Source organism: Epinephelus lanceolatus, chromosome 10 (genome assembly GCF_041903045.1).
Source record: "Epinephelus lanceolatus isolate andai-2023 chromosome 10, ASM4190304v1, whole genome shotgun sequence".
Taxonomy (NCBI): Eukaryota; Metazoa; Chordata; class Actinopteri; order Perciformes; family Serranidae; genus Epinephelus; species Epinephelus lanceolatus.
The window spans coordinates 45,256,672-45,378,567 of NC_135743.1; the positions used below are offsets into that span (position 1 = coordinate 45,256,672).

The following is a 121,896-nucleotide window of genomic DNA, read 5'->3' on the forward strand; positions in this document are numbered from 1 at the left end:
TAGGCTTTAACCCTGGGTTTTCGGTCTCACGAAGCCGGTTCAGTTCTTATTGGGGTAGATCACCATGGTAATTTACTCTGAAGGGCTATCCTGCTCCGGAGCAGGGTAAGATCAGGGTTGAATCTGATCCTATAAAAAGCACCACCCACTGGCCAATCAGCTGTTCGGAAAAAAAATGGCCTGCCCGTTTATCCCAAACCCAGTTGACAGGAGAGCGCAAATTGTGAGGAGAGCGCTACGGCGTGAAAGGATCTTCCTGGACCGGGCAGATCCCTTCCAACACCCGGATCAGCACTTACACGAGCGGTACCGCTTTTCGCGGCCCGGGCTGGAGTACATTTGCCAGATCCGGTACAGATCAGGTGTTGATACAATATGATACAATTAATAAGTATCATGACTTATTCATTGTATCATATTATTCATTGTATCATTGCATTTGTATTGTATTCAGTAGGCTATATTCTTTTATTGTATTCTAAAGCCTGACCAGGGACAAAGACTGCAAATTAGCTGAAGCTAGATGTCTTATATGCATCACATTTTCCCATTCTATGTGGCAATGCTGTATGTATTGTCCCTGTTAAATGTTAAACCTTAATATAAATATAAAGGGTATCAAATATACATTAATGCGGCAGTGACTGATGCTGTGGAACTGTTACCAAATCTCTCTGCAGATGACCTGTGACCCCAACTGCCTAATCACCAGCGCTGATGCTAGGTGGCCCGGCTCTGTACATGACTCTCGTGTGTTCGATGAGAGCACACTGCCGCGGACTGCAGCAAGGTATGGCAACTGTACATTGCATGCTATTACGTGTTACAATATGTGCTTCAATCAGAATCGAGTTCATTGCCAATTACCTTTACACACACAAGGAATCTGACTTGGTCATTGTGGTGCTCATGTACAAGTTGAAAAATAGGAACAAAAAGTACTGCAGAAGTAATTTCATAAATAACAGGATAAGATACAAACTGCAAATTGTAATACTGATCCTGCCAATTTTCCTCTCATCTACAGGAGACTTAAGTGGGTTGCTGCTTGGAGATAGGGGGTATGCTCTCCAGCCATATTTAATGACTCCCTACCCTGAGCCTGACCCGGGACCACAGGCCCTGTACAACAGGGCCCACAATTTGACAAGGGCCAGGATTGAGCAGACTTTTGGAGTCCTGAAGGCCTGAGTCCTGTCTGCGCCAGCTGAGAGTGGCCCCAGACAGGGCGTGCAAGATAATTGCTGCCTGTTGTGTGCTGCATAACATTGCAACAATTAGGAGGGAGAGAGACCCACAGTTTGACCTTCAGCCCCCTGATGTGGTGGACCCCATCCACCTAGACTTTCCCACAGGCCGGGCAGTCAGAGAGGCCATTACTCTGCAATTTATGTAGACCCCCTCATAGATAGAGGCCGGGGTTTTTTTTTTCCTCCCCACAGAGATAGAGGCCGTTTTTGTGTCCCCTCAAAGATAGAGGCCAGTTTTCTTTTCCCCCTTACAGAAAGAGGCTGTTTTTGGCTTACACTTTTTATTTGTCACTCATTTAGTCATTCATCCATCCCTGTAAGAAAGAAGAACATAAGCACATTAGTGATGGTTGCATTTAATGAAGGTGTTTGAATTTTGGCTTAAAGTGTTGACACCCTGAAAAGCTCTTTGTATTGAATGGTACAGTATGAATGTATCAACTTGTGTTAATGGCTTAAATGGTGTGGAATAATGTTGTCAGGGTCACAGTAGCACTACTGGGGGTTGTAGTGAGCTACTTATCCCTGTGACTACTGACAATGTAGTTGTGATGTCTAGTTTGTTAACTAACATACAGCCAACAGTGACCCCATGCACTGTGCATTTGAGAGCTGAACACAAAAGAAGTTTCACTTATTTAAATTAATGTGACCTTTATTTAGCCAGTTAACATTTATTTGAGGACCAACTCCCACTTATAATGCAATAAATGTCATTACTCACTTACCTTCCCTCTTTAGCTTCTTGATTTTCAATTTTATGTACTCAATCTGGAGCTCTGTTTTTTGTATTTTCAAGGCCTTGTATTTTATGTCCTGCTCCAGACTCCTCTTGTAGAGGGCCCTCACAGCATCAGTTCTTGCCTGAAACAAGTAAAATATGGAGCACTTCTTCTTTCTTCCTGCAATATTAACATAGCAGTGGTAGCAGTAGTAGTACTGAACACTGGAAGTGGTTGTTGTTAAACCCCATGTGCAGACCACCACCATTCAGTCACAGCCAAATCTATACACTGCTACAATCTGTGTTGATGTGGGCAGGTTCTACTCTACAATACGTGGTAAGGAACTATAAGGTGATAATGTACCTCCACAGCCCCTTCAGAGGAAACTGACAGTGTCTCTGCATCCCCATGGTCCACCGGCTGTAGAGACAGTATAGAAGTGGTCTGTTAGCCATATGCTGATCATATGCTGATGTGTGACTGATGGGTGACTGATGTGTGAATTATTGTAGGCCTACCTTTGCCTGAGACACAGTGTCCGATGGTGACACCTCTGGCACCACCAGCACCAATGTATCTCCATCAACTGAGGGGAAGGTGGATGAGCCTGTGTTAGTAAGGTCACAATGATATGATGTAAATTGCCCAAGGTTTGACACTGACACATACGTACTTTGGACATATTTGGAGTCCGAGGTGGAACCAGGGACAGAGGCCACCCCCCCTTCCACCCCATCCATTATGGGGCGACCCTCATTCTTCGCCAGGGCCAGCTCCTCAGCAGGGGTGTATTCCTGTGAGGGACCACCCAGCCCTGTCTGCTTGCGCTGATTCTTCTTCCTGTTGGCTGTAGCAGTGTAAATCAGAAGGGGAAATGTGGTGATACTGAAGCTACTCCCATGTGGGATTAGAGAGGTGACAGTCCAATAGGTAATATACAGTCAGAGGTAATATACTAGGAAGGGACAAAGGATGTAATGCTAATGTGAAACAGCACATCATTTTAGAATGTATATGAACTTCAGTCTGCAGAGCTCACATTCTGTAGGAGACTGAAACAGAAATGCAGCCCAGTCACGGGTGCAGATCTGATGACAGGTTTGGGGGGGACACAATCAGTTGTCTTTTTTTATTTTTTTTAATTGCACGTGTTCAAATCATGCCCACAGAGCACTTGAGATTGCCAGCATATTTCATGATTTCATAGACGCTCATCACCATCACCAAGTCATTCAAAAAGCACTACACAGAGAATCATATGCTTACCTTTACTGTTTATTTCTTTTAAACAGCCAATAGTACATGGAGCCAGCCAACCCCCTCCTTTTCACTGCTTCGCTGTTAGTTAATGCTACTTCTTGTTTCAGGGTCTCAGGCATGTTATGTCCACTCACGTTCTCATCTCTCACCTCTCACAGATTCCCAATTCTCCTCATCATCTTCCCTTTTTTCCTAGTATATGGGACTACTGTATACATTTGTTCAATTTCAATCATTTAGGTTATTTAGAATTGGGGGGGACAATTTGTGTTTTTCAGAAATCGGGGGGGACATGTCCCCCCCATCCCTCCCGGGATCTGCACCCATGAGCCCAGTCATTACAGGAAGTTTAATTATTTATCTAGTAAAAGAAATTGAGGCATTTCACAATATTTTGGACGCACTTAATAGCACCATCAATTAGTGCCAAAGGTCTGGGGAAAATTGTCCCTGTTAGAGATAATGTGCCTGATTGACAGCTTTGCTGCTGAAAATGTTAAATATCATTTCTACATTTTTTAAATAAAGGGAGTGTATATTTTGCTCAGCTGTTGATTTCTAACACTCAATGTGAAACGGGTGTGTTTGTGGACCCAAATGCAGTACCAGGCTCGCAGGAACAGTTGGTAATGACTTTTATTAGCACCACAGCAAACAGGGAATGCAGCAGGCAGAATAAACACAGAATAAAGTTCGTTCTTCGGGCAAGTTGCCCTCACACAGTCTCTGAGGCTCAGATGAGGGAAAGAGATCAAGCTTACGGCAGCCAAAGGTGGCAAGGCAGACGCACCGTAGGCTGAAGCGCCGGCTGATCGTGCTGAGAAGCCGACGAGGAGTGAGCTGAGGCGAGGTTGGGAGCCGGTGGGGGGGTCGTAGCTAGAAGAGCCGTCAGCGAAGGCAGAAGCACCGTTGAGGAGCAGGCAGGAGGGTAGACGAGGCCGGGCGGAGGAGTCGAGAGCAGACGAGCAGGCAGAAACCAGAGACGCTGAAGCAAAGCACGAGGTCGGGGACAGAAGGCAGGTGAGTTTACCGGGAGGCAGACGAGGAGAGCAGGTCGGGGACAGGCAGAGTTGGCACCGGGAGATCAGGCAGGAGAAGAACGCTGGAGAGTCTCGCATAATGCTAAAGAACAATCTGGCAGTGAGTGAAGGTGCTGGAGAGGCTTATATGCAGGGCTGGTTGATGAGCTGCAGCTGTGTAGGCAGGTGAGCAGAGTTGGGCTGATGAGGTGGGCGCGGCTGGCAGGTAGAGTGAAGCAGAGGGAGGGGGAGTGGAAAAACACTGCAGCAGAGTGGCAGGAGAGGACTGAGAGACAGGGATTATGACAGAACCCCCCCCTCAAGGGACGGCTCCTGATGTCCCAAACAGTTCCAGAGGAGCCGGGTGGGTGGCGGGGGCCTGGAGGAGGGCTAAAATTCCTCAGAGGCCTCTGTCCCAGTCTCTTCATCCTCCGAGGCCGGTCCCGCATCCTCCTCCTCAGACCCAGATGCCTCAGATGCAGGAGGAGACCGAAGGTCAGTGTTGGGGCCCCCTTGTGCCGAGGTGATGTTGGAGGGCTGGTCAGGGTGTTGGCGATGGAACTCCCTGATGAGCCGTGCGTCCAGGATCTGACGGGCCGGAACCCATGACCGCTCCTCCGGACCGTACCCCTCCCAGTCGACGAGGTACTGCAGGCCCCTTCCCCGGCGACGAGAGCGGAGCAAGCAGTGCACCGTGTAAGCAGGGTCCCCATCGATGATGCGAGGCGGTGGGGGTGGCCGGGAGGCGGGCTGCAGGTGGCTCTCCCGACACGGCTTTAGCTTGGAGACATGGAAGGTGGGATGAATCCGCATGGAACGGGGCAACTTGAGTCGAACAGCCACTGGGTTTATCACCCTCTCGATGGGGAATGGACTGATGAATTTGGGGCCCAACTTCCTCGACTCCACCCTCAAAGGCAGGTCCCGGGTAGAAAGCCACACCTTCTGTCCCACCTGATAAGGGGGGGCCTGGGAGCGGTGACGGTTGGCGGTTGTCGAGTATCTGTTGGCGGCCCGTAGAAGTGCAGCCCTGGCCTGTGTCCAGGTCCGGCGGCAGCGGCGGATGAAGGCCTCCACTGAGGGACAGACGGTCTCTTTCTCTTGAGCAGAAAACAGGGGAGGCTGAAAGCCGTAAGCGCACTGGAAAGGGGAGAGTCCAGTAGCGGAGCTGATGAGGGTGTTGTGGGCGTACTCCACCCACAGCAGTTGCGAGGACCAGGAGGCAGGGTGCCTGGAGACCATGCAGCGGAGCGCCGTTTCCATTTCTTGATTCATCCTTTCTGACTGACCATTAGACTGGGGATGAAATCCAGATGTCAGGCTGGTGGAGGCCCCCAGGAGACGGCAGAATTCCCTCCAGAAGGTAGAGGTGAACTGGGGGCCTCGATCGGAGACCACATCAGACGGGAGGCCGTGAATCCGGAACACGTGTTGCAGAATCAGTTCAGCAGTCTCTTTGGCCGATGGAAGCTTGGGCAGGGGCACGAAATGAGCCATTTTACTGAAGCGGTCCACAATAGTCAAAATGGCGGTGTGGCCCCCTGACAGCGGCAGTCCAGTGACAAAGTCCAAAGAGATGTGGGACCAGGGGCGGTGAGGCACAGGCAGGGGTTGCAGGTGGCCGGCAGGGGCCTGCCGAGGGGCCTTGTTCTGGTTGCAGATTGGGCAAGCGTTAACAAAGTCTCTGGTGTCCTCATCCAAAGTAGCCCACCAGAACCGCCGTTGTAGGACCTCCTTGGTACGGAGGATCCCCGGATGGCAGGTGAGCCGGGAGTCGTGGGCCCACTGCACAACCTCCGTCCTTAACTCCTGCGGGACGAATAGGCGGTCTTGGGGGCAGGAGCTGGGCCCGGGCTGGTCCTCCAAAGCAGCTCTAACTCGCTCCTCCACCCCCCAGGTGAGAGCGGCCATCAGACGAGAAGTGGGGAGGATGTTGTCAGGGCTGGGGGAGTCCTCTTCCCCGACCATGAACTGACGGGACAGGGCGTCAGGTTTGACGTTGCGGGAGCCTGGACGGTAGGAGAGAGTGAAGTTGAATCTGGCGAAGAAGAGGGCCCACCGGGCTTGACGAGAGTTCAGCCTCTTGGCCGAGCGGATGTACTCCAGATTCTTGTGGTCAGTCCAGACGAGAAAGGGGGTCTTGGTTCCCTCCAACCAATGGCGCCACTCCTCCAGTGCCAGCTTCACCGCCAACAGTTCTCGATTCCCGATGTCGTAATTTCTTTCAGCCGGGGACAGACGCCGGGAGAAAAAGGCGCAGGGGTGAAGCTTCTGGTCCCTGGCAGCACGTTGGGAGAGGACGGCCCCCAACCCCACATCCGAAGCGTCGACTTCTACGACGAACTGTCTCTCGGGGTCAGGGATCAGGAGAATGGGGGCTGAGGTGAACCGCCCCTTCAGGTGCAGGAACGCCTCCTCGGCGGCCGAGGTCCACCTGAAAGGGACCTTGGAGGAGGTGAGGGCAGTGAGAGGTGCTGCCACCGTGCTGTAGCCCCGGATGAACCCCCTATAGAAGTTGGTGAACCCCAGGAATCGTTGCAGCTGTTTGCGGGAATCAGGGACGGGCCAGGAGGTGACAGCTGATACCTTGACGGGGTCCATTTCCATGCGGTCCCGGCCTATGATGTACCCCAGGAAGGAGACAGAGGGGGCGTGGAACTCGCACTTCTCCGCCTTGACGAACAGGGAGTTCTCCAGCAGTCGCTGCAACACTGTCTGGACGTGATGAATGTGTTCTTGCTTGGAGCGGGAGAAGATGAGAATATCGTCTAGGTAGACGAACACGAACTTATTGAGCATGTCTCGGAGCACGTCATTGATGAGGGCTTGGAACACAGCAGGGGCATTGGTGAGGCCGAAAGGCATCACCAGGTACTCGTAATGTCCAGTAGGGGTGTTGAAGGCCGTCTTCCACTCGTCTCCCTCACGGATCCGGACCAGATGGTATGCGTTGCGGAGGTCCAACTTAGTGAAAATGGTGGCCCCTTGGAGCAGCTCGAAGGCTGAGGCGATCAGGGGGAGAGGGTAGCGGTTCTTCACCGTGATGTCGTTGAGCCCTCTGTAGTCGATGCAGGGCCTTAATGTCCCGTCCTTCTTGTCGACGAAGAAGAACCCCGCTCCGGCAGGTGAAGAGGAGGGTCGGATGATCCCAGCGGCCAGGGCGTCGTTTATGTAGGTCTCCATGGCTTCCCTTTCAGGTGCGGACAGGAAGTAGAGGCGGCCCTTGGGAGGGACGGAGCCGGGAAGGAGGTCGATGGCACAGTCGTAGGGCCGATGAGGGGGCAGAGAGGTGGCCCTAGCCTTGCTAAACACCTCCCGGAAGTCGTGGTAGTCAGGGGGCACCATGGAGAGGTCTGAGGTGGAACGGGAGCTGGCCGGTGGCGTGGATGCCACTGCTGGTCTGAGGCAGATCTGTTGACAGGAGGGGCTCCATCCCAGGATGGACCCCATGGACCAATCTATGTGGGGGTTATGACGGCGAAGCCAGGGGTAGCCAAGAATCAGGGGAAGGTTGGGAGATCTCAGAATGTGAAACTGAATAGTCTCTTGATGTGTGCCGGACAGAAGCATCGAGATGGGAGTGGTTTGATGAGTGACAGTCCCCAGGAGATGACCGTCCAGGGCGCTGGCTGGCACGGGATGAGGGAGAGGGACCCTAATGAGGTCCAACTGGCGGGCGAGCTCCTCGTCGATCAGGCTGACGTCCGCCCCCGAGTCGATGAATGTGGCAAGGGTGTGGGACCCCCCTGGCAGCAAAAGCTGGACGTGGAACAGAGGTCTTGGGTCGGGGGCAGAGTTCTGGGAACGGCTCAGCAGAATGCCCCTCTTTACTGCTGAGCCCTCCCTTTTGCTGGACACCGGGAAACAAAATGGCCGGCCTGGCCACAGTAGAGGCAGAGATTTCCCCGGCGTCGTCGCTCTCGCTCCTCCGGCGTTAGGCTGGTCCGCCCCACCTGCATGGGCTCCGCCCCTCCATGTATGGGTTCAGGAGGTGGGACAGGAGGGGCTGGGAGTCGACGTTGACGGAAAGATGGCCGGTGATCCCCTCCCTCGTGGCGTTGTTCTCTCCTCCTTGTCTGAATCCGCCTGTCCAGCCTCGTGGTCAACTCGATGAGTCCGTCCAGGGAACTGGGGAGGTCGAACGAAACCAGCTCATCCTTCACGTACGGAGCCAGCCCGTTGAGGAAAGCGTCACATTGGGCGGCAGCGTTCCAATCACTGAGACGAGCCCGGGTCCTGAAGTCAATGGCGTAGTCAGCAACTGTCCGATCCCCCTGCCTCTGGCTCATGAGACCCCCTGTAGCATCAGGACCCAGGGAAACGGGACCAAAAACCTTGCGAAGCTCCTCTGAGAAGGCCTGGAAAGAGGCGCAGGCTGGTGTGCCTCTCTCCCACTCTGCCGTTCCCCACAGACGTGCCCTTCCAGTGAGGTGGTTGATGGTGAAGGCGACTCTAGCCCCCTCTGTGGCGAAGGTATGAGGTTGCAGGGCGAACAGAATGGAACAGTTTGTCAGGAAAGGGTTGCAGCCCTCAGGGTCCCCTGCGTAGCGTTCTGGCGCCCCCACCCGGGGCTCGGGTGCAGTGCTAGAGGACGGCCCCGGGGTCGGAGCAGGAGGGGCTGGAGCCGCAGCAGGAACGGCGTGTTGTGTCATGGCGGCCGCCATCTGTTGCACCTGGGCGGCTAGCGAGGTTAGCGCTCGTTCCAGAGCAGACGCCGACTGACGAGCCTCCGCCGCGTTGGAGGCTAACTGAGCCTCATGCTGCTGGAGCATGCCCTCCACCCGGGCTAGGCGAGACTGAGGTGAAGCAGGGTCTGCTGGGTCCATTTCTGGCCAGATTGTACTGAAACGGGTGTGTTTGTGGACCCAAATGCAGTACCAGGCTCGCAGGAACAGTTGGTAATAACTTTTATTAGCACCACAGCAAACAGGGAATGCAGCAGGCAGAATAAACACAGAATAAAGTTCATTCTTCGGGCAAGTTGCCCTCACACAGTCTCTGAGGCTCAGATGAGGGAAAGAGATCAAGCTTACGGCAGCCAAAGGTGGCAAGGCAGACGCACCGTAGGCTGAAGCACCGGCTGATCGTGCTGAGAAGCCGACGAAGAGTGAGCTGAGGCGAGGTCGGGAGCCGGTGGGGGGGTCGTAGCTAGAAGAGCCGTCAGCGAAGGCAGAAGCACCGTTGAGGAGCAGGCAGGAGGGTAGACGAGGCCGGGCGGAGGAGTCGAGAGCAGACGAGCAGGCAGAAACCAGAGACGCTGAAGCAAAGCACGAGGTCGGGGACAGAAGGCAGGTGAGTTTACCGGGAGGCAGACGAGGAGAGCAGGTCGGGGACAGGCAGAGTTGGCACCGGGAGATCAGGCAGGAGAAGAACGCTGGAGAGTCTCGCATAATGCTAAAGAACAATCTGGCAGTGAGTGAAGGTGCTGGAGAGGCTTATATGCAGGGCTGGTTGATGAGCTGCAGCTGTGTAGGCAGGTGAGCAGAGTTGGGCTGATGAGGTGGGCGCGGCTGGCAGGTAGAGTGAAGCAGAGGGAGGGGGAGTGGAAAAACACTGCAGCAGAGTGGCAGGAGAGGACTGAGAGACAGGGATTGTGACACAATGGCAGGATAATTTTATTCAGACTATTAACTTGGTAGATTGATATGCAGGGTATGACATTAAAAAGGCCAACTTACCAGACGCAATGATGTTTTTGTGCTTGTTCTTTATTTGCTCCCATGTCCGTTTTACACCTAAGAGGTTGGATCTGGGGGAATTAGATGATAATTGTAGTACACGCAATTCATCTCTACAGAACATTGATTTCATGGGATTCACGGGTTTGATAGTGTCAGATGAGTAACTTGAATTTATACAGTCGGCTATATGTTGCCATGCTGCCTCCTCTTCGCAGCAGCCACGGTGTTTCCTTTTTCTTTTATATATATTTTCTCCTCTTCATATTTTGTTATGATTAATCTCTGCTCCTCACAGGAGAAGTACGGCACTATGTCTGCAGCGGGGGTGTGTTTAGCACTCATGATTGCCATTGGTCGGCTGCCTTGGATCCTACCCGTTCACGGCTCTTGACAAGACAAACCTGGGTCCAGTTACCGAGTTGATAACCCGCGTCGTGATACCGATTATCCTGATTGCCATTGTTAGGGTTAGTCAACCCTGGGTAGGTCTGAGTAACCCAGGAAAGGTTGATCTCGCTTCGTGATACAGGCCCCTGATGACAGATGCAGTGCAGGAGTGCTGTGATCAGAGGGGTATTCCAGGTAGGAGGTTCAACAAACTCTGAGTCTAACCCTGAACTCTGAGTTGATTTACCCTGAGATGGGAAACTCTGAGTTACTGGTTCCAGAACAGCTGATTTGAGTTAGTTCAGTCAACTCTGAGTATGTTCACTCTGAGTGAAATCGACAATAAAAAGCCATCATCAATGGAGCTCCGACTCCACGATTCACCATGGCAACAGGTAAAAACAGCGCCTCCATTTTAATCCAGTGTATGTAGAGATATTAATGCATGTGTAGCAGACGGTGCACGTTTATCTTTAAAAGAAGAGCCTGAGTCAGAGCGAGGAAAGTGTAAATAAGTTAACCATAAAGTTAATAAAAAGTTTTATTCAGTGTTGTCCGTTTATTCATCATTTATCAGACTTACATAATTCTTAATGAAGATAAAGTGGTGGAATCTGACTGTGTATCAGGCTATAGATATATTACATTACATTATATTAATAATATATAATAATATATTTGTTCAGATTTGATCTGATGGGGAAAAACACAGGAGGCAGCAACTGAAAAATAGGAAGATTTAAACATATAGGCTAGGCTATAGATCAAAGACATAAAGACATGACTGTAAACTCACAGTCTGACCCAGTAATAATATGTTTGGTGATTTGCACCTGAAAAGACGTTGAGGTTAAAATACAGTAGATTTTAAAATGTTGCACATCTAATTGTATCTTGACTCAACAGCATTCAGTGACTTTATTTCAGATACAAATGTAGTAAATTTAAAGACACTGAAATGCTGCACCATTGCAGCATTACAAAGAAATTCTTATGACATAGACGAGAGCAGGCGGCTGCAGCAGGGGGCGGTGACAAAAAGCCGCGGTGAAGTCGGACAGTTTCCCGACAGTTTCCAGCAGCCTTCAGTCCGTACAGGAAGTCACAGACACACTTAATCCTGTCTGGAATGATGTCAGTTCATTAAAAAAGTGATCAGACCCATAGCCTATATCAGTTTGTTTTCAGCCTCCAGTTGTTTTAATCATGATAAATTAATTTATTAAAATGCTTTACAGGTGATCTGTAGTTTATGTTAATGGTTTAACCTCCATTTGACATGAATTCTCCTGTAAATCAGCATCATATCAGTTTGACCTGTCCCCTCAACTACAGGGGCTGAATAAACAGTGCTTGACTAGCCTATAAGGTTAATATTTTCAGAGGAAAAAAATACAAGACAACAGCTTTCATTAAGTCAGATACAGTCAGGGCTTCAAATCTGTACAGCTGTTATTTTAAGAATCCTCACATCCCACTGATCACAAGTCTGTGTGTTGCTAAATACTTCAACAATTAAAAAAGTCCAGTGTTAATAGGTCTATACGGTAGAATGACTCTGTATAGTTTATGATGAATGTAGCTATTTAGTCTCTGACAACTAAACTTCCCCATCAGTCACACAACATGTTTTCTGTTCACAGAATAAACCTTCAGATCAGACAAATACAATCTTAATCTATAAAAGTCAACAAAAATGAAAAGTTTATCTAAAACATCATCTTATTGAGTCGATATCTAACAGCTGATTGGTTTAGATGTCGACTCAACAAGATGACATTTATCTAAAACGTCATCTTGTTGAGTCGACATCTAAACCAATCAGCTGTTAGATCAGGTGAGAGCCATAAAAACCATAAAAGCCATAGACATATATACATAGGGTACGTCCCAAGTCTCTTAATTTTATACTGCTAACTCCTAACTCCTTTCATGAACCGGAAGTCGTTCAAGGTCGGCCATCTTTAAGGCCGTCTCGTGTCTCTTATTCCTGCCAGTAAGGAGTTAGCGTTAGGAGTTAGGAGGGATCTGTTAGGTGTGATGAATAAGGTAACACAAGAGGTTCCTAACGGGAAGTCTTTTTCAGCTTGAGGCCCTTATGTATAAATACCCGCCCCCTACATCTGGCTCATTTGAACGAGATGGCGGAGAAACAGCGCAAGTGTATCCGTTACATGCATTCTTTGCAATGAAACGCTGTAATTCACATGCCTACGTGACTACAAAGAGTAACGTTGATGATATTTCGTGCAAGACTGTCATGTTGTAATTAAGTTTATTTCATTCACAACCCATTGCGTTGTTCAGCGGACTGTCGGTGATGTGTGGCTGTTAAATGTGCAGCTGCTCATGTCCAGAACCACACGTGTTGATATAACACCACACACACACACACACACACACACACACACATTTGCCCATCATTAATTGTCCTGCATGTCATGTGAGTGGAATAATGTTGAATAGCTTGTAGGTAATATTAATTATTAATATTAATATTAATTAATATTATTCTCGTCTCGTCTCGCCGTCCTCCGCTTATCCGGGTCTGGGTCGCGGGGGCAGCAGCCTCAGCAGAGAAGCCCAGACAGTCCTCTCCCCAACCACTTCCGTCAGCTCTTCCAAGGGAACCCCGAGGCGTTCCCAGGCCAGCCGGGCGATGTAATCCCTCCAGCGTGTCCTGGGGCGGCCCCGAGGTCTCCTCCTGGTTGGACATGCCCGGAATACCTCCCAAGGGAGGCGTCCGGAAGGCATCCTTACCAGATGCCCGAACCACCTCAACTGGCTCCTCTCGATGTGGAGGAGCAGCGGCTCTACTCCGAGTCCCTCCCGGATGTCTGAGCTCCTCACCCTATCTCTAAGGCTGAGCCCAGCCACTCTACGGAGGAAACTCATTTCAGCCGCTTGTACTCGCAATCTCGTTCTTTTGGTCACTACCCAGAGCTCGTGACCATAGGTGTGGGTTGGAACGTAGATTGACCAGTAAATCGAGAGCTTAGCTTTCTGGCTAAGCTCCCTCTTCACCACAACGGACCGGTTAAGCGCCTGCATCACTGCTGATGCCGCCACAATCCGCCTGTCAATCTCCCGCTCCATCCTACCCTCACTCGTGAACAAGATCCCGAGATACTTAAACTCCTCCACCTGAGGCAGGACCTCTCCCCCGACCTGGAGTGGGCAATCCACCCTTTTCCGGCTGGGGACCATGGCCTCCTACTTGGAGGTGCTGATTCTCATCCCAGCCGCTTCACACTCGGCTGCGAACCGTCCCACCAAGAGCTGGAGGTCACTGTTCGATGGAGCTAGGAGGACCACATCATCTGCAAAAAGCAGGGACGAGATCCTCCCGTCACCAAACCTGACACCCTCCACCACTCAGCTACGCCTAGAAATTCTGTCCATGAAAGTTATGAACAGAACCGGTGATAAAGGGCAGCCCTGGTGGAGTCCAACCCTCACCGGGAACAGGTCCGACCTACTGCCGGCCATGCGAACCAGACTGACGCTCCTTCGGTACAGGGACTGGATGGCCCCTAGCAAGGGCCCCTAGCAAGGGGCCACCAACCCCATACTCCCAGAGCACCCCCCACAGGATGCCCCTGGGGACACGGTCGTAAGCCTTCTCCAAATCCACAAAACACATGTGGACTGGTTGGGCGAACTCCCATGCCCCCTCCAGCACCCTGGCGAGGGTAAAGAGCTGGTCCACGGTTCCGCGTCTGGGATGAAAACAACATTGCTCCTCCTCAATCTGAGGTTCAACTATCGACTGGACTGTCTTCTCCAGCACCCTGGAGTAGACCTTACCGGGTAGGCTGAGGAGGGTGATCCCCCTGTAGCTGGAACACACCCTCTGGTCCCCTTTCTTGAAGATGGAGACCAACACCCCGGTCTGCCACTCCAGAGGCACTGCCCCCAATGTCCACGCAATGTTGCAGAGGCGTGTCAACCAAGACAGCCCTACAACATCCAGAACCTTAAGATAACCAGGGCGAATCTCATCCACCCCCGGGGCTCCGCCGCCGTGGAGTTGCTTCACTACCTTGGCGACTTCTGCCCCAGAAATTGGACGACCCACCCCCGAGATCCCCGGCTCTGTTTCCTCACTGGAATACTTGTTGGTGGGATTGAGGAGCTCCTCGAAGTATTCCTTCCACCGCCCGACAATGTCCCCAGTTGACATCAACAGCTCCCCGCCCCCACTGTAAACAATGTGAGCAAGTTGCCGCCTCCCCCCCCTGAGGCGCCGGACGGTTTGCCAGAACCACTTTGGAGCCGATCGATAGTCTTTCTCCATGGCCTCACCGAACTCCTTCCACGCTCGCGTTTTTGCCTCTGCGACTGCCGCTGCTGCGCTCCGCTTGGCCCACCGGTACCCATCAGCTGCCTCCGGAGACCCACAGACCAACCATGCCCTGTAGGCCTCCTTCTTCAGCCTGATGGCTCCCCTCACCTCTGGTGTCCACCAGCGGGTTTGTGGATTACCGCCGCGACTGGCCCCAGCGACCTTGCGGCCGCAGCTCACAACAGCTGCCTCGACAATGGCAGAGCGGAACAAGGCCCATTCAGACTCAATGTCCCTCTCCACCCTCGGGACGCGGTCGAAGCTCTCCCAGAGGTGGGAGTTGAAGATCATCTTGACCGGTTCTTCCGCCAGGCGTTCCCAGCAGACTCTCACTGCTCGTTTAGGCCCGCCAGGTCTGCGCGGCGTCCTCCCCTGCCATCTGATCCAACTCACCACCAGGTGGTGATCAGTTGACAGCTCTGCTCCTCTCTTCACCCGAGTGTCCAGAACATATGGCCGCAGGTCAAATGATACGACTACAAAGTCAATCATTCACCTGCGCCCTAGGCTGTCCTGGTGCCATGTGCACCAATGGACATCCTTATGTTTGAACATGGTGTTCATTATGGCCAAACTGCGACCCGCACAGAAGTCCAATAACTGAACACCACTCGGGTTCAGATCGGGCAGGCCATTCCTCCCAATCACGCCCCTCCAGGTCCTGCTGTCATTGCCCACGTGAGCGTTGAAGTCCCCCAGCAGAACAATGGAGTCTCCGGTTGGGGCACTATCCAGCACCCGTCCCAGGGACTCCAAAAAGGGCAGGTACTCTGAACTGCTGTTCAGCGCATAAGCGCAGACAACAGTCAGGACCCGTTCCCTGACCCGAAGGCGTGGGGAAGCAACCCTTTCGTCTACTGGGGTGAACCCCAACGTACAGGCAGAGAGTCTGGGGGCTATCAGAAAGCCCACCTCGGCCCTCCGCCTCTCACCTGGAGCAACTCCAGCAAAGGAGAGGGTCCAACCTCTCCTTTGGGTTCTTGGAGCTGGAACTATGTGTCGAGGTGAGGTCGACTATATCTAGCCGGTAACGCTCAACCTCTTCCACAAGCTCCGGCTCCTTCCCCGCAAGAGAGGTGACATTCCGTGTCCCAAGAGCCAACTTCCGTAGCTGAGGATCGGACCGCCAAGGCCCCCACCTTGGTCTGCTGCCCGATCCACACTGCACCGATCCCTTCTGGATCCCTCTGTGGGTGGTGGGCCTGCAGGGGGATGAGCCCATGTAGCCGGTTCGGGCTGGGCCCAGCCGGGTCCCATGGGCGAAGGCCCGGCCACCAGGCGCTCGCCCACGGACCCCAACCCCAGGCCTGGCTCCAGGGCGGGGCCCCAGTAACCCTCCGGACCGGGTACACAAGTCCTTGTTAATATCAACCATGAAGGGTCCTTTGAACCGTTCTTCGTCTGACCCTTCGCCCAGAACCAATCCGCCAGCATAGCTCCTAGGGTCATTAGGGCACTCAAACTCCTCCACCACAATAAGGTGACGGTTCTCGGAGGAGTTATTACTTTCATTAATGTTGTTGTAAGCTACTGTCATTACTGTCTGTCCTGCATCTCTCTCTGTCTCTCTTTCTGTCTCATTGTGTCATGCGGATTACTGTTAATGTATTATGTTGATCTGTTCTGTACAGAGACAGAGAGAGAGAGACAGACAGAGACAGAGACAGAGAGAGATGCAGGACAGACGGTAATGACAGTAGCTTACAACAACATTAATGAAAGTAATAATATTATAATTAATAATAATATATTAATATCTGATAGTATACATGTGTGACAATAATTCATATTTAGTCATATTCATTCATTATTTATACCACACTTACACCACTGCCTATACTGGTAGAATCTTCTATATTGTAGTCATAGTTGAACCCTAACATTGATTATACTATAATCACAATAAAGTTGAATGTTGTAACTGTGTTCTTGCAAAACTGTATGATATGTGACAGTATATAATCAGATCATTGCAGTCCTAATATGTAGTGTCTTATTATTATTAATACTAATATTAATAGGCTAATTAATATTACCTACAAGCTATTAAACATTCCACTCACATGACATGCAGGACAATTAATGATGGGCAAATGTGTGTGTGTGTGTGTGTGTGTGTGTGTGTGTGTGTGGTGTTATATCAACACGTGTGGTTCTGGACATGAGCAGCTGCACATTTAACAGCCACACATCACCGACAGTCCGCTGAACAACGCAATGGGTTGTGAATGAAATAAACTTAATTACAACATGACAGTCTTGCACGAAATATCATTAACGTTACTCTTTGTAGTCATGTAGGCATGTGAATTACAGCGTTCATTGCAAAGAATGCATGTAACGGGTACACTTGCGCTGTTTCTCCACCATCTCGTTCAAATGAGCCAGATGTAGAGGGCGGGTATTTTTACGTCATGGCGTTCAGCTGAAAAACTCTTCGGATAGGAAGCTCTCGACCATCCTAGCTCGTAGCTGCTTAAAGCTTGCTGCTAGCTCCTAGCTGCACAAATAAGAGACTTGGGACCATAGACATATATACGTAGACGCCGCATCAAGTGGGTTTGCCTGTAGTGTAATGTTTACTGAAGTGTGTATACTGTACCTTTAAGTTGAACCTTAAAAGACACGTGTTGAAGTGATGTACTCAGTGCACTGACAAATCACACACTGGTTTATTATTTTATGTATTCTTATGACACACACACTCACTGAGCATTTAAACATTGTGGTGGAGAAGTACCTAGGCATCATTTCTAAAATAGCATGAGGATGGGCTCAGAAACACTGGTGGAAAGTTAGGGGAATTACAGCTTGTCCTGAAAATGACCCTAGTAAGAGGAGGCAGTTTTAGATTGTCTAGGAAAAAACATTACGAGTACAAGTAAAGAGGTGGGGTTTAGGATGAAAGAAGAAAAAGTGAAGGCTCAGCAGAAATATGACACCGTTATGGTGGTAGGATGAAAGGAAAAAAGTGGAAACTCAGCAGAAGTGTGATATCGTTACGATCAGAGCCAAGTGGGAAGTGCGCAAACAAAGAAATTTCAGTCTTGCTCCGGAGCTTGACTCATTGAGTTGTGATGTGTTTGTTGCCTACGAGCACATTAAACTCAGTTGCATCTGATTCTACATGTCTCCAGTGATTTTTACCTCTGAGTATTTGAGTTTTTGATATCTAATGGAAAACAAAGAAAGTCTGTTTGAGAAGATGGGAACAAGGTCGCAAGCTTTCTGGCCCAGCTCCAGAGCTTTTGATTTATGCTTCTTCATTATTTGGCGAGCCAGCCAGGGCGAGAAGGTCAGATCCTAAGACCGGGGGCACTGGGCTGCGCATCAGACGTACAGGTGGCCACCAGATAAGGTAAGCAGAGCCTTTTTTTCTGCCTAAACCGGGTGCGTCTGAGGTGCAGTGTTGGCAGCCGCCCAGGTCGGAGGTATTTGACAAATTCCTCTCCTAAAGAACCTAAAATGTGATGTAATAATTACTAACTAATAACACAACATTGGAATATAGCTGATATATTGCTGGAGACAACTGAATCTAGTGCAACACAGTGTGACCTTGGTATGTGTGTGTGTGTAAGCCAGACAGATAAGCATGCAGAGTGAATGTGGGAGTGTGTGTGTGTGTGTGTGTGTGTGTGTGTGTGTGTGTGTGTGTAAGAGCAGGCAGAGAATGTGTGTGTGTGAAAGCTAGAGAACAGCAGAGAATAAATCACGTGAAGAAAAAGAGTAAGAGAAAAAATAAGAGAAGAGATACATAAAAGCATATCCATGGTTACCGCTGCCTATCTCACCAACACTCCTTTAAGCCTGTAGAGGCAGGTGTGTTGTGTCGGAAGGCAGGACTGCGCGAACGGAATGCTAAAAAGATAGAAGAAGAGATAAAGAGTTAAATACATAAAAGCATATCTGTGGATACCGCTACCTATCTTGCCAACACTCCTTTAAGCTTGTAGAGGCAGGAATGTTGTGTCGGAGGGCAGGACTGCACGGACAGAATGCTATAAAGATAAAAGAAGAGATAAAGAGTTAAATACATAAAAGCATATCTGTGGATTACGCTGCCTATCTTGCCAACACTCCTTTAAGCTTGTAGAGGCAGGAATGTTGTGTCGGAGGGCAGGACTGAACGGAAAGAATGCTAAAGAGTTAAAAGATAAGAGAACAGTTAGCAGATCGATCAAAGTGTATAAATTGTAAATATTATATAAGAAGATAGAAGTTGTTGTGAATAAGGTAAAAATAAAAGAGAAGTGTGTAGATAAAAGACTGAGGACATAATAGACTAATGACTGGACGAAGACGGGGAGCGTAAGAGGTAGATACGTGTGTAGATAAAAGACTGAGGACATAACAGACTAACGACTGGATAAGAAGGAGCGTAAGAGGTAGATAAAAGGTGCACACAGCCAACAGAAGTGGGCTTATACAAGAAAAAAAAACAAAGCTTTGTAAAACAAAAATTTAATACTTCGGTTCTGATCTCTATTGGGTTAAAGGTCATTACAAAGAAAATTCTTTTGACATTTTGGTGCCTGAATGTTTTCATCATAATCTGGTATCTGTGTGTTTGTTTTATGTGATTTGTTTTAAAGGGTTGTTAAATGTGGTAGTTATTAACAGTGTCTCAGTGAAACAAAACCAGACAAGGGTAACCTAACGGTGTCAACAAATTGTCTGGGGACTGGAAACCTACCGGTGCCAACGAAAGTCCATATGTTTCACTGATCGAACCAGTTGCTCGGGTGAACTCCATACAAACTGGTTGGCTGTTAAGGGGAGAATAAAAAAGAAATTTTTGTTATTTTAATTTAGCTCTATGTATAATGAATAAAATAAGTGATAAATATAGCGTTATAAATAAATAAAATAAGTAATAAAATAAATAAGTGATAAATATAGCTTTATAAATAAATAAAATAAGTAATAAAATAAATTATAAGTGATAAATATAGCTTTATAAATAAATAAAATGAGTAAAGGAGAGAAGTTAAAATCAGGCTGCTAAGAGTTGGATGGAAGAGGGTGACAGCAGTAGTGACGAAATTTGGGCTGAAGAATAGTACATGACTGATGGTTCAGTTGATACTAGAGGCATAAAGAACACATTTTGGGTTGGAAAGAACCTACATAGACAACAAGGGTGAGGAGCAGTGGCAAGACGAGCAAAGAGAATAGACTATAACTTTGGATAATAAATTTACCTATTGAAAATCTGTGAAGGAATAATTTTCAAGTATACAGTGGGAGATGATTTTAAAGGATTTGTGGACTCCCCGCTCGTGGGATCCACTGCTGCAATATTTGTGTGACAATTATAAAAACGGACCCGTAGCTTCACTTCCTCTGAACTAGGTAGTATTAGGTAGTATTTCAAGATTTAGAGAACGGAGTAGATTTTAATCCAAGATTGCAGATTGTTGTCGTGCCTAGAAAAGTTGATTTGGGAGACAGAAAAATTTGGCTGTTTAGCTAAAGTCCCCCTAGGAGATAGGTCACACAAACTAGAAATAACCTAAAATAAATAAATAATAATAATAATAATAATAATAAAAACAATAATAAAATAAAATAAAATAAATAAATAAATACAAAAGCTGCCATTACAGTAGAAGAAATTATTAGTACTGATAAGTAGAAAAGAAACAGACGAGCAAACATAAGTTCTAAGAACGAGTGAAGTTAAACAAGACTCCATGGGAGCCAACCAAGGAAAGATGGAAAAAGGGGTTCTGACACCTATAGAGATAGTGATGATGCAACATCCAGGTCGGAGAAACCGAATTCAACGCTGTGTGACCAAATGGCACAAAAGAACACCAGGAAAAAATCGTTGGCCTAGAGATGGAACCTTCCGCCTGGCATGTTGTGACGAGGTGGAGTCAGAACTAAGATACAGTGAGGCAAAAGACACTAAGGCGAGTTATAAGAAAAAGAACAAAAGGGCTAAAGAAAGGGTGGTATTAGGGTGGTTTAGACAGGCAGGGGGTGGGAAGCAAATGGTGCAAGTAGAGCACAGCAAGGACCCACAGGACCCACAGGCACCGATGGATGTGAGACCCATAGCCCCACCCCTACCAACATCACCACCACCATACCCACAAGACACATCACCATAAGAAACGGGACAATACCCCCTGCGCTCAGTAGGGGAGGCAAGAGCAGTAACAACAATGGAAGGCCAAGTGGAGGGAAGGTTCACAGTGACCTTGGCCAGGGACACACTGACAATCCAATGCCACTCATTACCATTCCAGGGCCCCCGAGGGGGCGGGGTCGAGGCGGACCTAGGGGAGGACCAGCAGGCCAAGGAGGATGGAGAGGGGGACCGAGCTTTCCTCCAAGACCCCAGCCACCACAACAGCAAACCTATCAGCAAGCCGCACCCTATCAGCAATCGGGCCCCCAGGAAATGAACACAGGATATCCAGGAGTGAATCCTGCTGCACCTAACAAGCTATGCTGGGGTTGTAGCCAGCCCAGCCACCGATGGAGGGAGTGTCCGGTCAACCCATGGGAAAGTCCAGCAGAAAACTGGCCGGACATGGAGACAGGGCGCCTGTGGTAGGGCTGCCCAGAGAAGCCAGAGGGGGAAGTAATGTCACCAGTCATTTCATTACAGCCATACGATGAACCAACTATACCTGTTGTTATCCACGAACAAGCATATTCTTTTATGGTGGACACAGGAGCTACATATTCATGCATTGGAAAAGAAGGCTCTAAACTCCCCCTTTCTAAGTCATCCATCAAGACCATAAGCTTCTCTGGGAAATCACAGGTCATACCATTGACAGAGCCCGTTCCAATGCTCATCGCCGGTAAAGTCATATTTGCACCCCTACTCTACTCAGCTCACACGCCAGTGAACCTTCTAGGCAGAGATATATTGTGTCCTCTCAAAACTAAGATCATGTGTACTCAAGATGGACTATATTCAGATTTCCCTGAGGAACCTCCACAAAGCATGATGCCACAGCTGCCCGTGAATGCCACAGAGACACAACAGGCGTTAGTCTACTGGCTCCAACTGACACCAGAAGAGTCTCACCTCAGACAGACATGGACTCAGTGGGAACCATGGGTTAGGTTACATGTTGACACAGCACATAGTCCCACTCTGCCACTGCATTGCATGTATGACACAGACCGGACTCATGTAGATTATCAAGAATGCTGGGACGCAGTGCTCAATAAAAAACCATGCCTGATCACTTGTGAAGACATGTATTTAGGACCTCAAGGTGTGGCGGCAGCCGTCCGCCTCCCAGAAGAATTGGCAGGATGGTTTCAGGTACCAAATTCTGCACCACAAGTTACATTGATGATAGCAGAAGGTTATGAGTCTCATCATTTGGGTCCTATGGTCAGACGTGCACTGCAGGTGCGAGAGTGGTTACCCACCGAGAACAAATACATCCACATTTCAGATGACAAACAATACATCAGAATCTGAACTAAGACAGGTGATGAAGCAGTCGCAGACAAGGTACGTGTAGATGGTACTACTCCCACACAGATGGCAGTCACAGACGAACACGCACAGTTGCTGAGTAAAGTTCCACTACAGCTGTGGACAGCACATAAAACAGTCGTAAGCTTGATAAAATCAGCGCAACCTGTTCGCATCACACTAAAACCACATGCTAGCCTACCATACCAGAGGCAGTATCCTCTCCAGCAGCATGCCATTGACGGTATCTGACCCACAGTTGAGGGCTTGGTAAAAGCCGGAGTTCTGGTCAAAACTAGAAGTCCCTGCAACACGCCCACTTTTTCAAATCAAGAAACCAAAATTCTCAGATTAGCAGTTAATGCAGTGGTGGAAACAGAGACGCCACAGAGCAGATTCACACACGTTGCTTTCAAACATACCACCCGACACACAGTGGTACACAGTTATTGATTTATGTTCTGCCTTTTTCAGTGTACTGCTACACCCAGACTCTCAATATTTTTTTTGCATTCACTTATGAAAGTCAGCAATATGACCTAGCTAATTTGAACGTGCCAAGCACTGTGTTACAATATGCAGATGACTTGCTTGTTTGTAGCTCTTCAAAAGAACAATGTCAAAGATTCTATTGCAGTGCTCACAGCATTAGCAGAGGGGGGACACAAGGTCAGTAAAGACAAATTGCAGTTCTGCCAGCAGTCTGTAGAGTACTTGGGCAGACAGTTGAGTGGGGATAAAAAGTGCATTGCCCCATCTCAAATAGAGGCAGTAAGTAAGGTTCCTCAACCGCAGATGGTGGGCCAAATGTTGTCTTTTCTCGGCATGACAGGATACAGTCGGCTATGGATTTGTGACTATGCTATAAAAACTGCACCACTCAGAGCTGTAGTAAGAGCAGCAGGACAGACCAACAACACAACACAGCAGTCCTGGACGGAGGAAGCAGAAGGTGTGTTCTAAGCTTAAAAAAAAAAAAAGACATGCAGTCTGCTCCAGCGTTGGGCACTCCTAACTACTCCAAGCCTTTTCATCTCTACGTAGCAGAAAAATCTGGGTTTGCGTGTGCCATCCTGATGCAAGACACACCCACAGGTAAACAACCACTAGCATATTACAGCACTAAGCTCGATAACATAGAGGCCGGTTTGCCTCCCTGTTATCAGGGGCTAGCCACAGCTGTCTTTACATTTCAAAAAGCATCGTTTACAATCGTTAACAATGGGACATCCTGTAACTTTGTACACCTCTCATCAGCTTCATGCCCTGCTGACAAGTCCCAGATTCGTTTTGACACAGGCCAGACACACAGGATATGAGGTCATCCTGTCCGCTCCTGAGCTCAACATTCAACGTTGTACCATCATTAATCCAGCCGCTAAAATGGTTCTACCCACAGAAAGTACACCACATGACTGTCTGCATGACATAGATAAATTTATGTGCGCTCGAGAAGATCTACACAATCAGCCCATTTTAGTTGACCTCACATTGTCTGTTGATGGCTCCTGCTTTCGGGACGCCACAGGTAGTCATGCAGGCTATGGAATTGTACAATTCAATAACGATCAGGATTTTGTGACTATACGATCATGTAAACTTGCTGAGCCCTGCTTCGCCCAGTTAGCAGAGATAAAAGCTCTAACAGCAGCATGTAGGGTAGCAAAGGGAAAGTCACTGAATGTATATACAGATTCAGCATATGCATATGGAGTGTGCCACATCCACGCAAACATTTGGAAACAAAGAGGGTTTTGCAGAGCAGACAGCACCCCAGTCACACATGGGGAGGCCATTGTTGACTTGTTGGAGGCTATGCTCCTCCCCAAAACATTAGCCACAATCAAATGTCCAGCCCACCAAAAGACTGATTCGTTGATAGCCAAAGGAAATAATCTAGCTGATGTAGCAGCCAAACAGGCAGCAATAGGTGCAATAATGGCACCCATATTAACCATACAAGACTGTGAACCCCTCACTATCATACCTTCTCTTGTAGCCGCGCAAAACATAGTAAGTGAGGCTGAAAAACGACTGTGGATCAAGCGTGGCGCCATCAGAACACAAGCACAGGGGCCAACAAATGGCAATTTTGTACTACCAACCCTGTTGCTGCGACATGCTATAATTTGGGTGCATGGTAGTGACCATTGCGCAAGGGGGGAGATCCTACGGAAACTGCAAGCAACATGGTGGTCACCATTCATGGCAGCCACAGTAGATAGAGTACTGAGTGAATGTGAAACTTGCGCAAGATACAACATCAGGAAAGTTTTTACAGCCCCACTGGCGCATATACCACCTCCAGACGGTCCTTTTAGACATCTCATGTTAGATTACATAGACATGGGAGCACAATCCAGAGTAAGAGGAATGAGATACGTCTTGGTAGTCATATGCAGATACAGCCGATGGGTAGAAGCAACAGCCACAGCCCGACCAGATCACAGTTGCAAAATTCCTCTGCCGAGAAGTCTTCCTGAGATTTGGGATGCTGGACACCATATCATCAGATAACGGAAAACACTTTGTATCTAAGGTAATACAAGAAACATTGAAGCAACTAGGCATCAAAAAAAAGTTTGGTTGTGTCTACCACCCTCAATCACAGGGGGCAGTAGAAAGAGCAAATGGGATTCTGAAAACAAAAATAACAAAAATAGTAGCAGATAGCGGGGATAAGCTTAACTGGGTGATTGCTTTACCGCTTGCACTAATGTCAATGCGCTCACAAGCCAGCAGAATCACGCATCTAACACCGCATGAAATGCTTACGGGTTGACCCATGCCAGTACCATATTTGAGGGGTCCCTACAAAGGGCTCCCATTGGAGCAACTGCAAAATGAAATGTTTGACTATTTACGAAGTTTAACCCGTATCCATAGGGCCATCTTCCAGCAGGTGAAAGGGGCCACAGAGGACAGACAAGTCGAGATCCCAGAGGACCTTCAGACGATGCCTCCCTGCAGGAGCAAGAGACAAGGCGATCCTCACACTTGGCGGCCAGGCGAAATCAAAGCAGTGCGCAGAGTGACAGCAGTGGGTCACTGCCAGGGAGGGTATCACCAGAGAGCACCACGAAGGGGAGCACCTCCTCCACAGTGGCTAATGATGAGTCTCATGAGTCAACACCTGATAGCCGCAGGGATGATGATGAGGGCGCAGGGACATCAAGAGCAGAGGAAATCGAGGAAGCTGCAGAAGAAGAAGAAGAAGAAGGCCGCAGCACAGAAACAGGCGCAACAGAGAGCCAAGAGAGTGCAGACACAGACACAGGAGACACAGACACAAGGGGTGCAGACACAGGAGATGCAGGCTCAGAACAGGGAACAGCAGACCAGCAGGCCATATAGCCAGAGAAATTCAGATGTAGGAGGCCAGACTAGTATAGGAGGAGGAATTCAGGCAGGGATAATAGCGGCAGTGCTACTAACATTACTGCTTATCATGATAGGGGTGAAGGCAAGTGAGGGAGCCGAACAGAGCAATCAGGATCAGGAGTAGATTGACCATTGTTTACTCGCATTAGGATCCATGGCTGTAAAACAAGGACAGATGCCTAGCGGAGAAATAGTGCAGCTGACCTACTATAAGTCGCATGCTTATGATGATGTGTTGGCGGAAGGTCCAGGAAATGTTAGGTTGCATGGCCGGTCTATAGGACCACAATGTAGTGCAGAGGGGATGGTGACAGCAAGAGTCTGGTGTGATAATGAAAGTTGTGCCAATGTAGACACCGGGCACACAGTATCCGTAGAAGTGGCTCAGCAATGGCTTAAACTAAAACCAGAACTCCGCCGAAGAACCAGAAACGTGCCAGACCAAGACACCGAACTAATTAAAACTACTACGTGGAGATCTAATATGTTTTACCAGTGGTTAGAGTACTCTGCCAAACAAGTAACCAACAGCTCGTGCATAGCCTGCCACAGAAAATTAGGCCTACCCAGAGTTAGGCCCCTCCCAGGTATAGAGGATTGTGAATGGCAAGACACCTGTTTTGCACAGTGTACTATGTGGATGGCGGCAGGGAAAACCAATTGCGCCAATAATAGTGAAGTACCACCAGTAGTGCATTTGGCTCAAGATATTGTATTTCCCTTTTGTGTTGCCCGAGGGGACATCGAACATTGGTTAGAGAATTCCACTAGCAGCAACAACACGCTCGAGGCGGAACAATTGATCCAGTGCCGGTGGGAAAGTGCCACCCATAAGCGAATTAATCAGACTTGGATCATAAAAGTGTGTCAAACTGTAGAGAAAGCTAAGATTCGATGTCACCAGGTGGTAAGCGGCACAGCTAAGACCTCATACGTCATGGGGCGCAATTTTACTCACGCCACATGGATTTGGATTTATGACCTTAGTAAAGGGACTTACTATAATAAGTTTGGCGTATGACAGACCAAAGAGGGCACACAGATTAACTGGGGGTCCAAAACCCTGGCCTGAGGATGAGAATATATACATCACATGGGACCAGGTGCCAGAAGGGGCCCCGTCAGAACATCAGGCCATAGGAGATGACTGGATAGGGACAGGTAGAGGATTAGGTGCTATGCCATTTGTAGGGACCATAATGAACGCCCAATATATAGCACATAATAGCCGCTGGGTGAACTATTTGTGGTACAATCAACAGAGGTTCGTAAATTGGTCCATAGCAGCACTGGAAGGTGTGAGTGAACAGTTGCATGCTACATCCCTAATGACTGTGCAGAACAGACTTGTCATCGAAACAACGTTAGCCCCAGACCAAGGTGTCTGTGATGTAATAGGGGAAGAGTGCTGTACCGCCATCCCCATGAATACAGGTGAAGATGGCAACCTGACTCAAGCTTTAGAAAACATACGTAGACTAAGAGACCAACAAGTACAACACTCCAATTGGAACACTAAAACCTCATCAATTCTAGACTGGTTAGAAAAGTTCTCTGTTGGAAAAATCTTACGGACTATAGGAGTAATAATTTGGACTTGTTTTATTGACTATTCTCTTGATAATCTGTTGCGTCCTCCCCTTAATACAGATCCTGATAAGAAGGGCCATGAGAGCGGCCACGGGACAATTTGTTATGCTGACACAACAGCAGGAAAGACACCCCGAGAAAGGCCAATTGTGGGAACTAGATGAACCGTGGGTAAGACCCTATGCACCCAAAGGATTGAATAATGATTTATATGAGACCATGATTGGTAATACGGACGTATGTGAGAATATGGTTGACAATATAAACTTATATGAGCCAATGAAGGGGAACCTGGAAGGGGAATACGAGGTTGTATAGAACGAGAGCCGATTCAGGGTAAGAAAAACCAAATAATTGGCAATAGATTCAGGTAAAACCTTGCTGTTACCAAACCCATACTAATAATCGATTGATTATTTATACCACGGGGCAATTAGGAGGGAAAAAAGGGAAGTGAATTGAACTAAACAATGTCCTTTACAACACATAGATAGGTGCAGAGCATGGCCAACAGCGGGAGATCCCCGAATCCAAAGCAGCAGGCTCCAGGGTTGGCCTACCAAGAGCGCCCAACCATGCCGGAGCGCCCAGACCACCCCAACCCATCTCCATTGAAGCCCATTGGTACCAGTACGCGCCGATGACCTCGCCAGAAACCTACGTGCCTCCGCTCATGCAGCCGCCACTGACGAACAACCCGCCCTGGATGCCCATCAACCCTTTCAGCTCCGTTGACAACTCACAACGTGCCATGCTAGAGGACCAGCCTCGGTTTGAGATCCCAGGCCAGAGGATGACCACGACGGAATGTGGAATGACCGCGATAGGAGGATTGGCAGACCAGACAATCTTCAACCAACCCCCCAGTGTCACCAACGTGTACAACGTGGCCCAGCCAGGCCCAAGCCACATGATAAACCCATGGGAGATGCGTCCTGGCGTTATGATACCATCCACATCCCAAGGCATGGTGTCAAGTGTACTCGGGTCTCGGCCAACCGCCAGGGTAATGCAGCCCACGAGGTGCCCGGGAGCAGACAATGGGTACCACGGCCCAAACCTGCCCCTGAGGCTGATGAAGGAGGGCCCATACCTGTACACATGTGTTATTCTCCCACTAGCCCTCCACGACCAATCCCCTTGCAGCCCCCTCCGGCGGGCAGACGCATACCCGTGCCACAAGGGCCAAATTCCCCGGCCATCATGCGCACACCTGTGCCACAAAAACCATTGTCCCAGGCCACCAGAGTCCTGTTGCAACGCCAATATAACGTGTGGCCTGAGGCGGTGGAAGGGCACCTCCGCGAGCTGCAAAATGAAGCGCCTATCACTGAGAGATACAAGCAGCTCGTGGATGACCTGCACACCCAACTCTATGATGTTCCTGCAACATTCTGCCGTCGCCTGGTGTGCAGCTTCCCTCTAGAGCTGCGACACAGGCTGCGCAAGCTGCGTCATTACACCTACAAGTGCAGGATGGTGGAAAATCGCTGGGGCCAGAAGGAGCAGTGCGAATGGGATCAACAGGAGAAGAACAACCTGCGTGCTCAAGTTTGCATCCTGACAGGAGACAACCAAAACCTGCGACAGCAGCTGGCAACCTATCAAGAGTTGGAGCTTGAGATTGCGTTACTGAAGGATCAAGTTGCAGCTTACCGCCGTCTGCGTATGGCCGGGACGTTGACCCGTGCTTCCACGGACTCTACTGACCAGAGACTGTGCTATATCAACAGTTGCAGGATCACTAGGGTGTTCCATTCACTGTAATCGTTCTATAATTATGTATACACTGGAGTGATGATGTATCCCACTGTGACTTATCTTGTGTGTTGCACTCTAGTTTTTAGTTTAAACATTGTAACAGAGTGATACTACACATTGAGTGCCTTACCCTTGTTGTGCCTATACCAAGCTGTAATCAGTAGAATGTAGTGTGTTTGATGTTTGGCTAATTGCTTGGGTAGAGTGGGACTTTGCAGTCCCAGAGGAGGGAATATATTTTTTTCTTCCCCTCTGTTAAGCTTGCTGATTCATGTAGATTGTAGTATGGGACCTTCTGGTCCCAAAGGGGGGAATATATATATTTTCCTCCCTCACTATGTAGTGGGACTTGTTAGCCCCAAAGGGGGGAATGTAGTGTAATGTTTACTGAAGTGTGTATACTGTACCTTTAAGTTGAACCTTAAAAGACACGTGTTGAAGCGATGTACTCAGTGCACTGACAAATCACACACTGGTTTATTATTTTATGTATTCTTATGACACACACACGCACTGAGAATTTTAAACATTGTGGTGGAGAAGTACCTAGGCATCATTTCTAAAATAGCATGAGGATGGGCTCAGAAACACTGGTGGAAAGTTAGGGGAATTACAGCTTGTCCTGAGAATGACCCTAGTAAGAGGAGGCAGTTTTAGATTGTCTAGGAAAAACCATTATGAGTACAAGTAAAGAGGTGGGGTTTAGGATGAATGAAGAAAAAGTGAAGGCTCAGCAGAAATATGACACCGTTATGGTGGTAGGATGAAAGGAAAAAAGTGGAAACTCAGCAGAAGTGTGATATCGTTACGATCAGAGCCAAGTGGGAAGTGCGCAAACAAAGAAATTTCAGTCTTGCTCCGGAGCTTGACTCATTGAGTTGTGATGTGTTTGTTGCCTATGAGCACATTAAACTCAGTTGCATCTGATTCTACATGTCTCCAGTGATTTTTACCTCTGAGTATTTGAGTTTTTGATATCTAATGGAAAACAAAGAAAGTCTGTTTGAGAAGATGGGAACGAGGTCGCAAGCTTTCTGGCCCAGCTCCAGAGCTTTTTATGCTTCTTCATGCCCGCTGCTGCAATACGTCAACGTCGCCGCCATATTGGATGTGGCAACGCTGCGCTGTAAACTAATACAAGTGAATGGACTTAATTTCATAAAGCGCCTTTCTACAAAGAAATATATGTTAATCCCTCTTGTTTATTCATTCACACACGCACTAATATACTTGGGAAACAGTTAGTTACCAAAAACAATGTATTTGATCTTCTCAGATGGCTAAGATAAGAACTTTATTGATCCCACACATGAGTAATTCACCTTACATCAGCTATAGAGAACAAGGTAGTGCCGAAAAAAAAAGCACAGTATACATATATAAATATATAAATATATGTATATATATATATATATATATATATATGTGTGTGTGTGTGTGTGTGTGTATGTATATAGTACAGTAGGCCTACAATAAAAATACAAGACACACTAAAAGGACAGACAGATACAAAAATAGCAAATATTTGCATATAAACTAAAAAGCCAATGGTTCCAAAGCCTTGAGGTGAACCTAACCGTACTCATGGCAGGATTTGCAAGCGCTGAAATTAAGCTGTTTGGTGACTCAGATATCCTACACAATTACACTTTTTGGGGCTTCTGAGGCTTGTGCTTCCCTTCCTTCAGAACGGTACTCCATGCTGGTGAGAGGAGTTGGGGGCACACCATCACCCCCAGTGACTGCCGAGCAGGCTCCGCCGACCCCGGCGCTTCCCTCTCCTGCGATCCCGACGCAGCAGCACCAGCCCCACGGGCCCGGCCGGGCGATCCATGGCAATGGCACCTCTCCAAGTCCGTCATCCGGCGATCCAGAGCTGCAGCTGTTCGCTGGTCTTCGATCACGCTTGCCTGTGTTTCCAACGCTTCTCTCAGAGTGGAAACTTCCTGGCTATATATATATATATATATACAGTACAGGCCAAAAGTTTGGACACACCTTCTCATTCAATGCGTTTTCTTTATTTTCATGACTATTTACATTGTAGATTCTCACTGAAGGCATCAAAACTATGAATGAACACATGTGGACTTATGTACTTAACAAAAAAAAAGGTGAAATAACTGAAAACATGTTTTATATTCTAGTTTCTTCAAAATAGCCACCCTTTGCTCTGATTACTGCTTTGCACACTCTTGGCATTCTCTCCATGAGCTTCAAGAGGTAGTCACCTGATATATATATATATATATATATATATATAAATATATACAGTACAGGCCAAAAGTTTGGACACACCTTCTCATTCAATGCGTTTTCTTTATTTTCATGACTATTTACATTGTAGATTCTCACTGAAGGCATCAAAACTATGAATGAACACATGTGGAGTTATGTACTTAACAAAAAAAGTTGAAATAACTGAAAACATGTTTTATATTCTAGTTTCTTCAAAATAGCCACCCTTTGCTCTGATTACTGCTTTGCACACTCTTGGCATTCTCTCCATGAGCTTCAAGAGGTAGTCACCTGAAATGGTTTCCACTTCACAGGTGTGCCTTATCAGGGTTAATTAGTGGAATTTCTTGCTTTATCAATGGGGTTGGGACCATCAGTTGTGTTGTGCAGAAGTCAGGTTAATACACAGCCGACAGCCCTATTGGACAACTGTTAAAATTCATATTATGGCAAGAACCAATCAGCTAACTAAAGAAAAACCAGTGGCCATCATTACTTTAAGAAATGAAGGTCAGTCAGTCCGGAAAATTGCAAAAACTTTAAATGTGTCCCCAAGTGGAGTCGCAAAAACCATCAAGCGCTACAACGAAACTGGCACACATGAGGACCGACCCAGGAAAGGAAGACCAAGAGTCACCTCTGCTTCTGAGGATAAGTTCATCCGAGTCACCAGCCTCAGAAATCGCAAGTTAACAGCAGCTCAGATCAGAGACCAGATGAATGCCACACAGAGTTCTAGCAGCAGACCCATCTCTAGAACAACTGTTAAGAGGAGACTGCGCCAATCAGGCCTTCATGGTCAAATAGCTGCTAGGAAACCACTGCTAAGGAGAGGCAACAAGCAGAAGAGATTTGTTTGGGCCAAGAAACACAAGGAATGGACATTAGACCAGTGGAAATCTGTGCTTTGGTCTGATGAGTCCAAATTTGAGATCTTTGGTTCCAACCGCCGTGTCTTTGTGAGACGCAGAAAAGGTGAACGGATGGATTCCACATGCCTGGTTCCCACTGTGAAGCATGGAGGAGGAGGTGTGATGGTGTGGGGGTGTTTTGCTGGTGACACTGTTGGGGATTTATTCAAAATTGAAGGCACACTGAACCAGCATGGCTACCACAGCATCCTGCAGCGACATGCCATCCCATCCGGTTTGCGTTTAGTTGGACGATCATTTATTTTTCAACAGGACAATGACCCCAAACACACCTCCAGGCTGTGTAAGGGCTATTTGACCAAGAAGGAGAGTGATGGAGTGCTGCGGCAGATGACCTGGCCTCCACAGTCACCGGACCTGAACCCAATCGAGATGGTTTGGGGTGAGCTGGACCGCAGAGTGAAGGCAAAGGGGCCAACAAGTGCTAAACACCTCTGGGAACTCCTTCAAGACTGTTGGAAAACCATTTCAGGTGACTACCTCTTGAAGCTCATGGAGAGAATGCCAAGAGTGTGCAAAGCAGTAATCAGAGCAAAGGGTGGCTATTTTGAAGAAACTAGAATATAAAACATGTTTTCAGTTATTTCACCTTTTTTTGTTAAGTACATAACTCCACATGTGTTCATTCATAGTTTTGATGCCTTCAGTGAGAATCTACAATGTAAATAGTCATGAAAATAAAGAAAACGCATTGAATGAGAAGGTGTGTCCAAACTTTTGGCCTGTACTGTATATGTATAGGCTACTCTGTATTGTTTTTCAGCACTACCTTGTTTTCTATAGCTGATGTAAAGTGAATTACTCCTGTGTGGGATCAATAAAGTTCTTATCTTAGCCATCTGAGAAGATCAAATACTTTGTTTTTGGTGCCTGTTTCCCAAGTATTTTAGTCCATGTGTGAATGAATAAACGAGAGGCATTAACGTAAATTTCTTTGAAGAAAGGCGCTTTATGAAATTAAGTCCATTCACTTGTATTAGTTTACAGCGCAGCCTTGCCACATCCAATATGGCGGCGACGTTGACGTACAGCTCAGCGCTCGATGCGGCGTCCATCCCTGCGATTCAATACCCATACTACCATATTATTTAGTATGCCAGAAAAAGAATTAAGGCCCGAACATACTCAGGTGGACCGTACGCGGAACGGACTCCGCGAGGAATGTCCGCAGTCATTTAGGCTTTCATAGTCGAGCGCACTTCTGCGTTGTAGTTTCCTGTAAAAATGTCCGTGAAAAATCCCCATGATGTGAAAAATACATGCCGAGCAGTCACTGGTGCGCGGAGCGGAGTCCGTGTGGTCGTAAAATCTGAGCTCTGCGCGCACAGGGCTTGCGGACGTCCGCTTTGAGTCCGCACGGACCTCCGCGGAGTCCGTTCCGCGTACGGTCTGCCCGAGTATGTTCGGGCCTTTAGTGTGTCCCAATACATAGTATGTCAGATGCAGTATACCAAAAGTACCAGGATGTTCTACTACCTCCGGTCATATTTCGCAGTGTGCATGTCAGCATGCTTCTTTGGCCATTCTGACCCACAATCCTTTGTGCAGCGGAAGTTACGTCGCACTGACTGAGCTGCGTCAGAGATATTGGATAAAGCGAGATACCCCACTCAGCTCACTTCCTGATTCAGTGACGTCAGCGCCCCCGACTTGCAGCAGCTCTGAATGTATTGTCGTCAATGAGGAAAATGAACGTGATCACAGTTTTTAACTTTGTTTGAGCCCTGTCCGTCTCAGAAAACAAGTTCTCGCGAGATCTTGTGATCTTGATAAACAGGCAGTAAAATCACAGTTAGCTTACAAACAGGGAGATCTGGCTCTGATTGGAGGGAGAGCTAACCACACCCACTTAGGAGACAGGAAGAGTAACCGTTTTCTTAACATTGGATAAGCCTACGGTGGGGTATCTCGCTTTATCCAATATCTCTGGCTGCGTGTACAACCAACGCCCACACTTCCTTTCATACATGGTTTATTTAATTTGAGATAATAAGACACTACATATTAGGACTGCAATGATCTGATTATATACTGTCACATATCATACAGTTTTGCAAGAACACAGTTACATCATTCAACTTTATTGTGATTATAGTATAATCAGTGTTAGGGTTCAACTATGACTACAATACAGAAGATTCTACCAGTATAGGCAGTGGTGTAAGTGTGGTATAAATAATGAATGAATATGACTAAATATGAATTATTGTCACACATGTATACTATCAGATATTAATATATTATTATTAATTATAATATTATTACTTTCATTAATGTTGTTGTAAGCTACTGTCATTACCGTCTGTCCTGCATCTCTCTCTGTCTCTGTCTCTCTCTCTCTGTCTCATTGTGTCATACAGTTTACTGTTAATTTATTATGTTGATCTGTTCTGTACGAAATCTATTGCTCGTCTGTCCATCCTGGAAGAGGGATCCCTCCTCAGTTGCTCTTCCTGAGGTTTCTACCGTTTTTTTTTTCCCCGTTAAAGGGTTTTTTTTATGGAGTTTTTCCTTATCCGCTGGGACGGTCCAAAGGACAGAGGGATGTCGTATGCTGTAAAGCCCTGTGAGGTAAATTGTGATTTGTGATATTGGGCTTTATAAATAAAACTGATTGATTGATTGATTGATTGATTGATTGATTGAATACACTATGGGCCAGGTATGAGCAGTATAGACTAGTAAATATATAAAAAGTAAAAGTCAAATACATATTAAGTAATGTAGTAAGAATGTGCAAGTATGTTACACTACAAATAAAAGTAATGTGAATGTAAGGCTGCTTCACATGCAGACAGAATATAGGGCCAGCAGTTGCATAGTTGTAAATATATTTAATATAATATATTTAACAAACATCTGCCATCAACAGAGAACTATGTGTGAAGGGGGTTAATATGCCTACTGGTGACTAGTTCAATAGACAGGTCACTAATAATAGGCTTGGGACTGTTTACGTGAACACGTCAGTTTATTAGAAACAACAACATACATTATGACATAACAGCAACAGAGCTCTCCGGCACCTCCAACAATATGCACGACTCTGGCGAGCTCGACGAGAGGAGATTTGCTGCATCTCCGAAGTACAACAAAACAAAATATTCAAATGTGGCGCTACGGACGGCGGCGGAAGTGAGCAAGAGGGTCGGAGTTCAGGGAGCGATGTGATGGCGGATGTAGTGTATGTATACTGCATGCATACTGCATACTACACTACATACTTTTTAAAGGCAGCTGCAGTACATACTAAAAGTATATAGTAGAAGTATGCGATTTGGAACGCAGGGCATGTATATATGTCTATGCTTGAGACGGCCTAGAAGATGGCGGACCTCGAACGACTTCTGGTTCAAGCGAGGAGCTAGCAGTAGCACCAAAGAGCATGGATACCAATATGGACGTCAGAACTATTTTCTGAGAGGGGAGGGGCGGGGGAAGCACGCACACTTATCAGTGATTAAGGATTTGATTTGAAGTTATTTTATAATAACATGCAGTTATAAGAGAACTAGAATGGATGAACACGGCATCTTTATTGTTAAGAAAATGAAACTTTGATAACTAAATCAAGCCATTTAAGGAACATAACATTATTTGTAACCTTGAATGAAAAAAAGAAAAGTCTGCGCTCCTGACTAAGGGCTTTCATGCATTTCCAAAAGTGGACCTTCTCTCAGTTGACCTACTGATGAAGATTTTAAGCAGGGTCGAGACATCGCTTTCATCCATAAGGTCACTGTGAGCATTCATAATGACCAAATGTGTTAGTCTTTCCTGCGTCACGGTGTTGCGCAGCCAGGTTTTCAGCCTGCGCAAGGCTGAGAAAGAGCGCTCGGATGCCGCGACAGATATGGGCAGGGCCAGGCAGAGCTTAATGAGCTTCTCCACCTCTGACAGCATGGAGTGGGTTTGGGGCTGCAAGGTTTGCACCCCTAGTTCCGACGTCTATGGATACCAAGAGGCGAAGCTCAGTAGAACGCCCCATAGCAACAGACTCGCCCATGGTTTCGTCCTACCGCCGCCATTTTGGACTGTCAGCAGACAGCAGCAGACCCGCTTGCATACAAAAACACACAGACAAACTGAAGTATATCGCTATTAATTATGCTTACAATGCTACTCACCTCGTGATAGCTTGGTCACAGCTGCTTTTTCACGTTTTTTGGAAAGCAAAATATAGACTTTAAAAAAAACAAAACGAAGAAAAACGGCCTAGATGGCATCTCTACATATTACATCCACTCATGAGAAGATTAACTTAATTACTCCTTCAAAATTACCCCATAAGCCAATCTACCAAAAAATAAAATTAAAAAAAAAAAAATCAATATTTTTACTAGAAACACATTAATGGCGACGTCACATAGTCAGGAATAAAGATTTATTTACAGTTTGTACAGTAAGGGGACAGTAATATATATAGGCCTATATATATATATACATATATATATATATATATATATATATATATATACACATACACATATATATGTGTTACCTTCCCTCCAAAACTGGCATATTAAATTGATATTAAAACACTTCAAAACTTACACCTCAGGAGTTCTTACCTGTCGGGATCCTTCGGGAAACGGTGGAAGGCCAGGTGCGGGGTGTTCCACTGATAGTTGTTGCAGTTAATTGCACTACACTGTTTTCTTTTACTTTTTTTCTCCTTTCTCCTTGACATCTTGCATGTTGTCTGGCCGCAACAGTCCAAGCTCAACAGTCCAAAATGGTGGCAGCGCCCCTAGTGGCTGTTGGCAAAAATTCAACGGAGCTTCGCCTCTTGGTATCCATGCTCTTTGGTAGCACTATAAAAATAAGAGACTTGGGACGGACCCTACGTATATATATCTATGATGCTAACTCCTTACTGGCAGCAATTAGAGACATGAGACGGCCTTAAAGATGGCAGACCTCGAACAACTTCCGGTTCAAGTCAGGAGTTAGGAGTTAGCAGTACAATTAAGAGACTTGGGATGCAGCCTATATAGCTATGGTTAGAGAGGACAAGATGACAGAACGTGAGTATAGTTTTAATTGTTTAAGGTTAAAAGTTGGCTACTTTGTCTTTAAATGGATCTGTGAGTTACCATGGGCTGGCTTCATTATGCATTAACCCTTCGTAAAGTCCGCTGAGTATGACACTAGGCTCGTTCGAGATGAACTGCGCCTCCCCTGAAAAGTAGACGAGAGCAAGCGGCCGCAGCGGGGGGCGGTGACAAAAAGCTGCGGTGAAGTCGGACAGTTTCCCGACAGTTTCCAGCAGCCTTCAGTCCGTACAGGAAGTCACAGACACACTTACATCCTGTCTGGAATGATGTCAGTTCATTAAAAAGTGATCAGACCCATATATCAGTTTGTTTCCAGTCTCCAGTTGTTTTAATTATGATAGATAAATTTATTAAAATGCTTTGCAGGTGATCTGTAGTTTATGTTCATGGTTTATCCTCCATTTGATATGAATTCTCCTGTAAATCAGCATCATATCAGTTTGACCTGTCCCATCAACCTTACACAGGCTGAATAAACTGTGTTTGACTATAAGGTTAATATTTTCAGAGGAAAAAAATACAAGACAAAAGCTCAGTCAGATACAGTCAGATACAGTCAGTCAGATACAGTCAGGGCTTCACATCTGATGTTATTTTAAGAATCCTCACATCCCACTGACCACAAGTCTCTGTGTTGCTAAATACTTCAATAATTAAACCATCCAATATTATCAATCAATCAATCAATCAAACTTTATTTATATAGTGCCTTTCATACATCAAAAATGCAACCCCAAAGCGCTTATACTATATATATATAGTACAGTAGACTCTGTATAGTTTATGATGAATGCATTCAGTCTCTGACAACTAAAATTCACCATCAGTCACACAACATGTTTTCTGTTCACAGAATAAACCTTCAGATCAGACAAATACAATCTTAATCTCTAAAATTTAACAAAAATGAGTAGTTTATCTAAAACGTCATATTGTTGAGTCGACATCTTAACCAATCAGCTGTTAGATCAGGTGAGAGCCAGGTGGTGCAGTCGGTGGAGAGCAACTTTAGTGCCTGGCTCTAAAAACTGCGGCCCCCTTGCTCTTGCGGTTTTATCGCTGTCCACTTTTGTAATATGTCAGAGCAAGTCGGTATGAAGTTGGACACAAAACTAACCGGCATGCATTGTGCGCGGATCGCCGGTGATCGAATCTGCGCAGGCCTGGCTCATCTCGAACGAACCTACTTTTACTATAGTTTGCAGCAACGGCGTTAGCTTGTTAGCATGCTGGCGTACATGGATGCTACAACGTTACATGCTAAGGTGTGTTTTTGACAACATCACAAGTTGGTTTAATTATATAGGTTTTTGCTGACACATTTTATTAATAATAATAATAATATTACATTTTATTTAAAAGCGCCTTTCTCAACACTCAAGGACACTTACATAGCATTAAAAACACAATTAAAATCACAATTAAAATAAATAAAAACAACAGACAAGAGTGACACATTAACTATTAACTACATACTGACAGTGTTTTACCAGGATATATTTTGATTGAGGACGTTTTCACAATACTGTAGCGCCCCTCGGTACAGAAGCTACTACAGTCTGCTGGTTTGTGAAACAGATGTAAAGGGTTGCTTTTGGATTTGACTAACTATGTTATCTCTTTTTTAGGATGCTTATTTCAGTACAAAGTGGGCGATCACTGCCAGACATTAAAAGATGCAGCACATGCTGCAACAAATTTCATTGTCCGTTCTGCAGCTCAACAATTTAACAGTTGAGATATACATATATATATGTATATATATATATATACAGTACAGGCCAAAAGTTTGGACACACCTTCTCATTCAATGCGTTTTCTTTATTTTCATGACTATTTACATTGTAGATTCTCACTGAATGCATCAAAACTATGAATGAACACATGTGGAGTTATGTACTTAACAAAAAAAGGTGAAATAACTGAAAACATGTTTTATATTCTAGTTTCTTCAAAATAGCCACCCTTTGCTCTGATTACTGCTTTGCACACTCTTGGCATTCTCTCCATGAGCTTCAAGAGGTAGTCACCTGAAATGGTTTCCACTTCACAGGTGTGCCTTATCAGGGTTAATTAGTGGAATTTCTTGCTTTATCAATGGGGTTGGGACCATCAGTTGTGTTGTGCAGAAGTCAGGTTAATACACAGCCGACAGCCCTATTGGACAACTGTTAAAATTCATATTATGGCAAGAACCAATCAGCTAACTAAAGAAAAACCAGTGGCCATCATTACTTTAAGAAATGAAGGTCAGTCAGTCCGGAAAATTGCAAAAACTTTAAATGTGTCCCCAAGTGGAGTCGCAAAAACCATCAAGCGCTACAACGAAACTGGCACACATGAGGACCGACCCAGGAAAGGAAGACCAAGAGTCACCTCTGCTTCTGAGGATAAGTTCATCCGAGTCACCAGCCTCAGAAATGGCAAGTTAACAGCAGCTCAGATCAGAGACCAGATGAATGCCACACAGAGTTCTAGCAGCAGACCCATCTCTAGAACAACTGTTAAGAGGAGACTGCGCCAATCAGGCCTTCATGGTCAAATAGCTGCTAGGAAACCACTGCTAAGGAGAGGCAACAAGCAGAAGAGATTTGTTTGGGCCAAGAAACACAAGGAATGGACATTAGACCAGTGGAAATCTGTGCTTTGGTCTGATGAGTCCAAATTTGAGATCTTTGGTTCCAACCGCCGTGTCTTTGTGAGACGCAGAAAAGGTGAACGGATGGATTCCACATGCCTGGTTCCCACTGTGAAGCATGGAGGAGGAGGTGTGATGGTGTGGGGGTATTTTGCTGGTGACACTGTTGGGGATTTATTCAAAATTGAAGGCACACTGAACCAGCATGGCTACCACAGCATCCTGCAGCGACATGCCATCCCATCCGGTTTGCGTTTAGTTGGACGATCATTTATTTTTCAACAGGACAATGACCCCAAACACACCTCCAGGCTGTGTAAGGGCTATTTGACCAAGAAGGAGAGTGATGGAGTGCTGCGGCAGATGACCTGGCCTCCACAGTCACCGGACCTGAACCCAATCCAGATGGTTTGGGGTGAGCTGGACCGCAGAGTGAAGGCAAAGGGGCCAACAAGTGCTAAACACCTCTGGGAACTCCTTCAAGACTGTTGGAAAACCATTTCAGGTGACTACCTCTTGAAGCTCATGGAGAGAATGCCAAGAGTGTGCAAAGCAGTAATCAGAGCAAAGGGTGGCTATTTTGAAGAAACTAGGATATAAAACATGTTTTCAGTTATTTCACCTTTTTTTGTTAAGTACATAACTCCACATGTGTTCATTCATAGTTTTGATGCCTTCAGTGAGAATCTACAATGTAAATAGTCATGAAAATAAAGAAAACGCATTGAATGAGAAGGTATGTCCAAACTTTTGGCCTGTACTGTATATATATATGTATATATATACATATATATATATATATGTATATATATATATATGGATTGGCTGCGCTAAAGGGGCTGTCCTCACAGGAGGCTGAGCAGGAATATCTTTCCAGTCCAGTCTATGATCAAAGGTAAGGGTGGATAATTACATTTTCAAATGCAATTTGAAGTAAAATATCAACTTGTCAATCATTGTGTTCTCTGTTACCAATTTAGTGAAGTGGAGGACTTCATACAGAGGTTGGCAAAGAGAAGGAAGATGGAGGGATAGAATTTCCATTAAAAATAGGGGGGAAAAAAACTTGTCTCTTACTGATTGTTTTTTGTATATTTTTATATATTTATAAATGTTAATATTTTTAATCTGTCCTCACAGTAATCTTTGTGTTTTTGTAATCTTTAATATCTGGTGAAGAGTCAGTCAACTCAGCTTTATTTATCAATCATACAATAACAGAGGTCTGTTAATCTTTTAGGGCACTTTTGATGGAGATCTAAATTGTACAAGAAATTATTATCTCTGGGTGTACTTAATTATTATTATACCATTATACTAAATTATAACCAGAGTTGGGAAGTTACTGGGTAAGAGTAATTAAATTACTTTTTACTCCTTTTAAAAGTAATCATGTAACTGTTCTGTTTACTTAATTTCACAAGTAATCATTACTAGGTGCTCCATTCCCTCAAAAAATAAATAATAATAAACAACACAGAACAAACTCTAGCAGGACAGCGGAGCGTCCCGACACTGTGTAGCCCAGGATGGGTGTTGGAGAGGACCGGCAATGGTAACCTACCATATCTGTATAATAACAGAAGTATGACTAATGATAACAGCAGTAGCAGGAGGCACCTGGCAGGATCATGGCAGCAGCACAACCACACACGTCACACTATCTGTGATAGATCTTGATCGAGCACTCGGTACTCGACTATGTTCACCTGTACTGTATTTGATCAGGGCTTGATTGCTCGTGTCTGTGGTCGTTGACATGGCTACCAGTAAAGGCTACCGTTATACTTTGAACATCGTCTCCGTGTCCTGGTAATTATACGAGTATCATAGGAACATATACTCACCCTGCATTCGGGAGTCAAGCTATACTACAACAGTATATCTAGGAAACCACAACATGGTGTCAGAAGACGGAGTTATGGAGTGACTGACGAAGTTCAGAAGAAGCTAACAGGGGATAGCAACAGGCTAGCGCGAATATGGAGCAGTTCAAACTGCCGTCGCCGCTGAATCTAACCGGTAACCTCGCTGAAAACTGGCGCAGATGGGAACAGCGTTTTCGGCTGTATATAACAGCCTCAGGTGCGTGTGACAAGGAAGAAGAGGTTAAAGTAGCAATCCTTCTTCACACCATCGGCGAGGAGGCACTTGAAGTGTACAATACACTCACAGTTACCCCAACTGATAATGATGTGACAATGGAAGACGTTCTCAACGCATTCAAAGACTACTGCAGTCCTCTGAAAAATGTTGTATTTGAACGACATCAGTTTTGGTCACATCCAATGACAGGAGGTACATCCGTGGACAGATTCATCACAGAGCTGCGGCAGAAAAGCAAAGACTGTGAGTTTGGCATGAGTGAAAATGATATGCTCAGAGATAAACTCGTATTCAGCATAAATGATTCTCACCTGAAAGAGAGACTGTTACGTGAAAATGGCCTAACACTACACAGAGCCATAGAAATATGCAGAGCAACAGAGCTAGCCAAGACACAGATACAGGCAATGCAGGCTACACATGTTATACATGAGGCTCCAGTGGAAGCTATAGAGAAAGCATCAGGACAAAAGAGAGTGGGCGCTTGGAACAAGAGCAGCAAAAAGCATGCAACACCAGCAACCAACAACTGTCAAAAATGTGGAAGAAAACATGAGCCATGCCAGTGTCCGGCTTTTGGAGCAGTGTGTCACACATGTGGAAAGAAGAACCATTTTTCCAAGGTATGTCGAGCGGCCAGCCACAACACTGGCAATAATAAAACAAGAACTATGAACTGTATAGAGAGCGAAGTTGATTCTCTGTATATTGGCCAGCTAGGAAGTGATATAGAGGGTGCTGAGGCACAGACAGATGTCAACTCATGGTACACAATGGCCAGCGTCAGAGGCATGGACATAAAGTTCAAGCTTGACACAGGAGCCGATGCAAATGTGCTGCCTATGTCCATTTTCCAACGGCTGCCAGGTCCCCTTCAGCTGCAGCCAACAAAGACAGTGTTAGTTGCTTTTGGGGGAGTTCGCCTGCCTTCAGAAGGTGCTGTGTTTCTGGAATGCAAGACAGCCAAGCATACAGCAACTCTGCGGTTCCATGTGACTAGTCGGACTGATACGTCGATCCTGGGCGGAACAGCATGTGTGGATTTACACCTAGTTAAAAGGGTGGAGGCGCTCACAACACTGCCGAAGCCACCAAAACCTCCAGCCACCAAAGAGGAGTTGGTTGAAAGATATGCAGAGGTCTTCACAGGGCTGGGTGAGTTTCCCGGGGTACACCACATACATGTTGACCCAGATGTTGTGCCTGTGATACATGGCTGCAGGAACGTTCCCCTCTCAATTATGGACAAACTAAAAGACACACTACATGACCTAGAGAGAAGGGAGGTCAATACGGCTGTCAAAGAACCAACAGAATGGGTGAACAGTCTTGTTGCCACAACGAAAAAGAATGGTTCACTGAGGGTGTGTTTGGACCCTTGTGACCTGAATAAGGCCATTAAACGCCAGCACTATTCTATTCCCACCCCCGAGGATGTGCGCAGTAAATTATCAGGAAAATCCATCTTCGCCATCCTTGATGAGAAAGACGGATACTGGCAGATTAAACTGGATGAGCCATCTTCAAAACGGTGCACCTTCAACACACCATGAGGCCAGTTCCGCTTCCTCAGGCTCCCCTTCGGGATAAAATCTGCAAGTGAAGTGTTCCAACAAAAGAACTGTGAAACCTTTGGTGACATACAGGGTGTGCATATCATCGCAGATGACATGATCATTGCAGCGTCATCAGACCAAGAGCATGACGAAATCCTGCACAAGGTAATGGAGAGAGCAAAGACAGCAAATGTGAAAATTAACAGAGAAAAGATCCAGTTCAAAGTCAACACAGTAAAATACATGGGGCACATCATCACAGCAGGAGGACAGAGAGCTGATGAAGCAGAAGTGAAAGCAATAGTCGACATGCCACCCCCAGAGGACAAACAAGGCCTGCACCGCCTGTTGGGAATGACAAAGTTCTTAGCACAGTACATCCCAAACGAAGCCTCATTGACAGCGCCTCTCAGACAGCTGCTCAAGAAAGATGCTGCGTGGCAGTGGAATCCACACCACAGTGCAGCACTGGACAAACTAAAAACTGCCCTCGCACAAGCACCGGTATTGAGGTTCTATGACCACAAGAAACCACTGACACTGCAGGCAGACTCCTCTAAAGACGGGCTTGGAGCATGTCTACTCCAGGATGGTCACCCCATATGCTATGCATCACAAGCTCTCACTGAGACTGAACGGAGATATGCTCAGATAGAGAAGGAGCTGCTTGCCATAGTCTTTGCAGCCAAAAGATTTCATCAGTACGTCTATGGCAGGGCAGTGACTGTGCAGACAGACCACAAGCCTCTAGAGATAATTGTACAGAAACCGCTATGCAAGGCACCAGCACGGCTGCAAGGTATGCTGCTACAACTGCAGAGGTATGACCTGAACATCACATACACACCTGGCAAGCACATGTATGTTGCTGACACGCTGTCACGTGCAACAGTGGAAAGGAAGGGAGAAGATGAGAACCCATGTGAAGAAAGAGTTGTGTACGCTGTGGAAGCCACAGATGCACTGAGTGAGGAGACGCTTGCCAAACTGAGAGAGGCAACTACGGCAGACTGTGTGTTGCAAGCTGTGTGTGAAAAACACATGACAGGATGGCCATCTAAAAGACGAAGCGTGGACAGAAATCTACACAGCTACTGGCCAATGCGACACAACATTAGCCTTCAAAATGGTATTGTGATGGTCGGAGACAAAATTATCATACCACAGAGCTTCAGAAAAATCATCTTGGAGAAGCTACATCTAGCTCACCAAGGAGTTCAACGCACAAAAGCCAAAGCAAGAAAAGTCCTCTACTGGCCTGGAATGTCACGTGATATTGAGGTGATGGTGAAGAAGTGTGCCCAGTGCCAGCAGCTGCAGCCACAGCAGCAGAAAGAACCCCTAATCACACATGAGGTTCCAGAGATACCATGGATGAAGGTCGGAGCAGACATCTTCAAGCTGAGAGGACAGTCATATCTTTTACTGGTGGACTACTTGTCAAAGTATCCAGAAGTGTTGAACCTGTCTGATAAGACAGCCCACATGGTAATCAAAAAAATGAAGACTGTCTGCCAGGCATGGTATCCCCAAAGAGGTGGTGTGTGACCACGTCCCATTTGCCAGTTATGAAATGAAGTTGTTCGCTACATCATGGGAATTTAAGCTCACACACTCCAGCCCAGGATATCCACAATCGAATGGGCTCGCCGAGTGAACCATAAAGACTGTCAAACATGCCATGATGAAAGCACTGGAAACTGGCATAGATCTGCATCTTGTCCTGCTGTCACTAAGAAACACACCAGTGACAGGCCTGCACATGTCACCTGCACAAATGTTGATGGGAAGAGTCCTGCGGAGCACACTCCCATGTTCCACCCTTGTGCTGCAGCAGTCAACTCCACAGCATGTGCACAGCAAACTACAGGATCTGCAGGCATGCCAGCAGCGCTACTACAACCAAGACGCCAAGCCGTTACCAGCACTGCACCCAGGTACCACCGTGCACATGCAGACACGGCGTGGATGGGAACCTGCTGTAGTGATACATCAAAGAGACGAGCCACGTTCCTACACTGTGCAGACACCTACCGGAAAGACTTTCAGGAGGAATAGGTGTCATCTAAGGAAGATACACCCAAGTCTGTACAGAGACACTAACCCTGATGAACTGTCAGAGGAGATGCGTCCTCAGACACCCAGGTCAGCTGACCCGCCACCACAAGATCTTCCAGCAGAGAGCACTGATCGCTCTCACACACACTGCACCAGGAGTGGTAGGGCACTCAGGCACCCTGCCAGATACAAAGACTATGTCATGGACAAGTAATAGAGCGGTTGAGTTAGTTGCTAAGTTAAGTTTGCTTGATTAAAAAAAAAAAGAGTAATAAAGGAAAAGGGAGGCGAATTCTGATTGAAATGTTCAGGAATGTTTTATTGAAATGTCAAGTTGCAATACTTTGAGAGTGTTATCTTGATGCTTTATTGAAGTTCTTATTGAGAAAAAACAAACAGAACTAATTGAGTTACATTTATTGAAGTGTTCTTGAAAGTGCTTGTCACTAGAGGTTACAGTAAGAGTTAATATAGCATGATCCAGTCTATTTCCCAATTTGGAAAAGGGGGATGTGATATATCTTGATCGAGCACTCGGTACACAACTATGTTCACCTGTACTGTATTTGATCAGGGCTCGATTGCTCGTGTCTGTGGTCGTTGACATGGCTACCAGTAAAGGCTACCGTTATACTTTGAACATCGTCTCCGTGTCCTGGTAATTATACGAGCATCATAGGAACATATACTCACCCTGCATTCGGGAGTCAAGCTATACTACAACAGTATACCTAGGAAACCACAACACTATCCAGGCATCGCTGTGATATGAGTTAACCTGCCAGACAGTGGAGCACAAATAACGAGTTACTGCTCAACACTGATTATAACTATGTAATAAAAAAAGTAGTATTTGGGTACAACAAAAAATAAACTTGAGGTATTTGCAGCCTCCGCTCGGAAAATTAAACAGTCCTAAAACTGCGGTCCTGAAACTGCAGCCTCCGTTATTGCTATTGCAGCCTCCGCTCAGTAGGTGGCGCTAAGATGAAAATTGAAGGGTCCTAGAACTGCGGTTCTAGGCCTACGATACTGCAGCTTTCCACACATTAGCCGTTTCACAATACTCAAGTTCGGCAGTTCGGACTTGTGGACTTGTGGACTTGGCAAGAAATGAGTACAGTCATTTCTGCTTTTGGAACAGCAGCGAACTTGATGATGTCACCACCTCCGCTCGCCTTGGCTGTTGTACTGTGTTGTATACATGCATTTAGAATAAAACAATATAAACACAGCCCTGCGGCTTTTCATTGTCATTGTAAGAAATTAATATGTATATGTTTTTAACGTTTCAACATATATAACTGAAATAAAAAACATATAAATAGCCAAAATATTTTCATAAAATGTCTTTTAAAACCTTTTCCCAGCTGGCTTCTGATTATAATCAAAAGTCAAGTGCGGGGGGGGAAGTTTGTGGAGAGTTGGTGGTTATTGTGATCGTGAGCATTGGCGAAATGGAAATCAAAAATCAATAACGGATCAGAGAAGGCGTCTTGGCACAGTTATTGCAGCAGGACTGCTGTACCTGCAGGCTGAGGAGGAGGCTGCCCAGCTGAGGAGGCAGATCCCAGAAAGACAGCGGAGAATGAGGATGAGGATGAGGATGAGACGTGCTATGCTTGCATGTCTGTTCGATGTTTGTCCAGTTGTGGACAAAGTACCCAGGAATATCACAACAAAGAACAAAAACTCAGTCACAAGTAAAAGTGCTGCATACCAAATCTGACTTGAGTAAAAGTATCTGGGTATTGTCAGCAAAATGTAGGACTACTTAAAATTAAAAGTTCAAAGTACTCATGATGCAGAGTGACCCAGTTTCAAGTGTTGTGATCATCATACACATGAATATGTATTGAGTATTAATTGATCAATGTAGGCTACATGTAAGCAGCATATAAATGTTGTCATGGTAGAACTAATTTTAACACCTTTCACTGGTGTACTAGTCTAATCTATAACAACACACAGCAACTTGTAAATAGGAAACAACAACATATAAAACAAACTATCTGAAAAGTAACTATAGCTATCAAATAAATGTAGCTTGAGTAGAATGTACAGTATTTCCCTCTAAGTAAATGGAAATACACAAGTACAAGTACATCAAATTTGTACTTAAGTACAGTAGCTACTTGAGTAAATATACTTAGTCATTGTCCATCACTGCATTTGTCTCATCATTATGCTTTCTTTCTACATTTTTATGGAGACTTGACAGTTTACTTGGTACACCTAGAAAAAACAACAGCAGTTTAATATTCAGTCTAACATTTTATTGAAGTGTTGTGTTGTAGATTGTGGTGCTGTTGAACTGTACTGGATTATACTGACAGCAGTTTGTCATTTAGTCTGTCCTCACCAATATAAATGGATCAAACAGGTCAGATGTGAAGAGGAAAATTTTATTCAGCCACACTTCAGACATCATGCAGGTATACAATTCATATCAGATAATCAATATTTAAAATGCTGTTGAATAAATACTACAATAAAGACAATTAATCTTTAAATACAATAAATAAAATACAATACGTTCTTAAAATCATTATTGAATGGTAAAAACACATAGGCCTAAATATGCAAAAGAATGCGAAGAACAATAACATGTTACAACATTTAATAATATAAGAATATATCTTATACTGAGACTGAATATTGCCCATTAGACATACCCCAAACGAATTACATTTTATATTTAACCACTACAGAGATATCAGCCACGAATTTCAAAAAGACTACCTGAGAGAGGCTGCTCTCTGGGGCAGTCTGAGCGCTCATACACATGTTTATTATCTATGAGTGCTGACACCGTCAGCGGCTGACACCGCTGTCATCTAGCGGACCTCAGTCACATTCAACTGTGCTCTATATTAAAACATCGACCACAGGTCTGATGTTTAAACTACGCATGAAAACACTACGTCGTGTGACAAAACAACAGTAACATATCGGTATGGCTTACAATTGTGTGCCTTTCCCTCACTTGTCATTTTCCGATGATTGTTGCGAAATGCATGCTGGGATACCTGGCTGTCTGAAGTCCACACAAGTCTGCTCCGATGCATCCCCGGTGAAATGGGTGTGGCGAGAACACATCCGGGCATTTGGACTGAACTTGGCTAGATGTGAACTTTGAATTGGAACAGTGGAACACAATTGGCTGTGACTGATGACGTGTCATAAGTCCACAAGAGCACAAGTCCGCACAAGAACGCATATTGAGAAACGGCAGTTGGGAGGAGGGGAGGATCCAAGATGGCGGAGTGAACAGCTGCACTTTCAGCGGGTCTGAAAAAAAACGACACATTTTGAGTCCATAAAACCTTACATTCAAGACCAGCACCCAACCACAATATAGAAGAATGAACCCGACACAGAGAAATAACCTTCTGGACAGTCTAGTTATGGCTACATCGAGTTGTTTGGATTTATCAAGATTTGACAAAATGGCTAAGGCTAAAAACGCTAGCATGCTGGATCACGACTATGACCTCGCAGTACTACAGGAGGCATGTGATGAAGACCTGATAGAGGAGATGATGGAAGAAGGTAACCTGTAACGTTAATGATGACCACACACCACTGCCAAGCCCTTACCCCAAGAAATTTAAGAAAAGGGATGCGGGAGAGCAAGATGGAGAAAAAGAGATAAGTAACAAAAGCATCTTTGAAGCCGTCCAAACAGTATTCAAAAGGTTTGATGAGCAAGACGAGCGGCTCAGGACCTTTGAATCCCACATAGAGGCAAACTCTAAAGCTGTCAATGAGAACAAGGAGGAAACTGCAAAAATGCAGAAAGAAATTGGAGCTCTGACAATCGAAAATTGCTCCCTAAAAGAAATATGCCTAGAAAATGCAAGGTACAAGAGAAGGTGGGATCTGAGATTACTGGGATTAAAAGAAAAAGAAAACGAGGACACAAAAGAGGTGGTCATCGGCATCCTCACAAGGATGATTCCTGTGGTGGTTGACAAACTCAGGGAGATGGTGGACATGGTCCACCGACTTGGCAGGAAGAACGACGCTGCACAAAACAAGATGCCGAGGCCCATCATCATACAGTTTGCAATGCGGACTATTCGAAATGAAATATGGAAAAAATCCAAAGATGCGTGAGTCTGCAAGGAATTGAAAATCTACTTCAGAGAGGACTTCTCTAAAGAGGACAGAGAAGCTCGGGCATAGCTGTGGCCAAACGTGGAGGAAGCTCGACGCAACGGCAGGAAAGCTTTCCTGAAAGAGGGATATGCTGTGATGGATGGACGGAGAATTGATCCCTAAAATGTGGACATTAAAGGAAGCATAGGGTCTTCATTCTCAGGTAGCATACTCAAGGTAAAATGATTAACCTAAACTCCTTACATGTTTAAACAGTTATTGCGATGGTTAATTTAAGGAGTAGAGAAATAACCACTTGAATAGAGAAATAAACCTGTTCAAAATGTAAGAAACAAAACTGAAGGAAAGTAAATTGTATTAAAAATTCAAGGTTAAGGTTGGTTGCTTTGAAACTTGTTATTTTTGGGCAACATGTTCATTCCTGCGCATAGTTACTTTATACAGCACATTCAAGAGTTTTATAGAGTTAAAATGTCTATTTTGTTTGTTTCTATTAATGTTAGAGGATTGAAAAATATTGTTAAACGCAAGGCTATTTTTTTATTTTGTAAAGAACAAAAGGCAAATTGTATTTTTTTTTTTACAAGAGACTCACTCAGGAACAGCAGATGAAAAATTATGGAAAGAGCAGTGGGGAGACGAAATTTTGTTTTCTCATGGGACTACGCACTCAGCAGGTGTTATGGTGTTATTTAATAGATTACCAGGCAAGATAATTGAACATAAAAGTGATATGGGTGGACATTGGCTCATGATGGTAGCAGAGATACATGACCAAAGATTTATCTTAACATGTGTTTTGTTTGGATATAATAATAGAACAAACAATAGAGCTATGATGGAAAGTTTAGGATTACTCATAAATGAGTGGAAAATTAAGTTTCAGACAGAAAAGGTTATTATTGGTGGAGATTTTAATATAGCTCCGGATTCCTGGATGGATCGAATACCTCATAAAGGGCAGCAACCTGAATATGATGATGTTCTAACCAACTTATGTACAACTACAAACACAGTTGACTATTGGAGGATATCTAACCCCACCTCCTTAAAGTATACGTGGAACAGTGCTTCAGATAATTCTCGATATTCAAGATTAGATTACTGGCTTATTTCTCAGATGTTATACAGGGATGTAACAAAGTGTGAGATTTCAGCATCCCCTCTTACAGATCATTGTCTGATTAGTTTACAGTTTACATTTGTTCAACCAGATAGGAAATCACACAATATTTGGAAATTTAACAACAATTTGTTACTAAATGAGGGGTTCTGTAAACAGGTTAAAGCTCTGTATCAATGTGTCAATATGCTTGAAATGTCAAATTTAAAGGTAGGGTCTGGAGGATTTTCCAGTTGCTGTTTGTAAACACACATTCAAATTTGGCCCCTCCTATCAGGCTCAACTCTCCCGAGTGTACGGAGCCCGGAGGTACAGAAGAAGGCTTCACAGAAGAGGTTCAGACAAGGCTCGTGCTGGTGCAGCTCGGAGATGCTCGGACACGCTCGGGCACGGCACCTGCACTCTCTCATTGGCTGGGGAAATCTCCGCCCAGAAGCGTCTGAGCTCACAAAAACATCAAAATACAGTTAAAGGGCAGGAGCTCTGCAAACAGAGTCACCACCACACATGAGTAGAAGCCCCTAGGTGATTATTAAGCAGGATTTAATTTGTATATGTTTATGTATATATTTTGTTTTGTTTGAAAATCCTCCAGATCCTACCTTTAAAGAAAAGGTTTGGATTTGAGGTTGAGCCATGTTGTTTTTGTAATGAGGATTGTGAAACTACTGAACATCTTTTTTATTCTTGTTCAGTGACATCACATTTTTGGCAGGATGTTTTTGACTGGTTAGGTAATAAAATAGGAAATATCACACCAATTGATGAACATCAGATTCTTTTATATAAAGATAATCTTACCAAAGAATTTTCAGAACTGGTCAATATTATTATAGTTTTGGGCAAATATCACATCCATTCATGCAAATGGAAAAATAAACCCTCCTCAATAGTTTGGTTTAAAAACGAACTAAATAAATATTTTTCTTCCTTGAAGCTGTTAAATGTATACAAGCCTATTTGTAAATTGAGTGAAATTGCAGCGAAATATTTGGTTTTTTGAAGTCTAATAATATGAATGAAGTGCCTTGTTTTTCTTTTCCTTTTTTGTTTTATTTTATTATCTTTTTATGTCTACAGCCTTGTTGATTTTATTTATAATGGGAATATACTTGTATTGTAAAAAGAATGCACATGTTCCTATCGAGAGCTTTTGTATATTATTGAAATGTAAATAAAGTTTACAAAAAAAAAAGAGAAACGGCTATTTTCCTTCACAGCTGATGACGGAAGTAGCCAAAGCGGTCGTTGACACGTCACTGAGGTCAAGCTGGAGGAAAGATGGCGAGCACCTATGAGAGTTTCAACTTGTAAGTGCTGCAGATAAATATCATAGTGTCACGTAGTTTAACTTTATGTTGATACAGACTGAAGAGGCAAAAAGTGTTCGCAGATACTTTATGTGGACACGGCTAACGCTAACCCAGCTCAGCTTAGAAAGTTAGCCTGTCAGCGCAGGCATGGTGTTATTGCAACTAATGCTAACGTTCATTTGAATCCACACCAAGTTTCTTTCCAAATGATCACCTGTAGTTATGAACATCACTGCATTTAACAGGAGCACTGTGCTCCAGATGGGAGCTGGTTTGCACAAGATTTAATGGATGGCGTCATGGTACACTTGTATGCGACACCTCAACCAGCTGCCTCGAGTCGCTTACATTAGCACATGTAGCTAACAGGGATTTCCTGTCAGCTCTATGTGTTATCTGCCTCCAGCTGTTTGTGGTTGGCATTATTCTGTATTAGTGACGTTATTACACAAAGCCCTGCTGCTGGTGCGATGTTAGTACTTGTGGGTTTTGAAACAGCTCTTGTGTGTGTCAAACCAGGCGCACCACACCGGAGAAGTTTTTCATAGAGCCTTGTGATGATGGATCCGCGGATGTTCTGGCTATTGACAGGGTGTCGACAGAGATCACTCTCACAGGTAAGCTAATGTTAGCTGATTGAACTCCAGCACACACAGTGCTGCTTGAAAGTCTGCGAACCCTACAAACATTAAAAAAAACTCTTTTAGTTAGTAGCTTGTGGCACCTCTTTTTTTTTTATACCTGTCTGCATTAGTCTTCGTAGCTTAGCGCCACAAAAGGGTGTAAGCTTTTTATGAAGATTGATGCACTGTTAGTCTTGCAGTCAAGTATTTTATACCCATACTGTGCGTGATTGTGACCGTCACCCACCCTCCCTGGAGACTAGCCTATCAGCCTTTATTGGAAAAACTTCCTAGTATGAGCCAGAGAGGGCCGTGATACACCATAGTGTGTCAAGGGGAAAGTAAGGGACAAGCAGGGGGGATTGAGGGACAGGTGCTTAAGTCCTGAGTTATATAGTGACAGTGCATGCGGAGAAGAAGGAGAAGAAAAAAAACAAACAAACAAAAAAAACAGAGGAGAAACAGGCAGTGTAGCTGATGTATTGTGGCCTTGAGGTTGTTGCGCTCCATACAGATAACCAAAAATAAACAAATAAATGTATAATAAAGAAAAGAGAAAGGAAAAAAAAAACACAACAAAAAAAAAAACAAAAGAGAAGTCTATACTGAACACCAGAAATGTGAGAGTCCTGGTGGTGGAGGAAAGCCCGATTGTGGAGAAGAGTTGCCAGAGCAGTGTGGTAGGTTTGAGAGGCAACTGAGCCCCTTTTGAGTGATCCCATCGGTTCTTTGCGATGCGTCACGGAGCTGAAGTATTGAACATGCATGCGTGTATTTGAACCCTCCCAATGTGTTTATGAGAACCATCACCAGGGTCCAGGGTCAATGTCCCAGCTCAGTGGGGGAAGGTGGCTGGCAAGGCACCCCAAGGCCGCAGGAGTGCCCAGACCCCACGCCCAGGGAGCCGCAGAGGCCGCAGGACACCACGCAGGCCCAGGGACCCGGGGCCGCAATGGCCAGCACCCCCAGAGAGCCAGAGATGCACCCCAGAAGGACGGGGCAGGAAGGCCCGCCCACCCACCACCCAACGCGGGACGGACCCTGACCAACACACAGGAGAGAGCGGCCCACCACGAGCAGCCAATCCCCCATCGGGACCCCGTAGCAGAGGGCCCAAAAGCCATAGCTGGTCAAGAGGCAGAACTCCGGCAGCCATCCAGCCCACCCGCCACAGGGCCACAGGACCCCTCCCCACACTGGGAACCTAGCGACACCACCATGATGTAAATGGGGTCCCTGGCTAAGTGAACTAAATGTCGTTTAGGAGGCCAGGCCAGTGTAGGCCCGGCCCGAGGGCTGGAGGGTTGGATGAGAGGGGCTAGAAGGTGGTGCCAGCCAGACCCCGGTGCAGCGAGGCCCCCAAAGCCCATGGACAGCAGGCCAGGCAGGCCCCAAGGAAACCCAACGGGCCCCAACCAAACCCCGCCCCCCAAGCAACCGCAGCGCCAGGCCCATGCAACGGTCCCGACCTGGGTCGCACCGCCCGCAGCAAACCGACCCCCAGCAGAAGGACGAGGCACGCCACCAGGATGCACGGACGCCGAGCCCCACCCAGCCCCCCGGACCCCGGCATGCAGGAGCACAGGACAACCCGCACCCCCGCCAGCACCCCCCAAGACCGCCCCAGACCCAAAGCTGGACCCCCGGCCCATCCGACATGCCCCCCACCGCTGGCCGCACACCAACGGGCAGGCCCACCCTGCGCGGCACCAGAACACCCCCCCGCGGGCAGCACCCAGCCCCCACACCAGGCCCCCAGCCCGGGGAGGGCCCCAGGCCCGCCTGAGTCGGGGAGAGAGGAGCAGGGAGGGACGGGGAGAGGGGAGGGAGGAGGGAGGGGGAAGGGCGGGAGAGGAGCGAAGGAGGGGGGGGAGAGCCCACTCACCCCGCACCACCAGGGGCGGAAACAGCCCCCCAGGGGGGACCGGCCACGCCGCCCCAGGCCCAGGGAACACAAGGAGACCCCACCACCCCCAGGCACACAGGGCGAGCAGTCCAGACGCACCCGCCCCCCAGGGGAAACCGCCTGAACCCGCGATCCCCCACAGAGCCAGGGAACAGGCCCGGATTCAAGGGAGAGAGGGTGCCCCTAACTCATGCTTAAAGCCTTGAATTCTGATGGACCGCTGTGGTATATTGTGGTGAGAGAGATAGAGGGATTAGAGGTTACATCATTAACAGAAACACGTTACATATTACACAATAGTTTTTCTTGACTTGTAATATTTATATGTACAGGTGGTATATGCTCACAGGCTGCTTGTGGCACCTCCTTTTGCAGCCATTACTTTCACCAAACGTCTTCTGGAAAAATGAACCAGTGTCTCACATCTGCTTTTGGGGATTTTTGTCCACTCCTCCTTTCAGAAGTCAGCCAGCTGAGAAGGTCGGAGGTTGGGGGGACATCTGGCATGTACCGTCCGCTTCAGATCTTACCACAGCATTTATATGGGATTGAGCTCCGGACTTTGACTGGGCCAATCCAGAGTGCAAACCTTCTTTCTCTTAAGCCATTCCTTGGTAGTTTTGCTGGAATGCTTTGGGTCGTTGTCTTGTTGCATAATCCATTTCTGTCCCAGCTTCAACTCCCTGACTGATGGCAGGAGATTCTGGTCAAGAATTTGTTGATAGGCCTAGGTTTCATGGTTCCCTGAATAATATGGAGTCTTCCAGGTCCGGAGGCAGAACAGCAGGCCCAGACAATCACATTTCCACCACCATGCTTCACTATTGGGAGGAGGTTCTTTTCTTGATATGCAGTTACGACTTTTCTCCAAACATGGTGCCTGTGATTATGGCCGAATAATTCAATTTTGGACTCATCTGTCCAGAGAATGGACTTCCAGAAAGGCTCTGGTTTGTCCAAGTGCTCTCTGGCAAAGTTTAAATAGGCAACCTTATTCTTTCTTGAGAGCAGAGGTTTCCTTCCTGCAACTCTCCTATGAATGCCATGTCTCTTTATTTTTGCCTGAATGTAGATGCATGTATATTTATCCCAGATGCTGCCAAAGAGGTCTGCAACTCTCTGGAGGTGATGTTGAGTTGGAGTTTTGATGGCCGTCTGGGCAGAGTTGCGGTCATGCTGAGTGCCCTCCATTTGTAAATGACTTGTCTTACAGTGGATGGATGGAGCTTGAATCTTTTGGAGATGGTCTTGTAGCTTTCCCCAGATTGATGGGTTGTCACCACCTTCTTCCTGATGTCCTTGGATATCTCCTTTCCTCTTGGCATTGTTGATCTGTGTGCTTTTACGCCTTGTCATGACAGTGGTTTAGTTTGTTTCCTCTCTCTTTTAATCAGGGCTGCTCAAAACCTTTCCTAAGGATGTCTCATTTGATTGGTCTGCTTAATTGATTACTTGAGCACCCACATGTGTTTCACCTGAGTCTGTTACCTAAAGAATCAAAGTCCAGGCACTCAGGTTGGTTTGGAAAAATTTAAAAGCCTTTATTTAATGGGCAAGAGTCATTAAAAACACCAACGTGTGTCAGCTTGCGCCTTCCTCAGGGTGTATGAAGACCAGAGAGTAAACAAAGCAATTATAGTTGCAATCACTTCAGCTGTGAATCATTCAGTCTGTGCCATTTTCTTTAGGCCTCTAGGAGGCCTCAGTCAAGAATTAGTACAAGAAGACTGTAAGATTGTAACTTCTGGGGGCATCAGACAACAAACTTATTGAGCCCCTCTCACAGACTGTCAAATCTTAACTAAATAAGAATAATGTAAACAGAATAGAATCCACAATAGAAACCATACAAAAAATAATACAAGTATATACATAAAGATAAAGAAATAAGCAAAACCTCCAATGCAGATGCGCAAATGATGACATCTGCATAGTATCTTAAATAAAGTGAAGCTGTCTTGTCAGGACCATTACACATTGTCATTTACAAAACAAAAAACAAACAAAAAAAAAAAAACATTTACAAAAAGGATAAGAGGTCAAAATCCTCATTGAGGCCAGGAAAGCTGGTGGTCTTAAGGGCATGGATCCAATATGCCTCTCTTTGCTTGAGGCGTTTGACTTTATCTCTACCCCTGGCACCCAAGCTAATGACCTCAATACCTGACACTCTTAGGGATGAGTCATTTGAATGTTGTGCTTCCATGTAATGTTTGGCCATAGGATAATTCAAATTTCCAGTCCGAATGGCGTACCTGTGTTCAGCCACTCTGTCCCTCAGTCTTCTTTTAGTAAGGCCCACATAGAAACAGCCACAAATACACTCAAGTCGGTACACAACATGGGTAGTGTTACAATTAATAAAACTTGAGATAGAATAGATTTTATTATTAAACATATCCCTAAAAGTGTCTGTTTTCACCATGTTTTCACAGTATTTACAGTTCCCACAGCGAAAACTGCCCTTGGGTCGACAAAGCCTGGTCTGTCTGGTTTGTTAGCAGGAAGATAACTCCTTACTAGTTTATCCTTGATTGTAGGGGCCCTTCTAAAGCTGATACCTGGCAATTCAGGGAATATCTCCTGTAAAGATGGGTCACTCTCAATGATATCCCAATTTTTCTTTATAATGTGCTTGATCTGGACAGCTTCTTTACTGTAGCGTGTGACAAAGTAGGATTTCTGAACTTGCTCTTGTTTAGGTTTAGGGCTGAGCAATTTGCTCCTCTCCAGTGACAGAGCCTTATTGTCAGCCTGAGTAAGAAGCTGAGATTTATACCCTCTCTGTCTAAAATGCTGCTGCATGTCCATGGATTGATTTAGAAAATCCTGATCAGAATCACATATACAGTACAGGCCAAAAGTTTGGACACACCTTCTCATTCAATGCGTTTTCTTTATTTTCATGACTATTTACATTGTAGATTCTCACTGAAGGCATCAAAACTATGAATGAACACATGTGGAGTTATGTACTTAACAAAAAAAGGTGAAATAACTGAAAACATGTTTTATATTCTAGTTTCTTCAAAATAGCCACCCTTTGCTCTGATTACTGCTTTGCACACTCTTGGCATTCTCTCGATGAGCTTCAAGAGGTAGTCACCTGAAATGGTTTCCACTTCACAGGTGTGCCTTATCAGGGTTAATTAGTGGAATTTCTTGCTTTATCAACGGGGTTGGGACCATCAGTTGTGTTGTGCAGAAGTCAGGTTAATACACAGCCGACAGCCCTATTGGACAACTGTTAAAATTCATATTATGGCAAGAACCAATCAGCTAACTAAAGAAAAACCAGTGGCCATCATTACTTTAAGAAATGAAGGTCAGTCAGTCCGGAAAATTGCAAAAACTTTAAATGTGTCCCCAAGTGGAGTCGCAAAAACCATCAAGCGCTACAACGAAACTGGCACACATGAGGACCGACCCAGGAAAGGAAGACCAAGAGTCACCTCTGCTTCTGAGGATAAGTTCATCCGAGTCACCAGCCTCAGAAATGGCAAGTTAACAGCAGCTCAGATCAGAGACCAGATGAATGCCACACAGAGTTCTAGCAGCAGACCCATCTCTAGAACAACTGTTAAGAGGAGACTGCGCCAATCAGGCCTTCATGGTCAAATAGCTGCTAGGAAACCACTGCTAAGGAGAGGCAACAAGCAGAAGAGATTTGTTTGGGCCAAGAAACACAAGGAATGGACATTAGACCAGTGGAAATCTGTGCTTTGGTCTGATGAGTCCAAATTTGAGATCTTTGGTTCCAACCGCCGTGTCTTTGTGAGACGCAGAAAAGGTGAACGGATGGATTCCACATGCCTGGTTCCCACTGTGAAGCATGGAGGAGGAGGTGTGATGGTGTGGGGGTGTTTTGCTGGTGACACTGTTGGGGATTTATTCAAAATTGAAGGCACACTGAACCAGCATGGCTACCACAGCATCCTGCAGCGACACGCCATCCCATCCGGTTTGCGTTTAGTTGGACGATCATTTATTTTTCAACAGGACAATGACCCCAAACACACCTCCAGGCTGTGTAAGGGCTATTTGACCAAGAAGGAGAGTGATGGAGTGCTGTGGCAGATGACCTGGCCTCCACAGTCACCGGACCTGAACCCAATCCAGATGGTTTGGGGTGAGCTGGACCGCAGAGTGAAGGCAAAGGGGCCAACAAGTGCTAAACACCTTTGGGAACTCCTTCAAGACTGTTGGAAAACCATTTCAGGTGACTACCTCTTGAAGCTCATGGAGAGAATGCCAAGAGTGTGCAAAGCAGTAATCAGAGCAAAGGGTGGCTATTTTGAAGAAACTAGAATATAAAACATGTTTTCAGTTATTTCACCTTTTTTTGTTAAGTACATAACTCCACATGTGTTCATTCATAGTTTTGATGCCTTCAGTGAGAATCTACAATGTAAATAGTCATGAAAATAAAGAAAACGCATTGAATGAGAAGGTGTGTCCAAACTTTTGGCCTGTACTGTACGTCTTAGTCTTTGGGTTTGTCCATAAGGGATATTGTTAATGAGCCATGGAGGGTGAAAGCTGCCCTAAAGACCCGAACATACTCGGGTGGAACGTACGCGGAACGGACTCCGCGAAGGTCCGTGTGGACTCAAAGCGGACGTCCGCAAGCCCTGTGCGCGCAAAGCTCAGATTTTACGACCGCGTGGACTCTGCTCCGCGCACCAGTGACTGCTCGGCATGTATTTTTCACATCGCGGGGATTTTTCACGGACATTTTTACAGGAAACTACAACGCGGAAGTGCGCTCGACTATGAAAGCCCGAATGCCTGCGGACATTCCTCACGAAGTCCGCTCTGCTAATAGTACGCCCGAGTATGTTCGGGCCTTACACCTAAACAAGAGCAAGTTCAGAAACCCTACTTTGTCACACGCTACAGTAAAGAAGCTGTCCAGATCAAGCACATTATAAAGAAAAATTGGGATATCATTGAGAGTGACTCATCTTTACAGGAGATATTCCCTGAACTGCCAGGTATCAGCTTTAGACGGGCCCTTGCAATCAAGGATAAACTAGTAAGGAGTTATCTTCCTGCTAACAAACCAGACACCTGGCTATGTCGCCCCAAGGGCAATTTTTGCTGTGGGAACTGTAAATACTGTGAAGACATGGTGAAAACGGACACTTTTAGGGATGTGTTTAGTAATAAAATCTATTCTATCTCAAGTTTTATTAATTGTAACACTACCCATGGCGTGTACCGACTTGAGTGTATTTGTGGCTGTTTCTATGTGGGCCTTACTAAAAGAAGACTGAGGGACAGAGTGGCTGAACACAGGTACGCCATTCGGACTGGAAATTTGAATTATCATATGGCCAAACATTACATGGAAGCACAACATTCAAATCCCTAAGAGTGTCAGGTATTGAGGTCATTAGCTTGGGTGCCAAGGGTAGGGATAAAGTCAAATGCCTCAAGCAAAGAGAGGCATATTGGATCCATGCCCTTAAGGCCACCAGCTTTCCTGGCCTCAATGAGGATTTTGACCTCTTATCCTTTTTGTAAATGTTTTTGTTTTGTTTTGTTTTGTTTTGTAAATGACAATGTGTAATGGTCCTGACAAGACAGCTTCACTTTATTTAAGATACTATGCAGATGTCATCATTTGCGCATCTGCATTGGAGGTTTTGCTTATTTCTTTATCTTTATGTATATACTTGTATTATTTTTCGTATGGTTTCTATTGTGGATTCTATTCTGTTTACATTATTCTTATTTAGTTAAGATTTGACAGTCTGTGAGAGGGGCTCAATAAGTTACAATCTTACAGTCTTCTTGTACTAATTCTTGACTGAGGCCTCCTAGAGGCCTAAAGAAAATGGCACAGACTGAATGATTCACAGCTGAAGTGATTGCAACTATAATTGCTTTGTTTGCTCTCTTGTCTTCATACACCCTGAGGAAGCCGACACGCGTTGATGTTTGTAATGACTCTTGCCCATTAAATAAAGGCTTTTAAATTTTTCCAAACCAACCTGAGTGCCTGGACTTCGATTCTTTAGGATTTTTTAACCCTTCCATGAGCACCGGTGGTTTGAGGGACACCAGCAGCGCTCCTGTTATCCTTTTCTTCTGAGTCTATTACCTACTTGACTTTACCAATGCAGCTGTGGTTCACTTATTTTTGCACATACGCCGATTCCATGTTCCACGTAGTCTGCTGGCTACTCACATGGTTTGCTCAAAACAAGTACATGGAATTGATGCACATAAACCTGAATTTCATATATAAAAACCAGTGATGATAAGATAAGAAAATCATAGTAAAACAACAGCAAAATGTAAACTAGTCAAGGGGTTCGCAAACTTTCAAGCAGCACTGTACATACATTGAACAAAAATAAAATGCAGCACTTTTGTTTTTGCTCCCATTTTTTACAGGTTTTGAGTAAAAAAATCTAAGACTTTTATGTACACACAATAAATATATCCCAAATTCTGGTCTCAGATTGGTTAAAATCAATGTTAGTTAGCACTTCTTCTTTCCAAGATAATCCATTCACCTGACAGGCGTGACTTATTAAGATGCTGATTAAACAGCATTATTACTACACAGTTGTGCCTTAGGATGGTCACAGTGGTCACAGTGGTCACAGTTCCGTGAATGGCAGTATATCCAACTGACCTCAACCACAGACGTATAACCACTCTAGCCCAGGACCTCCTTGCAAGATTGTCTGAGACCAGCCACCCAGACAGCTGATACAATAAATGGTTTGCGCAACCAAAGAATTTCTGCACAAACCGTCAGAAACTGTCTCAGGGAAGCTCTCATCATCCTTATCAGGGCCTTTGCCTGACAGCAGTTTGTCATCATAACTGACATGAGCTGTTGTGAGGTTGGTTGGATGTACTGCCAAATTCACAGAAATGACATTGGACACAACTTCTGGTAGCGAAACGAATGCTCATTTCAGGGCCAACAGCTCTAGTGCACATTCTTGCAGTCAGCATGCCAATGACATGCTCCCTCAAAACTTGAGACATCTGTGTCATTGTGTTGTGTGATCAAACTCCACATTTTAAAGTGTCCTTTTATTGTGACCATCCCAAGACACAACTGTATAGTAATGATGCTGTTTAACCCTATGGGCCCGAACGATGCAAAGTGCGTCCAAATTCACACCTGTTCTTCTCTATGGATTTTCTCCGCAACCGTTCGTCATAGCGAGAAGCCACGCACAATTATGTCCGCCTGGCACAAACCACAAGTTTTGGACAACTGTAAAAAGACAGAATGTCCCACCATCATAGTTCTTATATTGCCAGATTCCAGAGAGGCTCCCCTCTTCATATATGGCAGAGTATGTCTACTTCCAACTTGCTATGGTGAGATACATGTAAAAATGTAAGAATTTAGTAACACAGATTTTTTTTTTGCATTGATATAAAAGTTAATATAAAATACAGGCACATATAAGGACATGTAATGATGGCAAATCTAGATAGCCCAGATTTTCCTGAATTTTTCTGAAAAAAACAAGATATAGCATGTGTATGTAGCCTTTATAATGACTGTGATATGAGCTTAAAAGTAAAGGCAGTAAAAATACCCCAAAAAAGTCCTAGGGCCCAAAGGCTTAATCAGCATCTTGAGATAAAACACCTGTCAGGTGGATGGATTATCTTGGAAAAGAGACTGTAGCAGCAGGCAGCTCAAGAACAAAAAAGCTGGATTACCAATTAGGCAACTTAGACAAAATGTCAAAATCAGGAGTTTAATGGAGGCCCAGCAGTTTCGTGTTAGTCCTTTATAAGGTAAAAATGCCAAACATGTACTTGTTCTATTGGTACAATTATGAGGACTTTGCTATTTTTTCTCTGTCTCATATTATTTGTAGTTCACATTGAAAAGTCAGCTGTAAGGCATCACTTTTTGTCAAGAGAGTAGATAATAATCAACCAATATAATCATTAAGAGAATCATCAATGATAAAAATGATCATTAGTTGCAGCCCTAGTTCACATCATTCTACAGCTGTCCTCTGAACACACTGTCACTAACCATTGTCTCTGGTCCCCAGGGAAAAGGGACATCCCTGCATCTGCTGAGACCAAGCCGATATGTGGACTCATGGGGACTATACGTTTGGTGGCAGGTAGGTTCAGTACGAAATGCAGGAAGATTATGTTGCATCCAGACCTGTAAAATATAGAAAGGACCAGCTGTTAGAGAAGTGGGAGATTCCAGTAGTGTGTTGAGCTCTGCTATGCATTTTCATTTCCAACCACCTGTTTTTGTTAGGCATGTACCTGATTGTTATCACAAAGAAGAAGAAGGTGGGCGATTTGCTGGGCCATGCTGTGTGGAAGGCTCTGGACTTTGATATCCTCTCCTATAAGAAGACAATACTACACCTGACAGACACTCAGGTAGGATCTGAGGCTCTTGACTGTACTTGTGACAGGGAGAGTTGGATAGATACGCACTTCCGCTGGGGCAGTCTCTATCTCATCTATCGATCTATCCATCTGTAGTTGTATTATATACACATATATGTATGTATATATGTATCTATACAGTATATAATTGATGCGTAGGCCTACCCAAAGCTAAAAATATCTGTTCTGTTATCTCATTTGCATTTAAAATTTTGCAAAAATAATAATAATTAAAAAGAAACATACACTGAACAAAAATTTAAATGCAACACTTTTGTTTTTTTTACTCCCATTTTCACAGTTTTAAAGGTCCAGTGTGTAATATTTAGGTGGATTTAGTGGCATCTAGCAGTGAGGATTTCAGATTGCAACCAGATGAAACTTCTCCTGGTTAGAGTGCCTTAATGTTCAGGACGTTTTTACTGGGAAACAAATTATCTGCAGAGGTCTCTTCCTCTCCAAAACAATTAGACACAGTTATTTAAACTGGTAAAAACACTGAATAAATCAATTTCACATTTAAAAATGTGTGTTTTTCCAACGCTTCTCATCATGGAGGAGCTGCTAAATGTAGAAGCCGATGTGAAAACGCGAATGGCCCTCAGAGCCAGTGGTTTTATCAATCGATCCCTTTATTTGTCCCCAATGGGGCAATTGGCTGTGCAGCAATGGGAGCAAAACCTAAAAGTACATATCAACCAATAGCATACATAATAAAAAATACTCAATCAGTAAAAATAAAATACAAATAAATAAAAATACAAATAAAAGCCACTGGATTTAAAACCAAAAAACACCAATAAGTTAAGAAAGAATTAAAACACTACAGATAAAACTACCTTTTCCTCCTGGAGTTTAGTAGAGCGATCACAGAAGGTAGAAAGGAATCTTTATATCTGTTAGTTTTAGCAAGTGGAAGTCTGAGCAGTGAACCAGATGGAAGAAATTGAAACTGTTGATGTAAAGGATGAGAACAATCAAACAAGATAGATTCTGCTTTCTTTTCTTTTCTTTTTTTTTAAAATTATATTTTGATCACAGCATGAGGGATATACATACACAGAACACTAACCCCCACATCTCAGTTTCCCTCACAGAAAGGGGAAAAAAAAAAAACCAAAAACAAAAACTTGGCAATGTAGAGGGTACTATAAAAAGTCAAGTCTCTCAGAGTCCATACACACCAAGACATATTTCATAGGTGCCATCATCATGGCAAGTAATCCAACCAAAATTCTACCCATTACACTAATTGAAAACACTAAGTAGGCCTCCCATATCAATGAAACTGAAATAATTAGGTAGTCTTCCTACCATACTTCATGATGTAGGGAATAGGGCTGCACGGTATATGCGGTAGACGGTAGAAATGATATAAATTTGGCCCACGGTAGAGATTTGCGCTCTACCGTCCTGTTGTCGATGACATCATCGCACCTGCCTCAGTGTGAAAATGGCTGCGAGCACAGAGACAGCGGAGCAAGAGGAGCTGGTTCACGTCCGTGATTTAGCGTAGCACGTGCAACATGTGTTGCTGGAGAACTTGTGAGTGAGTGAGTTAATGTCTTATGAACAGCCCCGGACTTCTCAGACTTTTTTAGCGACTTACCGCTCAGAGGGAACTCATTCAGTGTCTCCTCTGGCAGCAGCACAGCGTCTCTCCCTCTCCTCTCTCGCCGTGCGCACACGGGAGTTGGTTTTCGGCAAGAGAGTTTGTCATAAACCTTTGGTAATGTAAACCTATGTGACGCTAGGGGCTCCACAAAAAACTCCATATGTGAATGTGTGATAGTTGTGGTATCATAGCAGCCTGTCAGGTTACAGCGTGATGATTAGAGGAGAAATGGCAGAGCATAAAGGTCCAGGTGGAAAAAACACAACTCAGTCATTTAGGATTTTGCTAAAAGAAGGAAATTACCTTTTGATATAGATCCCAGGGGACATTTTGCACCATAGAGTACTGGGTTTTAATTTTGAGTTCTGCATTCTGCACAATAAATGCTCTAAAAAATACATTATATCTTTGCTTTTGTTGTTGTTGTTTTTTTTTATCAATTTAGCTTTGCTAAGGGACTACAAAACCCATTCAGAAACACTTATATTATAACTTTTACACTTGAAATTATACCGCGATATATACCGTTACCGTGAAGGGATTCGATTTATACCGTGATATAAATTTTAGGTCATACCGCCCAGCCCTAGTAGGGAATTTATAAACAAGTAGAAAAGGGAAACACTTAATGTCCCGATTTTCCTATCCTAAGTAGGGGCTGGTACCCTTATAAACAGTTAGAGAACCAAAATGATATCCAAACATATACCCTCATAACAAACAGAAACAAAACAACAAAACCAAAAAACCTGACCAAACAAACAGACATAAAAGGTGGGAAGACCCCACTTACAACAAACAAGACAACAGAACAACACAAACTATTGCATTCAGGTCTTATCATTGTCACTATGCCTTACATTGGCCTAATAAATTCTTAAAATCAAATTCTATATGAGATATATATTTTTAAAAAGTCTGAGGATCTGCCTTTACTCTTGTAATATATATATTGTCAAGTGTAAGGTAGCTTGAGAGTTCATTCCATCAGTGGACTATTGCTGGGGGTTTGGATTCTTTCCAATTTAAAGTTATACATTTCCTGGCTGCCAACATAGCAAGATCTATATATCTGCTTTTATATTTGTTCCACTTATCAGACATACTAGTTCCCAAAAGGCATAAACGAGGTGACAGAGAGACAGATACATGTAGACATTGAGATATCAACTTTGTCACAGAATTCCAAAAAAAGGAAAGTGCATCACATGACCAAAACATATGAAAAAATGTTCCTTTTTGTTTCTTACAGTGCCAGCAGAAAAATGACATCTCACTGTTCATTTTATGTAACTTCTCTGGCGTATAATAATTCCTGTGTATCATCTTAAATAGGGCTAGTTTATGCCTTAGATTGTAAGAGCATTTATGAACTTGCCTACAAATGTATGTCCAATCCTCTCTCTGTATTTCCATATGAAGATCTTGTTCCCACTTACATCTTAAATTATCTGTATTTATAACAGAACACTCAACAAAAATATTGTAGACCTTAGAAATAACTTTTTCCTTGTTCTGCTCGTTACTGTTTAATATGACATCAATTTTTGATGGCATAGGTTCTTGAAGAGAACCATTCTCAGTATTTACCACATGTCTTAACTGAAAAAATCAAAATAAATGGGAAGAAGGTAATCCATATTTCTGTTGTAGCTGAACAAATGAAAGAAATGTCCCATTTTCAAACAGATGACAGAATTCCTGGATACCTTTTATCATACCAAAATTTAAAAGTGTCATCCTTGCAACATGTAATACTTGGATTCTTCCAAATTGGGGAAAAGGGAGAAAGGGAGATCTTATAGCCTAACAATTTATGAGACAATTTCCAGATACTTAGACTATTTAATATAACCGGATTCTTAGTAATTTATCCACTACTTTGAGCTCAATATAAGGTAAATTCCAAGCTGTATGGAAGGATATCCAAAGATTCTATTTTTTCCATGAGCATGAAATATTTAAAAACCATTGTTTAAATTGATTAAGCTGAGATGACAAAAAATAGTAATAAAAATTGGGAAGCTTCAGGCCACCAGATTCGTATGGTAAATGTAAAACTGAGTGTGTTTACAAGGTCTTTAGTATCCCGGTTTTGATTGGGTTTTTTAAGTATCCCGTTTTTGTGTTTGTGCATGTAAACACCATATCCCGAATTCAGAAACCGGGTTATGCCCTTTTCCCGGTTTCAAGAAACCCGGTTTTGCCACCTGGAGTACTCCGATAGAAGCCGGGATACTGGAGCATGTATACGTCTTATCCCGGTCTCTGACGGCTGCCCGCCGTGTGCGCAGGTGCCAGAGTGACGCACCAGATATACAAGCAACATGGCGGCAACGAGAGCTTCCCATTTTTGGAGCGACAAAAAGACTGAATTTTGCCTGAAAATGATGAAAGAACTTAACATAACTATGTGTTTAGACGGCAGAAGACACAGAAATGCTGACCTATTCAAGTCTGTTGCGGACAAGCTACGTGACGCTGGTTTTCCACCTCGCACTGTTGAACAAGTTAGGTCGCGGTGGAAAATATTAATATTTATAATAATAATAATTAATAATTAAATATAATTAATAAATATATCACATTTCCCGCTCAATCTGTTGTAAACAAAAGACGTAAAAGACGTAACACACGCCTGCGCAGATAGGGTGCAGTGATCAGAATAACCGGGTTTCTCTGTGTTCCATGTAAACATCATATCCCGGACATGCCCAAAGCCGGGATAAGCCTCAAAACCGGGATACTAAAGACCTTGTAAACACAGTCACTGACATCTGAACATGTGGGGTTTTATTGTTTCATATGAAGGAGGAAACTAAACTCTGTACTTTTTTAAAGAAAGATTGTGATGGAATAATTGGAAGATTTTGAAATAAATATAAAAACTTGGGCAAAACAGACATTTTAACTATGTTAACCCTACCCACAAGAGAAATAGGAAGATGTCCCATTCTCTTTAATTCCTCTGTTATTTTATTAACTAATGGAAGGTAATTCAAATTAAAGGTGTCCTCCAATTTTCTAGGAATAAACAAACCCAAATACTTAATACATTTAATAGACCAATTCCAATTAAAATGACTCTTCAATAAAGTGTGGTCGAAATTGGAAATTGGCATTATCTCTGTTTTGTCCCAATTAACTTTAAAACCTGATAACTTCCCAAATTTTCCAAATACTGATAAAATAAATGGTATTGAATTTAATGGGTCATGAATATACAACAAGATATCGTCAGCATACAAAGATATGAGATGCTCCTCCTTCCCAATCTTAATACCTTTAATATAATCATGAGATCTGATCATTGCAGCTAACGGCTCAATAACAGTGGCGAACAGTGCTGGAGACATCGGGCAACCTTGTCTAGTGCCTCTAGAAAGTACAAACGGTTCAGAATAGTTGGTGTTTGTTTTTACAACAGCCATAGGAGAACTATAAAGAGTTGATACCCAGTGACAAAACTTAGGACCAAAATTAAACCTTCTAAGGACAAACATAAGATATTTCCATTCAACTCTATCAAATGCTTTTTCAGCATCGACAGAGAGAATAACATTATGGGAATTTAATTCATTAGTGTGATAAAGAATATTAAAGTACCTACGTAAATTGTCAGTATAGGTATGACCACGAACAAACCCAGTTTGGTCTAGATGAATAAAACTAGGTAAAACTTTTTCAAGCCTTAGTGCAAGAACTTTAGCAATAATTTTATTATCTGCATTAAGAACTGAAATTGGCCTATAAGAGGCGCACTGGAGAGGATCTTTATCTTTCTTTTGGAGAAGGGTTATAGATGCCAAACATAAAGACTGAAGAAGACAACCTTTCCTAAAACAAGCATTAATCATAGCAATAAAGAGAGGCAATAAATAATTAGAAAAATGTCTATAAAACTCAATTGGCAGGCCATCTAAACCCGGCGCTTTACCATTTTGAAGTGTTGCCATAGCAGACACAAGTTCTTCTGAAGATATATCTTTTTCTAAACTTAGTCTATCAACTTGTGTTAAAGTAGGTAGCAAAATATTATCTAAAAATGATTTACACTCATCCGGCACGTATTGTGAGGTAGAAGTATATAGTTCCGTGTAATATGATTTGAAAGCATCATTAATTTGAAGAGGGTCCATTGTAATGCATCCATCTTGTTTTCTAATTTTAAGAATTGTTCTATCTTCTGATTCCTTTTTTATCTGTCTAGCTAGTAATTTGCCCGCCATCTCTCCTTGTTCTAAATAAGATAATTTTGATTTTATCAGCGCCAATTCCTAGCGTATGTATTAATAGAATTATATTTCAATTTAAGATCATCTAAATGCAATAATAAATTGGATCATTAGTTAAACAATGTTGCCTCTCCACATTAATCATATCTTGTTCAATGAGTTTCAGCTCACTTGTTTTATTTTTTAGGGATAAAGAAAAGGCAATCAAATATCCTCTAATATAAGCCTTCAATGTGTCCCATATTATTAATGGGCATATGGTGCTATTTTGGTGCACCTCAGTAAAGGTTTCTAAATGAGCCTTCATATAAATTGTAAAATCCTCTTTTGAGAGCAACATAATATTAAATCTCCAGGGTTTGGGATTTAACAATAATTTTCCAAATTAAATTTCAAAACTCAATGCAGAGTGATCTGAAAGAATCCTAGCATGGTAAATGCAGTTTTTAATTTTTGACAAATAGTTAATTGGGATAAAGAAAAAATCTGTCCTTGAATAGGATTTATGCACATGAGAATAAAAGGAGAAAACTTTCTCCTCTGGGTGAAGGGTTCTCCATACTTCATAAATTCCTAAATCTTTTGTACTATTTTTCAAGGCAGTTGACATATTAGGTAATGTATATTTACTCTGGGAAGATCTATCCAGTTTTCCATCCAGTACACAATTAAAATCACCTCCCCAGAATACTGGAATATCATAATGAAGCAATGAAAGATAATCATTAATAAATTTAGGATCATCATGATTAGGACTATATGAATTCAACAATATGACCTCTTCTTGAACTAAAAAACCTCTAACAAAAATATATCGACCATGAGGGTCAGTTTTAATTTCTTCTGGAGAAAAGGGTGTATTTTGACTAATCAGAATAGCCACCCCTCTGGAACTGGATGTCAAAGAGGAGTGATAAACTTTCACAAACCACCTAGATTTAAGCTGATCATGAGCAGATGGTAAGAGGTGAGTCTCTTGTAAGTAAGCTATGTTTATTTTATTTTCCTTTAAATATGACAAGATTTTCCTCTTTTTCGCAGAGTTCCCCAAGCCTTTTACATTCCAACTTAAAAAAGTATAATTTGGCATATCAAACAAACAACATAATAACTGTAGATCTGAGATGCATCACAAAAAAAGAGCACAACATACAAAACAAAAAACACACCATAAACCCGACCCCGTCCTTCCCACCATTAGACGCTCCCTGCTAAAGTCCCCCTCTACACGTGAATCACAGACTGTACAATCTATGGGGTAGAGGCGCTGCATGTAGTGCAGTCACCTCCCCCTTCAAATACATAACTAATATTGAATATTATATTTGACTGTGTCCTTTAAGTATTATCCTTTAGGAATTAAAATTAAACAATATAGTCCAAGCTGCTCCATTAGATCCTGCAAGCGATCAGCCTCCCTTCTCCACCCCGCGCCCCGGGGGAGAGGGAGAAAAATGAAAGAGAAAAAAGAAGAAAGAAAAGTCACGCTTGTGCATCATGGAGGGATGGTTTGATTACCTGATCATAATAAGTCATTGCGTCTTTAGCATCCGTGAATGTCACCGTGGTCTTTTGGTGGGTGATTATCAGCCTACATGGATGCAGGATACCGTGCTTTACTCCCGCTTTTCTCAGCTGATTTTTAACATCTTTGAATGCTGCTCTCCTCTTCAACAGGTCAGCCGAGAAATCCGGGTAGATGTGTATTTTCTTTGCCTGGAATTTCAAATTCCCAGCTGCTTCCCCAGCCAGTCTAATAATACTTCTTTTAGTTTCCAGGCTAAACAGCCGGGCAATCATGCATCTTGAGCCAGTTGATTGGGGTCAGGTGCGGTGCGCAATATTCACACATGGCTGCTCCCCGAGTTTGTCCGCCCCAAACATTTTCCTCAACAAGTTGTTCACGAAAGCAGTTGGTTGTCCCCCTTCAGCTTTGCTGGGAATCCCAGTAATCCTGATATTAAATTTACAGCTGTGGTCTTCAATTTGTTGAATTTTCTCTCGCAGTATGGTGTTTTCTGAGTGTAAATTGGCACATTTCTTCTCCACATCAGTCAGCCGCCGGTCATTGTCTATAACTGCTTCTTCCACCTCTTGCAGCTTTGAGGATGTTTCTTTCATTGTTTGTTGTAGAGAGTCAATTGATTCCTTTATCAGCCGCAGTTTTATATCAAACGCCATGCCAATCTCCTCTCGAATAACCTCTTATAATCGAGGTGAGCTCTGTGTGGTCTATGGCTGATGAGTTCATGACAGAGTTGCTTCGTAAATTCCGATCTTTCACCGACATTCTGCACTTCAAATAGGATACAATGTCTTTTTTAGGGAGTCCAGTTATGACATTATATTGTGATAATGACTTAAATCAGTCAAATTAAATGTCTTTTTGAAGAGGGAGCGACGGAGACGCGCTCACTCCATGCTGCCGGAACAGGAAGTCGTCCGAGCAGATTCTGCTTTCTAATACAGTTGTTTGTTGTAAAGATCCTGTAGAGTCTCTTGAACAGTGCCAGTTATTTTACTGCAGACATTAACCACCTTGTTAATAAATCTTTCTGCTTACATTAAGGAATTGAAACCAGCAAATAAAAGAAAAGGTAAAAGAACGATAAAATATGGTTATCAGGGATGAGTCAACCTGGAATTTAGAAAGTTTACGAAGTCAAAAGAGACACTGCTGGCCTTTTTTTTTTGTAAATCATATCAGAGTTACTCTCAAATGTCAGCTTATTGTCTACTATTCACCTTATTTTCAAACATGGAAGTAAATAGTGATCAACTTCCATGTTTTCATGCGTGACTTCCGGTCAGCTGCTTTCCCTTACCAGAGCTAACGGTGCCAGCTAATCTTTTTCAATTTTCAATTGTTTATGTTAGTCAGTCAGTTAGTTAGTTAGTTAGTCTGTGTATTTTATATAGATAACTGTACCCACGTTTCCGTTATCCGGTAATTGCCGGTAAAAATAATTCCCTCTAAACGCGAATAAATCGCAAAAAAGCATCTATCCCGAGTGAGACAACCTGCTTGAACCCCGTCTCCAGTGTACCAGCAGAGAACATGCAGAACCGAATCAGCGAAAAAACACACCGCGCTACACAGCCTCTCTACCGGCCACACAGACACACAGATTGTGCTTCTGCATGCCAGCCAAATGTGTGCGCAATTGTGATAAATAAATATGTGAGGTGTACGCTGCTTTTCTTTTTCTTTTCTTTCTTTCTTTCTGTCAGCGACATACACTAACACAGGACGGGTTGTTTTTATTGACTGAGTTGATTATTAAGCCATAGTGATGCGCGGATTGGCTCTGATATCTATGGAAGCCCATTTCCGTCACTTGATGGAAAAAAATAAGATCTAATAACTAAAAATAATGAGATACTAAGTCAAAATAATGAGATACTATCTCAAAATAATGAGATACTAAGTCAAAATAATGAGATACTATCTCAAAATAATGAGACACTAAGTCAAAATAATGAGATACTATCTCAAAATAATGAGATACTGTCTCAAAAATAATGATACTAAGTCAAAAATAATGAGATAATATCTCAAAATAATGAGATACCAAGTCAAAATAATGAGATACTAAGTCACAATAATGAGGTGAATGAGTACAGTTAGAGCCTTCGACAATCCATACTCTTCATCTCTCAGTCACGATGGATAATATCATTGAGGGATACTAACTCAAAACAATAGGGATGCACCGAATATTGCAAAAAAACCACACATTCGGCATTCGGTGGAATAAGTGAAAAGCAAGGCTGGATAATAGCGGCGTGTTTTGATAACGCAATCAAACAGCGTGCAGTGATGGACGGAGTAAAATGTCGGCAGTGTGGTGATATTTTACTCCGTCCGTCACTGCACTCGCATTTGCGACTAAAAATAGTTTTGTTTGAGCAAAATAAATCATTCAGCACGCTGTGCGAGTACAGATTTCAACCAGCAGCAGAAACGAAAGGCGAATCCCGCCGGTTGTGGGTTGAACAGGGGTCACAGACACAGACAGGAGTGGCCATAGGCTTACCGGCGACAGAGAAGTCCGGCTCCAATAATGTCCTCTTCTTGGCGTCATGACTCCCCAAAAGTACCTGGACAGCTGAGCCGTGGCGGCACACAGGTATGTGACGTGTCAGAGGAGAAACGAGCCATTCACATTTCTCTCTTTGTGGCAGGTAACGGTCCACAAACCTCACCGCACTTTAGGGACTGTTCTTTACTTATGAAGGGACTGTTCTTTACTTAGAGAACACTTAGAGGAGGATGGTGGCTGGTTGATTTTTATTTTATTTATTTATTTTATTTTGATCCCCGCTATGTTAATCACTTATTGATGCTGTTTTTGAAGTATGAATAAGTCAATAAGTAATTTATTCCATTGAAATATCATTGATGTATTATAGAGAAGTGATTTATCTTTTTATAAATGACAAAAGGCACATCTGCCTCATTTTCGTTGTGGTATCGTGATACTACTCAGAACCATGATATTTTCACTGGTATTGTACCATGGGTTCCAGTTTTGGTACCGTGACAACACTAATCTGGAGGGCGTTGATCTGCAAAAACTAATGAAAAACTAAACAATGGTATTCGGTATTCAGCCAAGCGTTTAATTTTATTCGGCTTCGGCTTCTGCCACAAATTTTCATTTCGGTGCATCCCTACAAAACAATGAGGTAATAACTCATGTACATCGGATATGCCACACACTAAACTTTGATGTGACGTATGGGGTATGTTTGGCTACGTAAGTAGTCTACAAATTACAAAATGTGGTAAAATATTGTTGATTTTAAGTGTTCTGTTTGGCTAAGACATAAAGTTAATTATACAACAGTTAGTTCCGATTGAGTAATTTGATTGGACGAGAAGCATTCCATGAGTGCTGATATAGAGTGTAACATCACTGGGACTCGTAACAGTAAAATCACTCTGCTCACAGGTGTTATAAATATAAACACAACCATTAATTAACCAGCTGTCACATTCGCTACATTGACACAAACTGAGACTAGCGTTACACCAAGAAGATGGATATTTCCCCCCAAATTACATTTGAATTAAATTATGAGTGGTCGTCAGGAGAGGACGAGGAAAAGGAAAGCCAGGACTCTTCTGTGCAGACCTCCAGGTGTATTTGTGTAACATCAGCCGACCTTGACAAACTGGAGAGGAGCAAAAATTAAGCAAACACGGTCAGGAATTATCAATGATCATCTGATGAGCCTCATCAGATGAGGAGAGGAGCAAAAATTAAGCGAACACGGTCAGGAATTATCAATGATCATCTGCACAGAATGTAGATGTGTGTGTGTGTGTGTGTGTGTGTGTATATATATATATATGTGTGTGTGTGTGTGTGTATACTGTATATATATATATATATATATATATATATATATTTATATATGTATATATGTAAAGCCAGGCAAGTTTGGTAAGATTTTTTATGGGTCCATGGAAAATTTTGGAAACTTTGTCTATGAAAATATGTGGGAACCCTGACTTTATTTCTTCAGAATTAAATGAGTTTGAGTGGACATGAACGAAGACATTTTTAGCAGCAGTCCAGCATTAGCAACTTGTCCTTTATTACTTGTGAATTCATTATTTATTGATGTGATATTTAATGAGAACACTTCCATAAAATCTTGGCTCATGATAGCAAAAAGACATGAAATGAGAGAAATGAGATGGACTTAGGTTGTCGTCAGAATCACCCAGGTGTCTGAGTTCAATTCAATCAATCAATTTTATTTATAAAGCCCAGTATCACAAATCACAATTTGCCTCACAGGGCTTTACAGCATACGACATCCCTCTGTCCTTTGGACCCTCACAGCGGATAAGGAACCCCACCCCCCCAAAAAAAAAACCCTTTTAACGGGAAAAAAAAATCCCGTAGAAAACTCAGGAAGAGCAACTGAGGGGGGATCCCTCTTCCAGGACGGACAGACGTGCAGTAGATGTCGTACAGAACAGATCAACATAATAAATTAACAGTAATCCATATGACACAAAGAGACAGAGAGAGATGCAGGACAGACAGTAATGACAGTATCTTACAACAACATTAATGAAAGTAATAATGTTATAATTAATAATAATATATTCATATCTGATAGTATACATGTGTGACAATAATCATATGTGTATAATAACAGTAGAAGTATGACTAATGATAACAGCAGCAGCAGGAGGCATCTGGCAGGACCACGGCAGCAGCACAACCACACACGTCACACTATCCAGGCACCGCTGCAATACGAGTTAACCTGAGAGACAGTGGAATACAAAGGCTCCGGAGTTGAGTTGCATCCTCGACTGGCTGTGTTCCGCACTGCCACCCTTCTCCAGTCAGTGTTTCTGTCTCTCACCTGTGGTGCTGGATTTGTCTCTTGTTTCAGATGCAAGACAACAAGACATTCCTGTCCATGATCAACAATGTGCTTCATACGGACGGCTTCTACTTTGCAACAAACTACGACCTGACCCACTCTCTGCAGCGCCTGGCCAACACCAGCCCCGAGTTTCAGGAGATGAGCCTTCTGGAGAGGGTAAGATATATTACAGTATATATCACTTTCTGTGAATTGGTGAGCTCACAGTGGCTAGAATAAAATGCCCACTCAGAAATCAAAGCACCTTGGGGCAAAATGTGATTTGTTTAGGGCTGTAATCACCCAAAGAAAATCTTGGTTGACTGAAATGACACAGACACACAGAGCACTTGTCCAGGGCAAGTTAACTCTGTCCAGGCAGGTGGAATGCTCTGAATGAAATATAGATGTGATCTCCTATGAATATTATCCTGCGCATTGTAACACTTTTCTATTTATGCTTTTGTCTGACCAATGAGAATTTGGTCGGACAAAAACATAATGACCAAACAATCGACAAATGGCTTATCAGCTGTTTCTGACTGCCTTCACATTTACAGATGTTCATTGATGGCTTGACTCTGGTGTGTCAGAGCCTTAATATGTGTGTAGAAACAACTTCACTGCTTTCTCCATGATACACCTCTGGGCAAACGTATGTCCTTATATAGAGAAATGGGGGCATGGCAGTATGCAGATTTCAGATAGTGGGCAAGGGCGTGTCAGTTTAGAAGGATCACTAACATAGGCTCACTAAAATCAGCCAATGCACTCATTTCATGAATCCATACTTATTTTATGTTCAGAGTAAGGGGCTGTACACATGCTATGTTTTTGTGCACTCAAATTCATTTTTTTCAACGTAGGTGTGCAGCAGGCGTGCTCAAACATCAGAGCAACGCCGTCGTGGAGCACACACATTCCCAAGCACCTATTTTTCAGGGCACAATGGCTGTGTCCTGAAATGAACTGAGTTCAATTTTTGGAATGCAACACTGTGCACTGCATGTCATGTGACGAGGACCAACCAATTACAGCTGGCAAATATCTTTCCCTTCCTCCCTAAATATCAGTCTGTGATCAATGCAGCGCCTGGAAGAGCATCAGCTCTGCACTCCGGATTTCAGATAAATAAGCTATGACACAGTGCTTGTTGGGGTTGCTTAGCAACCTCAGAGGCAACCTGCTGCCGCACTATTGAAAGCTGGCGCAGAAAAGGCACAAGAGTAGCAACCAGCGCCTGACCTCACATTTTCCAGTTAAAGACCTGGGGCCTCATTTATAAAGCTTGCTTACGCACAGAACGGGGCTTGAAAGTGGCGTACGCCACTTACCACGCAAAGGTTGTGATTTATAAAAATAAACTTGGCGGGAGAATGTGCGCACCTGTAAGCAAACTCTGAGTCATGCGTGCGCACATTTTGGAGACACTGGGAAGTGGCGACGCAGACGGCGAGGTGGAGAAGTGGAGTCAGATTTTTATTGATGTCTCATACAAATTTAATGTCACGCTATATCCACCTTAGATCCACGTTATCATTGAAATTAAATCCAGCAGCCTTATTTTGCGCTTGGAGTGAGTGATAATTGTTTCATAAAAATGTTGTAAAATCCAACTCAAATCCTGAATTGAAATTCTTTCTAAATACTTATTTAATCCGCACTGCCTCTAACGACTCATTGTCCACTCTGTGAGCGCAGGAGGGGGAGAGGATGGCGCGACTGCGTGGAATATATGTATTTATTTAGCTAAATATTTCCAGTGCATTTATCATGTCTCGAAATACAGCCATTAAGCACAACCGTTACACTCATTTCATCAGCCCTACTTAGACATGTGCTGTTCATGACAAAACTGGCATGAAGAAACATGTTCGCCTATTACACTTTCATCTTTGAATTGTATTTCAAATTACACGTTGTATTTTGGGACAGGGATACCACTGGTTCATGCTGTAATTCAGGCCAGGAGTCTGATCAGACTAATTGCCATAAACATATAAATACTGCGGTGACCCTCGTACGTAATTGCGCAAGATGGCACTAGCACATACTCCTTTTTGCCTCCACCTTTAATAAATGTGATTCTTTATGTCGCACATCAGTGTCAAACATCCTCAAATTTAAAAGCAACACATTAACTACATGTTGGTAAAGGACTAGAAATATTTGGTCTACCTTTAGATCAGACCACTTTTTTTTTTGTTCTGTCACTGTCCGTGCAGTCCCACAGACACAGCTGACAGCATCAGCAGTGTTGATGTGTTGCCACTTTTTTTCGCTTTCTTTTATTAGTGATCCCGCTGCTGTGGCCACCAAATAAAATCTTTCTTCAGTCCTCCACCTCCCATTAAAGGGTCTCTAGCTCAGTCTCAGAGAAATTCCGTTTTTTGGTTCGTTTGTCACCCGTCGCCGTGACACAACGAGAGAACACTCGCATGCCGGCTTATTTATATGTAGATCGCATTCATGAGGTGATTTGCATGACCATTTATGGTTGAACTAGGGCGTGTAGAGGGCGGAATATGAGGCGGATCTGGGTGCGCACAACTCCAGGAGGTCTGTGATTTATAAAGAGAACATTGCGTGCAAGTGTGTGTGCGCACGGTTTTATAAATCAGATTATTTTTTGGCGCACGCCATTTTCAGCTTTTGGGCGCACGTCAACTTTTAGTATGAATCCTAAGCACTCTTTTATAAATGAGGCCCCTGGTATGTGTGTGGCCCTGAAGAACCTTTCTACGTACATATTAGTGAAGCAGGCCCAATATTACTGTCTGCTTCTCCACTCTGGGACCATGCTGACTGCATCTACTGTGCGTATACAATGATAGATCTATAAATGTGTTCATACAGTACAAATGCAGTACTGTATTGAATCTCAGTGTGTCCTCAAATTGTTAAATGAAGGTATAATAAAAACAATAGAAAAACACTGTCTTCTTCCTCCAAACTTAAATCTTCCAAGCCCAAACTTTGCTTGCTCTCCCGGATCACACTGTCAAGCAGTGAATGCCGGGTGAGGGGAGGGCATTGGCACTGTAACCTACATCACCACTTTTTGCTAACAGCTGACTGGGACTTTCTATTTAAAAGAAACACAGAAAATAATGCAGATAAACCTGCCTGTTAATAATTCCACATGGCCCATGTATGAAATAATGTGACCTAATGGAACAAGTTTGTTTTGGTCTCACTCCTTTTGGACTTTAGCAGTTTGTTAACTTTTCTCACTTTCGTTTCTCTTTGCGTGCACTGAGCTGATCTGCCAATCAGAGGGATTTCATTCACCAATGGGCTCAGCTGTCAGCGTTGCCAATTCAACATGCTGAATCGGTCCAAAAAAAAAAAAGCTGATGGGAGCTGATAAGGGGCAGCAGTGTGGGACACAGCGCAAAAACTCGGGCAACAGATGCTCAGCAATGGCCCAACATTAACCAGCTGCCGACCATCGGTTTGGTGTGTCAGGATCCTAAATTTTTTTGTGTGCTCCCTACAGTCAGGCTTGTATCCAGATGAAGGCCACACCCATGTCTGTCTGTTTTCGGCTTTGTGTTAACATGTGGTAATTGTCTCTGTTTCAGGCAGATCAGCGCTTCGTCTGGAATGGCCACCTGTTGAGGGAATTCATTGCACAGCCAGAGGTAAAACACAAGTAACGTTCTTTTTCACAGCGTTTAGTTTCACTTCTCACTGTAAGATATATTTTACCTTTTTTTTTACTTTGTAATGGCCAACTTCCCAGTGATATCATTTTTCTTGAACAGCATACATGATGGATAACAGAGATCTGACAGAGCTGACAAAAAGTTCTATATTTAAGAATTTCACAGCAGTCGTAGCGAGGAGCCATTTTAGTTTTCTTTATAAAATTCAAATACAAGTTTTTAAACCGTAATATGTATTTGGTTTGGATTTAGAGGGGCTACAGAGTTGACCTGTTATGGTTAAGACACACCTGATAGCAATATTATTCAATGAATTAATCAAAAAATAGAAAGTTCATCAGTACCTGAGCAGCATTCCCACCTTTTTGGTAACCAGGAAGTGAGACAGTCCTTGTGATATAGCTAACCACTTTAATGTCTGATTAAATAATGATTTTTTAGAAATCTGACAGAGTTGACAAAAATCTGGGGCACTTCTTTAAGGAGCCAATTTTTTTTAATTTTTTTATTTTTTATTTTTTTAATTTACAAACACATATGAACTATTTTACTGCAATATATAAGGAATTAAATTAAAACAGAGATAAAACAGGAATATGACAGGAAATAAATAAAGGCATAGGACATACAGATCAAACACTCACTAACCGACGGCCTTGTCAGGACCTTTAAAGCTTAGCCTGTCAGGCAAAGTTGGAGCCTCAGTGTTCAATAGTGAGACACTGAAAATAATGCTGTGAAAGAGCTTAATGTTGCTTGTGTAACTCTGATTCTGTGAGTATCATGACTGAGATGTTCATGAGAGTGGCTGCCCTCCCGGCTTATCCTGTACGATGGAGTATATGCTTCTGAAAAAACAGGATGGGGGCTTTGTGATTGTTAGACATCTCATTCTGTTCAGAGAACCAGGGTTACATAGGTAACGTTATGTTAAGAATTGTGCACAGAACGATAAAAACCAGTACAACAGTAAAGCATGTCATCATCTAACACTGCTCTTATCTCACAGTTACACAAGTTTGTGTATCCTGTTGTCCATGGCTGTATCCTTTCCTGTTGTTGTGTGACTGCCGCAGTCCCTTTAAAAAAATGTAAAACGGACACTTTTATTACAGTGGATGAGTATGAGATCTCTCTTAATGTTGGGTCCATCTGACCATGTTATCCAAGTGAAGCTTTAAAATTTCTTGTTTTTTAGATTCATGACTTCTGAAAGTGAGAGTTTTTGTCCTTTGGTCTACCTACAATACAGTGCCTAACAAAGCTACTATAGTTATTAAAAAAGTTTTTGATACTGACCTGGGCATCAGGTATGCTTCTTATGTGTTCATGTTATTTTTTAATATGTATAGCACTGACTCCTTACTATTCCATATGAGTTTCTTAACACATGTGTTTACAAGTCATCATCATGAAGTCCAGCTGCATCAATGGTAAGGTGTGTGAGTGGACTATTATCTCCAGGAGGAGCTGTTTCAGAGCCGGTGTCCGTTACTACGTCCGAGGTAACACTACTGTCTGCTGCTTGCTCTACTGACCCCTCATTTCCATGTCCACTGGAAATAATTATCTCTGAAGTGATGTGTCTTTAGTATGTTCCTTTGTAGACACATTTCCAGTTGACCCTTTGCTAACCCCCACCCCATCTGTCAAGCTGCTGGAGTGAGCATGGAGCCCACACTGTAACTAACTGCACACCCTGAAGAAATATGATAATATTTTTGGAAAAATGAAAAAGCACTTTCAGAGAAAAGCAGACAGAGGGGTCTACAATATGTTTTTGGATGATATATTCAGGATGTCAAACTGACTAGGCAGCAAAAACAGGTTATAAAGATGGAGACAATCAGAAGCCAAAGTCTAACTATAGGCCATGGAACACAGTGTAAAAGTGAACCACCACATCACTGGTGATGGAGACAGAAGACAATGAATATAAAGGGAGGCTTTGCTGATAGTCATCCGGCTGTGTGTCATACCAGTGTGTGCAGATGAACAGTGTTTTGCTTCCCTGCTGTGGCACCAGCTCCGCCAGTAGACGGGTGGGGAAGCCAAACAACATTCACCTGCAAAAACTGTGATGACACAAGACTGGTTGAATATCGGCAAAGTTTCCCTGTTTCCCTTCACTGGTTCCTGTAAAGCAAGGTAGGTCTTTATTTGCTGTTATAATTAGGGCTGTCAAACAATGTCAAAAATTAATCTAATTAATTACATACATCAACTTTTGCTGTGAGAGTATTTAAAACATTTAAATTCAAATAAATTTTGGCAGATGTGTCGTAGTAAAGCTGCTGTATTTTGGACAAAATTGTCCCCCTGTCCTCTACCACAAAAACTGATCTGCAGTCCACTGCAATCGATTTTGTGAGGTAGTTAGGGGGTGATCACACCTACAAGGAGCGCTAGAAACAAGACGCCAGTAAAACAATTGATTCCCTATGATATGGCGCGTCTGACTGGTTTTCAAGCATTTTTTATGACAAGGGAATCACATTCAGCAATTCGCGTGATCTGTGAATTTATATTACAAGTGTGCCTCAAAATAATATTTGTGTAGCAGAGCGTGTGCATTTCCGAATTTATATTACAAGTTTGCATAAACATTATATTTGTGAACCAGAGCGTGTGCATTTGCGAAACAGATCGTGTGCATTAGTGAGTCCGAAATACAACTGTGAACCAGAGCATGTGCATTCGTGAAAAACGCTGCGTGAGTTCATTCATTATGAGACTGATCTGACCCCATATCATACACTGGTGGCTGAGGCTACCATACAAGGTGCTACCTGCTACTCTATTTTTAACACACATACACTGATGGAAGCATCATCGGGAGTAATTTGGGGTTCATATCTTGCTCAGGGATACTTTGACATGCAGACTGGAGGAGCCAGAGATCAAACCGCTGATCTTCTGATTGGTGGATGACCCGCTCTACCTCTGAGCCACAGACGCCCTGGCTGATTAATCAACATTATTTTTTTAATGTGTTATTTTTACTGTGATTAAACAAACGAAATGAACAAATTATTTTGACAGCCCTTGTTATAATCATTTAAAAGCATCAGTAGCATGTGTATAGATTCAGTGGGCTATACCTTCACTAGCTAGCTAGCTAACCCTATACTTTTCAGGGTTTGGTTTTGGAACAGAGAAGAAATGTATACCCCTTCCAACCTCTGCAGGTAATGAGTATCCCTATTACACGTGCTTCAGGTGCAATGTTTAGCTCAAAATACATAAACCAGCCTCAAAATGAAGGAAATCTGAAATGATTGCCTGAGATTTTATGGAGCTCAGCATTGTTGTTGTCGGACCCTTGTTGGAGCAGGCTAATACTATGCTATAATTGGCCAGTCTGCGTTTGAGGGGTGGGACTTAGTGAAGGGTCAGTTATGTTTGGTAATGTTTTGCCACCATTGCAGGAACACCTAGGTATGCTGTATGTACGGAAAGACCAAGTCAGTAACAAATAAAGTGCATAATTAGGGACCGAGCCCTAAGGCAGAGGACTGCTCACAGAGCAGTCCTCGCCAAAGGCGAGGACCCTATTGTTTTTGGTGTGTTTATTATTATTTCTTTCTTTCTTTCTTTCTTCCGCCGCCTCTTTGAACTGGAATTTGACCCCCTAAACATGCTCAAAAACTCACCAAAATTGGCACGCACATCAGAACCGCTGAAAAATTTTAGAAAATCATGACATTAACCCCTAAAGTGCCAAAATGGGCTCTCTAGCGCCACCTAGGCACACAAAAATGGCCGCCACGGCCTGTAGGAACGTCGTAGAAACATGAAACCAAAAGTGGGGTGTTCGTCTCATGAAGGCCTAAAAATCACGCGCTGACACCCCTGACCTAAATCCAACAGGAAGTGAGCTATTTGCCCTTTCAAAGTAAGATTTTGCCTTAAAACTGCCTTTCCTAAAAAATCTTCTTCTCATACAGCGCTTATCCAATCGGCTTCAAACTTGCACAGATGACAGATCAACTCGTTCTAATCAAAAGTTATTCGTAACTTTTCCATTACTCGCTTAGTTTGGATTTTATGGCCTCCATAAGGTGAGATGTCAGAAAAACGTCCTGACGATCCTCGAAAGCTGTCCCATAGGAAATGAATGGCAGCAGGGGGAAGAAAGACACCAATCTTAGGGCTTTTTCTAGCATTTACAGCGTCTCCATACTTTGTGTTACAGACTCCATTCCAACTCTCAATTGTTGCCACAGGTCTCATCTATTCACTCATGTTTTCATCTTTTCCATATCTTTTACCGTTTTTCATCTGTGCCTCTCAAAGTACCATGAGCAAAAGTGGAGAAATTCTCAGTTTACAATGGGTGTGTATTGCACGGAATGCTGTGAGCTAGAGTGGAGAGGGCTCTAAAAATCGTCTAATCGTCTAGGAAAATTTGTCCAGCTCACAGATATGTTGACATGGAATCTCTCACACGTACACATTTTTGCTGAGTGGCTCCAAAGCGAAGGGAGCGCTGATTTTTTCTCATTCACTCCCATGTAAACTCAGAGGAGAAATTTCTGGAAACAGCTGGGGTGCAACACATTTTAAACTCGCTCCCCTGACCACATTTTTGACTCGAGAAATATAAAATGCGACACGTGTGTTCACGAGACGTGGCTGTCTCTCAAAATCACTTTATTTTCTTGCTTGGACCAACGGTTTGGGTATGCGAAGCATTTGTTCGAGAAGTTAAATCCCTTTATAAACAGCCTTTGGTGATCTGCTCTCCTGACGTGTCTGTGTCTGCCACAGGTACGGGCAAGTCATTAATCGCCATGACAACAGCTGCACACACAGACACAGCCACAGGGTTCTCTGGTCTGTGTGTCTCACAATCTTTAAAGGACAGATTACAGCAGCAGAAACTTCATTTGAAACAGAACACACACATTATTAACCCCTACAGTGCCAAAATGGGCTCTCTAGCGCCACATAGGTGCACTAAACTGGCCACTGCAGCCCGTAGGAATGTCGTATCAAGATCAAACCAAAACTGGTGTGTTTGACTTACAAATCACGTGTTGACACCCATGACCTAATTCCAACAGGAAGTAAGCTACTTGACCTTTCAAAGTAAGATTTCACCTCAAACGTGCTCTTAACAAAACACATCTCCTCCTACACCGTTTATTGTATCGGCTTTAAAGACGCACACATGACAGCTCAACTGCTGCTAAACAGATCTTCTGTATAACTTTATCTCTCTCATCATCACATTTTTTTTCATGATTGGACCAACGGTTTGGGAATGGGAAGAACTTGTTCGAGGAGTTAAATCTCCACTACAACAGGTCTCTCTCTGTGTTCTGTCTGTCTCTCTCTGCTCTTCTCCCAGGTGCACCTACTTCATCACCATGGCAACCGCTGTCACACACAAACTCACAGAAACATGATGTGTGTGTGTGTCTAAATCTTACATGCAGATATGACAGGGGCAGAATCTCCATTTTGACCCTTTAGGTGCCAGAGTTTATTAAGGAAAATATTCCATTTTCATTTCCACATTTCAAAAGGCTGTGGCTTGAAAGTGGTGAGACATAAAGGCATACTGTAAATGAGAAAAATATTCATCATGACCCAAAGTTTGTCATGGGAGTAAATTAACTCATCTAATTTGCATTCCGTGACGTCACTAGGCGGCAGCCATATTGGATTTCATAAATCTCAGTAAAACAGCATTTTGAACAGATTCACACAGTAGATTTGTTTTGTGCTGTTTTTGTTGTCTCTTCCTCAAAATAAAGGACTAGGAATCTGATGGGAATAAATTAACTCATCTAATTTGCATATCGTAACATCACTTATCCATACCTACAGCTACAGAAAGCATTCAAACATCAAAATGTTCAGCTCTGTAAGGATTTTCTGATGTTTGTGGCAACATGTTTGATATTTCTAAATAATTCACAGTGACGACATAAGCTGGGGGCCAAAACGGGCGCGAGTGCGAGGTCCCGCCAAACGCTGCTTGCAGCTTTAATTACATATTGGTTTCATGTCAGCTGTTAGTAATTATAGGTATTTATATACATTCAAGTGAATGTAATTTTTCCTGTTCCAGCCATAATACACTCTGTATGCACATCCAGTGGACATTAAGTCAGTGATAATTGGCTCCGCATGAGATGTCTTACTTGTTAAACTTTTGTTTTTGTCTGTAGGCATAGATTCAGAAGGCCATCCTGCTAACTACGTGGAAACGGAGCAGATCGTACAGTACAACAGTGCCAAGGCGTCATTTGTTCAGGTGAGCCAAAGCAATAATGCCACAGGAGAGTGATATTACACAACATTAATCCTCAATATAGGTCAAACTATTATACAGGCCTGACCCTACATGAACCCACACACTTGCTGTCAAAGCCCGACCCCAACTTGAACCTGAATAACAACAGCAGCAGTTGTGGGCCTGAGCCTGATTTAAAAACCCAAATATCTACTGTAAAAAATGTATGTTTTAATAATCAAAATATTTAGTTCAACTTAAGTGAAAAAGTGTTTCCTTGCAGCACTTCTCCTTCTTCTCTTCCTTCTGTTATTTCAATTGTCTGCACCTTGCAGGTGACTTGATTTCCTGCTCTGTCTTGCCTATCCTCTGTCTTTCTCCCCCAGTTCTCCAATATACATTAGGGAGTCTAAAAGTATCCTTGGGTGAGCTGCTTAACCTCAAATTGTGTGTGTGAGAATGGTGAATGTTTAACTGAGTAGCAGGGGGCACCAAGAGGTTTCCCTCTTTCTCTCTTTCTTGAGTCAATCCAATGCATCTCCTGCCATTTATGCATGAGAACGACCTGTTCTATTAAAAAAAAAAAAAAAAGTAAGACATAAAACACTGGTAAACTGGAGAGAGCCCGACCCGATTCAAACCCAAGGCAATAATGACAAATTACTGCTTCGCCCTACACAAGCCCGGCTAGGCTCAGTCTAGTTTGGGCAAAGAATCACGGCTTTACCCCAGTGATAGTCCTCAGCTATTTTAGATTTAGTCTTAGTTTTGAGATGAAATGCTTATTAATGTTAGTCACATTTTAGTCATTTCCTTCATAGTTTTAGTCGACAAAAACTCAACGTTTTAGGGAACTTTTAATCATTATGTTTTCTATGTTTGTTTATTTTTAATCTTTAAATTAATCCAGTTAGGCGAATTCATGTATCAAATTAGAATCAAGTTGATAGGTTCTATAAAGATTTCATGTAGACAATTTTAGTCTACAACTAATAGATATATATTTTTTTGGGCCTTTAATTGATAGGATAGCAGAGAGAGAGAGAGAGAGAGAGAGATGCAGCAAAGGGCCACAGGCTGGAGTCGAACCCGGGCTGCTGCGTCAACAGCCTTGTACATGGGGCGCCTGCTCTATCCACTTAGCCACAGACGCCCCTACAAATAATTTCTACACACTTACAAACTGTCATTTCTCCAGCAGTTTTTGACAGGTTTAAGGGGTGAATTATGTGCACACACTTACTGATCATCATTTGAAAAGCCCAACATCTTTCTATTTATGTTCTCAAAAACTTTTTTTGTGATCAAATTTTATTTATTTTATTTTATTTTATTTTAAAGACAAATATAGATCGGTATATGGACGTTACAAAAATAGAGCATAAAAATATACACACACCTATACATATGCACATATAACGATACATATGAGTAAACTACTAAAGTAAGATAAAATAAAATAAAATAAATATAATAAAAAATAATAAATATATATATACATATACATATACATACACACATACACACATGCACATACACTTATACATATATATGCATATGTACGTGCACACACCCATACACACATACACGTAATAAAATAAATAAAATGTAAATAATGATAATAATATAAAAAATAATAGTAAACAACCCCAAATATAACCCACCCACCCCTGGATCCAGAACTCCATACCTCAGTCACATATTACACCTGAAACCCACGGAGTATAGTTAAAAGTGAATGCCAAGCCACTATCGCTGATTCTTTTGCTCTGTGGACTCTAGCTGTCGACAACTCCAAATAAACAATATCTAAATATGTTAGAACCCATGCTCGAAAAGATAGTGAATGTGGAGGTTTCCAGCGTGTAGCAACTAGTTTTTTTGCAGCCGTAAGTCCAGCCAACAGTGCTCTTCTCTTGTCCAGTGTCAAACCCAGCTTTGACAAATCATTCAAAATGAGTGTAGTAGGCGAACAGGGCAATCTGATGTTAAACAACTTGGAGAGATTATGCTCTCAAAAACTTTGACACCATAAATAACTAATCATAGACAACTAGGAACCACTTTCATTGTAAACTCTTAACTTATCCATCTCACTATTAAGAGGGAGAAATATGACGTAATTAAAGCCTGAATTCTTTCTTATTTTGTAACATGTCAGTTGGAGGTTTAAACTCGTGTCCTCTCACAGAGTTGGTGATTAAAACTAAACTTTAATCTCTGTCAGAGAAAACTGATCTGAGTTCAGACTGTTTACTTACAGCACAACTACACTCACAGATAACTGAGCCACCTACCTGCCTGTCAAACAGCATGAACCCATAAACCTTCTCTAGTGCGGACTGAGTGGAGTCCTGTGGAGATCAGCTGTGAAGTCCGGTGGCTGGTGGCTGCTTGCGCCGCGACCATTCAGCGGGTGACAAGCAGAGCTGCAAACAGCCACGGCTGCAACTAACAGCTCCACAAATCCATTCAATAATTTAATTTAATTTAGTTTATTTGATAGGGACAATGCAGGTTAACATAGTAACACTTCCACTCGTTACAAACAAGTCAATGTGACTGATGTTCTGCATACAGAGATTATAGCTAATGCTAGTTTCCAACTCCCGTCCCTAGTTAGGCTTTTAGTAAAAGAAAAAAGATAAGAAAAAAGACATCAAAATTACATACCAATACAATAAAATGTACAGTACATCTGAAATCATACCAAGTCATGACCCATTAAAAGTGCATGCAGCTCTGATTTTGTTTCAGCCAGACTTTAACATTTTTATTAAAAATCCTTATGTCTCGGGTTAGTTTTATTTCGGTCGGTAGTGAGTTCCACATCTGGGAGCCCTTTATAGAGAAGGCTGATTGCCCAAAAGAGGTCTTACGGTGCAAGATTTTACAGTTACCACTTGCTGTACCCCTGGTGATCCTATCACTATTTTGTCTGCTAAAAAGACTGCACAGAACATCTGGTGCTGAGTTCTGCAAACACTTAAAAACCAGTTTAACAGAGGAAAATTTTAGGAAATTATCAAAACTAAGCAAATTGTACTGCTTCAAAATGTGACAGTGATGCCACCTTATAGGTTTCTTGGCCATTATTTTTAAGGTTTGATTATACAGAGATGCAATTAACTTAATTGTAGTCGGAGAGGCCTGACTCCACACTGTAACACAATACGACATATGAGAAAAAATCATGGCATGCATATAAAGCTGTGCCGCTTTGATTGGTATATGATGTCTAATTAGTTTGAAGTAATTAGGGACCGAGCCCGAAGGCAGAGGACTGCTCACAGAGCAGTCCTCGCCGAAGGCGAGAACCCTATTGTTTTTGGTGCGTTTATTATTATTCTTTCTCCCGCCGCCTCTTTGAACTGGAATTTGACCCCCTAAACATGCTCAAAAACTCACCAAAATTGGCACGCACATCAGAACCGCTGAAAAATTTTAGAAAATCATGACATTAACCCCTAAAGTGCCAAAATGGGCTCTCTGGCGCCACCTAGGCACACAAAAATGGCCGCCACGGCCTGTAGGAATGTCGTAGAAACATGAAACCAAAAGTGGCGTGTTCGTCTCATGAAGGCCTAAAAATCACGCGCTGACACCCCTGACCTAAATCCAACAGGAAGTGAGCTATTTGCCCTTTCAAAGAAAGATTTTGCCTTAAAACTGCCTTTCCTAAAAAATCTTCTTCTCATACACCGCTTATCCAATCGGCTTCAAACTTGCACACATGACAGATCAACTCGTTCTAATCAAAAGTTATTCATAACTTTTTCATTACTCGCTTAGTTTGGATTTTATGGCCTCCATAAGGTGAGATGTCAGAAAAACGTCCTGACGATCCTCGAAAGCTGTCCCATAGGAAATGAATGGCAGCAGGGGGAAGAAAGACACCAATCTTAGGGCTTTTTCTAGCATTTACAGCGTCTCCATACTTTGTGTTACAGACTCCATTCCAACTCTCAAATGTTGCCACAGGTCTCATCTATTCACTCATGTTTTCATCTTTTTCATATCTTTTACCGTTTTTCATCTGTGCCTCTCAAAGTACCATGAGCAAAAGTGGAGAAATTCTCAGTTTACAATGGGTGTGTATTGCACAGAATGCTGTGAGCTAGAGTGGAGAGGGCTCTAAAAATCGTCTAAAACTTTTGTCTTTAACTCGCTGCCATGGCCACAATTTTCACTGTACAGGCACAATTTATACCACAAAACGTAGGAAAATTTGTCCTGCTCACAGATATGTTGACATGGAATCTCTCACACGTACACATTTTTGCTGAGTGGCTCCAAAGCGAAGGGAGCGCTGATTTTTTTCTCATTCACTCCCATGTAAACTCAGAGGAGAAATTTCTGGAAACAGCTGGGGTGCAACACATTTTAAACTCGCTCCCCTGACCACATTTTTGACTCGAGAAATATAAAACGCGACACGTGCGTTCACGAGACGTGGCTGTCTCTCAGAATCACTTTATTTTGTTGCTTGGACCAACGGTTTGGGTATGTGAAGCATTTGTTCGAGGAGTTAAATCCCTTTATAAACAGCCTTTGGTGATCTGCTCTCCTGACGTGTCTGTGTCTGCCACAGGTGCGGGCAAGTTATTAATCGCCATGACAACGGCTGCACACACAGACACAGCCACAGGGTTCTCTGGTCTGTGTGTCTCACAATCTTTAAAGGACAGATTACAGCAGCAGAAACTTCATTTGAAACAGAACACACACATTATTAACCCCTACAGTGCCAAAATGGGCTCTCTAGCGCCACATAGGTGCACTAAACTGGCCACTACAGCCCGTAGGAATGTCGTATCAAGATCAAACCAAAACTGGAGTGTTCGACCTACAAATAACACGCTAACACCCATGACCTAAATCCAACAGGAAGTGAGCTATTTGCCCTTTCAAAGTAAGATTTCCCCTCAAACGTGCTCTTATAAAAAAAACACATCTCCTCCTACACTGTTTATTGTATCGGCTTTAAAGACGCACACATACCAGTTCAACTGCTGCTAAACAGATCTTCTGTATAACTTTATCCCTCTCATGATCACATTGTTTTGATGATTGGACCAGCGGTTTGGGAATGGGAAGAACTTGTTCGAGGACTTAAATCTCCACTAAAACAGGTCTCTCTGTGTTCTGTCTCTCTCTCTCTCTGCTCTTCTGCCAGGTGCACCTACTTCATCACCATGGCAACCGCTGTCACACACAAACTCACAGAAACATGATGTGTGTGTGTGTCTAAATCTTACATGCAGACATGACAGGGGCACAATCTCCATTTTAACCCTTTAGGTGCCAGAGTTTATTGAGGAAAATATTCCATTTTCATTTCAACATTTCAAAAGGCTGTGGCTTGAAAGTGGTGAGAGATAAAGGCATACTGTAAATGAGAAAACTATTCATCATGACCCAAAGTTTGTCATGGGAGTAAATTAACGTATCTAATTTGCATATTGTGACGTCACTAGGCGGCAGCCATATTGGATTTCATACATCTCAGTAAAACAACATTTTGAACATATTTACATAGTAAATTTATTTTGTTTTGTGTTGTTTTTGTTGTCTCTTCCTCAAAATAAAGGACGAGGAATCTGATGGGAATAAATTCACTCATCTAATTTGCATATCGTAACATCACTTATCCATACCTACAGCTACAGAAAGCATTCAAACATCAAAATGTTCAGCTCTGTAAGGATTTTCTGATGTTTGTGGCAACATGTTTGATATTTCTAAATAATTGACAGTGACGACATAAGCTGGGGGCCGAAACGGGCGCGAGTGCGAGGTCCCGCCAAACGCTGCTTGCAGCTTTAATTTAAATTGTTTTTTATTGTTTTTGATATCTTTTTGCCATGTTTGTCAAATTTGAGTCTGGAATCCAGAACTACACCCAAATATTTAAAATCCTTTACCATCTCAATTTCCTCTCCCTGCAATGTTATGCAAAATTTTTCTGATTGTGGTATGTTTTTGATGGAGAAGCACATGGAAACTGTCTTTTTCTTATTTAGGGTGAGCTTGTTATCATAAAGCCAATGACATACCCTGCTCAAAAATGAATATCTCTGCTGCCTCACTTGATGTCTTAGCTGACGCGTATATGACTGTGTCGCCTGCATAAAGCTGACAACCAGCCCCCAGACAGCTTTCAGGCAGGTCGTTAATGTAAAGACTAAAGAGCAACGGCCCCAGGATTGAGCCTTGAGGAATGCCAATTTTATTTTGTTGAGGAGCAGACTTTTTTTGGTCAATCCTCACACATTGCTTTCTTGAATGTAAATAGGAAGCAAACCAACTAAGAGCTTATTTGGAAAAATTTATTTTAGATAACTTTGATAGCAGGATGTCGTGGTTGACAGTGTCAAACGCCTTCTTTAGGTCGAGAAACACTTCACCCATGACATTACCCCCATCCATAAAACACTTCAGATTTTCGACAAAAGAGCAAATTGCTGTTTCTGTGGAGTGTTTATGACTAAACCCAAACTGCTCAGGATATAGAAGTTGGTTTGACTCTAAATAATCAACTAGTTGTTCTGTCACAACTTTTTCCAAAATCTTTGACATTGCAGGGAGTATAGAGATTGGACGATAATTGCATAGCTGGTCTGTGTCCCCTGATTTAAAACAGCTCAATGTCATTTAGTAATAGAGGATCAAAACATTGAGCAAGTTCCTCTGCTGACTGAATAAAAAAAGGATTAAACTCGGCTGCAATAAGCGTACTGTCTGTTGTGGGTTGTCCATCGATCTTCAGCTCTCTTATCTTATTGTGCTTAGGTTCTTTATTTGTTAATTTGTTTAAATGCTTCCAAAGGGATGCAGAGTTACCTTTGGCCTCCTCTATTAACTGAGAAAAATAGGAAGCTTTTGCCTTTCTTAAAACCATTGTCACTTTATTTCTAAGTCCTTTGTAAGTAAGAAGATCAGTGGACAATCCACTTGACAGAGCTGTTTTGAGAGCGAGAGCTCTTTTTTTCATAAGTAAGAAGATCTCACTGTTTAACTAGGGTAGGCGAGTCTTCCTCTGTGAATGTTTCATTTTCACAGTGTATTTCTCCACCACGCTGGTCAAGCCATCAGTCAATGAATTGCAACATACAGTACAGGCCAAAAGTTTGGACACACCTTCTCATTCAATGCGTTTTCTTTATTTTCATGACTATTTACATTGTAGATTCTCACTGAAGGCATCAAAACTATGAATGAACACATGTGGAGTTATGTACTTAACAAAAAAAGGTGAAATAACTGAAAACATGTTTTATATTCTAGTTTCTTCAAAATAGCCACCCTTTGCTCTGATTACTGCTTTGCACACTCTTGGCATTCTCTCCATGAGCTTCAAGAGGTAGTCACCTGAAATGGTTTTCCAACAGTCTTGAAGGAGTTCCCAGAGGTGTTTAGCACTTGTTGGCCCCTTTGCCTTCACTCTGCGGTCCAGCTCACCCCAAACCATCTCGATTGGGTTCAAGTCCGGTGACTGTGGAGGCCAGGTCATCTGCCGCAGCACTCCATCACTCTCCTTCTTGGTCAAATAGCCCTTACACAGCCTGGAGATGTGTTTGGGGTCATTGTCCTGTTGAAAAATAAATGATCGTCCAACTAAACGCAAACCGGATGGGATGGCATGTCGCTGCAGGATGCTGTGGTAGCCATGCTGGTTCAGTGTGCCTTCAATTTTGAATAAATCCCCAACAGTGTCACCAGCAAAACACCCTCACACCATCACACCTCCTCCTCCATGCTTCACAGTGGGAACCAGGCATGTGGAATCCATCCGTTCACCTTTTCTGCGTCTCACAAAGACACGGCGGTTGGAACCAAAGATCTCAAATTTGGACTCATCAGACCAAAGCACAGATTTCCACTGGTCTAATGTCCATTCCTTGTGTTTCTTGGCCCAAACAAATCTCTTCTGCTTGTTGCCTCTCCTTAGCAGTGGTTTCCTAGCAGCTATTTGACCATGAAGGCCTGATTGGCGCAGTCTCCTCTTAACAGTTGTTCTAGAGATGGGTCTGCTGCTAGAACTCTGTGTGGCATTCATCTGGTCTCTGATCTGAGCTGCTGTTAACTTGCCATTTCTGAGGCTGGTGACTCGGATGAACTTATCCTCAGAAGCAGAGGTGACTCTTGGTCTTCCTTTCCTGGGTCGGTCCTCATGTGTGCCAGTTTCGTTGTAGCGCTTGATGGTTTTTACGACTCCACTTGGGGACACATTTAAAGTTTTTGCAATTTTCCGGACTGACTGACCTTCATTTCTTAAAGTAATGATGGCCACTGGTTTTTCTTTAGTTAGCTGATTGGTTCTTGCCATAATATGAATTTTAACAGTTGTCCAATAGGGCTGTCGGCTGTGTATTAACCTGACTTCTGCACAACACAACTGATGGTCCCAACCCCATTGATAAAGCAAGAAATTCCACTAATTAACCCTGATAAGGCACACCTGTGAAGTGGAAACCATTTCAGGTGACTACCTCTTGAAGCTCATCGAGAGAATGCCAAGAGTGTGCAAAGCAGTAATCAGAGCAAAGGGTGGCTATTTTGAAGAAACTAGAATATAAAACATGTTTTCAGTTATTTCACCTTTTTTTGTTAAGTACATAACTCCACATGTGTTCATTCATAGTTTTGATGCCTTCAGTGAGAATCTACAATGTAAATAGTCATGAAAATAAAGAAAACGCATTGAATGAGAAGGTGTGTCCAAACTTTTGGCCTGTACTGTATATCAACATCATCCATTTGCAGAGTATTGTCCCAGTTAATTTCTTTAATATCCTTCTTCATCTGTATGATTTTAGTCTTGGGGATTCCCATTTTTGTATTTTCTGGAACTTTACAGGGATATATCTGGAGGCGTTTTTTTGATAGTTTCCTTACAGCCAAAATCATGTTATGGTCAGATAATCCCATTATTAAATTATATATTTTTGTTATCCGTTCCTCTCTATTAGTGAAAATGAGATCAATCAAAGTTTTGCTATTTCTAGTTATTCTTATGGGTGAGTTGACCATTTGTTGAAAGTTGTATTTAGACATGATTGTTTTCAATTTTTGTTTACTTTTCTTGTCCAGCCAATTGATGTTAAAGTCCTCATATATAATAGTCTCTGATTTGTAATCAAGCTTTTTCATAACATCTTGCAAATCTTTGTAAAAGGAAATATTGTGTGATGGAGGGTTATACAAAATCACAATACTGAATTTAGTCTGAGGTGATAAAACTACATTCAGAGCAAGACATTCAAGAGAGGTGTTTAGTTGTATTTCATTACATTTAAGGGTATCTCTGATGTAAATCAAAACACGCCCTCCCTTGCCAAAAGATCTGTCCTTTCTGTAGCAAACATATCCAGGGATATTTATCATGTTTGTAGGAATATTATTATGAAGCCAAGTTTCACTCAGACAGAGATAGTCCACATTTGACTCTGTCAGTAATGTATGAATCTGATCTCCTTTTGCAATGATGCTTCTTATATTAAGATGTCCACCTAAAATCCCCTTGGATTGTCAATCCCATATCACTTTAGCATGGTTGACAGTCTGGAAGAAAAGATATTGTTTTTGTTTTCGCGCTGCCTGAGAGTCAGTGGGCCCAGCACCCACCTCTCCTCGCCGCAGCCTGGCCGGACCACCATCCCCCGCGTGCATGTCCCCCATGCTGGGCCCAGGCAGCGCCCGCACGCCTTCCGACCCACCTGCCAGCCCGTAGTCAGTGGGGAGCACCGCGCAGTCCGTCCGGAGTCCACACCGCTCACCGCCCGCCTGCGCCATCATCCGGCCCAGCTCCACCTGCTCCCGCAAGTGGCCCAGGCTCAAGACACTCTCATCCAAGCAGAGCGCTGCACCATCCCGCCCCGCATCACCGCGGGGAGCCAAGCCCAGGGCCGAGACACCTCCATCCAGGCCAGGCACCGCACAACCCCGCCCCGCGCCGCCGACCGGAGCCCTGGCCAACTCGGCAGCTGGTATGTGTCTCGGCGTGGTGTAATTGCTGGTAGTTTGAAGGATTACAGGTGGCCCTGGATTCAGTTGTATATCACCAGCGAGTAGTAACAGTAAAAATATTGTCTTCGCTGCGTGCCATTTATCCTGTTGGTTGGAGGATTTGACAGCTTTAGTTTGACCGCTGTGTTGGCCGTTTCATATACAGATTGAGTAGATGACGGTTTGTCCGTGTCCGAAAAGGTTCAGTTTAGTGCTTCCAGAATAAAGTCCTGTCACCCCGTTTTTTAGGGATTGGTTAAGACATATTTCAGAATGAAAACAGGAGCTGATAGAGATAAGTAGTAGCCAGCTACACAGCAGCAGCATGCAAACTTTTCCTTTGTTTGCGTGACGGTACTTCACCTGAGTTCCTTGTTTTGGCCGTTTCTTTGCAGCGTTACTAAACGGCTGAAATGCACGATTAAAACCATTTTTAAACATACCCCATAGCAGCTGGATAGTTGTTAGTAACTGGATGCGAGTGGAGCCTAACAAACCACCCCCGTCCTCTGCCGCCATGATGTTTTTGTCCAACATCCACAGTGAGATACACACGGCTGACTATTTACTGCTGAATTACAGTTCACAACTTCCACCAATTGCTGATGTTGCTCTGGTTGTTGCTGGCTAGTGAAACATCCTGGTGCAGACTATTTACTAGACTTTGCCAGCCTGTCGTTCATGTGGCATTTGAAGATAATTACAAGCATGGCCATTCTTGGTGTTCAATGTCGATAGGCCACCAAAAACATTTTCATTACAGCTTGTTTCTTCATTGAAAATGAAACAGAGATTTAGTCTTAGTTTTTATTATCAAGATCTATTTTTAGGTCATCATTGGCTATGGTTACATGATGGCTTCTCATTCAGAATGAAATAAATATGAATGAAATCATTCAGAATTAAAGTTTTTCCAGGTAGTTTACATGAGAAATATTCATTCCAAATAAGGGTTTACACGGGAGATCAGTTTAATCGCCTATATTTGGGTCTGCGCAAGGTTTGGGGCAGGGAAGGTTTCTGATTGGATAGGGGGTGGGGATGTTACGTGTTTACGTTTACCGGAAGAAAACACTGTAGTCCTCGCTCCGGATAACAAGATGCTTGATGATGCCGTTCTTAGTGCCTTTTTTGGGCTTGTTTTGCTTATATTCTTGAAGCAGCAGTAGGACAACAACCTTGTTCTGCTAATGCTTTGTTGAGGAGGAGAAGAGAGGTAGAAGGTCGAAGAAAGGAGATAGAAGACTGTGCTTTGGCGTATGGAAACCAGTGAGTGCAATGAGTCCGACTGTTCTATCTCAGCCCGTTGCTATGCGCGCTATATACGTCATTGCGCCAGAAGGGCAAGGAAACAAGCATGAGCAGAAAGACCGGAATAAACTTAAAGAGGAATTAGCGTTTACGTGCACGCAAAATTCTTTCATTCGGAATGACAAACGGAATAAACCACCCCCTTTAATCGCATTTAATTTTCAGTCGGAATGACCATTTTTCAATCGGAATGGCCTTTCATTCCGAATGAAAGTGGAATTAAACTGTCCATCTAAACGTACTGAATGTCTTGTTTTCGTCATGGATAAAGGTTGTTTGACGAAAACTTTTTGTCATAGTTTTTGTCAACAAAATTAACACTGCTCTACCCTACAGCTGTGTCCACCTTCCTGCACAGATCCCACACAGCCCATGTTGTGGCCAAGTGATCATATCCACCATGAACTGTGCTACATGACTGTTGTTTTTGTATATGTATTATTATTGTATATATAGTGAGAATCTACAATGTAAATAGTCATGAAAATAAAGAAAACGCATTGAATGAGAAGGTGTGTCCAAACTTTTGGCCTGTACTGTATATATATATGTGTGTGTGTGTATGTATATATATATATACATATACATATATATATATATATATATACATATATGTGTGTGTGTGTGTGTGTATATGTTTATATATGTATATATGTCAGGGCTAAACAATAAGGATTGCCCGATTGCCCGGGGCAAGTAAAACTCAAGGTCGGGCATGTAAACTAACAACTCACTTGCCCAATCGGGCAAGTTGCTAAAAATAGTAAAAGTTAATAACTAATTGATAAAATAAATTTATTTTAAAACGTGCTCCTTCGGCTCTGATGCAGCGTCTCTCTGCCTGCAGTGACAGGCTCACGTAACAATGTCCTGCCCACAGCCCCCACTGATATTATTTTGCGCGACGGACGCTTCATATAATAACATAACAATATACTATTTATGGTGTTATGTCATCGTGTCATTTCTGTCTCTACATGGTCACGCATTAACAATTCTCTGCTCTCTGTATCGCGCACATAGAAGATCCTGTAGAGAATTAATACATATAATACAATACAAAAACACTGTCAAATTAAATGAAGGAAGAGGATTTTTTTTAAAGTCAAATAAAATATTGGGGATTTATGTAAAAATATACATAGAGACATATAAATAATTATATAATTAAAGATATGTACGCTATGTTAGGTGAATACTCCTGTCATTTACCCTGACCACTGGCATCCCTGGACGCTGCACTGCGGCTGCCCACTGCTCCTAGTGTATACAGTAGGATGGGTCAAATGCAGAGGTCAAATGTGTGTAATGTGCTGAGAAAGGACAATAAAGAATCTTCTTCTAATAATAATTTCTTAATAACTAGGAGATAACAAAAGAATCAAGAGATTTCAAAGACTTAAAAAATAAGGGACATGAATCAAAACAACAAGAAACGAGATATATCCCCAGTCATGCACACCCAGTTTTAACAAACTCAGTACTGTTTTTCAACACATCTATTGATTTGTCTTCATTCAATGTAGTTAGCACATATTGTTATTGCGCCATTGGTGCCCCACATTTTGGCCGTAATGCCCCAATAAATTTGTATTTATCAAAGGCCAAAGTGGCCTTGCCCTAAAAATGACTTAATTCCAGGCCTGTAATCGTGTATTTCCTCTCCTGTTTCTGTCCTCGTAGGGGCCAGTTGCAGTGTGCTGCTTTTTTATGTGCTGCTGCCTCCATTGGCAGAGCGTCTCTGCTGATGTAAGATATAAGTCATGAGCGAAAATATGCACTACACAGCCAGAAAAAGAACCTCTTAAGCAGGGCAAGTAAGAATTTAGATGGGGCAAGTAGATTTGAGAAGTACTTGCCCAGCAGGGCAAGTAGGAAAAAACCTTAACATCCGACCCTGTATATGGAGGAATGAGTTTCTGAATGTTTATGCATGATGCCCTTTTTCATCGTAGACAAGAGGCTCCATTCCCTTCTACTGGTCCCAAAGGCCCAATCTCAAGTACAAGCCAAAACCACAGATCAGCAAAACAGTGAACCACGTAAGCTGTCTTTACATTCTAGCCTCTGTGTATTTGTACTCTTATTTATCTTCATTTCTTACACAGCTTTCCCTTTCTTTTTATCTCTTCAGATGGATGGATTCCAGAGACACTTTGACTCACAGATTATTCTCTATGGAAGACAAGTCATTTTGAACTTGGTAAGATGAGAAAAAGTGTAATTGTATCATCTGTTGATTCTATGACCTGTCTTACTTTCATTTTATGAAATCAGTGTGCCAGCTAGATGTAGATTTCACACTGTTCAATGCATGATATGACCCTGGCTTGAAAGGAGCACTTCACTAAGATTATTCCATGGCAGTAACCAAAACTGAGTTTTTAGACTTGTTGTTATCCTTATTTCACAGATCAATCAAAAGGGCTCAGAGAAACCACTGGAACTGGCATTTGGCAAGATGGTGACCAACTTGAGTAATGGCATGATCAAGTAAGATTACCACCAGTTCCATTCTTTACCCTTCATATAAAGCTGGGTTCTTTTAGACCCTCATATTTATACCTCCTCTAATTACGTTGAGCTCAATATATCTTTGGTAAATGCTTGCCCCTCTGCAGGTACATAGCCTTTGACTTCCACAAGGAGTGCAGTCGTATGAGGTGGCACCGCCTGCAGATCTTAGTGGACATGGTTGCTGAAATGCAGGATGAATTTGGGTCAGTGTGCTGATATACAAGTACACCAGGTAGATATCTATAAACTGTACGGCAGACGTAATGGTATGTATGTGGATTCAGATATTTCCTGGTGGATGCAGATGGGAAGGTGCTGTTGAATCAGGAAGGGACTTTTCGGAGCAACTGCATGGACTGTCTGGACCGTACCAATGTCGTCCAGAGCCTGCTGGCTGAACGCTCGCTGCAGTCACAGCTACGGGTAGGACCCTATAATCATATGGTGGACATAACATTTAAAACAACTGAAGACAGAAAAGAGTGGCTGTGCCCAGCTTGTGCCTGGTACAATGGATATGTGGTGGCAAAACAACTATTTAATGAACAGTTTAAAGAAAAAGACTTCACACGTCGGCTGTCTTTCTTGAGTTTTAATAAGCATTCATGAATGGAGACACTCACACATACAACCACATAAACAGTCAGTCAGTGAACGAGTGCCTAGCAAGTCCTCTCCCCTGCTATCTTTATAGTTCCCATAACACATGCACATCAACAGTCAAAATATGTGGTGCCTTGACATTCCTAAATCACATCTCTTGAGACTAACAAGGACACTTGGTGTCCTCCCTGGCTCATAATCTTGGTGTCTGAGCCTCCCTGGCTCGTGACCTTGGTGTCTCTCACTGCTGTCACAGTAGGGGTTAAATGAGCAACACACATCATTAGGTGAGAAGTTCAGTCTCATCAAAACAAGTAACCTTAGGACATGGGTACACAACATATGCAGAACACATTATAGGTTAAACATGGTTACAGAATTTTTCTATCACAGATACCAGTGGGGACATTTTATAAAATGAAGTGTAAAAAGCATAGAAACCATTCTCTCTCCACTCCATATTTGCTCATTACTCCTACATAATAGGGCTGGGATGATATGCTTTTGTCCCGATTCGAATCTATCACGATTCTTGGGTCCCGATTCGATTTATATTGCAATTCTGAATAATTGCGATTTTACAAGTATTGCGATTCAATTTCTAAAGTATTGCAATTTGATATAACTGTCCGTGACAAAGTTTATAGACAGCTTTGGTCATTTCAAGCTCTGCCTTTCCTGGATGTGTGTATATGTGTGTGTGTGTGTGTGTGTGTGTGTGTGTATATATATATATGTATATATATATATATATATATATATATATATATATGTATATATATATATGTATATGTATATGTATGTATATATATATATATGTATGTGTGTGTGTGTGTGTGTGTGTATATATATATATATGTGTGTGTATATATATATATATATATATATATATATATATATATATATATATATGTATATATATATATATATGTATGTTTATGTATACAGTACAGGCCAAAAGTTTGGACACACCTTCTCATTCAATGCGTTTTGTTTATTTTCATGACTGTTTACATTGTAGATTCTCACTGAAGGCATCAAAACTATGAATGAACACATGTGGAGTTATGTACTTAACAAAAAAAGGTGAAATAACTGAAAACATGTTTTATATTCTAGTTTCTTCAAAATAGCCACCCTTTGCTCTGATTACTGCTTTGCACACTCTTGGCATTCTCTCCATGAGCTTCAAGAGGTAGTCACCTGAAATGGTTTTCACTTCACAGGTGTGCCTTATCAGGGTTAATTAGTGGAATTTCTTGCTTTATCAATGGGGTTGGGACCATCAGTTGTGTTGTGCAGAAGTCAGGTTAATACACAGCCGACAGCCCTATTGGACAACTGTTAAAATTCATATTATGGCAAGAACCAATCAGCTAACTAAAGAAAAACCAGTGGCCATCATTACTTTAAGAAATGAAGGTCAGTCAGTCCGGAAAATTGCAAAAACTTTAAATGTGTCCCCAAGTGGAGTCGCAAAAACCATCAAGCGCTACAACGAAACTGGCACACATGAGGACCGACCCAGGAAAGGAAGACCAAGAGTCACCTCTGCTTCTGAGGATAAGTTCATCCGAGTCACCAGCCTCAGAAATGGCAAGTTAACAGCAGCTCAGATCAGAGACCAGATGAATGCCACACAGAGTTCTAGCAGCAGACCCATCTCTAGAACAACTGTTAAGAGGAGACTGCGCCAATCAGGCCTTCATGGTCAAATAGCTGCTAGGAAACCACTGCTAAGGAGAGGCAACAAGCAGAAGAGATTTGTTTGGGCCAAGAAACACAAGGAATGGACATTAGACCAGTGGAAATCTGTGCTTTGGTCTGATGAGTCCAAATTTGAGATCCTTGGTTCCAACCGCCGTGTCTTTGTGAGACGCAGAAAAGGTGAACGGATGGATTCCACATGCCTGGTTCCCACTGTGAAGCATGGAGGAGGAGGTGTGATGGTGTGAGGGTGTTTTGCTGGTGACACTGTTGGGGATTTATTCAAAATTGAAGGCACACTGAACCAGCATGGCTACCACAGCATCCTGCAGCGACATGCCATCCCATCCGGTTTGCGTTTAGTTGGACGATCATTTATTTTTCAACAGGACAATGACCCCAAACACACCTCCAGGCTGTGTAAGGGCTATTTGACCAAGAAGGAGAGTGATGGAGTGCTGCGGCAGATGATCTGGCCTCCACAGTCACCGGACCTGAACCCAATCGAGATGGTTTGGGGTGAGCTGGACTGCAGAGTGAAGGCAAAGGGGCCAACAAGTGCTAAACACCTCTGGGAATTCCTTCAAGACTGTTGGAAAACCATTTCAGGTGACTACCTCTTGAAGCTCATGGAGAGAATGCCAAGAGTGTGCAAAGCAGTAATCAGAGCAAAGGGTGGCTATTTTGAAGAAACTAGAATATAAAACATGTTTTCAGTTATTTCACCTTTTTTTGTTAAGTACATAACTCCACATGTGTTCATTCATAGTTTTGATGCCTTCAGTGAGAATCTACAATGTAAATAGTCATGAAAATAAAGAAAACGCATTGAATGAGAAGGTGTGTCCAAACTTTTGGCCTGTACTGTAGATATATATAGATATATATATATATAGATATATATATAGATATATATATGTATATATATGTATATATATGTGTATATATATATATATATATATATATATATATATATATATATATATATATATATATATATATGTATGTATATGTATGTATATGTATGTATATATATGAGTTGAGTTTTAGTTGTTATACCTTTTCAGTGTTGAGTAGTGTTAGAAGAAGAATATGCAGACTTGCAGTAGTGCACAATGACATGGTTAAAGTTTAATAGAGCACAGGAAACATATGTCTGTAAATACAAATGCATTACTCTGAGTTTATTTGCTTATGTTATGTAGAGTTGCTCACTTGCACTTTATTGTTTGTCATTGTAATGCCGTTATGCTAATTTCAATGCTAATTTCTGTTAGCGCGTCTATGAAGATTTCCGTTATATGTCAGCATTATGCTAGCGGACCGTGCGTAGGGTTGGGACTCGTTAGGATTTTAACGATTCCGATTCCTTACCGATTCCTTCTTAACGGTCCGATTCCTTACCGATTCCTCTTACCGATTCCTACATTATATTCATTATACTTGCTATACTTAAACAAGTATATAATAAACACAGATGCAATCATACAAATACAAAAACTTTATTTTAATTGTTGCACAGTGCAATTAGATGAAAAATACACAATTGTGTAAAGAAAATGATCGCACTGTTAGACTGCACATTTAGGCTGTCGGGGAGCATGAGTAAACTTCTTAACAGTTCTTTTGCAGAAAATGAACATATCTGCTTTTTCTGGACAAATCCTACACCGTTCTTGGCTAATAGTGTCTCCAGCTAGGCTGTCGGGGAGCATGAGTAAACTTCTTAACAGTTCTTTTGCAAGAAAATGAACATATCTGCTTTTTCTGGACGAATCCTACACCGTTCTTGGCTAATAGTGTCTCCAGCTAGGCTGTTGGGGAGCATGAGTAAATTTCTTAACAGTTCTTTTGCAAGAAAATGAGCATATCTGCTTTTTCTGGACGAATCCTACACCATTCTTGGCTAATAGTCAATCAATCAATCAATTTTATTTATAAAGCCCAATATCACAAATCACAATTTGCCTCACAGGGCTTTACAGCATACGACATCCCTCTGTCCTTATGACCCTCGCAGCGAATAGTGTCTCCAGCTACTGAGAACACTCTCTCTGATGGGGTTGATAATGCTTGCACACACATATATGTGGCAGACAAATCTGACAGGATGGGGAGAGTGGACCTCTTCTCCCACCACCACCTAGCAGGGTCTGTGCTCATGGACACAGGGGGCAGGTTCCTGTACAGTTTTATTTCTTGCTCAGCTTTCTCATGGCAGGAAAGGGAGCATATGTTCTCAGCTGCTGTTTGGGCTTCTTTCTCTTCCTCCTCAAAGAGCTCCTCTAAGGGTGTTATTTTCATTTTCTTGGGAGGATGACTCTGAGTCTGAAATAGACAATAAATCCTGTTAGTGATCATTTAAGGATGACCAGAGTAAGACCCTGTTCCCAAGAAAATGAAAATATTCACAATGTCCTTACCTCCACATTTTCCTCTTCCTCCTGATCAGACACACTGATGTACTCCTGGCACTGGATGGTCTCACGCTCACCATCTTCATCGTCCTGCCCGATTGGCAGCTGAAAAATACCAGTGATGCATCATTACAGGCATCCAGCAATTCACAGTTTAGGCTGACAACAGTTTCATAGCTTGTTACATTTGTAGATGGCCAATGTGTTTACCTGGTGCTCTGACTCTTCTGGACCTGCCATCTTCACTGCAGCATCTTTCACCCGGTCCCAGGCAGCATTGTTGTCCATTTTAGCCTTGAATCTAGGATCCATTATAGTTGCCTCCTCTAGAAATGCTGATATCTCACCATCCTACAACACACAGCATGAGACAGATGTACAGTGGCTTTGTAAAGTATTCAATTTCAGACCCATTTACAAGATGGCAAATTGTATTTAATTTGATGTATTTTAAGACTATATGCACATGTATTTTACATGTCTTTATGCATATATGTGTATATGACATGTTTGCCTGCGAAGCACTTTGGTCCAAATGCTGTTTGCAGGTGCTATATAAATGAAATAAACTTAAACTTAAACTATAAGACAGCAAATTGAAAAAAGGGGCCTGAATAATTTGAGACCAATGAATGAATGAATCAATCAATATGAATCGTATCTCCCTTACACCACCTAACAGGTTGTTACTAAGGTTACTGTAGTGTAGATGCATAATTAATACCTGATAGCGGCTGGACAGGTCACTCCATATCTTGGCCTTTATGGAGGCAGTGAAGACAGAGTCGTCATCAGCTGCTGTGAAGTGAGTCTCCAACTTCTTTAGGATTGGAAGTATTTGCCCACACGTTGGTGTCTTCTCGCTTGATACAGCCAGGGTGCTGGTGTAGAGGATTCGCATGAGCTTGATGAACTCGTCTGCTTTCTTGAAATCCTCATCACTCATTCGCTCCAATCTACCAAAAATACAGTATGTACAGAAAATATCATGGTTCTGAGTAGTATCACGATACCACAGCGAAAATGAGGCAGATGTGCCTTTTGTCATTTATGAAAAGATAAATCACTTCTCTATAATACATCAGTGATATTTCAATGGAATAAATTACTTATTGACTTATTCATACTTCAAAAACAGCATCAATAAGTGATTAACATAGCAGGGATCAAAATAAAATAAAAATCAACCAGCCACCATCCTCCTCTGACAAGTAAAGAACAGTCCCTTCATAAGTAAAGAACAGTCTGTCTGTCACCCTGGTTCAACCCACAACTGGCGGGATTCGCCTTTCGTTTCTGCTGCTGGTTGAAATCTGTACTCACACAACGTGCTGAATGATTTATTTTGCTCGAACAAAACTATTTTTAGTCGCAAATGCGAGTGCAGTGACGGACGGAGTAAAATATCGCCACACTGCCGACATTTTACTCTGTCCGTCACCGCACGCTGTTGTGTCTGCTGTGATTGCGTTATCAAAACACGGCGCTATTATTCTGCCTTGCTTTTCACTTATTCCACCGAATACTGAATGTGTGTTTTTTTTTTGCAATATTCGACCAAATATATTCGGTTACCGAATATTCGGTGCATCCCTAATTTACATGCAATTTTTTAATTATGCAGTTTGTGATTATTAAGACACAGCATTGAAACCTATGGAGATAAATTTGTATCGGTATTATTTGTGTAACATAAATAAATGTTATTTATGTAAAGCATAGACTTTAACAGAGGAGTCAGAAGGTAGTTTTTGATTTGCCTCTTAACTCAAATGTGTTTGTACCTGCAGAGAATGGGAGTCCTCCACATGGGCCAGCAGATTGAAGAGCAGGCAGACTTTAAGAAGATGTACCAGAATGGTGGGCTCACCCTCACACTCCAGTGACCTCAGTAGTTTTTTAATCACTCTTTTAAGGTTAAAGATATTAATATGATCTGTTTCCTCTATTTCTTTTTGGGTATTGTGTTCTGTCCTCTTTGCTGTCTATTCACTTTCAGCCTGGGCAGACAATGCTGATGCGTGTGCCAAGCAGTATGCTGGTACTGGTGCCTTGAAGACTGACTTCACCAGGTCAGTTTTCACGCAGCAAACAGTAGCTGAACACATGCTAACTACCTGCTAATGACAAAGGAACCGTGTAAGTGTGTGCAGTGTAGGGCCCTGACACATCTGTCAGTGTCAGCGTCTGTTTCCCTAGACTTTGTAGTGGGTCTGGCATTGTCGGCTCTAGTTGGCCCTTATCAGCTGTTTTTTGGCCGATTGGGCAAAATGAATGGGCATCAGAGATGGCGGAGCCCATCAATGAATGAAACCACTCTAACTGGCAGTTCAGCTCAGCGCACGACAAGAGAAATGGAAGTGTGGAAAGTAAACAAATAGCTAAAGTCAAAGGGAGTGAGACCCAAACAAACTTGTAAGATTAGGTAAGATTTTTTTTGTCTTTAGTTATTGAGCTCTTAAGCAGAAACAGTTCATAACAGTTTGTGTTGTTGTTAACTAGTGCACAGTGAATATGCTTTCTTCTTTCAGCATCAGGTAGTGTTGTTAATTTGCTAACTGGCTAACTACTGTCCTGAAAGTGTCAGTTTTCACATACATACAGTACAGGCCAAAAGTTTGGACACACCTTCTCATTCAATGCGTTTTCTTTATTTTCATGACTATTTACATTGTAGATTCTCACTGAAGGCATCAAAACTATGAATGAACACATGTGGAGTTATGTACTTAACAAAAAAAGGTGAAATAACTGAAAACATGTTTTATATTCTAGTTTCTTCAAAATAGCCACCCTTTGCTCTGATTACTGCTTTGCACACTCTTGGCATTCTCTCCATGAGCTTCAAGAGGTAGTCACCTGAAATGGTTTTCCAACAGTCTTGAAGGAGTTCCCAGAGGTGTTTAGCACTTGTTGGCCCCTTTGCCTTCACTCTGCGGTCCAGCTCACCCCAAACCATCTGGATTGAGTTCAGGTCCGGTGACTGTGGAGGCCAGGTCATCTGCCGCAGCACTCCATCACTCTCCTTCTTGGTCAAATAGCCCTTACACAGCCTGGAGGTGTGTTTGGGGTCATTGTCCTGTTGAAAAATAAATGATCGTCCAACTAAACGCAAACCGGATGGGATGGCATGTCGCTGCAGGATGCTGTGGTAGCCATGCTGGTTCAGTGTGCCTTCAATTTTGAATAAATCCCCAACAGTGTCACCAGCAAAACACCCCCACACCATCACACCTCCTCCTCCATGCTTCACAGTGGGAACCAGGCATGTGGAATCCATCCGTTCACCTTTTCTGCGTCTCACAAAGACACGGCGGTTGGAACCAAAGATCTCAAATTTGGACTCATCAGACCAAAGCACAGATTTCCACTGGTCTAATGTCCATTCCTTGTGTTTCTTGGCCCAAACAAATCTCTTCTGCTTGTTGCCTCTCCTTAGCAGTGGTTTCCTAGCAGCTATTTGACCATGAAGGCCTGATTGGCGCAGTCTCCTCTTAACAGTTGTTCTAGAGATGGGTCTGCTGCTGGAACTTTGTGTGGCATTCATCTGGTCTCTGATCTGAGCTGCTGTTAACTTGCGATTTCTGAGGCTGGTGACTCGGATGAATTTATCCTCAGAAGCAGAGGTGACTCTTGGTCTTCCTTTCCTGGGTCGGTCCTCATGTGTGCCAGTTTCGTTGTAGCGCTTGATGGTTTTTACGACTCCACTTGGGGACACATTTAAAGTTTTTGCAATTTTCCGGACTGACTGACCTTCATTTCTTAAAGTAATGATGGCCACTGGTTTTTCTTTAGTTAGCTGATTGGTTCTTGCCATAATATGAATTTTAACAGTTGTCCAATAGGGCTGTCGGCTGTGTATTAACCTGACTTCTGCACAACACAACTGATGGTCCCAACCCCATTGATAAAGCAAGAAATTCCACTAATTAACCCTGATGAGGCACACCTGTGAAGTGGAAACCATTTCAGGTGACTACCTCTTGAAGCTCATGGAGAGAATGCCAAGAGTGTGCAAAGCAGTAATCAGAGCAAAGGGTGGCTATTTTGAAGAAACTAGAATATAAAACATGTTTTCAGTTATTTCACCTTTTTTTGTTAAGTACATAACTCCACGTGTTCATTCATAGTTTTGATGCCTTCAGTGAGAATCTACAATGTAAATAGTCATGAAAATAAAGAAAACGCATTGAATGAGAAGGTGTGTCCAAACTTTTGGCCTGTACTGTATATCTATATATATATATATATGTATATATATGTATATGTATGTATATGTATTTGTGTGTGTGTGTGTGTATATATATATATATATATATATATATATATATATATATGTATGTATGTACACTGCCTGGCCAAAAAAAAAGTCGCCACCTGGATTTAACTAAGCAAATAGGTACGAGCCTCCTATTGGATTATTACTGCATGGGCGATTATCTTTCAGCTGGCAACAAGTTATTTAACCCCAACTGGTGCAATGAGTTGCTTCTCATTTTGAAGAAACTAGAATATAAAACATGTTTTCAGTTATTTCACCTTTTTTTGTTAAGTACATAACTCCACATGTGTTCATTCATAGTTTTGATGCCTTCAGTGAGAATCTACAATGTAAATAGAGAAAGAAAAAGAAAAAGAAATAGAAAAAGAAAACGCATTGAATGAGAAGGTGTGTCCAAACTTTTGGCCTGTACTGTATATGTATATATATATATATATATATATATATATATATATATATATATATATATATATATATGCACTGAACAAAAATATAAACGCAACACTTGTTTTTGCTCCCATTTTTCATGAGCTGAACTCAAAGATCTAAAACATTTTCTATACACACAAAAGACCATTTCCCTCAAATGTTGTTCACAAATCTGTCTAAATCTGTGGTAGTGAGCACTTCTCCTTTGCCGAGATAATCCATCCCACCTCACAGGTGTGGCATATCAAGATGCTGATTAGACAGCATGATTTTTCCCCGTTAAAGGGGTTTTTTTGGGGAGTTTTTCCTTATCCGCTGCGACGGTCATAAGGACAGAGGGATGTATTACGCTGTAAAGCCCTGTGAGGCAAATTGTGATTTGTGATATTGGGCTTTATAAATAAAATTAATTGATTGATTGATTATTGCACAGGTGTGCCTTAGGCTGGCCACAATAAAAGGCCACTCTAAAATGTCCAGTTTTATCACACAGCACAATGCCACAGATCTTGCAAGTTTTGAGGGAGCGTGCAGTTGGCATGCTGACTGCAGGAATGTCCACCAGAGCTGTTGCCTGTGAATTGAATGTTCATTTCTCTACCAGAAGCCGTCTCCAAAGGCATTTCAGACAATTTGGCAGTACATCCAACCAGCCTCACAACCGCAGACCACGTATAACCACACCAGCCCAGGACCTCCATATCCAGCATGTTCACCTCCAAGATCGTCTCAGACCAGCCACCCGGACAGCTGCTACAACAATCGGTTTGCATAACCAAAGAATTTCTGCACAAACTGTCAGAAACCATCTCAGGGAAGCTCATCTGCATGCTCATCGTCCTCATCGGGGTCTCGACCTGACTGCAGTTCGTCATCGTAACCGACTTGAGTGGGCAAATGCTCACATTTGATGGCGTCTGGCACGCTGGAGAGGTGTTCTCTTCACGGATGAATCCCGATTTTCACTGTTCAGGGCAGATGACAGACAGTGAGTGTGGCGTCGTGTGGGTGAGCGGTTTGCTGATGTCAAGTTGTGGATCAAGTGGCCCATGGTGGCGGTGGGGTTATGGTATGGGCAGGCGTATGTTATGGACAGTGAACACAGGTGCATTTTATTTATGGCATTTTGAATGCACAGTGATACCATGACGAGATCCTGAGGCCCATTGTTGTGCCATTCATCCACGGCCATCACCTCATGTTGCAGCATGATAATGCACGGCCCCATGTTGCAAGGATCTGTACACAATTCCTGGAAGCTGAAAACATCCCAGTTCTTGCATGGCCAGCATACTCACCGGACATGTCACCCATTGAGCATGTTTGGGATGCTCTGGATCGGCGTATACGACAGCGTGTTCCAGTTCCTGCCAATATCCAGCAACTTCGCACAGCCATTGAAGAGGAGTGGACCAACATTCCACAGGCCACAATCAACAACCTGATCAACTCGATGCGAAGGAGATGTGTTGCACTGCATGAGGCAAATGGTGGTCACACCAGATACTGACTGGTTTTCTGACCCCCCCAGACCTCCCCCCAGTAAAGCAAAACTGCACATTTCAGAGTGGCCTTTTATTGTGGCCAGCCTAAGGCACACCTGTGCAATATTTATGCTGTCTAATCAGCATCTTGATATGCCACACCTGTGAGGTGGGATGGATTATCTCGGCAAAGGAGAAGTGCTCACTAACACAGATTTTATATATATATACACACACACACACACACACACACACATATATATGTATATATATATATATATATGTATATATATATATATATATACATACACACACACACACACACACAGTATGTGTGTACACACACATATACATAAACATATATACAGTCAGGTCCATAATTATTTGGACAATGATACAGTTGTCGTCATTTTGGCTCTGTACACCACCACAATGGGTTTTAAATGAAACAATGAATACGTGCTTAAAGTGCAGACTCTCAGCTTTCATTTAAGGCTTTTTTCAAAAATGTAGTATGAACCGTGTAGGAATGACAACCATTTCTTCACACAGTCCCCCAACTTTAAGGGCTCATAAGTATTTGGACAAACTAACATAATCATCAATTAAACAGTCAGTTTTAATACTTGGTTGCAAATCCTTTACAGTCAATGACTGCCTGAAGTGTTGGACACATAGGCATCATCAGATGCTGGCTTTCTTCCCTGGTGATGCTCTGCCAGCCCTTTACTGTAGCCGTCTGCACTTCCTGCTTGTGTTTTGGGTGTTTTGCCCTCAGTTTTGGCTTCAGCAAGAGAAACGCATGCTCAATTGGATTCAGGTCAGATGATATGACTTGACCATTGCAGAACATTCCACTTCTTTGCCTTAAAAATGTCTTTGGTTGCTTTTGCAATATGCTTCAGGTCAATGTCCATCTGCACTGTGAAGCATGGTCCAATGAGTTTTGAAGCATTTGGTTGAATCTGAGCAGATAATGGTGCCCCAAACACTTCAGCTTTCATCCTGCTGCTCTTGTAAGCAAGACAAGACTTCACTAGAATAAATACAGAGGGTTTATCACAAGATGCAAACCATTGGTTAGCCTTAAAAATGGAAGGCCAGATTAGAGTTTGTCAAAAACCATCTAAAAAGCCTGTACAGTTGTGGAACAGCATACTATGGACAGATAAAACAAAGATCAACTACCAGAATGATGGGAAGACAAGAGAAGGAAGAAGGGAAGGAACTGCTCATGATCCAAAGCACACCACCTCATCAGTGAAGCATGGTGGAGGTACTGTTATGTCATGGCCATGTATGGCTGCCAGTGGAACTGGTTCTCTTGTATTTATTGATGATGTGACTGCTTACAAGAGCAGCAGGATGAAAGCTGAAGTGTTTGGGGCTACATTATCTGCTCAGATTCAACCAAATGTTTCAAAACTCATTGGACAATGCTTCACAGTGCAGTTGGACAATGACCTGAAGCATACTGCAAAAGCAACCAAAGACATTTTTAAGGCAAAGAAGTGGAATGTTCTGCAATGGCCAAGTCATATCATCTGACCTGAATCCAATTGAGCGTGCGTTTCTCTTGCTGAAGCCAAAACTGAGGGCAAAACACCCAAAACACAAGCAGGAAGTGCAGACGGCTGCAGTAAAGGGCTGGCAGAGCATCACCAGGGAAGAAAGCCAGCATCTGATGATGCCTATGTGTCCAACACTTCAGGTAGTCATTGACTGTAAAGGATTTGCAACCAAGTATTAAAACTGACTGTTTAATTGATGATTATGTTAGTTTGTCCAAATACTTATGAGCCCTTAAAGTTGGGGGACTGTGTGAAGAAATGGTTGTAATTACTACACGGTTCATACTACATTTTTGAAAAAAGCCTTAAATGAAAGCTGAGAGTCTGCACTTTAAGCACGTATTCATTGTTTCATTTAAAACCCATTGTGGTGGTGTACAGAGCCAAAATGACGACAACTGTATCATTGTCCAAATAATTATGGACCTGACTGTATATATATATATACACATACACACACACACACACACACACAGTATGTGTGTACACACACATATAGATAGATCATAAAGCTTCTAAAATGGAGAGGGTTTATCCTCTGTGGAGCATGACATGTTCTCAGTCAATTAGATTTGAGTTAGGTGGTGTAAATGATGATGCTAGAGGAAAGGTCAGGGCTCATTAAAATGGTTTGCATTCATCCTGTGGGGACATGAGTGATTTTCTTTATGGTGTTGAACAACATGATCTTTCAGGACCGGAAAGAGGACTCAGTGGGGGCTGCTGATGGATGGCTGGAACTCCATGATCCGATATTACAAAAACAACTTCTCTGATGGTTTCAGACAGGTGGGTCCAAACCTTCATTGATACTAATGCTATGGTATCTGTTTGTTTTACAGTCATACTAATACAATGAGCATTAGTGGCATCTCTGCCAGATAAGTCCTTGTGCAAGGTGAAATAAACCTGTTTCTTCTTGATTAGAAGGATGGGGCTGCTGCTTCACTATCTTTACCATTACAGCATCCATCCAGTCCATGTGGTAATGTAACTACATATATGAATGCACCATATGGACTAAAAAACAACCTGCACATCAACAATGTGTGAGAAAATGTCTGCAGGGCACTCAAACACTTTGGGTCTCAATCATGAGATGTTATTAAATCTGTTAGTAGATTGGCACATAAAAACCTTGGTACTAAAAATCTACACCAGATTAGAGCTTAGATTCTCTGCCCGAGCCCGAGCCCGGGCCGGGTCGGGCCGGGAGCCCCCCTCCCTCTGACGGGCCCAGGCCGGGCCGGTCAGATATGATGTTTTTTTTTTTGTTTTTTTTTAAAGCTATGATTTGATAATGTTATAGGCTATGTATTGTAGCGACCCTGCAGTAAATGTTCTGTTAATAAGTCAATGTTCTGTGAGTTAATGGCATGTTTGGGATTAAATGAGGTGCGGGGTGCGAGTGTGACGGGGATGAGGAGGGCTGTGTGAGTGCGCGTGTTGGTGTGTGTATGAGCGAGCTGGAGGAGAGAGCAGGAGTGCACAGATGGAGTTTCAGCTAAGTTGTTGTTTGTTGGTTGTTTTGGCGTGGTTACGGCCAACAGTAACCTGTACTGTTCAGTAATAAACGGTGGTTTAATTGCCGAATAACTGCGTCATCCTTTCCACACATCCAGTGTTGCAACATTGTGCGCGCACAGCCCTTCACCACCTGGATCCTAAAATAAACACCTGTTTTATTACATAATCATGCTTCCGTGTTGCGCCATTCATTAAGATCCTATATTTCTGTCATTCAAATAACAAGAATTGTGGTTTAATACTCTTAATTATAACAGCCAACTTATTGAAAAATGTCGGGTTTAAATCGGGCTCGGGCCCATAATTACAGTTAATTGGACAGGCCGGGCCGGTCCCGAACATAACGTGCTCGGGCCGGGTTGGGCTGGATTTTTTGGGCCCGATCTAAGCTCTACACCAGATTCAGGAACCCCATCGGAAACTCTTAGACAAGTGTGTATGTTCATGAATGCCAATCAATCATAAATTGACAGCGCGGTCCTGCTAGTCAGCAATTAGCATACATCCCCACCCATGAATAGCCAGTGACCACCATATAAGGATGTGATAAATACTATGGATAGATTCATGCTGTTGACCTATGAACATGGAGCAAACAAAAGAGAGAGAGAGAAAAAGAAAAACTTTTCTGATGCTGAGATTGAAGGTTTATTAGGTGAAGTGGGGTTGAGAAAAACATTTTATTTTCTTCTGTTAGTAGTGGTGTGACAGGGACAGGTCAATCAAAGGCCTGGAAGGAGGTAATGGATGCCATCAACTCTGTGTCCTCTGTTGTAAGAACCATCTAAGAAGTTAAATGAAAATGGTTCGATATGAAACTTGATGCAAAGAAATGCTTAAGTACAAACAAAAACCCACAACAGCTACAGGAGGCTCTTCGTCTCAGCTCTCTGCTGCAGATGAATGCATTGCTTGCATTGTAGGAGAGACCTCTGTCAGGGGAAACAGCCACATGCCTCCACTGGAGCAGTCAACAGCAAACTCACAAGGTATGGTGATGTACAGTACAGGCCAAAAGTTTGGACACACCTTCTCATTCAATGCGTTTTCTTTATTTTCCTGACTATTTACATTGTAGATTCTCACTGAAGGCATCAAAACTATGAATGAACACATGTGGAGTTATGTACTTAACAAAAAAAGGTGAAATAACTGAAAACATGTTTTATATTCTAGTTTCTTCAAAATAGCCACCCTTTGCTCTGATTACTGCTTTGCACACTCTTGGCATTCTCTCCATGAGCTTCAAGAGGTAGTCACCTGAAATGGTTTCCACTTCACAGGTGTGCCTTATCAGGGTTAATTAGTGGAATTTCTTGCTTTATCAATGGGGTTGGGACCATCAGTTGTGTTGTGCAGAAGTCAGGTTAATACACAGCCGACAGCCCTATTGGACAACTGTTAAAATTCATATTATGGCAAGAACCAATCAGCTAACTAAAGAAAAACCAGTGGCCATCATTACTTTAAGAAATGAAGGTCAGTCAGTCCGGAAAATTGCAAAAACTTTAAATGTGTCCCCAAGTGCAGTCGCAAAAACCATCAAGCGCTACAATGAAACTGGCACACAAGGACCGACCCAGGAAAGGAAGACCAAGAGTCACCTCTGCTTCTGAGGATAAGTTCATCCGAGTCACCAGCCTCAGAAATCGCAAGTTAACAGCAGCTCAGATCAGAGACCAGATGAATGCCACACAGAGTTCTAGCAGCAGACCCATCTCTAGAACAACTGTTAAGAGGAGACTGCGCCAATCAGGCCTTCATGGTCAAATAGCTGCTAGGAAACCACTGCTAAGGAGAGGCAACAAGCAGAAGAGATTTGTTTGGGCCAAGAAACACAAGGAATGGACATTAGACCAGTGGAAATCTGTACTTTTGTCTGATGGTTCCAACCGCTGTGTCTTTGTGAGACGCAGAAAAGGTGAACGGATGGATTCCACATGCCTGGTTCCCACTGTGAAGCATGGAGGAGGAGGTGTGATGGTGTGGGGGTGTTTTGCTGGTGACACTGTTGGGGATTTATTCAAAATTGAAGGCACACTGAACCAGCATGGCTACCACAGCATCCTGCAGCGACATGCCATCCCATCCGGTTTGCGTTTAGTTGGACGATCATTTATTTTTCAACAGGACAATGACCCCACACCTCCAGGCTGTGTAAGGGCTATTTGACCAAGAAGGAGAGTGATGGAGTGCTGCGGCAGATGACCTGGCCTCCACAGTCACCGGACCTGAACCCAATCCAGATGGTTTGGGGTGAGCTGGACCGCAGAGTGAAGGCAAAGGGGCCAACAAGTGCTAAACACCTCTGGGAACTCCTTCAAGACTGTTGGAAAACCATTTCAGGTGACTACCTCTTGAAGCTCATGGAGAGAATGCCAAGAGTGTGCAAAGCAGTAATCAGAGCAAAGGGTGGCTATTTTGAAGAAACTAGAATATAAAACATGTTTTCAGTTATTTCACCTTTTTTTGTTAAGTACATAACTCCACATGTGTTCATTCATAGTTTTGATGCCTTCAGTGAGAATCTACAATGTAAATAGTCATGAAAATAAAGAAAACGCATTGAATGAGAAGGTGTGTCCAAACTTTTGGCCTGTACTGTACGTGTTATTGTCAGTGTTAAATCACTGTACATTTTGACAGCCATCACTGATAGCGTAGTGTTTGGTCAGTAACTTCGGCCTCATCGTCTCACCACTCAAACAGAGGATACATTTGTAGAGTTCTCGCTCCTCATTGATTAGAGTGGGAACAGAAATGTAGAAGACACGTATTGATTGATTTAAATAACACATTCTCATTTTTAAGACCTAATGGAAATCCGCTATTTGCCAACTAATTGAGTTAAATGTGTTATATTTCTAATCTCTTGCCATGTTTAACTTACATGTTTTAAAGGCATCTCTGTATTGTGAACATAATAGAGCACAATACAAAGTTGTCAGAAGAAGGTGTAGATTTTACCTACGAAAAGATCGGAGCAAATAACATATTAATGAATGCCGAAATGCACATAAATTTCCTTCTGCTAACAGTTTACACACAAATTCGTTCTGCTCACATTTGATTAATGAGACCCAGAGAGTGTATATTATAAGTCTGTACACACTGCCTACTAAATAAAGAGTTGTGGTTGTGAATACCAGCATGACCAACATGACTATCAATCACAACGTGACCTGTCTGAGCTACCGTTGAATGGAAACTGTTTATCACAAATGTAAACTGCATTACCTCTTCCTCAAAATGTAATATTTTCCAGTCTTGCTTAAAGGCAGATTAGAAGTATTAAATATTTAAGTGTTGAGTCACTCGCCATCATTTTGTCAGTAACGTAAACTGTCTGCCTTGCAGTCCACCATTGGACAAGCTGAAGAGCTGCAATGCATGATGAGGTGGTTTAGTATCGTAAAACATCAATTACTAGCCCAGGCTATTATTTGCTTGAGTCACTGAACTCAACAGGGGTATACAAGTTTCTATATGGGACAGGCTTTTAATTCCTTTTACATAAAATTGTTGCTCAGCAAAGATAGGAAATACGATCAGATTGTTTATTTAAACCACTATGAATATTACTTGTATAAAAATTAGGCTTCAGATAACATCAATTATGAATCATTTGATTTAGCTCCGACAGAGTGCATCAGAGAGAGAGAGTTCTGACACTTGTTTTACGGCACCCGAGGATTATGGCACCAGGCATACCAACACAGCACCACTTTATCCTGTTAATATCTGTTAATATTTGCAACTTGAATTCATTTTTATGAAAAACCCCTTCGATTCTTTTAATTGGTGGACCCTTACGAACTAACAGAATATGACCTACTTAACTTACTGGGTTACTGCTACCATGCAGTAGATTTGAATGAATTGTCATCTTCTCATGGTTTCAGTAAAATGAACTGAATGGTTGAATTGTGGAGATTCTAACCAAGCTAACGATGTGTAGCATCTCCATATTGATAAAAGTTTAAACATTTATATTTGTATGCATGATCTAAACAACTAACTAACGTTAGCTCAAGTGGGTAGCAAAGCAACCCAATTTTATACATCCAAAGAACTCCTATAAAAATGATGTGTTCGGCAACCAGACCAGACGTCTAATTGAGACAGGCCTTTATTTGTCAAAATGTGTAGCCACACTGTGCTAGTAAAATGGACTGGGCGTTTAATTGGGACTAGGCTTTTAATTGAAGTTTTACGGTATGTCCAGTCAGCTCACGTCTCTCATCCATGAATTCTTGGTACTATAGTATACACCCTGACATTTCTTGCATACAAAAAATCCTGAAGCTCTACACAACAAAACTGCCTAAAGCTGACTCGACAGAAGTATGAATAATCACAGAGCAGCTGAGTAGTCAATGCTGGCCACTTGGAGATACTCTCAACTGCAGAGTCAACTGCAGAGAAGAATTACTGTTGAAACAGTTGGTCTGTTTTAATGCAGGACTCAATTGATCTGTTCCTGGGGAACTATGCTGTGGATGAAACTGATTGGTCCACCCCACTGCATGACCCCAAAGACTGGAAGTTTCTGACGGTAAGAAGCGCTCAGGAAAATTGATAGTTTTTTCTTTCCAATGTCTTTAATGTGACTCTTGTCCTTTTTTAGTTGCCTATCGTCATGGTGGTAGCATTCTCCATGTGTATCATCTGCTTGCTAATGGCTGGTAAGACAAACCTGCAAGAAACTCAAATTAACAGGCATTTTCATACCTACAAATCATCTTAAAATGAATTAATGTCCACTATGCACTAATTACTATCATTGTAGAGTCCCCACAATATTTTGACAGGGGAGGCCAAATTAGTTTTAAATGTCTTCAACTGACTTGGTATGACCTCCTGTCCCCTGTCAGGTGACACATGGACTGAGACTCTGGCCTATGTGTTGTTCTGGGGAACAGCCAGCGTGGTGACGGGCGGCCTCATCCTCTTTAATGGACTGGACTTTGTAGATGCTCCCAAGCTGGTCCAGAAGGAAAAGCTGGACTGAATGTGTGTGTGTGGAAAGCAGCTAGGCCCTGGTGAGCTCACTACCTCATCCTCTAGCTCTTCATCACTTTACACCCAACATCAGCATCAGCAGGTCTGGAGCCTTTACTAACAGAGGGTGGAGTGGAGGAGGGGGGTGGTAAGTAGGGCCGGCCTCGTGTACCACGAAGGCGGAAAGACAGAGACTGGGAGTGCACGGGCCTGCTGCTGTCCACACTGCAGCTACTGACATGTGGACAGGTCTGTCTGTCCACAGTTTTACTGGACAATGAACCTCTGGAGTATATTCCTACTGTATGTGATTGTTCATGATTTCAGAAGAATGCTGTGAGATCCCACATAAATGTTTGTCCCACTTCATTCCCCTCATGGATGCATCGGGATCAGAATCAAAACAGCTGCTGTGATATCACAGTACAGCTGTACTGTTAATTTGCCTCTTGTCTTTTCTTTTCACCATTGCCATTTATGTCTTTCCATGTACAGTTGCTCTGTCCTGGGTTAAATGCTATCGGTTTCAGAGTCTTCAAGACCAGTAATGGATATGAGACTGTCCTGTTCCAATGGCCCCAAGGCATCCGGCCTTCTTTTACCAAAATTAAAATTACCCTGTAAGTGTGTTATTGCAAGTCCTCAGAATACCAAATATCAATTCATAACTTGACTTATGCATTTGAGCGGTCTCTATCACTTCATATAAAATATCAGGTATATATTAGACAGTATGGTTGGAATTTTTTGAAGTGGAGTTGTATGGGGTACTTATCCATAGACAGTGTATTACATACAAAGGATGTCAGTCGGCACTCCCCTACTTTGGAGGAGCAGGCTGGAGTCCAACGTGGAAGCTCAGGAATCGACAACTGTGGATGGGTCAGCAACAAAACATATTTTAGCCACCTAAAAAAGTCCCACCTTTAAACAAATCAATATCACTTTAAGTCTATGGTATGCTGAAAGTATTTTCAGTGCTTTACCTTTCCGTCAGACAGTTAGCTTTATTTCCCCATCTATGCTCTTGTCAAAGCCACCAGACTCCATTGACAAAAACAGTAATTTGACCTTGTGAAGCGAGAGAGCTGCTGGTCTACCGCTGCTTTAGTTAGTTCGTTTGTATTATTGTGTGACTTTGGTGAAACGAAACTAACCCTTTTAAACACCAAAGTCACATAATAACACAAACAAATTAACTGATGGAGACAGCAGTAGACCAGTAGCTCCTGTGCTCAGCAATGTTAAATCACTGTATTTCTCAATGGAGTCTGGCTTTGAAGATGGCGATAGAATGGCCTCATTTTTCCGTGGGAAATCACTGTCTGACATTAAGTTAAAGCAGTGAAAATACCCTCAATATAGCGTACACTGAAAATGATCTTGATATTTTAAGGTGGGGCTTTTCATAGGTGGCTAAAATATGTTAAATTGCTGACCCATCCACAGCAGTAGAATGCTTAGCTTCCATGTCAGACACCAGCGTGCTTCTCCAAACTGGGGGCATGCTGACTGACATCTACTGTATGTAACATAACTGTCTCTGGATAAGTACCCCATACAACCCACTTCAAAAAACTTGAACTATCCCTTTAACATATGTTTGTGATTATTATGAGTGTCACTGATAGTTACCAATACACAGTGAAAATCATGAGGTTGATCGATTAGAAGGCCACTGCAGAATGTAAATAATACTGTAGAAGGCAGAAATGCTTTGTTCCTGTTTGGAGCCTGTTTAACACTACATGTAGGCTGGTAACATTTCTCGTCAGTCAAGTGTATCATTAACTGACTGGTGTCATTAGGTGTCATGGAACTTTTAAATTAGAATTCGAATTCTGTGTTATTTACTTAATTCTTGCTCTCAGATGAGTCACTTGTGAGCAGGAATACAGAGAACATATAGTTAAACAGAATTGTTAACCTTTTAACATTAACACTTTAGAGGGATGTTAAAGACACTGTTGCTTAACATGCTAAATCTGACACAATATCAAGTAACTGCAGCAGCAGGAAGTCAAGTTACAGGTTGTTGTTTCAGAGCATTAGTGGCAGACTGGCAGCTGTCTTTGGTATTGAGGTGCCAACATTTACTTAGTTCATTCCTCCATAATAATATCATTGGTTATTACATTCATGTCATTTTTCCTTGTACCCGCCACACTTTCATTAAAGATACAATTGTGTTGCTATATTGGATGTTGTTTCAGCAGCACTGGTCAGCTGTTTGCTACACATGGACAATCTGATCCAAATGACTGTGTGATTTGATTTGGGACGGAGATGCATGGATATACTTAATATTTTGCTTGTTAAACAATGTCGTTATTTCTGAAATTCCTTCAGTGTACATTGAACAGAAATTTAAACATTTTTGCTCCAATTTTTCACAGGTTTAACTAAAAGATCTAAAGCTTTTTTATGAACTCGATAAATATGTTTCTCTCAAATTTTGGTCACAAATTTCTAATAATGTGTGTTATTGAGCACTTATCCTTGTCCAAGACAATCCATCCACCTGACAGGTGCGGCATATCAAAATGCTGATTATACAGCATCATTACTACACAGGTGTACCTTTGGATGGTCACAATAAAAGGACACTCTAAAATGTGCAGTTTGATCACACAACACAATACAGATGTCCCAGATTTTGAGGGAGCGTGGCATTGGCATGCTGACTGCAGGAATATCCACCAGAGCTGTTGCCTGTGAACTGAATGTTAATTGCACTACTATAAGCCTAATGGCTACTGCAACAGTTGATTTGCACAACTGAAGAATTTCTGCACAAACTGTCAGAAACTGTCTCAGTGAAGCTCATCTGCATGCTGATTGTCCTCACCAGGGTCTGGACCTGACAGCAATTTGTCATTGAAACTGACTTGCGCGGTTGTGATGCTGGTTGGATGTACTGCCAAATTTAGTTAAACGACATTGGAGACGGCTTATGGTAGTGAAATTAACATTCACTTCACAGCCGACAGCTCTGGTGGACATTCCTGCAGTCAGCATGCCAATGGCAAGCTCCCTTAAAATTTGGGACATCTGTGTCATTGTGTTGTGTGATCAAACTGCACATATTATAGTGTTCTTTTATGGTGACCATCCCAAGGCACACCTGTGTTGTAATGATGCTGTTTAATCAGCATCTTGACATGCCACACCTGTGAGGCGGATGGATTATCTAAGGAGAAGTACTCACTAACACGGACTTTAACAGGTTTGTGACCAAAATTTGAGAGAAATATACTCGTTGAGTGCCTGCTGTGTTTAAATTTTTGTTGAGTGTATTTGTTAAATGTAAACAATATTGTTTAATATTGTGTTTCTATGAAGTCGCATAATTTGAGTCAGGCAGTCATCCTGGCACTAAGAATGTTCAACTTGAGGATCACCCACATGCATTACTAATTTTTTTCTCTCTTAAGGTAGATTAATGCTTCTTCATTAGTGGGCCATAAGCAAGACCCATGTGGCACATACAAGTGACTTAAGAGAATTTGTGGCATTCGTCAGTTTACTTCTGTACTTAGAATCTACTCTTAGGTACAAACAAAATTCATAAATGGTCAGGACCTGTAGTTCGAGTCATGAACACCAGGGAAAACACTCATTTGACTTAAGAATTGTAATGCCTTAATGTGAATGAGTTTGGAGTTATAATATGATACTGAAAGTAATAAATAAAATGTTTTAATTAAGGCAAATTTACTGCAAAGTTAATGTTCTCTTCACCATATCATCATCTTGGCTGCCAGTTTCCTGAGATGTGTTTTGTATTTTATGAAATTTATAGGCCTGTTTTGGTACAGAACTTATACGTTACAGTAGTTCTATTAATCTAACAGCTGCCTTTGGGTCTTTCTGCAGGTCTCTGTGCATTATCATCCTCTGTTGCACCTGACAGTGTATGATCAATTACTCTAGGCTGTAATATTAATAATAATAATA

The 121,896-nt window shown here is 43.0% G+C and overlaps 1 protein-coding gene across 1 annotated transcript; it reads left to right on the top strand.

Moving 5' to 3' along the window:
• Nucleotides 1–51,879: 51,879 nt before the first annotated feature.
• sacm1lb (SAC1 like phosphatidylinositide phosphatase b) lies at nt 51,880–121,652 on the top strand. The gene is made up of 20 exons (XM_033638335.2): nt 51,880–51,992; nt 52,515–52,612; nt 62,570–62,644; nt 62,791–62,918; nt 75,198–75,347; nt 78,755–78,814; nt 79,848–79,881; nt 80,242–80,343; nt 85,018–85,103; nt 98,357–98,443; nt 98,536–98,604; nt 98,815–98,894; nt 99,023–99,121; nt 99,203–99,341; nt 105,436–105,505; nt 105,645–105,717; nt 112,107–112,200; nt 117,401–117,493; nt 117,566–117,623; nt 117,813–121,652. Exons 1-20 carry the CDS (start codon nt 51,964–51,966, stop codon nt 117,947–117,949), a joined length of 1,761 nt encoding a protein of 586 aa, XP_033494226.2. The 5' UTR covers nt 51,880–51,963; the 3' UTR covers nt 117,950–121,652.
• The last annotated feature ends 244 nt before the right edge of the window (nt 121,653–121,896 follow it).

Excerpts from the sequence above, each read along its gene's own strand:
- sacm1lb (XM_033638335.2), top strand. The coding sequence starts at position 51,964 with ATGGCGAGCACCTATGAGAGTTTCAACTT. Across the intron at positions 78,815-79,847 it reads AATTCATTGCACAGCCAGAG|TTACACAAGTTTGTGTATCC; the intron begins GTAAAACACAAG and ends CTTATCTCACAG. Across the intron at positions 85,104-98,356 it reads CCAAGGCGTCATTTGTTCAG|ACAAGAGGCTCCATTCCCTT; the intron begins GTGAGCCAAAGC and ends TTTTCATCGTAG.